Source organism: Euleptes europaea, chromosome 19 (assembly GCF_029931775.1).
Source record: "Euleptes europaea isolate rEulEur1 chromosome 19, rEulEur1.hap1, whole genome shotgun sequence".
Classification (NCBI taxonomy): Eukaryota; Metazoa; Chordata; class Lepidosauria; order Squamata; family Sphaerodactylidae; genus Euleptes; species Euleptes europaea.
Genome location: NC_079330.1, coordinates 13,314,296 through 13,458,072, shown reverse-complemented (window position 1 = coordinate 13,458,072; position 143,777 = coordinate 13,314,296). Strand labels below are relative to the sequence as shown.

Sequence of the window (143,777 nt, the reverse complement as noted above, 5' to 3'; positions counted from 1 at the left end):
GTGGTGTAGTGGTTAAGAGCGGTGGTTTGGAGCGGTGGAGTCTGATCTGGAGAACCGGGTTTGATTCCCCACTCCTACACGTGAGCGGAGGAGGCTAATCTGGTGAACTGGATTTGTTTCCCCACTCCACCACACCAAGCCAGCTGGGTGACCTTGGGAAAGTCACACTCTCTCAGCCCCACCTCCCTCACAGGGTGTCTGTTGTGGGGAGGGGAAGGGAAGGTGATTGTAAGCCGGCTTGAGTCTCCCTTAAGTGGTAGAGAAAGTCGGCATATAAAAACCAACTCTTCTTCTTCTCTCCCCAGTGAAGCACCACTCTGTTGTCGTCAGGGCTGACTGCACACATCGCCTTCTGAGCATGAGCAAAGTTTTCATATAGCACAGGAATGGAAGAAGAAAACAAAGAGTTGGTTTTTATATGCTAATTTCCCCTACATTTTTAATCAGACTGGTTTACAATCTCATTCCCTTCCTCTCCCCACAACAGGCACCTTGTGAGGTAGGTGGAGCTGAGAAAGTTTGGAGAGAACTGTGACTGGCCCAAGGTCACCCAGCAGGCTTCATGTGGAAGAGTGGGGAAACCAATCTGGTTCTCCAGATTAGAGTCTGCCACTCATATGGAGGAGTGGGGAATCAAACCCGGTTCTCCAAATTAGAGTCTACCTGGGAAACTAGCTTGGGAAAATATCAGTTAAAAATCAAAATAAAGGGGGGGGGGAAATCAAGCAAATAAATACTCATACAGAAAGGAGCATTTCGGTGGGTAAGATTTGCTCAGAACTGTGGAAAAAGAAGAAGAGCTGGTTCTTATACCCTGCCTTTTCTCTACCTTTATGGAGTCTCAAAGTGGCTTATAATCGCCTTTACTTCCCCTCCTCACAACAAACACCTTGTGCGGTAGGTGGGGCTGAGAGAGTTCAGAGAGAACTGTGACTAGCCCAAGGCCACCCTAGCAGGCTTCATGTGGAGGAGTGGGGAAACAAACCCGGTATTCACCAGATTAGAGTCCGCAGCTCTTAACCGCTACTCCACGCTGGATCTTATGTACAGAATGCAGTTTCCTCATCACTAAGTAACATAATGATCCACATCAATATATTCTAAGATTAGGGCCTCCCAGAGCATGTTTGGTGTACAGAACATAGGATGGACCGATAAAAAAAAAGATATTGTGTAGCCAGGTGCCCAAATTCACATACGGCATGAATCTTCAACATTGTAAGCCCTTTCTTCCTTAATGGGCTCTCTTTGCAGTGTACGCATTGATTTTGAGGGCATTTGCAGATGCAGCAATTGATCAACTGATATATTACTACTACTACTATTGGTGAACATTTACAGGCCACATTTCAGACGTTCAAATTGCATTCACTTTTTCCATACAACAGTCCTATAAGGTAGGGCAGTCTTCCTGTCCCCCCATCTGATGGGGGGCGGCGAAATGCAGATAGTGTGGGCTTGCCTATAGTTACCTACCAGGTTTGTGGCAAGATTCGAAGTGGGGAATTTTCCAGGTGGCACTCACAGTTACATTGAAGAAGAAGAAGAGTTGGTTTTTATATGCCGACTTTCTCTACCCCTTAAGGAAGAATCAGACCAGCTTACAATCACCTTCATTTCCCCACAACAGACACTCTGTGAAGCAGGTGGGGCTGAGAGGGCTCTAAAAGAGCTGTAACTTGCCCAAGGTCACCCAGCTGGTTTCATGTGTAGGAGAGGGGAAACAAAGCCAGTTCACCAGATTAGCCTCCACCACTTATGTGTAGGAGTGGGGAATCGAACCTGGTTCTCCAGATCAGACTCCACGGCTCCAAACCACTACACCACAGCAGGTGCCAATAACACAGTGCTCTTGCTTCAAAAATTGGCCAACCCGCATCCTGGGCTCCCAACGGTTCGGCCCGGAAACGTTTGCAGCTGTGTGAAAGAGCAAGAATTTCGTTCACCCCTGAGAAACTATGAGGAAAGGTTGAGGGAGTTGGGAATCTTCAGTCTGGAGAAGAGGAGGTTGAGGGGGGACAGGATTGCTCTCTTTAAGTATTTGAAGGGCTGCCACTTAGAGGAGGGCAGGGAGCTGTTCCTGTTGGCAGCAAAGGACTCACAATAATGGGTTTAAATTGTGGGCGGAGAGGTACCAGCTGGATATTAGGAATTTTTTTTTTTACAAGAAGTGTTGTTCGACAGTGGAATCAGCGGTGAGCTCCCCCTCGCTGGCAGTCTTTAAGCAGAGGCTGGACAAGCTGGACGAGCACTTGTCAGGGATGCTCTAGGCTGATCCTGCATTGAGCAGGGGGTTGGACTAGATGGCCTCTATGGACCCTTCCAACTCTATGATTCTACATTCAGACCCCATGTACTCGAGATGGGGGGGTGAGTTTTCCCGTTTAAAGGAAACGCCCTTCCCAAATCGGCTGCTCTGTCCCTATCTTTATACCTAGGAAGCACCCCCGCAAGCGCAACGTACACAAATACACACCATATTGTGCCTGGGGGTACTGAAACTAAAATCAGAAAAGACTGGAAACTGGCATTCAGATAGGGAGGACAGGGAGAAGATTCTTGGCCTTCTTTTAAGAAAGAGCACTGGTTATCCTGAATTCGTTCGAGTTAGCATCCTTCTTCAGGATGAATTTTCTCAGGTAACAAAGTTAGTGGCCAGGTTTTGTAGAATAGTATTTAATTATAGGAAATCTAAATAGAAATGAAAAGTTGTAGGGTGGATTAATTGTTTAATTTTATATTGCTGACCAGTTTTTAAAGAGAATATTATTTTGTATAGTGTATTTACCAAAAGGTATTGTTTTATACTGCCGGTTTGGGTAAGGCAATGTACCTGTGAACATTTTATGTTTGGTCTAAGGACCGTAAAATTGAATAAACAGAATAAACAGGTGAGGGTTTGCATTCCTGGCATGCCCTGTTGCCATTATCAAAAGAAAGAAAAATCCTCAGACTTGGAGTCATCCCCTTTTAGCCTCCCCTGTACTGGAAACTAGCTTCTCCGTCCCCCACCCTCACATTTTGTGGACAGTCTCAAAGTGTGTCCATTGCGATCAGGGCTACAAAACCTTTATTCAGCAAGGTGGCGATTCGCCGAGTTGGTATTAGAGAATACCTGCCGGAGTATAATTTTTTTTTTAAAGCGTGCTTCATTCAAGCAGGTGATCAATGCAACGCTTGGGTTGCAATATTACACATACAGCCCTTCCTCCGCTCCCCCCCCCTGTACTGCAGATCGTCTGCAGATAACTGCTTGGCATCCCTCCGCAACAAGAGTCAATCGGATTCAAAACGGACGTCGTTGGTGTTTTTTTTTTTAAGGGTCCGCTTCTGTCTCACGGCCGCGCTTGAGAAAACCGCAAGGAAGAAATGAACAAAGGAAAAAGAGGAATACGCGCATCGGCCTTGCGAAAGAAACACACACACGACATACACGCCTTCTGCATCAAAGAAGATGGGGGCAGCCCCGCTTTTGGAAAATTCCTCCGGCTGCCATGGAAACCGCTACACCGATTATACCCAGTCAGTCTGAAAATCAGCATCGTAACGGGCATATATATATATCTCCTACACCACAACAGAGAATCTATTCTGTTCACGAGTCTGGTTTTCAAAGCACGGGTATTTGGTACTACTGTTTCTCATGATCCCTAAAAGCAAGTGTGTGTGCGTGTGGGGGGATTGTTGTGAGAGGAGTAAACGGGCCCAAGGGAGGGAAAACGCACACATCCATACATGTGTGTAGAGGGTGATTTTACAGCCTTCTCTCTTTAGTCGTGGCCAAGCTCACAAAAAGAAAAGTATGCTTAGTCCGGCAAGCATTCCTTCAGTTCCCTCCACATCTGCTGGACGGCCAGGGATCGGCAGCTAAAGAAGCAGCCGAATGCAGCAAAATCCTGCCAAGAACAGCAGACAGCGCGAAACAAAGGAACAGATTAAAATACACATCACCTACCTCAAATTCCTTTTCTCTACGGCATAGAGAACCCAGCGACGAGGAGAGAGCAATGGAAGACGGTCAGCAAAGTAAGAGGCAGGCAGGCGGATGCAAGATCTAGCAAGCAAGCATGCTGAAAAACCGGACCGCTGACCTAGTGAGGAACTAGCGAGGCGGTGCCATGGAGGGGTGATGAGCCAAGAAATCAGCGTGGGGTTTTTTATTATCATCCCATTCCTTCTCAGGTGCTGGAAAGCCGATTTTAAAAAACAACAACAACGGCTCAGCGTAGTCCGAGAGCGCAGCCAAAATCCATTTGGCACTGCGTGGGCAGGTGGAACGTCGCCCTCCCCTCCCCAGCTTCTGATCTCACAGCCGCAACGGCATCCTTCCGTGCCTTCGAAGCCTGACTCAGCACAAATTGGCTCCAGCACCCAATCTTCAGCCGTCGCACTGGCAGCGGCGACTGTTTTTCACGCCCCCTCCCTGCCACACGATTGCGGCTAACCGTGAGAATGCTATGGGCTGGAGACGGTCGCCCCTTAATTGCAAAGCGCTGGAGCACAGCGGTTAGTCCCCTGCCACCCGCAACACACGCACACCCCCGAGCTGCAGGAAGGGTGCCAGCCAGAACTGGCATATAAAGCTTGCAAATATCCCAAAAGGATCACAGGAGAAAAACGTGGGCGAGATGCGTGCTTTATAGCCTACCTTTTTGCCATCGTGGATAGGAGAAGCAATGGGACGGAATGCGCCCAAAAGGCAGATTTTGATTCAGCCTCAGGGAAGAGTATCCCCTAGTGGAAGAGCAGATTGCAAGCTGCCCAGTGAGGTTTTGCAAGGCCTTATATACTCTCAGACCAATTCCCAGAACTCTCTTCTCTGAGTGCCGGGGGATCCCTGGGGACTCGGGCAAGTCTCTGGCCCGGCTTTGCTACCCGAGAACTTTCAGCTGTACATTTAACGCGGGGGCCTTCTGTATGCAAAAGAGAGGTCGTGGCATCTTTTCCCTGTTCAGGAAAAAGTTGGGACCAGCACGTAGGATGGAATGTGTTATTTCTCCCCACTCTGGGGTTGGTGTTTTTGCAGTGGTAAAAGAGCAGGGGAAGGAAAGGTTAATTAAAGAGCCCTTCTCCCCACCCCACTGTTCTTCCCCTCGTTGAAATTGCAGTTCCAGTATTTTAACTCTTATTTTCAACTCTTTTAAAAATTGTTTTATTGATGTGTGTCTGGGGGAGGGGTTAATTTTAATGGTAAAAAGTAAGTAAAGGTCCCCTGTGCAAGCACCGGGTCATTCCTGACCCATGGGGTGACGTCACATCCCGACGTTTAATAGGCAGACTTTGTTTACGGGGCGGTTTGCCAGTGCCTTCCCCAGTCATCTTCCCTTGACCCCCAGCAAGATGGGGATTCATTTTACCAACCTCAGAAGGATGGAAGGCTGAGTCAACCTAGAGCCGGCTACCTGAAACCAACTTCCATCAGGATTGAACTCAGGTTGTGAGCAGAGCTTGGACTGCAGTACTGCAGCTTACCACCCTGCGCCACGGGGCTCCTTGATTTTAATGGTACTATAATGTAATTTTAGGGTGTGGAATGGTACAGCGTAGCCCGATCTCGTCAGATCTCGGAAGCTAAGCTGGGTCAGTACTTGGAAGGGGGAATCTCCAAGGAAGGCTCTGCAGAGAAAGGCGATGGCAAACCACCTCTGCTTAACCGCTTGCCTTGAAAACCCAACCGGGGGTCGCTATAAGTCGGCTGCGACTTGACGGCACTTCACACACACATACACACACATTATAATTTTCCCTTGTATGTTTTAGATTGTTAGCCCCCTTGGCGGTCCTTGTAAGGGCAGAAAGGCAGGATATAAATGTTATAAACAAATAAAAATTAAAATAAATGTGGGGAGTCAACTGCAGGTACAACCGTATGGGCAGCGAATGTAATTTGAGAATGGCTCAATGAATATATAAAGAAAAAGCAAGCGTACACTGTACATGTAAATTGTGAACAAGGCTGCTAGCCTTATGGTATGACCACAGCTAGCGTTGTTGTTTTTGCTGTCAAGTCGCAGCTGACGTATGGTGACGCCTGGTGGGGTTTTCAAGGCAAGACACGTTGGGAGGTGGTTTGCCATTGCCGGCCGCAGCATTCTGACCCCAGTATTCCTTTATTGATGTATGTCTGGGAGAGGGGTTGATTTTAATGGTACTATAGTTAAATTGTGGAACTCCCTGTCCCAGGATGTGGCGATGGCTGCCAACTTGGAAGGCTTGAAGAGGGGGAGTGGACATGTTCGTGGAGGAGAGGCTATCCACGGCTACTAGTCAAAATGGATACTAGTCATGATGCATACCTGTTCTCTCCAGGATCAGAGGAGCATGCCTGTTATATTAGGTGCTGTGGAGCACAGGCAGGATGCTGCTGCTGCAGTCTTCTTGTTGGTGAGCTTCCTAGAGGCACCTGGTTGGCCAGTGTGTTAACAGACTACTGGACTTGATCGGCCTTGGTCTGATCCAGCAGGGCCGTTCTTATGTTCTTGGAGGTCTCCCATCCAAATACTAGCCAGGGTCGACCCTGCTTAGCTTCCGAGATCTGACGAGATCAGGCTAGCCTGGGCCATCCAGGTCAGGGCTGCCTAACCGTGGCTTTAACTCCTTGTCAGTGTCCAGAATAGGGTTGCCAGCTCCGGCCTGGCAAATATCTGGAGATTTCTGGGGTAAAGCCTGAGGAGGGGAGGGGAGACATCAATGGGGTATAAGGCCATACATTCCTTCTACCAAAGTGCCCATTTTTTCCCCAGGTGATGTGAACTCTGTTGCCTGGAGATCAGTCGTAGTAGCGGCAGATCTCCAGCCACCACCTGGAGGTGGGCAAGCCTAATCCAGAACTAGCAAGAGAACGTGGGCATACAGCTCTTGCATCTCCCCTTTATATAGCACTCGCCCGTTTCGGGGGCCATGCTGATTCACCCATCCATTGCAATCAGTTCCTGGGGAGGATGACATCTTTTCTGGTTTGCTACTGAACCCATGAAGCTGCCTTATACTGAATCAGACCCTCAGTCCATCAAAGTCAGTATTGTTTACTCAGACCGGCAGCGGCTCTCCAGGGTCTCAGGCAGAGGTCTTTCACATCACCTACTTGCCTAGTCCTTTTAACTGGAAGTGGCAAGGATTGAACCTGGGACCTTCTGCATCCCAAGCAGATGCTCTACCACTGAGCCACGGCTCTCCCCTCTGGTGCATTCCCTTCCTGGCTCAAATCCTTCTCTGGCCCCTGCCCTTAGGCCTCACCTTTGCCACCCACAACCGTCCAGCCTCTTCCATACCGCACTGGTTGCCTTCCAGCTGCTGCGCCAGCCTTCTTCCTGGTGAAGCAAAGTCCAAGTCCCACGCCAACTTTCCTATCAGTAAGAGAGAACAATGCCAAGTGGGAGAAGGTGGCCTCTCTGTTAACCGCCGGCTATTTTCTTGCTGGGACTGGGCCACTCCTCCGAGGAATGTGCGGTTTGGGAGAGAGGAGCGAAGACAGCCCGCTAATTAAATCCCACTAGCCATCACGGTGGAAGATTCGATACCTTTGCTGTCTAGGCAGAAGCCGGGCTCCTGCTGCTATGGGAGGACGACTGCATTGATTCAAGTTTCCCAACCAAGTTTTTCGCACCGGGAAAGCCAGCAACACAAGCGCGCACCCTCAGTCACGTCTGGGCAGAAAATCAGCTTGCTGATCACTAGGCAAACCGGCCACCGATCCTTTTTCCTTTTATCCCTTAGAAGCTCCTTGATCAATTGATTTTGAGCAGCATATATCTAGTGTTGGAGGGATATGACTGAAACAAATCTTGCCACTGACAATGTAGCCTTGGGGTCCCTATCACTTAGTAAAAAAGGCATTGTCAGTCACAGAGGCATTGGATTTGTGTATTAAAAGGGGGGAAATATAGCACGATCGAAGCTCCTCGTAAAAGCGGCATTCCAAAAGGGCATGGGCTAATGAGTCAATAGAGCCAGAAGAGCAAGGGCAGATCCTGTCTGAGTATGGTATATTCAGAATTCTGCCCTGCATTACCATAGAAGGGTTAGCATTCAATCTAGCCAAGCAAAAAGCTCTACAGAGACGAGGAGTTGTTAGATAATATGTATAGGCAGGCAGACCACGTGGAGGGGGTATTCCGAAAAACTGGGATGAACAGACACGAGCACGAAAAGTAGTGCTGTTATAATCGAGCTCTTTAATGCGCTTTTTAATTTTGGCAAAAGCTTCAGTTTTCCCAAGATCTGATAACATATCCTGCGAGAAGCCCAACAACGCCAGTTTCTCATCTAAGATTTTTTGCCATGAGGATTTAAAAGGGTCATGCTTCAGAGAAGCTAGGAACCTCTCAGTGCTAAAGCACAGTTTAAGGTGTAGTTTAAAGGCGGCCAACCGCGCCCTAGCTTCAAGTGACATTTGGCCAAACTCGGAACGAAGAGTAACGCCAGCAACACATAGAGGGGCATTTAGGAGTTTTCGTAAGAACTGAAGCAGCCACCGATCAGCAAGCTATCCTAAGGCAAGTCAAACGGCAGACCTGAAACCTTGAGTCTGAGGGCCAATTTACACATTGCAAGTATGCACGCTGGAGTTCCATTAATTGGCCCTGAGAGAAGAATCATAGAGTTGGAAGGGACCACCAGGGTCATCTAGTCCAACCCCCTGCACAATGCAGGAAATTCAAAACTACCTCCCCCACACGCCCCCAGTGACCCCTACTCCATGCCCAGGAGATGGCCAGATGCCCTCCCTCTCACGGTCTGCCTAAGGTCATAGAATCAGCATTGCTGACAGATGGCCACCTAGCCTTTGCTTAAATACCTCCAGGGAAGGAGAGCTCACCACCTCCCGAGGAAGCCCGTCCCACCGAGGAGCCGCTCTGTTAGAAAATTCTTTCTAATGTCTACACGGAAACTCTTTTGATTTAATTGCAACCCGTTGGTTCTGGTCTGACCTTTAGCAACAGAAAACCACTCGGCACCAACCTCTATATGACAGCCCTTCAAATACTTGAAGATGGTTATCATATCATCTCTCAGTCTTCTCCTCTTCAGGCTAAACATACCCAGCTCCTTCAACCTTCCCTCTTAGAAGAGTTGGTTTGTACACTCCGCTTTTCTCTACCTTTAAGAAGTCTCAAAGCGGCTTAAAATCGCCTTCCCTTCCCCTCCCCACAAAGGGCACCTTGTGAGGTAGGTGGGGCTGAGAGAGTTCGGAGAGAACTGTCACTAGCACAAGTTATTAAGCTTCTGGCACCTGGTAAATATATCTCTCCCCCCCCCTCCGGCTCCTATTTGAGGTTGCTTTCCCCTTCTCTTCTTCCTGCCTGGTAAACCTGTCTCTTGCCCTCCGGGTTGCTAAAAGGCCTGGAGAAAACCACGTCCATCCCTTTAAAAGAGGCTTAATGTGGGGAAATGAACAACTGAAGCTTTTACGTGGCATGGCGGTAAATAACATCACCTGGTAAACAGCATTCCATTAAGCCCCCATTAAAAGGACAGGGCATTTCCTCTCCAGGCAGTTGGCAACCACGTGCACAGCTGAATATTACATTTTATTATCGATCCCCTGCTGCTATTGATCTTTTTGAAGTATTGCAATGCTGCTGTTGCTGCTTTATGCCGGTCTTCTTAAATGTTATCGATTGGTTGTTTGCATTTTATTATTTTAGTAACAGGAACTTAGAGGCTGTTTGAGTAGTTATCCTCGCTGAGAGCACACCCCATGTATGTTTTAAAGAAATGAATTTAAGTGCCAGAGCCCGGTGACTGAAGGGAGGGAAAAGATCAGCCCGGCGCTATCTAGCTAGGGCTTTGGCCCAGCAGTAGAGCATCTCCTCAGCCTGCAGAAGGTCCCAGGTTCAATCCCCAGCATCTCCACATGAAAGGATTCAGTTGCAGGTGGCGTGAAAGACCTCTGCCTGAGATCCTAGGGAACAGCTGCCAGTCTGAGTAGACAGCACTGACTTACGGTAGATAGTCCAGTGGTCTGACTCAGAACCAGGAAATAAGTCCGAGGCCAATGGTGCAAAGTAGGTTAAAATTGCGTTTTTTATTACTCAGAATAGAATTTCCCTACGCGTTTCGCCCAAGAGACTACTTCAGGAGAATCAGTAATATATAACATGTAATTACATTACTGAGTTTATAAAAGTAGTTATTTGGTTAAAATTATACAGGTAAAGAAGAAGAGTTGGTTTTTATATGCTGACTTTCTCTACCACTTAAAAGGTAAAGGTAGAGGTAGTCCCTTGTGCAAGCACCGGGTCATTCCTGACCCATGGGGTGATGTCACATCCCGACGTTTACTAGGCAGACTTTGTTTACGGGGTGGTTTGCCAGTACCTTCCCCGGTCATCTCCCCTTTACCCCCAGCAAGCTGGGGACTCATTTTACCGACCTCGGGAGGATGGAAGGCTGAGTCAACCTTGAGCCGGCTACCTGAAACCGACGTCCGTCGGGATCGAACTCAGGTCGTGAGCAGAGCTTGGACTGCAGTACTGCAGATAACCACTCTGCGCCACGGGGCTCTACCACTTAAGGGAGACTCAAACCGGCTTACAATCACCTTCCCTTCCCCTCCCCTCAACAGACACCCTGTGAGGTAGGTGGGGCTGAGAGAGATCTAAGAGAGTTGTGACTAGCCCAAGGTCACCCAGCTGGCTTCATGCGTAGGAGTGGGGAAATAAATCCAGTTCACCAGATTAGCCTCCGCCACTCATGTGGAGGAGTGAGGAATCAAACCTGGTTCTCCAGATCAGAGTCCACTGCTCCAAACCACCACTCTTAACTACTACACCACGCTGGCAAGTTCATGTGTGTTTTCTGCCGCCAGATGTCTGTCAGAAAGCTCCTTTTCCCAGCAACCTCCAAACCCTGACTCCACCCTGACTCTCCTGTCCCCGCAGTTACATTTCCAAAACTGTTTCTTTCCGTGCCTTCCCAAGGAGTCAACCTTTTCAATTTGCTCACTGGGGAAAGAAATACACATGGCAAATGAGAACCATGTGCTCAGATTGTATTGTGAGACACTAGTAAGGAAGCAAAGTTCACTGGGGCCGTTTATGCATGGCTGTTTCCTCGCGGTCACCCCACTGTCTTCTTCGGGACTTTCCTTCGATTATGCATGCATTTTCCGACTGTCAGGGGTTGCCTCGCTCTCCCCACGTCTTTCTGCGAGTTTTTCCCCATGTTTTTCGGATGCTGGCTAAACCGGATCCAGAAAATGTGTGGGAACGCAGAGGGAGAGCGAGGCGACCCCAGACGGTCGGATGGCTGGGTGAACACATGAAGCTGCCTTATACTGAATCAGACCCTTGGTCCATCAAAGTCAGTACTGTCTACTCAGACCGGCGCAGCTCTCCAGGGGCTCAGGCAGAGGTCTTTCCCATCACCTACTTGCCCAGTCCCTTTAACTGGAGATGCCGGGGATTGAACCTGGTACCTTCTGCATGCCAAGCAGATGCTCTACCACTGAGCCACAGCCCCTCCTCATGACCATGAGGAAACAGCCATGTATAAATGGCCTTTCAGTGGCGAGGCTGTGACTCAGTGGTTGATGCCCAGCTTGGCATGCAAAGGGTCCCAGGTTCAATCCTCGGCATCGCCACCAGAAGGATCAGGTGAGAAGTGATACAGAAGACCTGGACCTGAGATGCAAGAGATCTGCTGCCAGTTAGGATATTCACTTTGATAGACCAACAGTCTGGGGAAGGATAATGGCGCATCACGAGTTCATATGCCTAGGGCAAAAGCAACTGTGTGCCTACAATAGAAGAGAGTGGTAACAGGGGACCTGACTTGGATACGGCCTCAATAGGAGATCCTCCCTAGATGCGATCTTGAAAAAGAAAATGAAAAATGGCTAAACGGAAGCCAAATCATATTGACATCCCGGCACCTGGATAAACCGAACAATTGAGTCAGCAATGAATGATAAGAATCTGCATGGGAACGGGGAGAATTTGAAATTACTGCATGATTTTGCTACTTCATTCCAGGCTGCATGAATGACAACAGAATCCCCTAGGTCTCTGTCTGCAACGTTAACAAAAGAACAATAAAAGATTTTTTTTTTAACAGAGTTGGATTCTTCAGTTAAGCGAGGAACTTGCTTATACAAGAGCTCCATTGATGGCAACCGAAGTAGTGGCAATATGTAGTTGTAGCAATATATGCATTGTTTTATACTACATGTTACCAGAAGAGAGAAAGAACATAAGAAAGGCCCTACTGGATCTGACCAAGGCCCATCAAGTCCAGCAATCTGTTCACACAGTGGCCAACCAGGTGCCTCTACAAAGCTCACAAACATGACGACTGCAGCAGCACCACCCTGCCTGTGTTCCACAACACCTAATATAATAATAGGCATGCTCCTCTGATCCTGGAGAGAATAGGTATGCATCGTGACTAGTATCCATTTTAACTAATAGCCATGAATACCCTTTTCCTCCATGAATATGTCCACTCCCCTCTTAAAGCCCTCCAAGTTGGCAGCCATCACCACATCCTGAGGCAGGGCATTCCACAATTTAACTATGCATTGTGTGAAGAACGACTTCCTTTTGTCTGTTTTGAATCTCTCACCCTCCAGCTTCAACAGATGACCTCGCGTTCTAGTATTATGGGAGAGGGAGAAAAACTTCTCCCTGTCCACTCTCTCTAAACCATGCATAATTTTATAGACCTCTATCATGTCTCCCCTTAGCCGCCTTCTTTCCAAGCTAAACAGCCCTAAGCATCTTAACCGCTCCCCATAGGACAGTTGCTCTAGTCCCCTAATCATTTTGGTTGCTCTTTTCTGCACCTTCTCAAGCTCTGTAATATCCTTTTTTAGGTGCGGTGACCAGAACTGTACACAGTATTCCAAGTGTGGTCTCACCATAGATACAAGGGCAGTATGATATCAGCAGTTTTATTCTCTATTCCTCGTCTAATTACGGCCGGTATGGAATTTGCCTTTTTTACAGCAGCCGCACACTGGGTTGACATCTTCATTGAGCTATCCGCTACCACCCCAAGATCCCTTTCTTGGTCTGTCCCTGCCAGCACAGATCCCATCAGTGTATATGTGAAGTTGGGATTTTTTGCCCCAATATGCATCACTTTACACTTGCTCACATTGAATCTCATTTGCCATTTTAATGCCCATTCTTTCAGCATGTAGAGATGTAGAAAAGGAGCCTTTAGCTTTCGGAAGCATTTTTGTGGCTCCCGTAGCGTCCGATTCGATCTTAAGACAAGGCGAGAGTCCAGTAGCACCTTAAAGACTAACAAAAATATTTTCTGGTAGGGTATGAGCTTTCGTGAGCCACAGCTCACTTCTTCAGAAGTGAAGAAGTGATCTGAAGAAGTGAGCTGTGGCTCACGAAAGCTCATACCCTACCAGAAAATATTTTTGTTAGTCTTTAAGGTGCTACTGGACTCTTGCCCTTTTTGACTACTGCAAACAGACTAACACGGCTACCCACTGTGAATTAAGACAAGGCGTTTGCCAAAATGCCTGCAAATGCCCGCTGTGCATTTCAGTGCGTGGGAACTTTGTGGCTCTCCCCTGGATCCCTGCCAGACATGGTGGACAACCTTGAAACTCCCCGTGGGAACTTGTTACTCAGCAACATGCGTACAATTTCACCCTGGGGATTCCTTGGGATTCAAAACAGCCTCCAGACTGTCAGCTGTTCACGAGGCTGGCAGACCCCTATGCTAACATCCCTGTGGGTTGGGAAAAAGGGAGAAGGGTTATTTCCCATCATCCAGAGCCAGAGGCCTTTTACACAGGGACGTTTCACCGCGGTCACCCCCACCGACTGCTTCGGGGCTTCCTTTTGATTATGCATGCCTTTTCCACCCGTCAGAGGTGGCCTCGCTCTCCCCGCACGTTTTGCCCATGTTTTCCGAATGCTGTTTTGGCCAGAATCTGGAAAATGCGGGCAAAACGCACTGGGAGAGCGAGGCCACCTCTGACGGTCAGGAAAGGCATGCATAATCAAAAGGAAGCCCCGAAGCAGTCGGTGGGGGTGACCGCGGTGAAATGTCCCTGCATAAAAGGCCAGGGACAGCTCAGGAGCTTTTGTTGTCTTGGCACACAATCTGAAAAGGCCACAGCAAGATCCTTTGTAACACTGGGAAAGGTGCTATGCTTAATTTGTGCAAATAAAATAAATAAAACAAAACCTCTTAGGGGCCATTGTAAGTTCACTAGCTTTCTTGCCCCCCCCCCCACAGTATTTGCTTATCCCAATGAGCAGGTGAGGTTCTCCCGTCACAGCTTTTGATGAATCTCCTTATGGGCACATCATGTAGCCTCACCATGCCTCCATTCTCATGTGACTCATACTAAGCTAGTCTTAAAATGCATAAAATTGCAATAGAAGAAAGAAGCACCTCTGAGCAAGAGCAGGATATCTTTCCCTTGCTAAAGCCATTTTACCCACTGGCAACAAATCAGCTTCGTTCTTTTGAAACGAAACACACTCATTTACAAGACACTTTATATAGCTTCAAACCCATGATGCAGTGCAACACATCAGCTTCATTCTTTTGAAACGAAGCATGCACATTTACAGGGCACTTTAGGTAGCTTTAAACCCATGATGCAGTGCAACTGCAAAGACACACACACACACACACACACACACCTCTTACAGAGTTCTCTTTCTTTCACTGAGATTCAGGCTATTACGAGTGAAAAATATTATATGTTTAAAACCACATGACTGTCGATGGCTTATGCTGTTTGGAAATATAAATACATTAATATTGACATAATTTATTATAGATTACTAAGTATGAGCCTGGATCAGGTTCAGCCCCATGCCCCTCCCCCCCAGAACTTAACAAGTCCACCCCCCTGCTGAATGCTAGGGAGGGGGGTGCGCTTGATTTTGAAGTTCCATCTATGGGTCTGTGCTTCAAAGTGCCGGCCTGTGCAATAAAATGAGGAATGTTCCCCATAGAATCATAGAGTTGGAAGGGACCACCAGGGTCATCTAGTCAAACCCCCTGCACAATGCAGGAAATACACAACCACCTCCCCCACACACCCCGTGACCCCTACTCCATGCCCAGAAGATGACCAAGATGCCCTCCCTCTCATGATCTGCCTAAGGTCATAGAATTAGCATTGCTGACAGATGGCCATCTAGCCTCTGTCCAACCCAGCTTCCCACCAGACTGATTTATGAGAACTTTTCCTTTGGGTTTCTTCCTGTCAGCTGCACCAAAAAGAGAGCTGGTATGGTGGTTAAAAGCGGTGGTTTGGAGTGGTGGACTCTGATCTGGAGAACCGGGTTTGATTACCCACTCCTCCACATGAGCGGCGGAGGCTAATCTGGTGAACTGGATTGGTTTCCCCACTCCTACACACAAAGCCAGCTGGATGACCTTGGGCAAGTCACAGTTCTTAGAGCTCTCTCAGCCTCACCTACCTCACAGGGTGTCTGTTGTGGGGAGGAGAAAGGAAGGTGATAGCAGGCCGGTTGGAGTCTCCCTTTAGTGGTAGAGAAAGTTGGCACATAAAAACCAACTCTTCTTCTTCTTTTGGGTCTCCTCCTGTCAGCTGCACCAAAAAGCGAGCTGGTAAATTACACCTCTGGGATCCGCCCCTGGCTACCCACACCCTGAACCACATGCAAATGTTCCAAAGGACAGGTGGGGGCCCCTCCCAAAAAACGCAATCCTTAAACTCACACTGAGAACTGCGACATCAAATCCGCCGGGACAATTTCACCCACTCCTCATTAGCAAATCGCACCAGCTGGGCCACTCCAAGAAGCCGCCCTGCTCCAAATCAGCACTGCACCCGGCCAGTCAGCAACAATTTCCCGATATGCTTCGGCAGGGACTTCAACGCTCCGATGACTCAGCAGGCAGACCTCTTGTGGTTCACTTGCAGAGCTGAGGAATATTTGGTATCCTTCCCCCACCCATCTTGAAGGGGCTCCTATGCAGCAATTGGAGTTTGTTTGTGTGCATGGGGGGGGGGTGGAATCAGGTGAGACTCTGCTGGTTTTCTGCCTGCTTACACAGCTGATTTGGGGGGAGGGTCTAGGGGACAGAAGGCTTAGTCTGCAAGGGGACGCCAGGTGCCAAAGAAGAAAAGCTGCCTTTCTTTCCAAGTGGCCGTCCTCCTTGCTTCGAGCTCTGCAAGAGGATGCCAACGTTGCAGGCATGTTAAGAATCGCTTCGCTAGAGCAGACCAAGTTCCATTCTGCCTAGCCTTCTGTTTTCAGCCACTGGGGAGCTCAGAAGCAGGGCAGAAAGGGTCACCGATCCTGTTTCCTCCCAGCCTCTAGTACAGGTTGAGGATCCCTTATCCGGACTGCCCGGGACCAGAAGAAGAAGAGCTGGTTTTTATATGCCGACTTTCTCTACCACGTAAGGGAGACTCAAACCGGCTTACAATCACCTTCCCTTCCCCTCCCCACAACAGACACACTGGGAGGTAGGTGGGGCTAAGATAGTGTGACTAGCCCAAGGTCACCCAGATGGCTTCATGTGTAGGAGTGGGGAAACAAATCCAGTTCACCAGATTAGCCTCCACCGCTCATGTGGAGGAGTGGGGAATCAAACCCGTTCTCTAGATTAGAATCCACCGCTCCAAACCACCACTCTTAACCACTACACCACGCTGGCAGAAGTGGTCCGTATTTTGGATCTTTCCATATATTGGAATATTTTGGAATTTTTGCATACACCTAATGAGATATCTTGGGGATGGGACCCAAATTCATTTACGTTTTAAATACACTTTAAACACATAGCCTGAATGTAACTTTAAACAATATTTTTAATTATTTTGTGTACAATGAACCATCAGAAAGCAAAGGTGTCACTATCTCGCCAGGATACCTGTATCAGCTGTTAAACAAGAACAACAACGAACCAAATAACAACGGCCGACTCTGCTTAGCTTCTGAGATCTGACGAGATCAGGCTAGCCTGGGTCATCCAGGTCAGAGCCCCCATTCCTTTACCAGCAACCAACTAGAGATTACCGGGGCCTCTGTACACTAAGCTCTATACCACCTCTCAACTGCATGCAAAAGTTTTAAAGGCATGGCTAACCGTTCCGCAGACATTAAGAGCAGCACAACTTCTGTATTCTTGCAGGTCACCTATTTGTCTATATCACTGGTTCCCAAAGTGGGCAGTACCACTCCCAGGGGCTGTGGCTCAGTGGGAGAGCATCTGCTTGGCAGGCAGAAGGTCCCAGGTTCAATCCCCGGCGGCTCCAGGTCAAGGGACTAGGCAAGTAGGTGATGGGAAAGACCCCTGCCTGAGACCCTGGAGAGCTGCTGCCGGTCTGAGTAGACAATACTGACTTTGATGGACCGAGGGTCTGATTCAGTATAAGGCAGCTTCATGAGTTCATGTGGGATTACCTAGGGGGGCACTGAGAGGCAAAGGGGCAGCTGGGGGGCACTAGAGGTGGGCCCCTTCAACTGTGTTGTTGGATAGGGTAGGGCGCGCTGGGGTTGAATTTGTGGAACCAAGGGGGCAGTGGCCCAAAACGTTTGGGAACCACTGGCCTGTACGATCTCCTGCAGAAGCACGTTTTTGCAGTTGAAACTGACCCCACCATCAGCGGCCAGGGCCCAGGACATAAGGCCGGAGTCATTGGCCTTTTACGCTTGGCTGGTTCCCCTGCGGTCACCCCTATGACAGCTTCGGGTCTTTATGTTGACTATGCATGCTGTTTCCGACCGTCAGAGGTTGCCTCGCTCTCCCCTTGCGTTTCTCCGCATTTTGCCCGTGTTTTCAAATTAGAGATAAAACAGGTCTCTGAAAACACGGACATGCAGGGAAATGAAGGGGGAGAGCGAGGCGAACCCTGACGGTCGGAAACGGCATGCATAATCCAAACCAAGACCCGAAGTCGTCGGAAGGGTGTCCGTGGGGGGGAAGCAGTCATGCATAAAAGGCCATTAAGTGTTAAGGATATCACAGCGATAGGATCCAGGCATAGTATTACATACAAATGCTCCTTCTGCCATTATCTATTTTTAAAAAATTGGTTGTTGTTTCAGAAGGCTTTCGAAAGTAATAGATTGTTTCACACACGGCCTTTAGATTCCAGATTGTGAGGTCTATTTTAGATTTGTTTCACACAAATCTGAGATCTGTCGGAGATGTCTGCTGCTTTTATGTGTGGGCCGTTTTTAAATACGGACGGTATTTACGGTATTGTCCTCTAGCTGGTTAGCTCAGACATTCCTTTTTGTGGACCAAATGCTTTTATTTTTTGTTTTAGTGAATCATTATTGTAAGGTGCCACGAGTGATCTTTGAATGGAAAGGCAAAGCATAAGTCTCCGTAACAGTAACAACCGGCCCTCGTTTATATACATAGTGCAAAATACGAGATGTATTAAAATGTGGAATACTTGCATTTTTATCATTTTAAAACTTTCCCCCTCTATGAACAAATCGGGGCAAACGTTTGATTCTGTTTTAGAGGAAGGAGGCGGGGGAGGAGGAGAAGAGTTGGTTTTTATACCCCGGTTTTCGCTGCCTTTTTTAAGGAGTCTCAAAGTGGCTTACAATCACCTTCCCTTCCTCAGGGAAACATATGTGGTTCTTCCCTCCTACATTTTATAATAACAACCCTGTTAGGTCAGTTAGGTTCAGAGGGAATGATCAGCCCAAGACTATACAGTAAGCTTAATGACTGAGTCCCTGGTTGGACTCTAACCACTATACCACATTTGACTCTCCCGTGTTCAGAGAAAGCATACTAGATGCTGAGGACAGACGGCCAAAGAAGAAGAGTTGGTTTTTATACCCCACTTTTCTCTACTTTTAAGGAGTCTCAAAGTGGCTTCCAATCGCCTTCCCTTCCTCTCCCCACAATAGATACCTTGTGATGTAGGCAGGCCTGAGAGCAGAGAGAACTGTGACTGGCCCAAGGTCACCCAGCAGGCTGCATGTGTTGGAGTGGGGAAACAAGCCTGGTTCTCCATATTACAGTCCACTGCTTTTAACCACTATAACGCGCTGGCTCTTCCCCTAGAAGTCTCAACAATCACCTTAATTCAGGCGTAGCCATCTCTGTAATCAGATGTGACTTAACCTGTACCAAGGAGTCTTCCTGTCCTGTGTTCAAATCATACCTCTGACATGAGCTCACTAGGTGGCCTGAGGAAAGGCATTTATTCTTGGTGTAAGTACCCCCACACACATCTGCTACTGCAAATCTTACAGGGCTGTTGTGCTTCTCAGTAATCCTCACAAGATACTTCTGAAAGTGGTAAGATTATAATAATGAGTTGAGCTATTCATCACGGGGAAAGCCCGTTAATTGATTTTAAAAGAAATCTTTAGATCAGATGACAGCCCCTAGATAATTCCCTTTTTTAAAAAAATCTTCTAATAGAAAGGGAGGCTGTCTGCCAGAGGAACTGGTACAGAAGAAGAAGAGCTGTTTTTTATATGCCAACTTTCTTTCCAGTTTTAAGGAGAATCAAACCGGCTTGCAATCTCCTTCCCTTCCCCTCCCCACAACAGACACCTTGTGAGGTAGGTGCGGCTGAGAGAGTTCGGAGAGAACTGTGACTAGCTCAAGGTCGCCCAGCAGGCTTCATGAGGAGGAGCAAGGAAACCAACTCAGTTCACCAGATAAGAGTCTGCCTGCCGCTCATGTGGAGGAGGAGGAGGAAGAAGAAGAGTTGGTTTTTATAAGCCGACTTTCTCTACCACTTAAGGCAGACTCAAACCTTCCCTTCCCCTCCCCACAACAGACACCCTGTGAGGTAGGTGGGGCTGAGAGAGCTTGAAGAGCTGTGACTAGCCCAAGGTCACCCAGCTGGCGTCATGCGTAGGAGTGGGGAAACAAATCCATTCACCAGATTCGCCTCCGCCGCTCCTGTGGAGGAGTGGGGAATCACACCCGGTTCTCCAGATCAGAGTCCACCGCTCCAAACCACCGCTCTTAACCGCTATACCACGCTGGCTCGCGTCTGTGTATAGAAGCAATCGCCCCCTTGAACACTAAGCCCTGGAGAGGGCTGAAGCCATTATGAAGTGTCTGAGGGCCGCCTAATGGCTGCTGCAAACAGGGTACCGAACAAGATAGTCAGACTTGGCAGGGCTCTTCTTATGCAGGCATGGGATGGGAGCAGAAAACAGCACCATAATTCTCCATTGTAAAGATTCCAATTGCTAGCCCCAGCCTCCTGGGGTTTTCTCCTCTTCGCATCCATCACCAATCAAAGCCGATGCCTCCCGGTGCCCTTTGCCAAGCTGCCCACCCCCGTACCTGGAAAGCTTGCACCCACACTGCATGCCGCAAGTCAGAAGTCCAGGAGTCTGTTGGCTGAGAAACATCCCTGCCTCAGCTGCAGGCTTTGCACAGTCAGAGCTTCCCAAATCGATGCAACTAACCAAGCAAGCTTGTGCTTTTCATGTTTTCAGAAAGCCCATAAGAAAATCCTGCTGGTTGGGGAAGAATGCGCGACACTGCTGGATCCTAGGGTTGCCTAGGTGCAGAAAAGAGCAACCAAAATGATTAGGGGACTAGAGCAACTGTCCTATGGGGAGCGGTTAAGACGCTTAGGGCTGTTTAGTTTGGAAAGAAGGCGGCTGAGGGGAGACATGATAGAGGTCTATAAAATGAAGCATGGTTTGGAGAGAGTGGACAGGGAGAAGCTTTTCTCCCTCTCCCATAAGACTGGAACGCGGGGTCATCTGCTGAAGCTGGAGGGTGACAGATTCAAAAGGGATTTCTTCACACAACGCGTAGTTGAATTGTGGAACTCCCTACTCCAGGATGTGGTGATGGCTGCCAGCTTGGAGGGCTTTAAGAGGGGACATGTTCATGGAGGAGAGGGCTATTCATGGCTACTAGTAAAAATGGATACTAGTCATGATGCATACCTATTCTCTCCAGGATCAGAGGAGCATGCTGAATATATTAGGAGCTGTGGAACACAGGCAGGATGGTGCTGCTGCAGTCGTCTTGTTTGGGGGCTTCCTAGAGGCACCTGGTTGGCCACTGTGTGAACAGACTGCTGGACTTGATGGGCCTTGGTCTGATCCAGCAGGGCTTTTCTTATATTCTTATGTAGCTCTGGGTTGGGAAATACCTGGAGATTTTGGGAGTGGGGCTTGAGGAGGGTGGGGTTTGGGGAGGGGACTTCAATGGGACATAATGCCATAGAGTCCACCTTCTGAGGTCGCTATTTTCTCCAGGGGAAAGGATCTTTGTCATCTGGAGATCAGTTGTAATAGCAGGAGATCTCCAGCTACCACCTGGATGTTGGTAACCCTGCTCGCGGGTAGTGTTGTGAGCTCCAGGTAGAGAAATGCCTAGAGATTTTGGGGGCGGAGCCTGAGGAGGGCGGGGTTTGGAGAAGGGAGAGACTCCAATGCCGAAGAGCCCAGTTGCCAAAGCGGCCATTCTCTCCAGGGGAACTGATCTCTGTTGCCTAGAGATCGGTTCTAATAGCGGGAGATCTCATGCCACCACCTGGAGGTTAAGCACAGACTATGGCTATATATAACTATATGATAAGTGTATTTGAATGATCCACAAAGGCTACAAGGCCAATGTTACATGAAAATTACACTGGGTACTACAAAAAGTACGAAAAGTTCGGTCACATGGATATCCATTCATAGGTTGCACCAACTGATTCACCTTTCCTCTGTTCCCAACCAGGATACAAGCTTGTATCCCGGTTGGGAACAGAGGAAAGGTGAATCTGATATGAATGGATATGAATGGATATCCATTGTGGAAATATTGGAACTAAAAAATTGTATGTGGTTGCTGTTATACTTAATAAGAAGATTAATAATCATTGGAGACAGTATTGGAGCTGCTGAGGCTAAAATTAAGGAATAAGTGTGCAAATATGATGACGGAACGGGACTGATGAAGATCTATGTAACGATCGTCTCCCTAGGCATCGTCACTGTGCACCATCCTTCAGAGAAGATTGTATTTTTGGAATGAATGTGACTATACTTTTCGTACTTTTTGTAGTACCAGTGTAATTTTCATGTAACACTGGCCTTGTTGCCTTTATGGATCATTCAATTATAGAATTATATATAGCCATAGTCTGTGCTTAGTTACTAACCTTAGGTATTGGTACAGAAGTGTCCTTTTGGATTGCTAACCACCTGGAGGTTGGCAGCCCTACCAGTATCCCAGGAGCAGGCAGAAGGAGGCCTCTCGTCTTCCTGCTGACAGATGCCAGCCTCTTTAGTGATTCATTTGTTTAAATGTATTTTAATCAGAGGCACTGAGGTCCTTTCGTCTTGCTCGGCTGGAGACCGTGTCCTTGCCTGCAGGCAAATCTTTCAGGAAGTTCACAGTGACTCAAGCGCTACTTCGCGTAGTCACCCGCCTGGCTGCCGTCGCCCAGGGACATCGGCCTTCCAGAACGCTCACGTCTCCGCTGTACACCAGAACCTCTGATCGTTTTCCAGTGCCGAGGCTGCGACGTCCCCCCCTTCGCTTTCCAAACAAGGTTTTTGCTTTTCAACTAACCCAAATTTCTTTAATGCAGGGGACAGGAGGACCTATTCTCCTAACACTCCCGGTTGCATAAACTTCGTTTTTACGAACACCCACCCTTCCCATAAGAGAACTGGAAGATATCGCCTTTCAGACTAAGTTAGGGTTGCCAGGTCCCTCCTCCCCACGGGTGGGAGGTTTTGGGGGCGGAGCCTGAGGAAGACAGGGTTTAGGGAGGGGAGGGACTTCAATGTCATAGAGTCCAATTGCCAAAGCGGCCATTTTATCCAGGTGAACTGATCTTTATCGGCTGGGGATCAGTTGTAATAGCAGGAGATCTCCAGCTAGTACCTGGAAGTTGGCAACCCTAGACTAAGTGCTACCATTTTTCAACACATTTAATTCTGAACCACACTGTAGATCAGCAGAACTGCAAACAAACAAACAAACAAACAAACAAAAACACTGAAAACAGGGAAAGATCGGGAGTGGTAGATCTCTGTACAAACCCGCAGAAAGTCCCAGGTTTGCAGAAAAATCTGAAATTAACAAGGGAGGTTAAAAGTCCCCAACATAACAGAAAAAAATGCCTATAGCTTTAAGAAAATAATGCCCACTGATCTCTCAAAGGCCATTTTCGAGGTTGCTAGGCAACCCCAACAATATTGCTGAGCCTTCTAAGCCTTGGATTCTGTAAGCAAACTCAGCCTGGCGCAGCAACCACGGTGCAACTCTACTACCTACTGAATCAGACTTTTCCTGGGGAGGGGCTGCCGGGGGAAGGAAGGAGGGGAAGCCAAAGACAGGGGGACAGGTAGAGGTATGTTGGATGTTGGGTGGGAAGGAGAGAAGGAAACAGGGGGCTGCCAGGGAAGGGAAAGAAGAAACAGTAGGGGAGGGGGATAGAGGGAAAAACAGGATGCCACTGCATAATCCTCACGGCCCTCCCATTTGCAGACACATCAAAAAGAGTCTCACAGAACTGGGAGGAGGTAGAGACCAAACCCAAGTGATCGAGGGGGTGGGGAACCTTCTGTGAAAGACAAGAGTCCATTTGGCAAAGCGGCCACTTTCTCCAGGGGAACTGATCTCTGTCGGCTGGAGGTCAGCTGTAACAGCGGGAGATCTCCAGCCACCACCTGGAGGTTGGGAACCCTAGTAAGGGGAATCCAGAACCTTGCCTGGGACATACAGAAAGGGCCGCAGGCTTTCAAGCGCTTCTTCCCCATAGCCTGTATTAACTTGGAGGCATCTGAGGGACCTTAACAACGCGACAGTAGCCAATGCCATTATAGCCAATTCTGCTCTTTCTAGCATATTAAAACAGGAGGATTAAATCGGCAAGATGCCTGGAATTCTGCGGACAGAGAGCCCATCTTTTTTAAAAAATCTAATTTTCAGGGATGTGAAGGCACAGTTTACATTGGGACTGCAACGTGGAGGATTTAAGCTTCCTCCCCGCCCCTCCGTGCCATTTCCCTGATCTGAAACGGCCCTGGGCTCTCAGCCCCAGATTGCCACGCGGGACCTCATTTCACCTTCCTCGCTTTGTCTCAGCTCTGGGACGCACGGAGGGAAAGATGTTCAACAGCCGATTCCAGGCTGAAGCCTGCTAAGCTCGGCGCGCCGGGGAAAACATCGAGAGACCTCGACTCCGAGAAAGAGACAGGCTCCCTTAAAGCCGGAGCCACAGAAGGAATGACCCGCAGGTGGAAAGCGCAGCTGGCCCCGACGGTCTGGCGGGCGCCCACGGCTCTCGGACGCAACTCCCGAAGCAAAGGTTTGCAGCCCTGGCACAGGTGGCCTGGAACGATGCCAGCAGCCTTGCATTGGAAGAGGACGTTTTGCACGAACGGGCAGCCTTCCGTCAATTCACATACTCGCGATGCTGGCAACTGCAGTGGGCTTCCTGGATGGCAGAGAACCACCTGCGCAAGCAACCGTTTCCGCATGGCTTGCGTTCCCATATGGCAACGGCTCTACGGGTTATTCTCTAGTCACAAAACGTTAATGCCAGAGTGCACTGTGACAGCAGCCATTCTTCCACACCCTGCGTGACAGATAAGGAGAACCAAGGAAAGAGAGAGACTTCTGGTGACCCCATAAGGTTTTCAAGGCAAGAGACGTTCGGAGGTGGTCTGCCATTGCCTGCCTTTGCGTCACGACCCTGGTATTCCTTGGAGGTCTCCCATCCAAACACTTGCCAGGGTCAGGGATGAGCGTGTGTGACTGGCCCAAGGTCACCCATCAAGCTTCCATGGCGCGAGAGGGGATCCGAACCTGGGTTTCCCAGGTCCTAGTCTGACATCTTACCCACTACACCACACCGGCTCTCTTTCTTTAGGGGCATGCCTTACAACCAACTTCAGCACCACCACCACCTCCTCTTGTGCGACATGAAGTGTGGTATAGGGGGCCACCATGGTGTAGTGGTTAACAGCGGTGGTTTGGAGTGGTGGACTCTGATCTGAAAAACTGGATTTGATTCCCCTCCTCCACATGAGCGGCGGAGGCGGATCTGGTGAACCAGGTTGGTTTCCCTGCTCCTCCACATGAAGCCAGCTGGGTGACCTTGGGCTAGTCACACTTTCTCAGCCTCACCTACCTCACAGGGGGTCTGTTGTGGGGAGGGAAAGGGAAGGTGACTGTAAGCTGGTCTGATTCTTCCTTAAGTGGTGGAGAAAGTTGGCATATAAAAACCAATTCTTCTTCTTCTTCTCTTCAAGAGCATGCACAGATATGACAGGAACAGCCCCCAACTGACACGGGTTCCACCAAGCAGAAAATGCAAAGCCAGCCGTTTCCTGCCAAGCTTTAGCAAGAAGCTGGGCGTTGCTGAAGTCAGAGATGGGGAGAGGGTGAAAGGCAGGGCTACGCTGGGCAGGAAGTTGAGTAAGAAAACACATGCGCCGGCACACACACACTCAGCCACGGGCAACACAAGCCGGAAACCCACAGGCCGTTATGAAGATGGAGAAGAAATACAGAAGCTTTTCTCCCTCTCTCATAATACTAGAATGTGGGGCCATCTGCTGAAGCTGGAGGGTGAGAGATTCAAAACTGATAAAAGGAAGTATTTCTTCACGTAACGCATAAACTGTGGAACTGCCTGCCCCAGTATGTGGTGACGGCTGCCAACTTGGAAGGCTTGGAGAGGGGAGTGGACATGTTCATGAAGGAGAGGGCTATCCAGGGCTACTAGTCCAAATGGATACTAGTCATGATGCAGACCTATTCTCTCCAGGATCAAGGAGCATGACTAATATATTAGGTGCTGTGGAACACAGGCAGGATGGTGCTGCTGCAGTCGTCCTGTTTGTGGGCTTCCTAGAGGCACCTGGTCAGCTACTGTGTGAACAGACTGCTGTTTGCGTCTGATCCAGCATGGCTTTTCTTGTGTTCTTAAGGAGGAGACCCTTCCCTGCAGCAGCCCAACCAAGTAAGTAGCCCACACGCTTGTGCCCTAGCCCATCTGCCCACATATAACTTTTTTTGCTCAGAGACCAACTCCCCCCCCACAAAACGTCCCACCAGCTTTTGTACTGCTTCCCAGTCTGATCACTAGGGAAGATTATCAACCACAAGTGAGTGCTATGTTTCTCAATGCACTTCCCCTTCCAGTGAGGGAGGACTGCTCCACCACTGTGTAAGGTTCCAGTCTTCCCTCGACTCAACAGGCAAGAGAGAGACACGAACATATTTTATTTCCGGCCAGTAGTTTCCCGATGCGCAGGCTTTACTACTCTAGCCTTGAGGTTTGTTTCCTAGCGGGGAAGAGCCACGCACAGATTAGCCTCACACCTTTGCTTAAACAATACCACCAAAAGTTTACCCGTTTCAGAGAGAGCGAAAGAAAAGCAAACTCTCATACCATCACAGGAAATTAAAAGGAAAATAACAGAATCATAAGAGTTGGAAGGGACCACCAGGGTCATCTAGTTCAACCCCCTACACAATGTAGGAAATTCACAACTACCTCCCCCCACAGCCCCAGTGACCCCCTACTCCATGCCCAGAAGATGGCCAAGATGCCCTCCCTCTCATCATTTGCCTAAGGTCATAGAATCAGCATTGCTGACGGATGGCCATCTAGCCTCTAAAACCTAAAGCAACTAAATAGCTATGCTACTTACAAATCAGAGCTGATCCCATTTGCTCTTGCTGCCAGTCCCCGAAGCAAAAGCCAAAGAACCTTGGAGCAACCTCCCTTTTTCACTTAATGGGGCTGACTTTGGCATTCTGCCTCCTCTTTAGTTTCACCTGTTCCCAAACTATCCCAGCTGTGGTTCCCAAGAGCGCGAAACTCTCAAGGCCAGATCGCTCCTTGCCCCAGCCCGTGCGCTTACAATAGCTTCTTTCTTTCACACTGGGCGATTTCTGTCTTCAAACATGATGCCAAATAGGGGCACAAAGAACCATGGCCTTCGTTTGCGCCAAGGAAACAAGGGAGGACTATCTTGAACCATATGTATGGCTTAGTACGGCAAAGAAGATAGGATTGCGGTGCCCTCCTGCACTCTCCAGAGAAAGAAGGTTTCTAGGGAAAAGCTACAGAGGTGCATGTGAAATATTTTTTTAAATCATCCTTTGTGGATATATGGTAGCAAGGGCGTTCAAGGGTAAAAACCTACAAAGAACACAGCTTAACCATTGCAAAGTTCACGCAGTCCAGCATCCTGTTTCTAACTGTGTCTACCTGTATTTCTGTCTATGAGTTGTGGTTTAGGCTACATGCCATCCTTATTTTTTTCTGTATGTATTAGTCTGTTATGGTTTGTGAGTCTTGTGATATATACATTTATGTATAGAATTAGCATTGGGCCCATATAGTATAGTAGGAGTTTTTGATTGTATTTTGAATATATGTTTTGATACTGAAGAGTACTACAGTGTGGCCATTCTATGCCATTTTTTGTTATTTGATTTCTTATTGCATGGAAAAGTGGCTTGTTTGATTTTGTATGTAACTGTGGGCAGCCAGATTTACGGCATGCAACTTCATGAGCAAAGCATGACGGGGAAGAGCAAAGTTTTTGGATGTACAACGGGTGTATGGAGGTATACTGCTCTAGAACATGGAGGTTCCATTTAGCCATCCTGGCTAATAGTCATGGGTTGATCTATCATCCAGGAATTTGTCTAAACTTTATTAAAACCAACTATTGCCACATCTTACAAGATGTGCATGCACGGAGGTTTCTGCAAGCATGCCAAACCACATAAAACATTTAAAGGGAATTTCGATTGGGATGGCAGCCTGCAGGAAGAATGGTATTTAAGACATTGTTTAACAGACCTGTCTCATACATTTGTTATATGTTCATGTCTTGTTTGCCTGGCATTTTCCTTTCCTTCTGACCCTCTACTGTTTCCCTTACTGCCAATGACATTTTGATTGTCAGTGGCTCAACACTGGGACACTTATCCCCACCCCCTATTGCGAGCAGGACATTGAAGATCCTATATAAGCCAACAACAGCATACCCCCAAAAAATAAAAATAAAAAGCAGATGTTGCAAACAAGAATTGGGGAGACATGGGTTCTAATCCTTGGTAGCCATGAAACGAACTGGGCAACGTTCTGCCATTTTCTCTCAGCTTAATCTACCTCGCAGGGAAGTTGTGAAGCTAAAAAGAGGAGAGAACACATACTCTGTCTTTAACTTCTTGGAGGATAGGCAGGACTCAACAAATAAACTGCCTTCAGAACGGTTGTTCTGTTCCCTCAACGGCACGATGGCAGGTCTCCTGCAGCTGATTTTCACCCCACACCGAGCACGCTCCTTCTCTGTGGTCTCCATATTACATAAGTTCGAGAAGGTTAAAGCAGAAAGCAGCAATACAGGAACAGCAACAGCATTACTAAAGCTATTTCCAAAGAGGGACCCCTTTATGGCTTTTTGTAGCACGAGGTTTCACAGGCCGGCTCACAGTTACCACGATAAACGTAGTGGCTTCAACACAAGCCCTGCACATTCCCTGGCAACCTCCAGAGATTTTCCAAAGAAACAGAAACAAAATAAATCATAGACTAGAATCACAGAGTTGGAAGGGACCACCAGGGTCATCTAGTCCAACCCCCTGCACAATGCAGGAAATTCACAACTACCTCTTCCCCCACACACCACCAGTGACCCCCATTCCATGCCCAGAAGGTAGTCAAGATAACCTCAATCTCATGATCTGCCTAGGGTCATAGAATCAGCATTGCTGACAGATGGCCATCTAAAGGTAAAGGTCCCCTGTGCAAGCACCGGCTCATTACTGACCAGTGGGGTAACGTGTTTACTAGGTAGACTTGTGTTTACGGGGTGGTTTGCCAGTGCCTTCCCCAGTCATCTTCCCTTTACCCCCAGCAAGCTGGGTACTCATTTTACCGACCTGGGAAGGATGGAAGGCTGAGTCCACCTTGAGCCGGCTACCTGAACCCAACTTCCGTTGGGATCGAACTCAGGTCACGAGCAGAGCTTGGACTGCAGTACTGCAGCTTACCACTCTGCGCCACGGGGCTCAGTAGATGGCCTTGTAGCCTCTGCTTAAAAACCTCCAGGGAAGGAGACCTCACCACCTCCCGAGGAAGCCTGTTCCAACGAGGAACCGCTCTAACTATTGAATGGATATTTCTTATATCTGCCTAAACACTTTTTGTTGACCCCCCCTCCAAACAGGTACTGACAGGGGACCCATTGAGAAGAGCATGGGAAGCAACTTTGCATGTGTGCATGGACTCCATTTCAGACCACATGCAATGATTCTATGAGAGCAGCTCTGGTTGTTCAGCAGTACATATGATGTATAATATAACACAAACAAACAAGCCACACTAAAACCCCACACTGCGGTTCTTTGGCTACTTAGCCTTACTAAAGCCAAAACTACCATTGACCTGTAAGGCTTTAAGAGGGGAGTGGACATGTTCATGGAGGAGAGGGCTATCCAGGCTACTAGTCCAAATGGATACTAGTCATGATGCAGACCTATTCTCTCTAGGATCAAGGAGCATGACTAATATATTAGGTGCTGTGGAGCACAGGTAGGACAATGCTGCTGCCGTCGTCTTGTTTGTGGGCTTCGTAGAGGCACCTGGTTGGCCAATATGTGAACAGACTACTGGACTTCATGGGCCTTGGTCTGACCCAGCAGGGCTGTTCTTATGGCTGCCACCTTGGAAGGCTTTAAGAAGGGAGTGGACATGTTCATGGAGGACAGGGCTATCCATGGCTACTAGTCCAGATGAATACGTCATGAGGCACGCCTATTCTCACCAGGACCAGAGGAGCAGGCCTATGGTATTGGGTGCTGGGGAACACAAGAAAGACAATGCTGCTGCAGCCGTCTTGTATGTGGGCTTCCTAGAGGCCCCTGGTTGGCCACTGTGTGAACAGACTGCTGGACTTGATGGGCCTGGGTTTGATCCAGCATGGCTTTTCTTATGTTCTTATGACTCTTGCACATCCTGACCCACTCTCCCACAAACGCTGAAATCTTTGCCCCCATTATAATTCGAAATGGCACCCTGGCTTCTAAAAGCCCTTCAAACAGAGTAACACTGAATTGGGAAGGTAAACTGTATCACCATCCAGTCCGTGTCCCTTGTCCGCTGGTATCTGCCCTCCCCACAACAAGAGTCCTGCGCTGGCTCATTCTGATATCCCATCAGAAGCCAACCAATTATCACAGCGACATTCACAAGCCAGGCGTTATACGGACACACATCCCATTTTGCTTCTGCTCTTCCAGTATTCACTAGCCAGAGTGAAAGCAAACACAGAGATTGCCTTTTCGGCTCTTGTGGTCAAGAGAAGAAGAGTGGGTTTTTATACCCTGTTTTTTCTTGGCCTTTAAGGAGTCTCAAAGCTGCTTACAATTGCCTTCCCTTCCCCACAACAGGTAGGTGGGGCTGAGGGAGTTCAGAGAGAACTGTGACTAGCCCAAGGTCACCCAGCAGGCTTCATGTGGAGGAGTGGGGAAACCAACCTGGTTCACTGCCACTCATGTGAAGGAGCGGAGAATCAAACTTGGTTCTCCCGATTAGAGTCCGCGGCTCTTCCCCACTACGCCATGTTGGCTTTCAGCGCCCTACCATGTCTTTATCTACCTCCCCGCCCCAAAAAGCACACAAACGTACACCAATAACGATCACAACACCTTGTCACAAGATCCCAAAGCAATCAGGTTTCAGGCCTTGGACCGCACTACCTCTCCTATGCCCATCTCCCAGGGAGGGCACCGTTCTTCTACCAAAACACACAAACTGAACACATACATGAACACATACACAAAGCTGCCTTCTACTGAATCAGACCCTCGGTCCATCAACGTAGTATTGTCCACTCAGACCGGCAGCGGCTCTCCAGGGTCTCAGGCTGAGGTCCTTCACATCACCTACTCACCTAGTCCCTTTAACCGAAGGTGCCGGGGGTTGAACCTGGGACCTTGTGCATGCCAAGCAGATGCTCTACCACTGAGCCACAGCCCCTCCCTGCAACAAGAGTCTTGCACTGGCTCACTCTGATTAAAGGGACTAGGCAAGTAGGTGATGTGAAAGACCTCTGCCTGAGACCCTGGAGAGCCGCTGCCGGTCTGAGTAGACAATACTGACTTTGATGGACCGAGGGTCTGATTCAGTAGAAGGCGGCTTCATGTGTTCATGTGCTACAAATCCACCATCCCATTTTGAGCGACAGGAGGAAAAGCCCCCAAGGAGTTTCTCCAGCACCCACAGAAACGCCACAGCCAACAGAAATGCCTTTCAAAGGGGGAATCTTCTGACACCAAGTTGCTAAATCCGAGGGAAGAAAACCGGCGCTGGGTCAACAAAGTCTCCGGGGCCCCTCTTCTTTTATTCATCTCCAGATGGCGGGAGGTTCCTTGGCTGCTGGAATTCCTGCAAACACAGCCTTGGGGTGGGGGGCGAGGCTGCTGGGGCAGGAGAGGCTCCCCACCACCCACCACCCCGCAAGTTGCAATTGATAGACAGGCGCCCAGTTCCTGTTGGCACTGCAGCACCGAATGAGCGGGAAGGGCGAGGGGCAGGGAAGCAAAAAATCCCCTGCACCCGCTCCCCCGGACCTTCCACCCCAGAAGCATCAACCCAGCCCCCCCCTGATGAAGCCAAGAGCCCCCCACAACCGGTGCCTTCAGCTTTCCGCCAAAGGGGGCCAGGAAGCCCCTTCTACCCCCGTCTACCATGCAAAGGGCGTCCTCCCGAGCCCCATTTCCAATGCATCTTCCGCCACATCCCCTTCCATAAATGCAAAAAAAACCCCAAGCGCTCAAGGATCCCCCCTTTCTCCTCCGGGGACCCCCCCGCACCTGCAACGGCGGCAGCAGCAACCCCCGCGACCGCAGCTCCTCCGCCAGCTCACACCATCTTCGCCCTCGTGGAAGAGAAGCTCGCCCCCCGCCCCCCGAGCTCCTCATTGGCCGGCGGGCCCCGCCAGTCAGGCGCATGCAAATCCCATTGGCCGGGCCGGGGCACGCCTCCCGGTGAGTGGCAGGCGGCGGGACCAAAGCCCCGCCGCCGCAGCCTGCATCCCCTCCGCAGCAGCATCTTCCCAGGGCTGGGTACCCGTTTGGTACCCAAGCGCCCTTCCTCCCTCCCTCCACCCAAAGCGCCCCCCCCCCTCAGCCCACTGCTGCAGTTCTCACCCTATATTCCTGCAGTAGAAAAGGGCAAGAGTCCAGCAGCACCTTAAAGACTAACAAAAATATTTTCTGGTAGGGTATGAGCTTTCGTGAGCCACAGCTCACTTCTTCAGATGCCTATATTCCTGGGCACCGTTTGGCCAAGGTGGCGATCTTATGCATGTTGACCTGGAAGTGGGTCCTTCCTTCATTCTGAGCAGGTGGCGATCCTGGACATGTTCCCTGCTGGTAGCAAGGCATCTCGAACAGAATTCCAGCTCTTTTAGGCTGTTGTAGTAAAAAAACAGAGAGAGAGAGAGAGAGAGAGAGAAAGAAACCCACCAAAGGACAGGCCTGTGCCATCCCAACAACTAACAGCGTGGTGTGGTGGTTAAGAGCGGTGGTTTGGAGCGGTGGACTTTGATCTGGAGAACCGGGTTTGATTCCCCACTCCTCCACGTGCGAGGCGGAGGCTGATCTGGTGAACTGGATTTGTTTCTCCACTCCTCCACACAAAGCCAGCTGGGTGACCTTGGGAAAGTCACACTCTCTCAGCCCCACCTACCTCACAGGGTGTCTGTTGTGGGGAGGGGAAGGGAAGGAGATTGCAAGCCGGTTTGAGTCTCCCTTAAGTGGTAGAGAAAAAAGGGGGTTACTGCACTTTGTATTCCCAGCAATGTATTAAGAGTTTGAAAATGTTGTAAAAAACATCGCTTTAAAAGGGTTTTTGGATACTACGGCTTATAAATGGTTGGAAGACGTCTTTACAGCTAAAGGGGCCAAAGTGCGAACAGTATTTTTTATAACGTTTTCAAACTCTTAATACATCAATGGGAATACAAGTGCGGTAACCATGGTTGTCAGCATATAAAAACCAACTCCTCTCCTTCTTCCTAGCACATTTATTGTAGAGTGCAAACTTTTGTGTAGGCAGCTAGCATGGTGTAATGGTTAAGGTGTCGGACTAAGATCTGGGAAACCCAGGTTCAAATCACCCCATTCAAGGTTCTGAGTAAGTTTGCCCCCACCAAAATGCTCCCTTGTATACAATCACTTGTTTACCATATTGTGGTATTTTAAAATGCATTTTGATTGCTAATTGCTTTTTTATCACCAGCTGTCTTGAGAGAGCCAGCGTGGTATAGGGGTTAAGGTGTCGGACCAGAATCTGGGAAAACCCAGGTTCGAATCAGCACTCTGCCATGGAAAATTACTGGGTGGCCTTGGGTCAGTCACACACTCTCAGCCTCGGCAAGAATTTGGATGGGAGACCTGCAAGGAATACCGGGGTCGTGATGTGGGGGCAGGCAATGACAAACGACCTTGAAATGTCTCTTGCCTTGAAAACCTATGGGGGTCACCATAAGTCAACTCTGACTTGATGGCCAAAAAAGAAAAGCTTTTACGTGCTGCAGCCCATTTTGTTCGATGCAGCCAGGTGAGGCATCTTCTAAGCTTATAATCTGCCTAAAGTTGCCCCGATGCGTGCCTTTTCCTCCCACTAAGTGGGGCGCAGGGCTGAGAATGAAATCTTGCTTCACAAGAGGAAATTGATTCATTGGGCCACTATGAGTCAGAAGCGACTTGACTGCATCTCACACACTCACTGATTGTTTTCTTGGACCGGGGCCCATTTATTCAGTATTCTGGCCTCTGGGAAGCTGGTATGTAAGGTTGAAACCTTTTACATACTGTTGTACTCCTACGCCTTATCTAGCAGACACAGATGTACCCAAAAAAAAAGAAAAAGAAAAAAAGGTTTTACTTATGACCATTCTGGAAAAAGCATCATCTGCTAGTGTTTGTGACTGAGCAAAGCTATGAGGACGAGAGGTCTAGCAACAGTGATCAGCTGCTACTTATATTGACAGCTGCAGATGGATCTTGGCAAAAAGGAGCAGTGTCTGGGTGCTTCCTGCCTACTTAACTACCATAGCTAAATGAAGCATCCCCCTACAAAAGCAGCATAAGTCCTGGAGGTATTGTAGGGCAAGAGGCCTTTATTCCAAATTGCATTTGCACCTCACTCGAATCGCCAGCTTTTTTCTTTAACGGCAGCAATGCAGAAGGCAGACTTTTGAGTCTCTAGGCCCAGATGAGTTTTGGAACCAGCCATTTGGCGATTGAGAGCCTCACCTTTTGGCTACTACAGTGACCCCAACTCTCCTGGATTGAACAGAGACCTGGGATTCCTGTCTCATTACCAATGCTAATTTCTCCACGCCCACTGAGCCCCGTGGTGCAGAGTGGTCAGCTGCAGTACTGCAGTCCAAGCTCTGCTCACGACCTGAGTTCGATCCCGACGGAAGTCGGTTTCAGGTAGTTGGCTCAAGGTTGACGCAGCCTTCCATCCTTCCGAGGTTGGTTAAATGAGTACCCGGCTTGCTGGGGGTAAAGGGAAGATGACTGCGGAAGGCACTGGCAAACCACCCTGTAAGCAAAAGTCTGCCTAGGAAACATCGGGATGTGACTTCACCCCATGGGTCAGGAAAGACCTGGTGCTTGAACAGGGCACCTTTACCTTTTTACTACCCCTCTGCAAATCACCCCTAATCCAAGCACGCCTGCTAAGGGCATTTACTTGCTTTGGACATTCACATTGCCTTTGTGTCCTAATCCAATTTTCTCTATTGAAGGACAGATGGACTCACAGTCTAGCTGTATCTGAAGAAGTGAGCTGCAGTTCACCAAAGCTCACACCCTGCAAGAAATTTGGTTAGTCTTTAAAGTGCTACTGGAGTCTTGCTTTTCCCTAACTCTCAAGTTATCACTCAGCTGGGGGCGGGGAAGCATCCTCTGTTCAATTTCTGCATGCCTGGCTGCTGCTCAAAAACACGAGCAAGAACTGCAAACAAAAGTTTGCAAACACCCCCCGCCCGGTTCCCCGGTAAAGTAATAACACTGATAAGAGTGAATCTTCTGAGCATGCACAGTAATAACATTAAATAAATGTTATTAATAATAATAACAAATAATAATAATAATAAATAACACAGTAAAATAATACTGATAAGAGTGACTCTTCTGAGCATGCGCAGTAATAATATTAAATAAATGTTATTAATAATAATAACAAATAATAATAATAAATAACACAGTAAAATAATAACACTGATAAGAGTGACTCTTCTGAGCATGCACAGTAATAACATTAAATAAAAGTTATTAATAATAATAATAACAACAAATAATAATAATAAATAACAATCAATAATAATAATAACTAACACAGTAAAGTAATAACACTGATAAGAGTTAATCTTCTGAGCATGCACAGAAGGCGATCGCCCTTCCTTGATCACGTATTCATTCCCCGACTCTGCTCTTCCCGCGCTCGACTCTCGCCGCCCCCCCCAAGCACCGCCCCTTTTGGGTTGCCACGGCGACGCCCATGCTACAACCGCCGCCGAGTCCGTTTGGGCCGTACCAATTGTGAAGGTTATGTAGGGGGGGCGAAGGCAGACAGAGAAAGATCGAGGGGACGAAAGTAAAACGACCTCGGGGGAAGGGGAAGGACGAGGAGGCTGCACGCGGGGCCGAGCCGTCGGAGAAAGACGTTCACCTCGTCAAAAAATGGAAAGGGTTGCTCTGGTTCCACCCCTCTCCGGCGGGCGGATGGTTCCGGCCGAGCAAGATGGCGGCTGCGCGATGAGCGACGGCGAGCGTGGCAGGTGAGTGGGGGGGGGAAGGGAGAGCGCCCTTTGTCCCTCCCCCCATTTTAACGGGGTGGGAAAATGAGAGGCGCCTGCTGATTGGCTGTCTGGTTCCCCCCTCATTAATGTCCCCCCCCCTAGACACCCCAATCCTTCTATCAAACTATAGAGCCTCCTTTCACCATGTGAGGTAATAACACTGATGGGAGTGAATCTTCTGAGCGTGTACAGAAGGCGATCGCCCTTCCTTGAGCATGTTGTTGTGACCCAGTTATCTGTAGAGTCCAATGAAAGACAATGGAGGGGAGGTTGGATAACTAACAGCTCTTTTGTGTGAAGTAAAAAAAACAAACAAGCAAAAGGAGGGGCGTGTAGCCTCTGGGAATTTGCAGAGGACACTCCTCTCATGACCATGACGGGTAGCCTTGTTAGTCTGTTGCAGTCTGTCTCCTGGATTGAATAGAGATCTAGGATTCCTGTCTCAAGGCCACGATGGGTGGCCGTGTTCGTCTGTCTGTAGCAGTCTGCCTCCTGGATTGAACAGAGATCTAGGATTCCTGTCTCATGACCACGATGGGTGGCTGTGTTCGTCTGTCTGTAGCAGTCTGTCTCCTGGATTGAATAGAGATCTAGGATTCCTGCCTCAAGGCCACGATGGGTGGCCGTGTTCGTCTGTCTGTAGCAGTCTGTCTCCTGGATTGAATAGAGATCTAGGATTCCTGTCTCATGACCACGATGGGAGGCCGTGTTTGTCAGTCTGTAGCAGTCTGTCTCCTGGATTGAATAGAGATCTAGGATTCCTGTCTCATGACCAATGCTGATTTCTCCACACCCACTACCCCTCTGCATATCATGCCTAATCCAATCATGCTGCTAATGTCATTTACCTGCTATTGACATTTACATGTTATTGCCATTGGGTGTCTGAATGTACTCTTCTCTACTTAAGGATAGTTGGACTCACGTTCTAGCTGTATCTGAAGAAGTGAGCTGTGACTCACTGAAGCTCATACCCTGCCAGAAATGTTGTTGGTCTTTAAGGGTCTCATGACTAGTTCGGGCTAGGTGGCTGTTTGGCGGCTGAAGCTATGTCAAATGACAACCACCCCCCATGCAGCCTGGACCCTTTCACACGTTGACAGTTGGTGGCTCCCCTCCCAAAACGGTCTCCCCTCCCAAGGCGACCCTTCTGGATGGAGTCTGTTCAGGTGGCCAGCCGACAAAGAGTTTTTATTTGTTCATTTCGCTTCCTGCCTTTTGACGCAAATCTATTGCATTTTTTTCCTGCCCTTCCTCTGATGAGGTTTGGGTGGGATGTGTGGGCCTCACAACAACCCTCTGAGGTGTAGGCTGGGAGTGAGGGACAACAAGCCTCATGGCAGAGTGGGGATTTGAACCTGGGTCTCCCAGGACATAGGCCGACCATGACCACCAAGCTTCACTGGTTCTAAAGTCTGTTTCATATGTAATTCTCCTACTGTTTGTAAACCACCCTAATCTGTATGAAATAAAAACAGCAACAGTGCCAAACACAGCAATAATGTTTGCAAACAAAGGCCTTTTAGGCATGGGTAGTTGCCACTGGATATGCTTCTCTCTCAATGCACAATATTTGAACTCAAATTCTTAGTTCATTATGCACAGGGGTGTTTTTTTCTCCAAAGAAATTCCTGGGATACTGGGGGGTTAAATTTATGCATCTCCAGGAAAAATGGGATGCTTCAGAACTTCTTGCTAGGGTTCTCACTAGTTGCAAACAAAAACCATGTTCCATCAGGCTGAGGTCTGAAACTGACCACACTTGCTGTGAAACTGATCAAATAAGTATCCTCATAGTATTCCAGCTTGGAGGAGAGGGGTTGAATGACTGGAAAGACAATGGGAGGAAGAAACAAGAATGGGCATGGGGAGAAACCCCAAATTGACAAATATGCACAGGACCAGCTTTCGATTTGGGATCAAGGCAGACATTAAAGGTAAAGCTCCCCTGTGCAAGCACCGGGTCATTCCTGACCCATGGGGTGACGTCACATCCCGACGTTTACTAGGCAGACTTTGTTTACGTGGTGGTTTGCCAGTGCCTTCCCCAGTCATCTTCCCTTTACCCCCAGCAAGCTGGGTACTCATTTTACCGACCTCAGAAGGATGGAAGGCTGAGTCCACCTTGAGCCGGCAACCTGAAACCGACTTTTGTCGGGATCGAACTCAGGTCGCGAGCAGAGCTTGGACTGCAGTACTGCAGTTTACCACTCTGCGCCACGGGGCTCTTATCAAAGTTCGGAAAATACCTGCCTAATAAAAATAAAGCCCCGAAGTACTCGGGGCTTGATGGCGACGGAAACACCCTGTGCATAAAAGGCTAGTAAGTGACAGCAAGGCTAACGGCCGAGTGGGGATTTGAACCTGGGTCTCCCAGGACATAGGCCGACGATGACCACCATGGTCCGCTGGTTCTAAAGTTTGTTTCGTATGGATTAAGCTGTAATTCTTCTACTGTTTGTAAACCACCTTAAATCCGTATGAAACAAAAACAGTGCCCAAAACATTTCCAGTTAAACTCCCAGTGCTAGAGACAGCCATAACGTTTGCAAACAAAGATGTTGACAGGAGGAAACCTATAACAAGACTTTGTCTCTCTTGAGTGTGCAGGAAAATGCAACACTTGATTACTCACATACAGGATGGCAGCTTCTCCTTGTGAATGGGCCGGCGTCTCAAATATGATCATACTCCTCTCTGAGCCTTGAAGGCTGCCAAATGTTTTTAGGAAGTGGGTGGGGCCAGGTAGGGCTTTTGCCCGGCAAGGCTTCTGATTGGCTACTGGAGATTTGATTGGCTGTGCAGATTTTTTTTTTTTAAATGTTGCTTTGGCAGCAGTTGCCATTATAGCAAAAGGATCTGCACGATGTTACTGGACTTAAGCTGCGGCAGTCATTTTGTTGCTGGCTCCTCCTGCTGCGGCTACCGTTTTGTGGAAGCCATTCTGTTGCTGCGCCTGCCATGCTGTGTCACAATTCCAAATGTGCCTGCAGGCTCAAAAAGGGTTAAATTGTGGAACTCCCTGCCCCAGGATGTGGTGATGGCTGCCAACTTGGAAGGTTCGAAGAGGGGAGTGGACGTGTTCATGGAAGAGAGGGCTATCCATGGCTACTAGTCAAAATGGATACTAGTCATGACGCAGACCTAGTCTCTCCAGGATCAGAGGAGCATGCCTATAAGATTAGGTGCTGTGGAGCACAGGCAGGATGCTGCTGCTGCAGTCGTCTTGTTTGTGGGCTTCCTAGAGGCACCTGGTTGGCCACTGTGTGAACAGACTGCTGGACTTGATGGGCCTTGGTCTGATCCAGCAGGACTTTTCCTATGGCTGCCAACTTGGAAGGCTTTAAGAGGGGAGTGGGCATGTTCACGGAGGAGAGGGCTATCCATGGCTACTAGTCAAAATGGATGCTAGTCATGATGCATACCTATTCTCTCCAGTATCAGAGGAGCATTACAAGTTCACAAGGTTGGAAGAGACCACAAGGGCCATCCAGTCCAACCCCCTGCCTTGCAGGATCCCGCAATCAAAGCACTCCCCACAGATGGCCACCCAGTCTCTGCTTAAAGACCTCCAAAGATTAGGTGCATTAGATTAGGTGCTGTGGAGCAGAGGCAGAATAATGCTGCTGCAGTCATCTTGTTTGTGGGCTTCCTAGAGGCACCTGGTTGGCTGCTGTGTGAACTGCGGGACTTGAGGGTCTTGGCTTGGTCCAGCATGGCCTTTCTTATGTTCTTATGGGACCCCTGACATCCAGCATCCACTCAGTAGTTTCCCCTACACTTTCCTTGCCCCTGGCTCTTCAGGGTGGCCATCCCCCACGCCCCACTGCTGGAGGGCTTTTTAAAAAACCATGGACAGTTGACACATTGTCATAGTGTTAAGTTATGGAGATATGCCTATTACTGATTCTGAAAATTGGAAACAACAAAAGCTATGCTGAAACAATTAGGTATGCAAGTAAACCGATCAGCAATCAGGCTCAGCAACTGTCACTATATGCTATAAAACAAACAGGAAAGTAGCTATCAATTTACAAAATGCAACACACAGTAGACAGCAGAGCAATGTGATAAACCGTCTATTGTAACGTGTGACATGTAGGGCAATAAATCCAAGGTAAGGCAACAAATACAGAAAACACAGAATAGAGTACAAACATCAATACTACTTATATAAACTGCTACAGGGATATGTCAGTTACCAAATGTATTAATTTTTTTGCCAGATCGTGCGTTCAAGGAAGCCTTTGCTCCGCAGTTTAAGAAAGATGTAGACTAGCTGGAACGTGTCCAGAGGAGGGCAACAAAGATGGTGAGGGGTCTGGAGACCAAGTCCTATGAGGAAAGGTTGAAGGAGCTGGGTATGTTTAGCCTGCAGAGGAGAAGACTGAGGGGGGATATGATAACCATCTTCAAGTACTTGAAGGGGTGTCATATAGAGGAGGGTGCCGAGTTGTTTTCTGTTGCCCCAGAAGGTCGGACCAGAACCAATGGGTTGAAATGATTAAATCAACACCCGTGTTGACTCATCTGCCAGGGAGCCACTGTATGGGCGCCAGGGAGCCAGCACCTTGCAAAGGAGTCTGCAGAATTTGGCTGTCCTTCAACTATCTGGAGGTTGGCGACCTTCTCAGGGGCCTTTGGCCTAAAACGCCCCAATGTGTTAAATGTTCCTCAAATCAGGTATCCTTTCTTTTTTCTTTTTTTAATTTTTAAAGGCAAACTTCCCTGTGGATGAAGTGAAAAAGCGGCAACAGGTCAGGCAGGCAAAATGGGGGAGTGGCAGAGGATCTTTGTGCAGAACCTGACGGTCCCTCCCCACAACCAGAGGCGTTGCCACCCACCACCCCGGGATTCAAAGGCGTTCCAGTGTATCCTGAAGCAAGTAGAGGGAAATATAATGAAACAGGTAAGGGGAGTTTCCAGATAATCCCCCCCCCATAAGATACCAATTCAGGGGGATTTGTTGGGCAAAAATCAGGTGGAGACAGCAATGCGATGGGTTTTCTATGAATTCCTCAGGCATCGTTTTCCTTCCAAAAAGGGAACGACGAGATGTGCATGTTCTGTGGCCTATCAAAAGAAGAAGAATGGTTTTTATATGCCGACTTTCTCTACCACTTAAGGAAGATGCAAACCGGCTTACAATCACCTTTCCCTTCCCCTCCCCACAACAGACACCCTGTGAGGTAGGTGGGGCTGAAAGAGTGTGACTAGCCCAAGGTCACCCAGCTGGCTTCATGTGAAGGAGTGGGAAAACCAACCCAGTTCACCAGATTAGCCTCCGCCACTGATGTGGAGGAGTGGGGAATCAAACCTGGTTCTCCAGATCAGAGTCCACCGCTCCAAACCATCGCTCTTAACTGCTACACAAAGCTGGTTTGGGCTGTTGGCTGAGTCCTTGAAACAACGGGCTGTCTCTGGTGTCGGAAAAATGTCTTTGTAAGGACAATCAGGATGGAGAGAAGCTGGTGTCAATGATTAATTTTTATTAATTATATTGGGGGTGCTGGATGCTGTACCGTGCCGCTCCATGGCCTCTATCTGCCAAAGCAATGGCCTCATGGGCAGAACAGTTTCAAGCATTTCCCATCAGCTGCCTCCCCTTGTAGGCCCTCCTGGGAGCAGAATTTCAAAATCTACAAATCAATGAACAATACTTGCTGGTACTGCGATAAAAAACAAGCCGACTTCATTCATATGTGGCGGAAGTGTGAGAGCTATAACGTTCTGCACTGAAATAGTGAAATATCTGTCTGTTGGAATGGAGACTGATATCCCATGTAAACCTGAGATACTTTTGTTAAATTTAGCCCCTAACCTAACTAAAGATAAACGATGTATGGGTTACACATGATAACTTCTGCTAGAATGACTTTCGCCAGACATTGGAAACAAAAAATGATAGAGGAATGGTTGGTTAAAGTAAAAGAAATATATGTATTAATTAAGTTAACAATATATCAGAAAAATGGTGATACAATGAACCTAGACGAGCTATGGTTACGAACTGTAAATAAAATGAAAAATTTTATAATCAAGGGTGGGAAAGGACAACTTTCTGCGATGACAGTCTAGCTATTTTATAGAGGACTAAACTGTGAAGCTGTAATAAAGAAATTCAGGGTGTGTTTTCTTAAGTTTACATATATATATATATATATATATATATATATATATATATATATATATATATATATATATATATATATATATATTGTATTTTAAATTATGAAGACTGCTATATGTTAATTTTATTGAATAAATATAATTTAAAAAATAAAGATCTTTTTTCCTTTTTTTTTTGATGTTTTTGTTTGTTTGTTTGCTTGCTTTGTTTCCCTTCCGCCCTGCCAAGGGAGACATGAGAAGGTTGCCCTGTGACTCTTGAGGCTGAAACGTTCAGCGGGTTAAAGCACTGGGCCGCTAAATAATGCAGAGGGACTAAATCTTTAATCGCAAGCTTGGTAATGTCTCTCCGCTCTAATTCGGGGCTCGGTGGAGGTATCGGGAAGGAGGGGCTGCTGGAAGCGCAAAGGCTTGCTTTGCAATCAGGGATGGCTGACTGGCGGCTTGCGGGGCGCGTCAGTCCCCGAAGCGACTTTGCGCGGCCCGCAGTGGTCCTGCCACCTTTTAATCAAACACACACTGTTGCTGTTGTAAAAAAAAGAAAGAAGAAGAAGCAATCAGTGTCTCTGTGGCTTTTAATTAATATGCATTTTGTGATATTCTTCTGCAAAAGCACTGTGGTATGATGACAGCGGGTCCTGCTACACCAGTGCTCTAGCATCTGCACTGACTCTCTCTGGCCTTCTGGGCTCCATTGACGGTGCTGCCACTTACCCATGAAGCCCTAAATGGCCTGGTCTGGCTAGGAGATCTGTCTGTCTGTCTGATCTGCCTGACTGTCTAATCTGCCTGCCTGCCTATCTGTCTGTCTGTCTGTCTGCCTGCCTGCCTGCCTGATCTACCTATCTGCCTCCCTATCTGATCTACCTATCTATCATCTACCTGTCCGATCTACCTATTATCTACCTACCTGCCTTATCTACCTATCATCTACCTACTTACCTATCTTATCTATCTGTCTGTATGTTTGTCTATTGATCTGTCTATCTGTTTATCTGTCCTACCTACTTATCTACCTACTATCTTATCTACCTACCTACTGCTCATACAGCTATAGCCTTGAGCAGAGAACAAAGGAACAAAAAATGCCTTACTTAGTGTTACTCCTCTGATATTTAATTATTGCCCCTGTAAATTTTGCCACAGACAGAGTAACAAAATCATTTATATCTGATAATAGACCTGCGCCCTTGTACTGCCAGATGCCTCATTGGACATTTCCAAATTATTAAATAAAGAAGTAATTAAACTGGTCCTCAGCTCATTAAATATAGGATACTCCATGATAATACGTTCAATAGTTTCAACTTTGTGAGCATCTACATGTTCTATTTGAGTATGTTATATCTGCCCTCTGAAACCACTGAAGGGAGGGTAATATTCTGCAACTTTAAAAATCAACCCAGCACACATTTCAATACGCAGCTCTTTGCAGCAAATCAAGTCTGTAACTATGTTTGTGCTTTTTAGGAAGCCTGTATTTTAGGCCCTGTGTTTTTAAATGCAACTGTGCACAATATATAATAAAAATAGATTTATTGGTTGTTGTATTAGATAGTGTTTAGCTCAACCCCTTTGGTTTCCTGACTTTTAGGTTGAGTTTCTTTGTTCCCCTTTTTCTTAAGTTGTTTTCCAAGGCAAAACAACCCTGGCCACACAGTGTCAACGGAAACTGCAGATTCAAACCCCCGCTGTACATTGAGAGGCGTATTGCATTATTTCATTAGCAACAGCGCGGTGATGAGATAAAATGAATGCAAAAGTTTTTTTCCTCCCACTGGGGATGGACCCATCTCCTCCCAACCCTGAATCGCTCAAGGCATTTCAACGGAGCTCACTGGTTATTTATTGTCTCCCGTGGGCAGAGAGCGCCGGATAATACGTCGGACGTCGAATTCCAGCTGCGGCTTTCCCTCTTCGACGTCGCTTACCACCATTTTTTCGGAAAGACCTGGAGGAGCGCGACGAGGCCCCTTAAAGTGGTACCAGGCCAGCCTCCCACGGTGGTCTTCAACGAGGTAAGGAAGAGGCTAGCTCCAATCTGAACAGTCCGCTCAAGTCCCGTGCAAATGTCCCCAACCTAAAGGATGGATCGCACATGTGACAGCAACTCATGTTTTTGGGTAAACAAAAAACTTTGGTGATACAGAAACAGACAAGGTCTCGAGGCTGTTCTTGAGGAATTGCAGCATGGTTGTTTTATATTGGGCACGGCAGGCCAGAGGCAATAGCCATAGAAAGCAAGGAGCTGTGAGAGCTGTTGCCCAGCCTGCCCCAGAAGCCTTGAGAACCAGCGTGGCATAATGGTTAAGAGCAGCGGACTCTAATCTGGAGAACCGGGTTTGATTCTCCACTCCTCCACATGAAGCCTGCTGGGTGACCTTGGGCTAGTCACAGTTCTTTCTGAACTCTCTCAGTCCCACCTATCTCACAAGTCGTCATTGTCTCCTTCTCCTCCTTCTCCTTCTCCTTCTCCTTCTCCTCCTCCCAATCCCCCCTTAACACTGCTGTGGTCTGCTCTTGGTAAGGGACTTCCTTGCTGGCGTCCCTGCTGTCCCTTCTTGGGCCAAGGCAGGGTGGTGGAGCACAGGCTGAATCTTGACCTGTTTATTTATTTAGGTAGAAAGTGCTGTCAAGTCTTATGGCTACCCTGTAGGGTTTTCAAGGCAAGAGATGAACAGAGGAGGTTTGCCATTGCCTGCCTGTTTGGTCTCAGGGGCCCCAACCTCATGGCTTCACTCTGCATTGATTGAGACCTCTCGTCCCAAGAAAAAGAGTTGGTTTTTCTATGCCAACTTTGTCTACCACTTAAGGAAAAATCAAACTGGCTTACAATCAGCTTCCCTTCCCCTCTCCACAACAGACACCCTGTGAGGTAGGTGGGGCTGAGAGAGTGTGACTAGCCCAAGGTCACGCAGCTCGCTTCGTGTGTAGGAGTGTGGAAATAAATCCAGTTCACCAGATTAGCCGCCGCTGTTCATGGGGAGGAGTGGGGAATCAAACCCGCTTCTCTAGATCAGAGTGCACTGCTCCAAGCCACCGCTCTTAACCACTACACCACGTGGGCATTTCACGTACAGTCGTGGATCCCACCAGTTTTCTCTTGGGATTGCCAAGATGCTGATCCCGATCGGGCAGTATCAGCGGATGTGCGGAAGGCTCTTTTTGCATGCTGGAGCACCAGGGACTCTTCAGTCGTGAGCCAAAAGCGCGGTGCAGGCTCCTCCTTCGGCCTCTGCGTTACACAACTCGCTGTGGGTCGTTATCAATTATTAATAATCATAATGAACTCGAGAGAGAGGGAGAGATGCTACGTGCCAAGGAAGCAGGGTTAGAAAAGGGTACTCCTTCGTAAATCATTCAGGCCTCTACCAATGGAACATCTTCTCCCAAATGTAACTGTAATCTGGTGGGTGCTATTGATATCGCAGTGGAAAGGACCTTCTTCCCTTATGTTTTTATTAATGGCCTCCAAAGCAGAATGCTTAACTCTCAGCTCCTTGGTCTCCACAAATAGGATTGGGGATTCTCTCCTGCAGTTGCTTTGAAGTGGATCGATCATCTGAGATCCTAAACGTTCTATGCTGGTCCCTAAAAACCTTGCACTATAGAATATTCTGTGTCTCTCTGCCTCAACCATCTGCTCATTTTTCCTCCGGAACTGCTTTGCTATTATGGGAGACAGTTGTCATTCAGAAGGAGGTATTAGACTTTGGGGGTGGGGAAACCTGAAAATTTTCCCCCAAGGAGTCTCTCTGCTCTCCAGCGTGGTTTAGTGGCTAAGAGCGGTGGTTTGGATCTGTGGACTCTGATATGGAGAACCGGGTTTGATTCCCCACTCCTCCACATGAGTGGTGGAGGCTAATCTGGTGAACTGGATTGGTTTCCCCATTCCTCCACATGAGTAGTGGAGGCTAATCTGGTGAACTGGATTGGTTTCCCCATTCCTCCACCTGAAGCCAGCTGGGTCACCTTGGGCTAGTCACACTCTCTCAGCCCCACCTACCTCACAGGGTGTCTGTTGTGGGGAGGGGAAGGGAAGGTGATTGTAAACCGGTTTGATTCTTCCTTAAGTGGTAGAGCAAGTCAGCATATAAAAACCAACTCTTCTTCATCATCCCCGTTTCTACTAGAAACCATATTAGGTTATCTATCACTACTCCCTTCTGCTTTAGAAGCAGAGCACTGTGCCTTTGTGACAGCAGTCTTATGCCTGTTTTCACACTCCTCTCAGACCTGTTTGCATGCCTAGAAACCAGCTTGTTCAGACATGAAGCTGCCGTATACTGAATCAGACCCTCGGTCCATCAAAGTCAGTATTGTCTACTCAGACTGGCAGCGGCTCTCCAGGGTCTCAAACAGAGGTCTTGCACATCACCTACTTGCCTAGTCCCTTTAACTGGAGATGCTGGGGATTGAACCTGGGACCTTCTACATGCCAAGCAGAGGCTCTACCACTGAGCCATAGCCCCTCCCCAAAATGTAGCAGCCCATAATGGTTCATTAAGGTGGATCAGTGCCTCAGGCCAAGGGGTTCTTGGTTGAAATGCTAGACTATGTGAACTCCTGCTCTGCCCATTTCCAGGTCTCTACTTTCCTAAACCCATTGGACTCCCTCTCTTTTTCCTAATAACACTTGCAATTAAAGGAATAATTGAACACATGAAGTTGCCTAATACTAGATTCAAGCCCAGTAGCACCGTAGAGACAAACAAGATTTTCGGGGTATAAGCTTTCGAGGGTCAATGCTCCCTGCATCCAGTATCAGATTTCCAGGGTATAAGCTTTCAAGAGTCAAAGTTTCCTTTGTCAGATACCAGATTTTGCCAGATATCACATTTTGAGAGCTTTGAGCCTCGAAAGCTTATACCCCAGAAATCTTGTTGGTCTCTAAGCTGCCACTGGATTCGAAGCTAGCTCTTCTACCTCGGCTGCCGCTGGAAATGATCCGCCTTATATTGAATCACACCGTTAGTCCATCAATTTTGTCTACTCAGACTGGCAGCAGCTGTAGGGTTGCCAGCTCTGGGTTGGGAAATACCTGGAGATTTTGGGGGTGGAGCCTGGTAAGGGCGGGGTTTGGGGAGGGGAGGCACCTCATCAGGGTATGATGCCGTAGGGTCCACCCTCCAAAGCAGCCATTTTCTCCAGGGGAACTGATCTCTGTAGTCTGGAGATCAACTGTAATAGTGGGAAATCTCCGAGTGGTACCTAGAGGTTGGCAACCTGGTCACAGGTAAAGATTTTTGACACCACCTGTTCTTTTTAACAGGAGATGCTAGGGATGGAACCTTAGGCCTTCTGCATGTTTTGCTACTGAGCCGTGCCTCCTTCCCAAATTCTTTTCTTATCCTGGAGGATTTATACAGACTAGGGTTGCCTGGTCCCTCTTTGCCACTTGCGGGAGGCTTTTGGGGCAGAGCCTGAGGAGGGTGGGGTTTGGGAAGGGGAGGGACTTCAATGCCATAGAGTCCAATGGTCAAAGCGGCCATTTTCTCCAGGTGAACTGATTTCTGTTGGCTGGAGATCAGTTGTATGAGCAGGAGATCTCCAGCAACTACCTGGAGGTTGGCAACCCTAATACAGACCTGTGATCTGTCTTAGGCCATTGAGACAGCAATTACATCTCCTTGGTATGTAAAAAGTATGTCGATGCAAAGAGGGCCCCTTTTTAAACTGAGGCTATCGTATTTTGGTCACATTATGAGAAGGCAGGAATCACTGGAAAAGACAGTCATGTTAGAAAAAGTTGAGGGCAGCAGGAAAAGAGGAAGACCCAACCAGAGATGGATTGACTCCATAAAGGAAGCCGCGGCCCTCAGTTTGCAAGACCTGAGCAAGGCTGTCAAAAATAGGACATTTTGGAGGACTTTGATTCTTAGGGTCGCCATGAGTCGGGAGCGACTTGATGGCACTTAACGCACAACACAGAAATTGGGTAGTGAGTCAATTGGTCTCTCTCTCTCGCTCTCTCCTTTGTATGTTATGTTTAGGGTTAGGCAGCAGAGGCCGCTGTGGTTCTAGAAATGATGGAGAGTTTGTGCATGAATCCCGCTGAGCCAGCAGGCTCTCCATTGTATTAACTTTTCCTCTGCGGAGGCATAAACAAAGCGCCCGTGCCCTCTCCTCTTCTTGGATGTGTTCCTTAGGAGGGCAGTCTTTCACTGCTTTGAAGAATCTTGAATCTTGTGACCAGGACAAGATGGGAAGATTCATTTCTTATGACTGTACATTTTGCTCCTTTGCTCTCCCCCACCCAAACATATTAAAGATGTACACTGTTGGTTGATCACACATGAACACATGAAGCTGCCTTATACTGAATTAGACCCTCGGTCCATCAGAGTCAGTATTGTCTACTCTACTCAGACAGGCAGTGGCTCTCCAGGGTCTCAGGCAGGGGTCTTTCCTATCACCTACTTGCCTAGTCCCTTTAGCTGGAGATACTGGGGATTGAACCTGGGACCTTCTGCATGCCAAGCAGATGCTCTGCCACTGAACCACAGCCCCTCCCAAGTCTTTGAGCTTCAAGTAAAGAGCTTGTTTTAATACACAAACCAAAGAAGTTATTCCTTCACATACCACGTTCATTCACATACCGAGAGAGAGAGCAAGAGCACCTTGTGTGTGTGTGTGTGTGTTAAGTGCCATCAAGTCGTTTCTGACTCATGGCGACCCTATGAATCAATGTCCTCCAAAGTGTCCTATCCTTAACAGCCTTGCTCAGATCTTGCAAATTGAGGTCCGTGGCTTCCTTTATAGAGTCAATTCATCTCTTGTTGGGTCTTCCTCTTTTCCTGCTGCCTTCAACTTTTCCTAGCATGACTGTCTTTTCCAGTGACTGTTATCTTTTCATAATATGTCCAAAGTACAACAGCCTCAGTTTAGTCATTTTAGCTTCTAGGGTCAGTTCAGACTTGATTTGATCTAAAGCCCACTGTTTTGTTTTTTTGGCGGTCCAGGGTATCCGTAACACTTTCCTCCAACACCACATTTCAAAGGAATCTACTTACAGTACCATATTTCCTCAAAAGGAAGGATACCCTCAATGTAAGATAGCCCCTCCCTAAAAAAAGTTATACACCAAAAGTGATTTTTTTAAACTGAGTCAGACCATTGGTCCATAACTGTCAGTACTGTCTGATCAGACTGGCTGTGCTTCTCAGTGGTCTCAGGTAGAATCATAGAGTTGGAAGGGACTTTCAGGGTCAACTAGTCCAACCCCCTGCACAATACAGGAAATTCACAGCTACCCCCCACACACCCCAGTGACCCCTACTCCATGCCCAGAAGATGGCAAAAAACAAAAACCCTCCAGGATCTCTGGCCAACCTGGCCTGGAGGAAAACTGCTTCCTGACCCCAAAGTGACAATCGGCATTACCCTGGGCATGTAAGAAAGGGCCACGAGAGCCAAGCACTGACACATCCCTTCCTACCCCCCTCTCATGATCTGCCAAAGTTCACAGAATCAGCTTTGCTGTCAGATGGCTATCTAGCCTCTGCTTTAAAACCTCCAAAGAAGGAGAGCCCAGCACCTCCTGAGGAAGCCCATTGAGGAACCATCTTTCACATCAACTACTACCTGATCATTTTAAGTGGAGATGCTAGGGATTGGACCTGGGACTTTCTGAGCCACGGCTCCTTCTACACATGCTACAGTGATTGCTGAGAGGTTTAGGCGATAGTCTCTTAACCCTTTAAGAGTTCCTGGGTCAGGCTTGCTCCATGGTTTGAGTTTTTGCTGGCTACAAGCCACCTCTGCCCTCACCTGGTCCTCAGCCACACAGGAGCTGGGTCTGATAGCGTTGGAGCGAATGTCATCCTCCCGCTGTTATCTGGAGGCTCTGAAATTAATCTCTTGTCCTTCCATCCCATAATCCAGTATGATGGGAGTGAAATCCAAAGAAGCTAGTAAAACTGTCCAACTGCACAGCAACAGCTATAACAACAAGATCCCCCCCCCCCAAGCCAGTGTGGTGTAGTGGTTAAGAGCAGTGGTTTGGTGCGGTGGAGTCTGATCTGGAGAACTGCGTTTGATTCCCCACTCCTCCACATGAGTGGCGGAGACTAATCCAGTGAACCGGGTTGGTTTGCCCACTCCTACACATGAAGCCAGCTGGGTGACCTTGGGCAAGTCACATTTTCTCAGCCCCACCTACCTCACAGGGAGTCTGTTGCTCACAGGGGAAGGGAAGGTGATTGTAAGCAGGTTTGAGTCTCCCTTAAGTGGTAGAGAAAGTTGGCATATAAAAACCTTCTTCATCTAGTGGATCGGATTGGAGCTCGGCACATTTGGGAAAGTTATTTATTCCATTATGGAGAATAACTGTCAAATCTAGATAAGCTTCTCCAAAAGAGGGCATGAGAACATTGTCTCATCTGTCACAAGCAGGGTTCTTTCGTGGATAATTTGCTGATCTCGGCTTGCTTTTCCTTTTTTGTCTCCCTGGCCATTCTCTTCCAGCTAATGAACAGCTTCATATCCGAGCGATTATCCAATTATTATTCCCTCCCCCCCCCCAATGATAATTGGGGAGCACTTGTTCCAAGAGGTTTGCAGAGGTGCCTCGGCAAACAATTACATTTCCCTCGTTTACCTTCTAGGAAAGCCACTTTTCGATGCTTCACACAATGGAGCACAGATGTGGGATTATGCTGAAACCAGCTGCCTTCTTAACAGCCAACATAGATATTTGTCTGAATTATTATACTGCCAACTTTCCTCGGTTTGACCAGACACAAATAATTTTATTTCTTTGGATCGGTAGCCCACCCATTTCCAAAAGGAGTCCAGGTGGGTGACTGTAAATCCAGGGCTTTGTGCACCCTGTACTGTGCACAAAGGGGAGGGGCAGTGGCTCAGTGGTAGAGCATCGGCTTGGCATGCAGAAGGTCCCAGGTTCAATCCCTGGCATCTCCAGTTGAAGGGACTAGGCAAGTAGATGATGTGAAAGACCTCTGCCTGAGCCCTTGGAGACAATACTGACTTTGATGGACCAAGGGACTGATTCAGTATAAGGCAGCTTCATGTGTACTATTTTTTTTTTAAATGCCATGAGGTCATCCACATTCTGTGCCAAGAAAAGTGGAATTCTGTGACCTGCGTCAGTCATGCAAACTGAAACGGTATTGTGGAATGGCTTCAGGAAGTCATGGGGCCCAGAAGCCCCACTCCCAATCCATGGGAATCCTGTTGAGCCGCCCTTCTCTTGGGCATTGCCTATACACCTTTCCAAGCATATCTTCATAGCTGTGAGGACTAGAAGCTTGTTTGTCAGATGAAAACAGAGATTTTCAGGGGACAGATTTCTTTTTCACCCAATGCCAAGTCCTGTGCTCCTGTGGAACTATGAGATGTATTGTACCCTGGATATATGTTTCTCCTCTCCTCCCCTCTCACCCATATGATCACTCCTTTATGACCAGCGTGGTGTAGTGGTTAAGAGCGGCGGACTCTAATCTGGAGAATTGGATTTGATTCCCCATTCCTCCACATGCCTGCTGAGTGACCTTGGGCTAGTCGTGGTTCTCTCAGAAGTCTCTCAGCCCCACCTACTTCACAAGGTGCCTGTTGTGGAGAGGGAAAGTGATTGTAAGCTGCTTTGAGACTCCTTAAGGTAGAGAAAAGTGGGGTATAAAAACCGACTTCTTCTTCTTGTTCTGTCTAGTTTTTATCCCACCATTCCTTCAAAGAGCTTAGGATGGCATGAACAGTTCCCCTTTCCTCATCCTCACAACAACCCTGTGAAGTAGGCTAGGCAGAGAGAGAGAGAGAGAGACTAGCTCATTGTCACCCCAGTGAGTTTCAGGGCTGAACAGGGATTTGAAGCGGAGTCTCCCAGATCCTAGTCCAACGTGCTAACTGGTGCACCGCCCCGATGCCTTGAAGTTAAATTGCTGCTAGTATTCCCTTCTCTCACAGGTTGACTCTTGACTCTGTTCAAGCTGTCGTTTGGCTCATTTGTTGAAGAAATGGGAAACGGTTAATGTTTTTCTCTCTCAAGCCTTCACTATAATATTTCCCAAGCTGCCTTGAACAGAGCACATGGTGGCAGCGGAGGTACTGAAAGAGAGACGTATGTAGGTAAAACCAATATTAGCATTTCTAGAGATAGTGATAAAACCTAGCAGCGGATCCAACGGTTGGGAGGGGAGCCCAATGCTTCAGGAATCAAAGCATAACTCTCTCTTCTTTGCCCGCTCGTCAGGAATTACTGGTCATTTTTTTCATCATTTTGCAATAAAAGATAATAGAATAACGATTTATTTCTCCAGGCTGATGTTTTAATGCCTCTCTCTGTTATCCTTCCCTGACAGTCCTTGATTACGGTAAATGTTTTGCTCATGACACCTGGATAATGACTCTTTAATAGACGGATTAACCTGCTGCTCAATCCGGGGGCTGCCAGAGATGGCACCTAGATCCACAAACAGACTCCTGGACAAATCCACCCCACCCCTTCAGTAGTGGACAGGGTGTGATTTTTGCCATTCTCTTTAACTTCCCTTTCCTTCTCAGGCACAGCATCCACACAGCTTGCTATTGTTAATGCCAGGTTTGGGGCAGGCCAAGGTTGAGTAGTGGTTAAGAGCAGTGGTTTGGAGCGGAGAACCGGGTTTGATTCCCCACTCCTCCATATGAAGCCAGCTGGGTGACCTTGGGCTAGTCACAGCTCTCTTAGAGCTCTCTCAGCCCTACCTACCTTACAGGGTGTCTGTTGTGGGGAGGGGGAGGGAAGGTGATTGTCAGTTTGATTCTCCCTAAGTGGAAGAGAAAGTTGGCATATAAAAACCAATTCTTCTTCCTCCTCCTCCTTCCCTGGCTGAGTCCAGACCGACAGGGTCTGTTCTTCAACTCAGGCTTCATGAGCTCAACTGTAGGAACAGGAGTGGAAGACTTTAACTGGAACCTGAAGCACAGTGAAAACAAGTGCCAGGCTTCTAGTGGTGCCTACTGCCGGGAGTTGGGAATGGGGAGACACCATGGCTTGGTGACAGAGCGTCTGGTCGGCATGTAGAAGGTCCCAAGTTCAATCCCCACCATCTCCAGCTAAAAGGATCAGGTGCTGTGTTGAAAAGTGCCGTCAAGTCACAACTGACTTATGACGACCCCATAGGGTTTTCAAGGCAAGAGACGTTCAGAGGTGGTTTGCCATTGCCTGCCTCTGCGTGGGCTGAGAGAGTTCTGAGAGGACTGTGTCTGGCCCAGGGTCTCCCAGCAGGCTTCATGTGGAGGAGTGGGGAATCGAACCTGGTTCTCCAGATTAGAGTTCGCCACTCTTAACCACTATACCATGCTGGCTCCTAAGGAAGTAGATGTTGTGAAAAATCTCCTTACCTGGGACCATAGAGAGCTGCTGCCAGTCAGAGTAGACAGTACTGACCTTGAGAGGCCAAGGGTTTGACTCAGTATAAAGCATCTTCATAGGTTCACTTCTGTTTGTGTGTTAATTCAAGAGGTCAGGTGTTATATACAAGTGACCGCAGACCATGTCATGATGCTAGGCCCCAGAGCATGTGCAGACCACCAGGTTCCTGCTTTCAAGCCTCCAGAGTCAATCACAGCTAATTGGCAGAACATTTGGAGGGTGTTTGCACTTATTCAAGAACCATCCTTTACGACCAGGTGAAATGGGTGCTCCCAGTGGCAGACCTGTGGGCTCTACAGATTCTCGTTGGAACCTCCAAGATCTTTGTGCAAAAATGGAGATTTTTCTATTTGGCCCCTGCTTCTCCGTATTTTTTTAATTGCCCTGTTTTATAGTAAACTAATTTCCTAGATCTTGCAGCTGCCAAGAAAACTGATGCCAAGGAGGAAAGGTGCCAGAAACACTGGCAGATATGCAGGGGTTTGTCAGCAGATGTGGAAAAGTTTCCTTGAAGGGTGAACGTTCAAAAGCTGCAATCTTATGACACAGGCAGGACAATTCTGCCTCAGTTGTCCTGTTTGTGGGCTTCCTAGAGGCCCCTGGTTGGCCACTGTGGGAACAGACTGCTGGACTTGATGGACCTTGGCCTGCTCCAGCAGGGCCTTTCTTGTGTTCTTATGAGATTTGGGCTTCTATCCCCTTCCTTTCCATATGAGATGCTGTGTAATGTAAGCCTGTTGCCCGTTGAATGGATTCCAGTTTCAGGGTCATCTGCAGGGGATGGGTGTTGCTGGCTTCAGATGACGGAAGCCCTGATACATACCTGAGAGGCAAGATCATCCAGAGGTTAAACCCACAAGTGCTATTGAGTGACGCAGGTGACAGTAGATTCTGTCTTGTCTTAGCCTTAGATTGTTCTGGGAAGAATCTTTAGTTGGCCTTGCTTTATGTCCTGCTGCTTGAAGGACACTAGGAGAAGGGCTGCTTGAAGGAAGAAGAAGAAGAGTTAGTTTTTATATGCTGACTTTCTCTACCACTTAAGGGAGAATCAAACAGGCTTACAATTCCCTTCCCTTCCCCTCCCCACAACAGACACCCTGTGAAGTAGGTGGGGTTGAGAGAGCTCTAAGAGAGTTGTGGCTAGCCCAAGGTCACCCAGCTGGCTTCATGTGTAGGAGTGGGGAAACCAACCCGGTTCACCAGACTAGCCTCTGCCGCTCATGTGGAGGAGTGGGGAATCAAACCCGGTTCTCCAGATTAGTTTCCCCCGCTCCAAACCACCGCTCTTAACCCACTACACCACGCTGGCTCTCACTAGGACACTAGGAGAAGTTTGTGGCATTTCTGGACAGGAAGGGGAGAACGTATCATGCCGACACTCAAACAAACAATCCCTCCTCCTCTCAGGCTCAGCACATTGGAAGGGGAAGAGCTGCAAAGCCCAGGAAAGAATTGGCCTCACCTCTATAGCGCATTGACTCGTCCTTCCTGTAACTTCCTGCCCTTCCACGCCTGCTAAAGAGAGTGATCGTCACTGTTCAAAGGCACATCCCCAATAGCTTGGAATCCAATTAAGTCAGCAGAAGAGTGGAAGGATATCTTGGCAGTTTTCAGGCATCAGTAAGGATCTCAGGAAGAAGAGGGACCAGGGATCCATCCAACTAGGGTTGCCAACCTCCATGTACTAGCTGGAGATCTCCTGTTATTACAACTGATCTCCAGCCGATAGAGATCAGCTGCCTTGGAGAAAATGACCGCTTTGGCCATTGTACTCAATGGTATTGAAGTCCCTCCCCCTCCCCAAACCCCACCGTTCTCAGGCTCCACCCCAAAAACCTCCCGCCGATGGCGAAGAGGGACCTGGGCAACCTTACATTCAACCTACCAAGATAGGATAACCTGTTTTGGCCCTCTCAAGTCTGGTCCTAGAGGGGACACTTTTCGCTTCTACATCTGCTAAGGAAACCCCTCCATGCCCGCTTGGAGACTATCGTGCATTGCAGAGGGTCTCTGGGCATACCGTAGGGTGTGCATGTAGCTCATAGAGTGCCCACTTAAACAGAGTACATAGATCATGCCCAGTGATCCCCCTGTGGCTGTGCACTGGAGGGCAGGGTGGGTACTGGTGTCTTTCAGTATCCTCCATCAGTGACTGTTTTGCTAAGGAACACTCAGGTTTTTCGGAACATAGTTTCAAATGCCACCGTAGGAAGCAAGTCCCTTCCTGCCGTGAAGACGAAACTCAAGTACACATTCCTTTCTCCCCTCTTGTCTTCTTCAGACGGTCTATTTTCATACCTCTTTGGATCATCCCAGCATCATCCTTGTCGTAGAAGTTGTGGCTTCGGTCAGGAGACAGGACGGGACCCACCAGGATCTGTCGTGCGGCTTTGGAATCCTGCGTTTGTTTGACAGCAAGTCCGAGCCAACAAATCTGGACCTGAGGGACAAAGGGTAACTTCCCCCTTTGGGGTTTACGGGGTGTATTATTGAGTCGGGGGATGTTCATGCGATCTGCAGGTTGTTCAGCCATGGTGGTGATGACAATAAGGAGTTTGTTGGAGGGTATTTTGGCCATGGTCTTATTTGGGGGAGGGACCATGGCTCAGTGGACAAAGGGTAACTTCCTCCTTTGGGATCAGCAGGGTGTTTGGAGCGGTGGACGCTAATCTGGAGAACCGGGTTTGATTCCCCACTCCTCCACATGAGCGGCGGATGCTAATCTGGTGAATTGGGTTGGTTTTCCCACTCCTCCACATGAGCGGCGGAGGCTAATCTGGTGAACTGGATTTGTTTCCCCACTCCTACATATGAAGTCAGCTGGGTGACCTTGGGCTAGTCACACTCAGCCCCAACTACCTTACAGGGTATCTGTTGTGGGGAGGGGAAGGGAAGGGGATTGTAAGCCGGTTTGATTCTTCCTTAAGTGGTAGAGAAAGTCGGCATGTGAAAACCAACTCTTCTTCTTCTTCTGCACAGAGGCTTAGAAGTACTTGTTTTTGTTTTGTTTTTTAATTCTACTTTTCTGCACTTGGGAAATCTCTCCATGTCACGATCTGCCCCTTTTCCCCCAGGCTCAGTTTGTATCACGGGACTCCTCGAGCCCTACTGCATCCGCTGCTCCAGGAGCCGGTTGAGAGTAAGTCGCGAAAGATCCTTTGCCTACCTCAGTTCCGCAGGGCATTTAAGACGGAGATGTTCATCCAGGCACATGCCTGTTTCCAATCAGGAGGTGTGCCCAGAACACTGACAGTGCCAACCTAAGTAGAATTACACCGTTTTATGCTCATTGACTTCAATGGGTGTCAGTCTGTTCAGGCCTCCATTGTGATTTGCGCATAGACCTACTATTTCACATTCAAAAACCTCTTCCGATGCTGAGAATGAAATTTTAATTCAGATTTTAAAGAAATCCAAAGTTTGGGGAACAGTGATCCAAAGCTTGGGGAGCGACCAGATTTCAAAATGAAATGTTGTCTTGTGGCCCTCTGCCCGGTTTCTCTCATTTGCACACAACTCTTTCTGGATCATCCCTCCACTTAGAGCCAAGAGAAGATCCGAGCCTGTTTGGGAGAGGCAAGGGTCACATGAACACACGAAGCAGCCTTATACTGAATCCGACCCTTTCACCATCAAAGTCAGTGTTGTCTACTCAGACTGGCAGCGGCTCTCCAGGGTCTCAGGTAGAGGTCTTTCACATCACCTGCTGGCCTAGTCCCTTTAACTGGAGATGCTGGGGATTGAACCTGGGACCTTCTGCATGCCAATCACTGAGCCCTGGCCCCTCCCCTTCTTGGCAGCGGTTTTGCAAGGCAGCACTTTCCGCTATTGCATATTTCACGAAGCACGAGTCCCACTATGAGGACAAGTACCAATCGATACACCTGAGCAAGTGGGATGCCATTACTTCTTTCGAACTGCTGCTCTGGGCTTTCCTACCACTCTCCCTCGAGGAACCTCTCTGTTTCTCCCTTTGCATCCTGCCAAAGCAGAGAGCCCCCTGACCTGGATAGCCCAAGCTAGCCCTGTCTCATTAGATCTCGCAAGTTAAGCAGGGTCAGCTTGGATGGGAGACCATCAAGGAAGTCCCGGGTTGCTACTAGGAGGCAGGCAATGGCAAACCACTTCTGTCTCTCACCTTGAGAGCTGCATTGCTTTACAATGACTTTGTCCTTAATATTCTTTTTAATACGGAGATGGTTGTAGCTACCTTTAAAGGGTGGGCAGGCAAGACGCTGTTACTGTTGGCAGCAGAGGATAGGACTCGCAATAATGGGCAGAAATTACAGGTACAAAGGTATTGACTGAACATTAGGAAGAAGCTTTTTACAGTAAGAGTTGTTTGACAGTGGAATCAGCTACCTAGGGAGGTGGTGAGCTCCCCCTCACTGGCAGTCTTTAAGCAGCGGCTGGACAAACACTTGTCAGGGATGCTCTAGGCTGATCCTGCATTGAGCAGGGGGTTGGACTAGATGGCCTTTATGGACCCTTCCAACTCTATGATTCTGTGACACCTTTGGCAAGGGCAGCCTATCATGCACCTGCCCAAATTCCCTCTGTTGTGCAGCTACTAAATAATCCTTCAGGAGTTTCCCCCTATTGACAGGGTGTCTTTTTTCCCCCATGGCAAAGCGGCACCATCCTCCTCTAACTCTGCATTTTAAACAGTGCCTCCCGCCCTTCCTCCCTTCTGTAGAGAATGCACATCTGACCATGGTGGACGGCAGCCGCCTTCAGTGTGCCTTGCAACCACACCCGCTCCTGGAAACGGTCGATCACCTCCTTCCAGAGAACACCCTCGTGTCCAGCCTGCAGAGAATCCCCGGTGTGTTGGCAGCTCAGGAAGGTATGCATAAGCGATTAAGTCATGCTTCGTTTTGGAACATGCAAGGCCCGCACGCCTTGCAGCTGCTCACCATTCATTCTATGCTTTAAGGGTGTGGGTGTGACTTTGGGCGCGTTCACACAGGCCGAGTAATGAAGAAGAGTTGGTTTTTGTATGCTGACTTTTTCTACCACTTAAGGCAGAATCAAACCGGCTCACAATCGCCTTCCCTTCCCCTCCCCACAACAGACACCCTGGGAGGTAGGTGGGGCTGAGAGAGCTCTAAGAGAGCCGTGACTAGCCCAAGGTCACCCAGCTGGTTTCATGTGTAGGAGCGGGGAAACAAATCCAGTTAACCAGATTATTGTCCACCACTCATGTGGAGGAGTGGGGAATCAAACCCGGTTCTCCAGATCAGAGTCCACCGCTCTAAACCATTGCTTTTAACCACTACACCACCCTGGCCCTCAATGCACTTTCAATCCACTTTCAGTGCACTCTGCAGATGGATTTTACTGTGTTCAACAGCAAAATCCACTTGCAAATGATAAAGTGCATTGAAAGGGAATTGAAAGTACATTATTTTGTATGTGTGAAAGCGCCCTTTGGCTTGCCAGAGTCCACAAACATCTTAAAGATCCCAGAGAATCCTCAGAAACGGGAAGCTCGGGGAGGGACGTGACACTGGTGAATCACAGTGAGCTCTACCTTGTGTCTTTCTCCCAGGGAGCCTGTCATGTACTATGTATGCTGGGTTTCAGTAAGCGCTCTCTGTCACACATTAGCTAATATGAAGGATGCCCCATATCACTGCAGCTCTGCTTACTACCCCGTCTGCTTTTTTCCTCCTGAACTGCTTCACCAGTGCAGGCAAGAGAGGTACTGCCTGAAAGGGGAGCAGAGAGGTAAATAATAGTTTGGGAGAACCGAATCCTTTCACCTGGGAGAGAGCTCCCCAATGTCTCTTTCCCGTAGGAACCATCACTGCTTCCTCCTGTTTACGGAGCCGTCAGCTTTTTTAGGATATTACACCAGTGTCCTAAGAACACAAGAAAGGCCCTGCTGGATCAGGCCAAGTCCAGCAGTCTGTTCACACAGTGGCCAACTAGGGGCCTCTAGGAAGCCCACAAACCAGGTACTTCTAGGAAACCCACAAACAAGACGACTGCAGCAGCATCCTGCCTGTGTCTCACAGCACCTAATATAATAGGCATGCTCCTCTGATACTGTAGGAAATAGGTATGCATCAAGACTAGCAGTCATTTTTGACTAGCAGCCATGGATATCCTCCATGAACATGCCCACTTCCCTCTTTAAGCCTTCCAAGTTGGCAGCCATAAAAAAAGCCATGCTGGATCAGACCAAAGGCCCACCAAGTCCAGCAGTCAGTTCACACAGTGGCTAATCGGTGCCTCTAAGAAGCCCCCAAACAAGACGACTGCAGCAGCATCCTGCCTGTGTTCCACAGCACCTAATATAATAGGCATGCTCCTCTGATCCTGGAGAGAATAGTATCATCTCTCATCTCAAACCTATTTGCATGCTAGCAACCAGCTTATGAAGGCAAGAGGCAAAGATTGCCTTGCTTAGCAAGTCAGGAAGCCACTCTTGTGCTACCCCTGTGGACGAGGGTCTGTCTCTCTGTCTCTCCCCTCCCCTCTTTTGTTTCCTTCCTCCTTCCCTGTTAGGGTTGCCAGCTCCGGGTCGGGAGCCTGAGGAGGGTGGAGCCTGAGGAAGATGGGGTTTGGCGAGCGGAGGGGCTTCAACGGGGTGTAATGCCCTAGACTCCACCCTCCAAAGTGGCCACTTTCTCCAGGGGAACTAATCTCTGTTGCCCGGAGAGCAGTCGTAATAGTGGGAGATCTCCAGCCAACACCTGGAGGATAGGTAATCAAAAATCAACACCTCTGCACCATTACCTAAGGTTAGAAAATTAGTACTTGTATCCCATTTGGGAATGTGGAAACTGTAAATTTGTCTATGCAACCTTGTTTCAATGGATATCCTGATGTTGGAATAGATAAGCTAAAAAATACACATGGTTGCAACTTTATCCCTAAAAGGGTGGTGCTTAAAAGTCTAAAGAAAATTTTTTGGAAGCTACAGACGCTTACATTGAAATGAGTACATTTTGACATCAATATATAAACGGGACTGAGGAAGAATTGAAACGATCGTATCCCTTTCTACCCTTCTTCACTTGAAGACATCGACCTCGGATTGATTGTTACTGTACCAGGACTGTGAAATACTTTGTTATATATATGCAATTGGTTTGTTAGCACGTTGTTATATACCCAGGACTGAGAAATACTTTGTTGTATATATGCAATTGGCTTGGTAGCACATTGTTACATTCAATATACTATTGTCATTACACATTGTTGTCAGCCTGTTTCAACACCTGGAGGCTAGCAACCCTACTCCCTTCGTAGCCAACCGTGCTGAACAGAAGCGGTATCCATTGTCAGAAATCACCTTCCTTTAGTATGTCAATCCACACACACTCAATCATTTCTAGCAGCCGCTCATAGCAAAGTGCCAGCTCTTAACCTGAGCCTCTGCGAGGATTTTTACAGCCTGCCGATCGCTGGAGGAGGCTCTCAGCCGGCTCTTGTGATCCAGCATCTGCCAGCATCCTGCTTAGGGCTGTCGGCCTCTCTGCTGCCTTTGCTAACCAAGTTCCGCTTTCTTATTATACAGCGAGAAACGGTTGGCGAGGAAGCTCGCGACGCCACTCAGCCCACCGCGTTTTGTTTGCACTGCGCGTTTTATGGCTACTGCTCAAAGAGTTTTCCTTCAAGGGCTGCTTGGCTGTTGCGAGGCCACTTTGGTTGGGAAGTTAGCCAAGGAGGGCCGGGAGCATCAGCGGCTCTCTGCGATGAAGCCCTGGCTGCCTTTTAGAGCAGGGGCTCCAGAGGTTAAACGAGAAGCGTTGTAGCCCCAGGCTGGGGTCTAGCTAGCGAGTTGCCTGGGACTCCTGTCTGCCCCCAACACATAAACTTTGCAACCTGCACAGCAGGACTTAGAAGCATGATGTACCATAGAGAAAGGCAGGGCATACATGGTCTAATAAATAACAGAATAAATAAATAGAGCCAGCGTGGTGTAGTGGTTAAGAGTTGCAGACTCTAATCTGGTGAACTGGGTTGGTTTCTTCACTCTTACATATTAAGCCAGCTGGGTGACCTTGGGCTAGTCTTTTGGCAAAGAAGCTCCTACTGGGAGAAGATCTTCAGCTTACGCTTCAAACTGCCGAGTTCTGCGCCGTTGTGATTAAAAAGTGCAGAACTTTATTAGAGAATTATCTTTAGAATATTTTATAAATGTATCAATTTTAAGGTGATAATTTTAACCAGGGGTTGTTTGTATTGATCTTACACTTTTATTTGTATGGGCACTCTGTGATTCTGCGGTGCAAAACTATTGAGTCTGGAAATTTTGATGTGTTGGCATGTGATTGGTCAGTTGACCGTATTAATAAATTTGATTTGATCTGATTTGATTTGACCTTGGGCTAGTCACAGTTCTCTCCGAACTCTCTCAACCCCACCTACCTGATAAGGTGTCTGTTGGAAGGGAAGGGGATTGGAAGGGAAGGAGATTGTAAGCCGGTTTGATTCTCCTTAAAGGTAGAGAAAGTTGGCATATAAAAACCAACTCTCCTCCTTCTCCTCCTCTCCGAAGGTGCAAGGATTGCATTTTCAGGTCCAAAACCTGGACAAAGTCCCTAGCATTCTACTTTCCCCCCAATGGCTTTATTGGTAGCAATAGGAAGCTTCTGTGGCTCTCTGCCATCAACACAGCTATGGAGTATTTGCTCCATCTTGTGGCAATGAGTGGAAAGTGTCTTTTGTCCTGGAGAGGCCACAGTGTTCCAATAAAGAGGCTTCATACCGCTCATAGGTCCCAGGGGCTGGCGTTGCACACCCTCGTTCCCTTCTGCACCTGGAGGAGGCCTTCTGAAATCTGGGTGCTCACCCTCCCAGTTAGATCACTCACCTCAGGCCTGGAAGCTCCAGGTCCATCATGGACACATAAGAACATAAGAAAAGCCCTGCTGGATCAGACCAAGGCCCACCAAGTCCAGCAGTCTGTTCACACAGGGGCCAACCAGGTGCCTCTAGGAAGCCCACAAGCAAGACGACTGCAGCAGCATTGTCCTGCCTGTGTTCCAAAGCACCTAATGAGGAGCCAGCGTGGTGTAGTGGTTAAAAGTGGTGGTTTGAAGCGGTGGAGTCACATCTGGAGAACCGGGTTTGATTCCCCACTCCTCCACATGAGTGGCAGAGGCTAATCTGGTAAACTGGATTAGTTTCCCCACTCCTACACACGAAGCCAGCTGGGTGACCTTGAGCAAGTCACATTCTCTTAGCTTCACCTACCTCACAGGGTGTCTGTTGTGGGGAGCAGAAGGGAAGGTGATTGTAAGCCAGTCTGAGTCTCCCTTAAGTGGTAGAGAAAGTCGGCATATAAAAACCAACTCTTCTTCTTCTTCTTCTTCTTCTTCTTCTTCTTCTTCTTCTTCTTCTTCTTCCTCTTCCTCTTCCTCTTCCTCTTCCTCTTCCTCTTCCTCTTCCTCTTCCTCTTCCTCTTCCTCCTGCTGTCCAGGCTACTAAAACCAAACGGGGACCAAACCTGTGCAAGACAAGCACCTCAGCAAACCTGCAGCTGCGGGAATGGCAATGTGAGATTCTGCCCAAAGCTTAGCAAGGGGCCTGGGTCTAGAGGAGGGCTTTGCCAGTGGCATCAACAAAGCTCAAGCCAAATTTCCTGCGGAAATTTTGCCGGAAGCAAATATTGACCTTCCGAGTTTCCTCCAAAGGCGTGGAGGCATTTCAGTTGTATTCAAGCTGGTTTCTCTAAACCAGTGTGGCGTACCGGTTAAGAGCAGTGGACTCTAATCTGGAGAACTGGGTTTGATTCCCCACCACTTTGCATGAAGCCAGCTGGGTGACCTTGGGCCAGACACAGTTCTCTCTGAATTCTCTCAGTCCCACCTACCTCACAAGGTGTCTACTGTTGTGGGGAGGGGAAGGGAAGGCAATCTCCCGCTATTACAACTGATCTCCAGCCGATAGAGACCAGTTCCCCTGGATAAAATGGCCGCTTTGGCAATTGGACTCTATGGCATTGAAGTCCCTCCCCAAACCCCACCCTCCTCAGACTCCACCCCCAAAATCTCCAGGTATTTCCCAGCCTGGAGCTGGCAACCCTTACACACACACACATTTCTAGACACAGTTCAAGGTGCTGGTTTTGACCTTGAAAGCCTTATATGGCTTGGGACTGGAGTTGCCAACCTCCAGGTACTAGCTGGAGATCTGCTATTACAACTGATCTCCAGGCGACAGAGATCAGGTCACCTGGAGAAAATGGCTGCTTTGGCAATTGGATTGTATGGCATTGAAGTCCCTCCCCTCTCCAAGCCCCGCCCTCCTCAGGTCCCTGCCCCCAAAATCTCCAGGTATTTCAAACCCAGAGCTGGCCACCCTAAGCATAGGGGACATTGGGTGGATCTGCAGTGGGAGTGGGGAGCTGGCGGACTTCATGTCTCATTCTTCCACAAATGGAAATGCCTTTCTTTAGGAGGAACCGTGTGGTTCGATATAGCCCAACAATGATAACTTATGAGACTCTAAATGGGTCAGACCAGCACTCCCTAGAGAAAGCCTTCTGTCTTCTGTCATATTATTCCCACCCCCCAAATGGATTTAATTGGTTTATTTAAAAAGGCTTTTATCCTGCCTTTCAGCCATGAATTTCAAGGCTATGATCTTGGAGACCCCCCACCCCACCCCGTATACCTGCTGCATAATAACACCTGTGGATTGGGTTGTCTTGGCAGGGGCCCACATAGAGATGCTTTCACTGGCTGCTCCCCGTTAGGGAAGTCCTTCCCGCGGGAGACCCACCAAAACCCAGGCCTGAGCTCTGGAAGGTCTACCTGTTTGGGCTGGCCTTTGGGTGTCGGGGTTAAATTAGAAAAGGGCTATGGGAATGGTCCTGGTGTGGGCGTTATCTTATCCCTTGTAGTGCTGATTACAACAGAGATTAAGTAAAGAGAATGGGGCTTCAGTTCTATGTTCTGAGAATAAAAGCGGCCTACGTTGGATTTGTTACTTCAGAGAAACGCCTCGTCCTCCAAAGTTAAACCTCGAGCCCTTCTGTTCTTGTTTGTTCCCCTTAACTTCGACGACTCAGCAGTAAATACTACTTGGTTACTGGAAGCAAAGGAACGGAAGGCCTGAAATTGGCTTCAAATGGGCACTTTCAGCCAAATGCACCCTATAATTTGATAGACTGAAGGGTCAGGTAACAGCCTCTGTGAAAACCGAGAAGGTATATTTAGTTCCCCAAAATTGAATTAAAGCAGATTCTAGTGTTAGCAAAGCTGATTTGTTAGCCGCTCCCGTTCTCAACCGGTTCCCGCGGCTCTTAAACTGTTCTGCCAGCTAGAGACATATTATTTCGTCGTATTGCCAGGTGCTTTATAGATAGCCTGGTCTGCGTCTCTTAACTACACGGTGCTGGTTCGATAATGCTCAGTTGTGGATCTGGGGGAGAAGGAGAAGAATCTTAAAATCGGCCGCTGCTTCTTCATTAGAAAAGCAATCCGGGAAGCAGCCCTCTATGCCTTTTGTCTTCCCTTCCTAGGACTATCAGTCTCCCCTTCTGGGCATGTGAATTTCAGATGCTGCGGGCAGGTGGTACCAAACAATCCTTCTCTGTTGCTGAAGGTTCCTGAAAGGGAGCAGTTTTTACCCTTGAAGCAAGAAACTGGTTATGAGATAAGAACAAATGAGATGCGGGTGGTGGCGGAATGGAGGTAGGATTGCCAGCTCCGGGTTGAGGGGTGGAGTCTGAGGAGGGAGGGGTTTGGGGAGGGGAGGGACTTCAACTAGGTATAATGCCATAGTGTCCACCTTCCAGAGCAGCCATTTTCTCCAGATGAACTGATATCTGTCGCCTGGAAATCAGTTGTAATAACGGGAAATCTCCAGCCATCTCAAAGCTGTGTTTCAAACGCAACGGACTCCCGCATCCCTGCCTGAGCACTTGCACCTCTGAAAGCAGCAGCAGCAGTAGAAAAAGAGTTGGTTTTTATACCCACACTTTTCTCTGCCAAAAGGAGTCTCAAAGCGGCTTACAATCTCCTTCCCTTCCTCTCCCCACAACAGACACCTTGTGTGGCATGGTGAGCGGAGGTGGGGGACAAGGTAAATGTTGGATAAGTGAGCTGCTTATTGATCTGCTGGACTCTGCCATCTAGAGGTCATATATACATGAAGCTGCCCTATACTGAACCAGACCCTTGGTCCATCAAAGTCAGTATTGTCTACTCAGACTGGCAGCAGCTTTCCAGGGTCTTAGGCAAAGGTCTTTCTCAGCACCTACTCGCCTAGTCCCTTTAACTGGAGATGCTGGGGTTTGAGCCTGGGACCTTCTGCATGCCAAGCAGATGCTCTACCTCTGAGCCACAGCCTCTTCCCCAAAGGACTCTAAGGTCCAAAGGAAAGGTCCAAAGGAAAGAGAAGAGTGCACCAGAGAATGGGTAGTAGTCAAGAAAGCCCAAAAGTGTTGTGAGCCCCAGGACGTTTTTTTGTTGTTGCAAGGAACCATGTGCATTTTCAGGTTGGTGTCCTTGCTGGGGATTGTTCAGTATCTCACGTTCTCCTCCTGATTGCTCACTGTCCCGGCGTACCGTAAAGAGCTCTTCACCTGCGACCGCTTCCTCAAGGAGCTTGATCAGACATCCCTGCCGACGGGCTCATCAATCACCCACTTGGCTGCTGTTTGGCCGGGAACTTTCCAGCCGATGTGCTTAGCAACCTTGTCGCTTAGAGCAAAGTCACTCTTGGCCGCGCGGAGTGGCGCAGATACACCTTCCCGGCCTCTGTTAGCATAATAGAGATGGATGAGTCCCGTGGGTAAAAGGTGACTCTCTGGTGCCCTGCTAAGTAACTGGCACAAAACAGACAGGCGGCAGGATCAGACTGGTTTATTTAGGGTTGCCAACCTCCAGGTGGTGGCTGGAGGTCGCCTACTATTACAACTGATCTCAAGGCAATAGAAATCGGTTCCCCTGGAGAAAGTAGCAATTTTGGCAATTGGACACTATGGCATTGAAGTGTGTGCCCTCTCCAAACTCAACTCTCCACCCCCAAAATCTCCAGGTATTTCCCAACCCGGAGCTGGCAACCCTAGGTTTATAGTAGAAGAACAAAGAGGGGAATAGAACCCAACCTAGAAAACAGAAGTTGGGTACCCAAGGTTGGGTGGGATGAAAATCATATTAATGGAAATATATAATTTATTAGAAGCGCTATGTCAAGATTAAAATTATTTTTAAAACATTAAAACCACGCAATGGCATTACCTAAGGCTGATATCTGTCACCACATGCCAAACGCGTTTCGGCCTATATGGCCTTCCTCAGTGGTCTGGTCTGTTTTGTATTGCCTGTATATGTAAATATATTTGTAATATGTGTGCATGTTTTGTATGGGTTTCAAATAGACCACTGAGGAAGGCCATATAGGCCAAAACGCATTTGGCATGTGGTGACAGATATCAACCTTAGGTAATGCCATAGCGATGTTTTAACATTTTTAAAATAATTTTAATCTTGTCATAGCGCTTCTAATATATTTCCATTATTGGGTACCAAACTCGGTTTATTCCAGCTATTTCTTCTTTCTGAGTTACGTTGTTCTTGACTTCTGCGCTGGACCATGTCATAGTCCATTGGAGGTTTAAGTGATATGGTTGAAAGAAACCACTGTTGGTCTCCCCAGCGCTTGATCTTCTGATTTCCACCAGCACTAAACATATGGAGGACCCATTTAGCTCTCATGACTCGAGGATGACCAGAATGGTCAAAGGTCTGGAATCCATGCCCTATGAGGAGAGACTTAGGGAGTTGGGTTTGTTTAGTTTGGAGAAGAGAAGGTTGAGGGGAGACATGTTTAAATATTTGAAGGGATGTCATGTTGATGAGGGAACTAGCTTGTTCTCTGTTGCTACAGAGACTAGGACACAGAGTAATGGATTTAAACTAATAGAAAAGCTATTCCACCTGAACATTAGGAAGAACTTTCTGACGGTGAGGGCTGTTCGATGGTGGAATGCACTGCCTCGGAGGGTGGAGGAGTCCCCATCTTTGGAGGTCTTTAAGCAGAGGCTGGATGGCCATCTGTCGGGAGTGCTTTGATTGTGGGATCCTGCATGGCGGGGGAGGGTTGGGGCCACTGGGGATGTGGGGGGAAGGTAGTTGTTAATTTCCTGCATTGTGCAGGGGGTTGGACTAGATGACCCTGGTGAACCCTTCCAACTCTATGATTCTCTGACTCATAACCATCGGTGGATCAGTCCTCCAGGAATTCTTCTAAGCTGTTTCCCAAAGTAGTCCAAGTAAACGTTTCAAGTCCCACCATTACCGCCTGCTTACCAAACCAGTGTGTCATCCCTGCCCTCCTTTGCTTAGTTCTTTCCGGGATGAAAGGGCTGGGATCTAATGTCAACAACAGTTTTATCTGTGTAACATCTGGCCTGTGAAGCTGAAAGCCTGCCCGTGTATTGGTTTGGTTGGCTCTAGTGAAAAGGTGCCCTGACCTGGATGGCCTAGGCTAGCCTGATCCCGTCAGATCTCAGAAGCTAAGCAGGGTCAGCCCTGGTTAGTATTTGGATGGGAGTCCACCAAGGAATACCAGGGTTGCTGTGCAGAGGAAGACACTGGCAAACCACCTCTGTTAGGCTCTTGCCATGAAAACCCCCAAAAGGGGTCATCATAAGTCGGCTGTGACTTGACGGCACTTCACACAAACACAATGAAAAGTATTACATGGATTCCCCCCCCCAACTTTTTATTTTCATAAGACATAACAGAAAACACATACACATACAACATTACACATGCATTTCATTACATACTTAATGATTCATGCCTACATCAAGATCTTTATTCAGTACCTCATGGAGCGGGTCAGGTTCTTGACTATCTACCTGTAGTCTTACAAGTAATTAGCACTTTATCTAAGGAGGAGCTAGCTTGCCAAACTAAAATGATGTTATCTTATACTCTTTACCTTTAATTGGCCTCTTAAACAGTATGTCTAAAAGACAAAAAGCACTACCTTTTTATTATAGTAAAGTAAAAAAAAATACCTTTACATTTATACGAAGCCATGTTTCATTTATATGAATGCTTTACCCAATGCAAACTTATTATACTATACCATTAAACTGCTACATAATCATAATACAATTTCCAGTTTTTAAAGAATTCTTCCATCGATCTTTTGTTTACGATATTGGTCAGCCTAGCCATCACTGCGTATAAAGCTAATTTCCCCAGCCAGTTGTCCGTTGATGGTATTGCATCTGATTTCCAGTTAAATGCAATCATCCCTCTTGCTGCTGTTATCATATGGTGTATGAGTGTCAAATGCTGTCAATTCGCTTCCGACTCATGGCAACCCTATGAATCAGAGTCCTCAAAATGTCCTATCTTTGACAGCCTTGCTCAGATCTTGCAAACTGAGGGCTGTGGCTTCCTTTATTGAGTCCATCCATCTCTTGTTGGGTCTTCCTCTTTTCCTGCTGCCTTCAACTTTTCCTAGCAGGACTGTCTTTTCCAGCGACTCTTGTCTTCTCATAATGTGACCAAAATACAATAGCCTCAGTTTAGTCATTTTAGCTTCTAGGATCAGTTCAGGTTTGATTTGATCCAGAACCCACTGATTTGTTTGATTATCATATAGGTATTACATGGATTTTGTTTGTTCATTTGTTTTGGGTCTGGCGTGGGCCAGTATAGCTGATTACCACTTTTTTCACCTTTTCTCTGGCTGGTGCCCTTGACGTTAACCTGGAGTGTGGTGTTAGGGGCCCTGTAAAGCGGTGTTGGTTGGCTTGCCCGTTTCCATGCCAGGCTTGGCTTTAAGATACCGCGAAGGGAATTTGTTGAAGTGCAGCTTTCTCCCAACCTGCTGAGAAGCAGCCCAAAGGGGGAACAGCTGTTCCTTTGCCTTCCTGATGGGTTTTCTTTGAATGATTGAATGGTGCAATTGGATGCCTGGGGCATTTTTGAAGTGCAACTCAGACAGCACCAGCAGTTTTAACTTTTGTTTTGATTAATTTCGTTAAAATTGAGTTTTTTTTTTTTTTAAGTAGAACATTTTATAATTTTGGGAGCTTAAGGCAAATCCCAGTTCTTGCTTGTGCTTCATGCAGCGGATTTTTAAGCATCCTAAAAATGCAAGTTGAGCTGAAGAAGAGTTGGTTTTTATTCCCCACTTTTCTCTACCGAAAGGAGTCTCAAAGTGGCTTACCATCACCTTCCCTTCCCCCCTCCCAACAGGCACCTTGGGAGGTAGGTGGGGCTGAGAGAGTTCTGAGAGAGCTGTGACTAGCCCAAGGTCACCCAGCTGGCTTCATGTGGAGGAGTGGGGAATCGAATCCAGTTCTTCAGATTAGAGTCCGCCATTCTTAACCATTACACCACACTGACCTGGATGGCCCAGGCTAGCTAGCCTGATCTCTTCAGATCTCAGAAGTTAAGCAGGGTCGGCCCTGGCAAGTATTTAATTGGGAGACCTCTGAGGAATACCAGAATTGTGACGCGGAGGCAGGCAATGGCAAACCACCTCTGAACGTCTCTTGCCTTGAAAACCCCACCAGGGGTCGCCATAAGTGAGATGGGTTTTGATGGCAAAAAAAAAAGCAAGTTACTTACATGGCACTGGAGTGAGAGAGACCCCTTTTAAGATCATTTCTTTAAAGTACTTTAGAACTATTCAAATTGAACGTAAATATAGATATATAGTGCAAAACTAGATTGACTTAGGTGTGGTGTAGTGGTTAAGAGGTGGTGTAGTGGTTAAGAGCGGTGGTTTGGGGTGGTGGACACTGATCTGGAGAACCAGGTTTGATTCCCCACTCCTCCACATGAGCAGCGGATGCTAATCTGGTATACCAGGTTGGTTTCCCCACTCCTACACATGAAGCCAGCTGGGTGACCTTGGGCAAGTCACAGCTCGCTTAGAGCTCTCTCAGCCCCACCTACCTCACAGGGTGTCTGTTGTGGGGAGGGGAAGGGAAGGTGATTGTAGGCCGGTTTGATTCTTCCTGAAGTGGTTGAGAAAGTTGGCATATAAAAGCCAGCTCTTCTTCTTCTGGGAGGAGGAGTATTGGCTGAGACATGAAACGAGGGAAGGCAGCATCAGTATGCCCACCACAAAAAGAAGAGATGAACTTCAAAAAGGTACTAGAAAAAAAAAGAATAAAGTATACTCCACGTTTTGATGACTGATGCTTTTTGAGCACATGTGCGCTCTTCTTCAGATAACCTGCAGTGAGATCCTGAACAGACTTACACACTTAGAAGTCCATTGACTCCAGAGGATTTAGAAGGGTCTAACTCAGTTTAGGATTGTACTGGGAAAGTCGTTTCCCTCCCCTTTCAAGTATGTACAAAAATGATTTATGCGACGTTTCAAGCAACTGTGTCAGAATGCGAGGTTGTTTGCCTGATGGGCTGCCCCACGGGAATGTATTCTATTTAGAAGATTGAGACACCTGACTCTGCTGTTCAAAATACATTAAATAAATTTTAAAAATCCATATTCAGGAACATCACTGGTGAATCGAGAGTCATTTGGATAAGTAAAAACCTGCTGGATTTTATTCCAGCAAGCCTTCCAATGTTGTGCTTTTTGCACAGATCCTGCAACATGAAAAAAAGTACAGGATGCCAAGCGAAATGTCAACTCACCCAAATGTATTGAGATGCTGTACAGGCTCAATACCTACAATAGTTCACACAATCAAAAATGCGCTCATCAAATCCAAAGATAGCTGTCAATATACATAATGCACTATGCAGTACAAATGCAATTCACATAGAAGAATCTACTAAGCAAAGTGTGGATTAATGTCCAGTGGAGCGCTGGTTGCTTCCAGTAAGCTTCTTCCACACAAAAAAGGTAAGTATTTGCACACCACAGGTCCACTGAACTCTAAAGAGCCCGACATTTCCAGTATTTGAAAATGTCTGTATGATGAATTTAAATGCCATCTGTACAATATATTTTGTTTGGTTGAGCTTCTTTCATCGAGAAACAAAGAGGCAGTCCATGGTGTCATTTCAGACCTTTAGCCCAGATGGCCTTATAAATCCATTGGGATTGATAAACTTTCCAAAAGCGGAGCCTTGGCGGCAGTCCTCAGCTCCACAACTGTTTTTGCAAGCTCTCAGGATGACCAGGCTTTTTGTAATTTAAAACAAAAATTAAACTGAAAGTATTATTATTATTTTTTAAGTAGGGTTTGTGACCATTTGGCAGTTTTCTCTCTTACTTGATCTCAAGAAATAAGAGTTGGTTAGCATCAAACATTTGCATGTAAACAACTAATGGATACCGTGGACTGCCAAAAAGACAAATCGGTGGGTTCTAGATCAAGTGACGTCTGAAAGGTTTGTAATTCTGGGAGAGTGCCAGCCCCCAACTGGAGGTTGGGCATACTATCTGGAAAACATGCCTCTAAGAAAAGATTAAAGGAACTGGGTATGTTCACCTCAGAGCAGAGAAGACTGAGGGGGAATATGTCTGTGTTCTTCAAATTCTTGATGGGCTGTCACATGGAATTTAGAAGAAGAAGCTTGGTTTTATTCCATATATTGTTATATGGAATAACAGTTTTAGGGAACAGAGAGGTCACAAAATGATGTAATTTAGAACCAGGGTTGCCAACTAGGTGGAGTAAAAAAATGCCCTGTCTCTTTATTAGCTGCTTAATGGGATGTTGTTTACTAGGTGATGTTATTTATCTACATGCCATGAAAAGCTTCAGCTGCCCATTTCCACACATTAAGGGCATCCTTCTACAGACCTGTTGGTTTTTATATGCTGATTTTCTCTACCTTTCAAGGAGAATTAAACTGGTTTACAATCTTCTTCCCTTCCCCTCCCCACAACAGGCATCTTGTGAGGTAGGTGGGGCTGAGAGAGCTCGAAGAGAACTGTGACTAGCCCAAGGTCACCCAGTAGGCTTCGTGTGGAGGAGTGGGGAATCAAACCCGGTTCTCCAGATTAGAGACCACCGCTCCTAACCACTACACCACGCTGGCTTTCCCATTGGTTTGATTTATTTGATTTATTTAGGGTATTTCTCCTGATGCAGTTGGACAGGTAACAACAAGAAATACAGTACAATTGCCTATTAAAATCAGTAAAAGCCTTGTTCTCTGCTACTCCATACGGCAAGGCTAGATCTAATGGGCTTAAGTTACAGGAGGGCAGATTTCGGTTGAACGTTGGCAGAAACCTCCAAAGGGAAAGATCCGTTTGACAAAAGAACCAATTACTGGCAGCCAGGTGGTTTTCCCTTACTTGGAGGCCTTCAGGCAGAGGCTGGGACCTCTCTAGTGTTAGGTTTTTCCTCATTGAACAGGAGATTGGACCAGAAGGCTGGAAGGCAGGGTTTTCTCATGGCTTTCAGTTGATCCCTGTCTTTGTCAGGGCCTGAAAAGGGCAGTTAGTTGTTCCTTCCAGCTGTAACCTCTGACTCCGTTTGCAGAAGACGTCTTCCAGAAACCACGGCTCATGAAGACAGTCACGTGGTACTTGGAGAAGCTATCCATCCACCTGTACCCTTCATTAGAGAAATTTGAGGAGGAACTGTTGGATCTGCTCATGAGTGATCAGGTACTTTCCCACGCACTGGCTGAGCAGACTGGTTTCTAAGGGCTGTTTATATATCCCACGCTTAGATATTCTGAGCTCAGAAAAATCTGGATCCTGTGACCTGCATGAATTAAGTAACTGGAACAAAATTGGCACTGTTTCTATTTTCCATAATTTAGTCTGCAGGGCTTAAAAAACAAATAAAAACCCATTCTGCATAGTATATTCTGATTTAGTGGCCAGCTCAGGATCTCTAAATTGTACCTGGGGTTGCCAACCTCCAGGTGGTGGCTGGAGATCTCCTGCTATTACAACTGATCTCCAGGGGACAGAGATCAGTTCCCTGGAGAAAGTGGCCACTTGGCAATTAGACTCTATGGTGTTGAAGTCCCTCCCCTCTCCAAACCCCGCCCTTCTCAGGTCTCGCCCCCAAAATCTCCAGGTATTTCCCAGCCCGGAGCTGGCAACCCTAACTGTACCCCACCCACTGAAAATGTTTGCCAACCATCCTTCTTGCATTTGAGTTTTCTAGATATTTCCAAAGCCATATGATCTAGAAACTCTTTTAAAAAAGAACTCTCCGGAAGCTGAATTGTGCACACAAAACCACATTCTGTGCTTTTGTTGCACATAAATAGCTCTCTCCGCCTGGAGGAAAATCCAGCTCATTGTTGCCTTTCCAAGAGGAACGGAGCAGGCGTTATCTCGGACAATAACAATGTGTTTGTTTGCATAATACAGATGCATCCATATGGATCGCTTTGGGGACCTTTTTTCTTTTCAGGGGAGTTGTTTTGTTGCCTTCATTTTGCTTCTGATTAAGAGACAGATATTCTCAGCTTTGTCATCGCTGGCTTTTTCTGGGGAGTTTTTCTCTCTTCCTCTTTTTTTATTTTTTTTGGAATAAACAAACGCTAATGAGCTGCATTGTGGCCGGGCTGGTTTTGATTAATGGACCCACCGAGTAACTTCTACGCTTTAATGTGCATCTTCCAGCTCCTGTAATTTAGGGAGCGATAATGACCCCAAGGACAAGGCTTGTTGATTTGTCAGATTTTGCCGTGGATTTTCAAAAGGGGGAAGATGAAACGCTTTAATATCCAGCAATCACTCTAGGGCAGCTTTCACTTTTATTAGTTTATGACATATTGCCTAAAATTACTTCCCATCCCCCCCCCCCACACACACACAACACATTGCCGATGCAGGTTCAAAATGCAGCGGTGATCGATCAGCTCTGGCACCCATAACCTTGGGCTGTTTCCAGTGAAAGCCGATAAGGTTGACTGGGGAGGGGCTATGGCTCAGTGGTAGAACATCTTCTTGGCATGCAGAAGTGCCCAGGTTCAATCCCCGGCATCTCCGGTTAGGGACCAGGCAAGTAGGTGACGTGAAAGACCTTTCTTTGCCTGAGACACTGGAGAGCCGCTGCCGGTCTGAGTAGACAATACTGACTTTGAGGGACCAAGGGTCTGATTCAGTATAAGGCAGCTTCACGTGTTCATGTGTTCATGTGACTGGTGGGGAGTTGGAAGTTGGATTTTCAAATGGGAAATTGGCACTTGAGGCCCACTGCCACTATTTGTTGCCCCCTGGTGGTCTCATGGGGGGCCCCCTGATGCAAAGAACTCTGACGCAGAGAGGAGGGTGATGGTAGACCTGGGAAGGGACTGTGGCTCAGTGGTAGAGCATCTGCTTGGCATGCAGGAAGTCCCAGGTTCAATCCCTGGCATCTCCAGTGAAAATATCGAGTAGTAGAAGAAGAGGAGTTGGTTTTTATATGCCGACATGTGAAATAGCCCAGAGAATCCTCAGAACCTTAACCACTACACCATGCTGGCTGTCAGGTGATATTATAGTAGGTGATATGCCTAACACCCTGGAGAGCTGCTGCCAGTCTGATTAGACAAGAACGGTGGTTTGGAGAGCCAGTGTGGTGTAGTGGTTAGGAGCCGAGGACTCTAATCTGGAGAACCATGTTTGATTCCCCCCTCCTCCACATGAAGCCTGTTGACCTTGGGCCATTCACAGTTGTCTCCGAACTCTCTCAGCCCCACTTACCTCACAAGGTGCCTGTTGTGGGGAGGGAAAGGCGATCGTAAGCTGGTTTGAGTCTCCTTAAAGTTAGAGAATATCTGGGTATAAAAACCAACTGTTCCTCTTCTGCTGCTGCCTCTGCCTTTCAGAGTTGCAAGTGCCCAGGCAGGGATTGAATCATAGAATCATACAATTATAGAGTTGGAAGGTACCACCAGGGTCATCTAGTCCAACCCCCTGCACAATGCAGGAAATTCACAACTACCTCCCCACCCCACATCCCCAGTGCCTAGAAGATGGCCAAGATGCCCTCCCTCTTATCATCTGCCTAAGGTCACAGAATCAGCATTGCTGACAAATGGCCATCTAACCTCTTCTTAAAAACCTCCAGGGAAGGAGAGTTTACCACCTCCCGAGGAAGATGGTAAGCACCTTTTGGGAAGACCCTGGCAAAGTGGGTGGCCCAGGAGGTAATCCAAGAAAGCTGGTCACATGAAGCTGCCTTATACTGAATCAGACCCTTGGTCCATCCAAGTCAGTATTGTTTACTCAGACAGGCAGCGGTTCTCCAGGGTCTCAGGCAGGGGTCTTTCACATCACCTACCTGCCCAGTCCTTTTAACTGGAGATGCTGGGGATTGAACCTGGGACCTTCTGCATGCCCAGCAGATGCTGTACCACTGAGCTACGACCTTTCCCGGTCTGGGAGTTGCTTGGTCTGTACCCAAGTAATGTTGCTTAATTTGAGGAAATGGGCTGAACTCAGAAGCTTTATAAGACCAGGGGTGACACCCTTGGCTCCATTTAATCTCTGTGTGGTATGCTGTAGTACTGCAGTCAAAACTCTGCTGACGACTTACCACCTCCCGCGGAAGCCTGTTCCTCTGAGGAACCGCTCTAACTGTTAGAAAATTCTTCCTAATGTCTGGATGGAAACCCTTTTGATTTAATTTCAACCCGTTGGTTCTGGTCCGACCTTCTGGAGCAACAGAAAACAACTCGGCACCCTCCTCTATATGACAGCCCTTCAAGTTCTTGAAGATGGTTATCATATCCCCTCTCAGTCTTCTCCTATTCAGGCTAAACATACCCAGCTCCTTCAACCTTTCCTCATAGGACTTGGTCTCCAGACCCCTCATTATCTTTGTTGCCCTCCTCTGGACACATCCCAGCTTGTCTTCAGCTTTCTTAAATTGTGATGCGGGAATCCATTTGAAACATGCCTTCTGTTGATTTCCACAGAGTAACTCGGCGCTGCACGGGACCACCCTCACTGTGCAGGAGCGACGGCTGCACATCGGGGCGCACAACGGCTTTTGCTTCGTGCAGCCCCCGCAGGTTGTGGTGGTGGTGCCAGAGACCGAGGTGGCCCGGGGACATTTCGGAAGCTTGCACAGGAAACCAGGGGCCAGTAACAAACTCAGGTGAGATTAGAATATTTTGCTGAGACTCCCAGACCAGCTTGTATCGGAGCGGGTGATTGTGACTCGCCCCTGACGTTCATGGAATGCGAAGGCGGCATACCAAGTTGCAAATCATTAAGCCCTATTCTTTGGGGGGCACTCTCCCACACAGTTCAGAGGGACAAGCTCTCGTCTTGAGAAGTCGCATCCATTTGACGGAGATGGTCCGTCACCCAGCATTCGGAGTCGTCTTCCAGCTGGAGTACATCTTCTCTGCGGCGAGCGGAGTGGAAGGGAAGGTAAGAGATGGCAGCTCAGGACCTTCTCTTTGGCTTTTGGACTTTTCCTCTTTGAAATCGAGATAAGAGCTACTTTGTCATTGTGCAAATGCTAGTGGAAGTCTCAGAAGCCAGAGGAGCAGTGCTGCTTAATTCCTTGTCTCTCCCTGTGGCTCGTAAAGGCAGAATAATGCAAAGCAAGACATTTTTTTCTAACAGAGCAGAAAAACAAAAATTTTCTAACAGAGCAGTTCCTCAGTGGAACAAGCTTCCTCAGGAGGTGGTAAGCTCTCCTTCCCTGGAGGTTTTTAAGAAGAGGTTAGATGGCCATTTGTCAGCAATGCTGATTCTGTGACCTTAGGCAGATGATGAGAGGGAGGGCATCTTGGCCATCTTCTGGTCACTGGGTGTGTGTGTGGGGGAGGTATGAGAGGGAGGTAGTTGTGAATGTCCTGCATTGTGCAGGGGGTTGGACTAGATGACCCTGGTGGTCCCTTCCAACTCTATGATTCTATGATTTGCATGATTTATACAGATTGCAGAATTTGGATTCCCTTGGGGCAGAATTTTAGTTATTCTGGAACACAATCACAAAGCCCGGCATGTTTGTCATCCACACGGATTGCTACCCCCGCCCCTGCCAGCCACTCCAGTTGTTTTTCCCAGCTGTTTCAGTTGACTGGATTGACCGTCAAAGACCCTAAAAGCTTAGGCCAGAAGGCGGTAGACCGACAAAGCCATTTGTGGTTCTTGTGACAATAGGCAAATAACCCTTTTTAGTCTCTTCCTCTCTGGCAGGCCGTTTATTTTAATGTATAGATATGAGCTGTCTGACGATGGGGCGCCTTACAATAAAGGGTTAAGTGATGTTGCTTTGGACAAAAAGAAAAGGGATCACGAAAGACTGTTTTCTTTCTGGCATTGGTAATATGCTGAATTGTCTGTTGGGTTTAGGACAATATTGATCTGCTCTTTGAGTCGGTTGTGACTCAGAGTCACCATCTTCTTCTTCATCATCATCATCATTTTCTGCTTTTATTGTATTGGGTCCACAATTTAAAGAAAACTAGGATAGGTGTGTGTGTGTGTGTGTGTGTGTGTGTGTGTGAGAGAGAGAGAGAGAGAGAGAGAGCGAGAGCGAGATAGAGATAAAGAGAGAAACCTTTACTGTAGGCTAATACCGACGTACTCAAGTGGAACTCTGTTGTGGGAAAATTAATTTCAGGTGTCATAATGGACACCATTTTTAGGCCCTCCCAGCCAGAATTGTGCTGTCATCAAGAGACATTCCCCTCTTCTACGACAACGATATTTTTGTAACACACCACAACGGTTTGCAGAAGATTTACCGCGTGTCCATCCATTACACAATATGTTCAAATTGATTTTTAAGTCCTTTAAAAATTATTTAAGACTGGTAAGCCGATGTGAAATTTGCTGTTTCCCCTGACCTGCGCCAGATGGTTCTCTTGTAGTCCATAAATCCGCCGAAAGTGGTCTTGTCAGAATAGAGTGCCAGTTTCCCCTAATCAGGCACGAAAGGGCTGTTCCCTTGGCTAGGGAAGGCAGCTGAATTTTCGAGGTTTTGGATCAGGGTTGGGCCCGGGGCCGTGTCAGGGAGCATTTCCCTCATTGATTTTAAGAACATATTTGGTTGAGGTCAGTGATGGTTCCATCATAAGCTGGCCTCCCTGTTCCATCTCTCCCCATCCTTATTTATGCCTGTCCCGCCTTTCGCCTGACAGCGCTACCACCACCGCTAATGTGTAAGGCGTTATCTAGATTCCTTTGGATTTTTCTGGTTTTAAATGGATTAATTTTTAGTATATATTATAGGCTTTTAATCATAGTGAATGTATTGATATGATGTGATAACCATCTTCAAGTACTTGAAAGGCTGTCACAGAGAGGATGGTGCTGAGTTGTTTTCTGTTGCCCCAGGAGGTCGGACCAGAACCAATGGGTTCAAATTAAATCAAAACAATTTCCGTCTTGACATTAGCAAGAATTTTCTAACAGTTAGAGCAGTTCCTCAGTGGAACAGGCTTCCTCGGGAAGTGGTAAGCTCTCCTTCCCTGGAGGTTTTTAAGAAGAGGCTAGATGGCCATTTGTCAGCAATGCTGATTCTGTGACCTTAGGCAGATGATGAGAGGGAAGGCATCTTGGCCATCTTCTGGTCACTGGGTGTGTGGGGGAGAGAGGTAATTGTGAATGTCCTGCATTGTGCAGGGGGTTGGACTAGATGACCGTAGTGGTCCCTTCCAACTCTATAATTCTATGATTCTGTGATATGTTGTATTTATCTGTCTTGAATATTGTTAATTGCTGTTGGATGTTAGCCGCCCTGAGTCCGGCCCCTGTTGGGAAACGGTGGGATAAAAATATAATAAAATATAATAAATTTGAGCTTCTGCCTCTCCAGGTTAGGGCCAAGGCCTTCAAAAGGTGGCTGAAAAAAGTACTTTAGAGGTCTAGTCATAAGCTCCAGATTAGAGTCCACTGCTCCAAACCACCGCTCTTAACCACTATACCACATGTATAGGGTTGCCAGCCTCCAGGTATTAGCTGAAGATCTTCTGCTATTACAACTGATCTCCAACTGAGTTCACCGGGAGAAAATGGCCGCTTTGGCCATTGGATGCTATGGCATTGAAGTCCCTCCCCTCCCCAAACTCAACCCTCCTCTGGCTCCGCCCCCAAAACCTCCCACCGGTGGCAAAGAGGGACCTGGCAACCCTACACATGTAAACGGCAAACCACCTTGTAAATAAAGTCTGCCTGGTAAACGTTGTGATGTGACATCACCCCATGGGTCAGTAATGATTGGGTGCTTGCACAGGGGACTTCCTTTACCTAAAGAAGTACTCTGCAGCCTTCTCTTTCAGCATAACTCAGTAAGCAACTGTTTTGATGACTGAGGATCAAATGGGCTCTGATTTCAAGTGGGCTGTTCTGGTCCCTGGCATGTGCAAGGACACTTCAAATAAAGCCGCTGTCCAGCCCCAGCACACTCTTTCTCCATCCTGATGCAAACCCGCACTGCTACGCCTGCTCTTTTATTAATGAAATTATCCCCCTTCTGTCCTGACGTGCTTTGGTTTTTCAAATTGGAAATGGTGATCATGTTTGAGTCATTAGCCAGCTCTTCACCACTGTGACTTGATGCGTTGCAATTGGTCTGCTTATTTAGGAGCTGAAGGGTCGCTAACTTTTTTCCCCTTTCAAGAAGCACTATTCTTTTTATTTCTTTTCTTTTTTCTCCAACATTACCAATACTAATGTTTAACATAAAAACATATTCAGTGAGATCATTACATTATGTTGGACCTTACTTAAAATTATGCTTCACTTATTACATTCTTTGACTTCTCTATATCATTTATATCATCTATATTTTCATCTCTTATATATTTGCTGTTCTTAAACATTTGTAATTTTGACTTCTATTTCTTAGCTGTATAAATAAAAAAAAACATATTATGTTTTTCATTAAATTCAGAAGTTAACCTATGTTGTATTAATGATGTTAATTTTGCCATGACTGCATACTCACATAATTTATTTAGCCATTCATTCAAATCCTGGATATTCATCAGATTCCCACTTTCCTGCATATACAACACTTGCCGCTGTCACCATGTATTTAAATGTTTCATTATATACTTTTGGAATACCATTTGGTAAAATATTTAACAACGTATTTTTTGGGATCCAACGGCAATTTAAACATCAATATTTTTTTGCGTTTCATCATATAACGTTATCCAATATTCTCTTGCTTCCTTACTGAATTGTTCCAAAATGAGAAAGAAATGTGCTTGCCCAAGAGCTTCTCGGCGGTAGCTTTGCCAGGTCCCTCTTCACTACCAGCGGGAGGTTTTTGGGGTGGAGCCTGAGGAGGGCAGGGTTTGGGAGGGGAGAGACTTCAATGCCATAAAGTCCAGTTGCCAAAGCAGCCATTTTCTCCAGGTGATCTCTATCGGCTGGAGATCAATTGCGACAGCAGGAGATTTCCTGCTAGTACCTGGAGGTTGGCAACCCTACTCAGCGGTCCCAGTGCCTTTGATCTCACTGAACAGAGCAGCTCTTACTGAGCAGTTGGGTAGTATCCTACCTGTGTCCTTGTTTGTAGATTGTAAGTCTCTTCTGTTCTAGGAGCTGGCATGGTGTGGTTAAGAGCGGTGGAGTCTAATTCTGGGTTGTCATTAAGAGCGGAGGACTCCAATTCGGGTTGGATTCCCCACTCCTTCACATGAAGCCTGCTGGGTGACCTTGGACTAGTCACAGTTTTCTCAGAACTCTCTCAGCCCCACCTAGCTCACGTGGTAGAGAAAGTAAAGGTAAAGGTCCCCTGTGCAAGCACCGGGTCATTCCTGACCCATGGGGTGATGTCACATCCCGACGTTTCCTAGTCAGACTTTGTTTACAGGGTGGTTTGCCAGTGCCTTCCCCAGCTGTCCCAAGATCCATTCACCAGAGTTGCTGGGGACACGCTCTCTCAATGAGTTAAGTCGTTCCTCTTGCCCATGGACCATGAACAGCTTTGCCAGGAGCTGTGTTATGATACCTAAGAGTGTAAACCTGAAGCCAGGAGGTTGAAATCTTTCTTCAGCGTAGCAAGTCGCCTATAGGCAAACCAGTAGCATCGAGGACAAAATAATGTGCTGAGAAAACTGCTGCTCGTCTCTTTCCCCATCCACAGTAACAGCAGTGTGCAACTTCTTACCCCCTTGGGTCCTGAGATGCTCTGGCGGGTATATAAATATTTTAAAGAAATATACTTAAAAACATGACAGTTGTCTGGAATGCCTCCATATATTAAGTGAAGACCCAGAAGGCGACGGCTTGGGTTTTCTAGTCATCACTTCCTGTAACGCTATAGACTGCTGAAATCCTTAATGAAATGTGGGGGAAGTTTTCTAGTTGTCTGTGTGTGTTAAATGCTTCCAACTCATGGCGATCCTATGAATCAATGTCCTCCAAAACATCCTACCATTAACAGCCTTGCTCAGCTCTTGAAAACTGAGGGCCGTGGCGTCCTTTATAGAGTCCATCCATCTCATGTTGGGTCTTCCTCTTGGCAGTCCATGGTATCCGTAACACGCTCTTCCAACACCACATTTCAAAGAAATCTACTTTCTTCATTTCTTAGAATCATAGAGTTGGAAGGGACCACCAGGGTCATCTAGTCCAACCCCCTGCACAATGCAGGAAATTCCAAACTACCTCCTCCCCACACACCCAGTGATCCCCACTCCATGCCCAGAAGATGGCCATGGTGCCCTCCTTCTCATGATCTGCCTAAGGGATTGCTGACAGATGTCCATGTAGCCTCTTCTTAAAAACCTTCAGGGAAGAAGAGCTTGCCACCTCCTGAGGAAGCCTGTTCCACTGAGGAACTGCTCTAACTGTTAGAAAATTCTTCCTAATGTCTAGACGGAAACTCTTTTGATTTAATTTCAACCCGTTGGTTCTGGTCCGACCTTCTGGGGCAACAGAAAACAACTCGGCACCATCCTCTAAATGACAGCTCTTCAAGTACTTGAAGATGGTTATCATTGTCCAGCTTTCATAACCATACATAGTAAAGATTTTTTAGTTAGTTTAATCCTAAATCCTTTCAGTAACCAATCCCATCAAAGAACGGTAAGCCCTGGAGTCTTCACATGCGGTGCCATCCTGTTGGCCATCTGGACACTGCGGCCCTGTCTCCCCGCTGCCCTTTTTAAAACTTGGACAGCAGCTTGCGTTTGGCTCTGACTTCTCCCCGACGTCTCCCTGCTCCTCAGTAAGGGTGAACGGATCTGTCAGCTGTTAATTGAGCACTTAATTTTCGTCCCGGCCCGCCACTTGCGAGTGCCACCTCGGCCCGTTCGGCCTCTCTCTTCCTCGCTCGGTCTTTCTCGTTCCTCCTCTGTCAACCGCAGGCGCGAGCCGCCTCCCGTCCAACACGCTGGTGCCGGTGACCGCCACAGAGACAATGGAACTTGTCAGGCAATGCATCAACCCCGGCACTTGATTTCCCTGAGGACCCGAAAATGGTCGGAGATGTCATACCTGCCCTGTGTTCTCTGCTTGATTGTGCAGCTGTACAGTTGAAATGAGCAACCTTGTTCTGACAAATGCAATGTCAAAAATATAATGAACAAACTTGCCGTTGGTCTCCGGGGAAAGAGGAGAGGAATGTCGTACGTTCTCTCACCCTAGAGGAAGATTACATCTCTGTGGCAGAACTGTGGATCTGGAGGGGACTTCATTATCTCTGCTCCCTGCCCAGAGGCAAGGGGTCCGTCAACGAGAGGATACTGAAACGCCCAACCTTTTCTTGCATGGAGAATTCTGCAACCTCCTTAGCCAACAGATTCCCATTGCTGACCTGGTCTTGTTTTCTTGGTCCTTGAGGTGGGTGGGGGGAAAACAATAGTAGAAAGAAAAAAGAGGGGAATAGAACCCAACCTAGAAAACAGAAGCTGGGTACCCTAGGTTGGGTGGGATGACAAAATAAATAAATAATGAAAATATATAATTTATTAGAAGAGCTATATCAAGATTAAAATTATTTAAAAACCGTTAAAATAGCACAATGGCATTTCCTAAGGTTGATGTCTGTCACCACAAGCCAAACGCGTTTTGGCCTGTATGGCCTTCCTCAGTGGTCTATTTGAGTCACATGTAAAACATGCACACACATTGCAAATATATTTACACATACAAGCAATATAACACAGACCAGGCATGTATTTGGTTGTGTATATTACCAATTACACCAACTTCTGGTAAGACTGTCTTAGGTTTTTATGCTGGGCTGTATATGTCTCCCACATAGGCAACTTGCACACAACCTATGTGGAAGACGTATACAGGCCAGCATAAAAACCTAAGACAATCTTACCAGAGGTTGGTGTAATTGGTAATAAATACAACCTATTACATGTTTTATATTGCTTTCAGCAACCGATCCCATCAAAGAACGGTAAGCCCTGAGAGCGCTGACTCATCCATTTCCTTCTTCCACTCCAGATTCTAGGGCTCCTGACCCGAATGGCAGCCTCTTCATTTGTTCTTCCTGCCTGCTCCCAGGCTCAGCAATACACGTGAACACATGAAGCTGCCTTATACTGAGTCAGACCCTTGGTCCATCAAAGTCAGTATTGTTTACTCACACATGCAGCTGCTCTCCAGGGTCTCAGGTAGAGGTCTTTCACATCACCTACTTGCCTAGTCCCTTCATTGGAGATGCCAGGAATTGAACCTGGGACCTTCTGCGTGCCAAGCAGATGCTCTACCACTGAGCTATGGCCCTCGTTTCTAATCCGAGTCCCGCAGGATTGGGGGGCTTTACCTAAAATGCCTTTTCAAGATGAAACAATGGCTCTATTGAGCTGTCGATGTACCGCGCGTAAAAATTATTTTGTTCAGTCAGATGAAAGGCAAGGATCTCCCCTCCCGAATGTCGTGGCGCTTTACAAAGGCACCGTGTGTAACACGCTGCAAATGAACTTATTAAATCATTTCTTCTTTTTCCCGTCTGGGGTATTAAATCTCCCTGCTGGCTCTATGTAGGGGAATGTTGGGCTGCAGAAGCGGCAGGCTGGTAAGCGCCAGAATATGAGTTACCAATCTTTTTTTTTTTTTTAATTAAAGGAATTATTGAGGTCATAGCAAGGGAAAAAAATCTGATTCAACACACACACACACAAAGTGTGGCTTTCTTGCATCTTTGAGTCACAGGGAGACTTGGGCGCATGCGTCTTTTTGAACTCTGTTCAGTTTCAGTAAATTACAGCTCTTGTTGCAGGAAAGGAAATTAATTTGTGCCACAACTGAACTTACATAAATGTGTGGAAGGAGATTTAAAAAAAATCCACCATCCGAAGCAGGGCTATCCTCAGCGGAGCGACACCCCTCTAAGCTCATTGACTTCAATAGGCTTGGAAGGACCTAACTCTGCTTAGGAAGGCACTGATGGTTGGCAAGTGTTCCGGTATGAACGCATAAAGATGCCTTATACTGAATCAGACCCTCGGTCCATCAAAGTCAGTATTGTCTACTCAGACCAGCAACTGCTTTCCAGGGACTCAGGTAGAGGTCTCACATCATCTACCTGCCTAGTCCCTTTAACTGGAGATGCCGGAAATTGAACCTGGGCCCTTCTGCATGCCAAGCAGATGCTCTCCCACTGAGCCACGGCCCCTCCCCATGAAAACCATGTGAGAACAGAGGAGCGGAGGGAATCTGTAGAAAGATCTCAGAGCGGCAGCATTAGCTTTTGGGGTCTTTTGTCAACGAAGACCCAAAGTGATTGGCTACTGGCCCAGGAAGGAGGGAAGGCAGCATGGTATAGCCCGATCTCGTCAGATCTCGGAAGCTAAGCAGGGTTGGGACTTGGAAGGGAGACCACCAAGGAAGACTGTGCAGAGGAAGTCAATGGCAAACCACCTCCGCTTCTCACTTGCCTTAAAAGCCCCTTGCGGGGGTTGCCAAAAGCAGGCTGCGACTTGACGGCACTTTACACACACACACCCTACCTCGAGGTTACTTTTTAAAGGACCACCAGGCTGTTTAAAGGTTTTTAAACAGGTGGATCCTCCTTCCCTGTAGTTTTCAGTTGGATGTCTGGGGACCATTCTGATCTGTGCTAGCGTCCTGCATGCAGATCGAAGGGCTGGGAATCATTTGATGATTAATTCATATCGAATGATAGGACATCGTTTTTATCCTAGGATCATCCCACAAGCTGTTACTCCAGGGCACATCAACAGCTCAACCAATGGGCTTTTCTTCCCCTCCCTGCTAATTTGCATTCTAGGAGACTACTGGCTGGAATGGTTCGAGATAGACATGTCCATGCATCGGAGAGTCTCACTGATATTTTACGTGCACCAATAATCTTCCCGTATGTAATCCAAGGGAACACTGTATGCTTCTTTGCCCCGTCTGTTCCTCCATACAGATCTGTCACTTTTGCAAGCATCAACCCAACAGTCTATTTTCATATTTATGGATACGCAATTTTGTTTTCCCATGAGCTGGAAATCATTTGAATTAAGACATGCCAGGCTGAAGTAATAATCAGACTCAGTTTCTCTGCCAGGTGTCGCCAGTAGTGAAAAACGACTCCATAGAGGTAGTGAGAAAGTATGTTAACCATCTCGGCATGGAAAGTAGGGGGCCCAAAGTCAGCAAACCAAGGACCGGGTGCCTTGAATAACTCATTCCTTAGAATCCATATTGCACTTTGTGCATGCGCAGAGTGCTTCACTTACACCATCTTTGACCCAAATGGGGGGAAAGGGTTGGGGCAAGGCAAAAGGAGCCCTGTCCACTGAGTCTCTGGCTGATGTGAGATTTGACTACCAGACTGCCAGTAGATCAGCTCTGAATAAAACTTGCCTGATAAGAGGAGCAAAGGAGTTCTAAATAGAGCTTTTGAGAAAGGCTAAGATATGAAATCTGAGGTTTCTAAATCTCATGCTCCTACTAGGGTTACCAACTCCGTGTTGGGAAATTCCTGGAGATATGGGGGTGGAGCTTGCGGAGCGGAAGGACCTCAGTGGGGTAATAATGCCATAGTAACGCAGGCAGACACCATTTTTGGGGGGACCTAGTATTCAGATTTTTCTAGTGAAAGAGGCATGGCTTTGGAGCACCTCACTGCATCCCTGATTCTTAAAAGTTAAGGACTGGCATACAATGTACAGGGATCCGTCACCATCCTTGCTATTGGCTGGATAGCCAGAATGGTACGGCTTAATCGATTGCCATCGATTTGTTATGAGTGCCTAATTATCCCGCGAAGGGGATTTGCGAGCAGGGCGTTCAGAAAGCAGCAAATGGCCTCTCTCCTTCGAACCTGCCGAGGTAAAAGTCAAGGGGAAAATGGATGCTGATTTAAATGGCATGTTGAGTCACAGGCAAACAGCCGGCTCAGATCAATTCGGAGAGGGAAAGCCGAGAATAACCAGGCAGTTGGAAAATGGGATGTTGCTCCCAGCTCCATACTTAATGGCAGAAAGCGCTCGTGTGGTCTCGACAATCCCAAACTTCACAACCAAAAAGAAAAGCTTACAAGACGCAAACTGAAGTCAAAGGAGAAAGCTAGAATCAGGGTATCTGGAAAAAGATTTGTTTTTAAAAAGGAAGATGGTTATTCATTTCTGTTATATACCCTTTTCTCATGATTGGCAGTTCCATAATACCTGATCAGCCATATCTGAGAGCCAGCGTGGTGTAGTGGTTAAGGGCGGCATTTAATCTGGTGAACCAGATTTGATTCCCCCCCTCCTCCACATGAGCAGCGGACTCTAATCTGGAGAACCGGGTTTGGTTTCCCACCCCTCCACGTGAGCGGCTGACACTGATCTGGTGAACCAGGCTTGATTCCCCACTCCTATACATGGAGCCTGCTGGGTGACCTGGGGCCAGTCACAGTCATCTTAGAACTCTCTCAGCCCCACCTACCTCACAATGTGCCTGTTGTGGGGAGAGGAATGGAAGGGGATTGTAAGCCTGTTTGAGACTCCTTAAAGATAGAGAAAAAGCAGGGTATAAAAACCAGCTCTTCTTCTTTTATAGCTGTGCACTTATGCAAGAGAAGTAATGGGATACGTGCAGGAGAACATCATTGGGTGGGTGCCGAACTTGGCCCCCTCCCTTTGCCGGCCCCAGCATCCTCACTGCTCTTGCTCTCTTTCCGTGTGCCCAGATCGTGGTCCATTTATTTTGTCCCACAGCCCTGAGCGAAAGGCATAGAGAACGGAGCCAGCTGACCTCTGCGTATTTCCCCCTTTCCATGTACACAACCCTATCCCGGACCACATTTCCTTGTCACCCTGGAGTGCGACTTGAAATGCACAGTTTGATCCTCATTTCCTCCCCCCTTCTTTAAACCACAGACCTCAGCTACTTCTCTGACAATGCCGGCTTACATGCATTCCATTCGCTGGGCGGTTTGGAACCCCTCGCCGGACGTGAGCTCCTCCGACGTGATCCTCCCTCTGCAAGGAGGAGCCCGGCATAACCCCAGCCACGTGTTGGTTTACAAGACGCCACCAGCTTCCATGAGCTCTGAAGAGGTAAGTCAGCACCTTTTGGGAAGACCCTGGCAAAGTGGGCGGTTCAGGAGGTAATCCAAGAAAGCTGGTCACATGGAGCTGCCTTATACTGAATCAGACCCTTGGTCCATCAAAGTCAGTATTGTCTACTCAGACTGGCAGCGGCTCTCCAGGGTCTCAGGCAGGGGTCTTTCACATCACCTACCTGCCCAGTCCTTTTAACTGGAGATGCTGGGGATTGAACCTGGGACCTTCTGCATGCCCAGCAGATGCTGTACCACTGAGCTACGACCTTTCCCGGTCTGGGAGTTGCTTTACTCAAGTTAATGTTGCTTAATTTGAGGAAATGGGCTGAACTCAGAAGCTTTATAAGACCAGGGGTGACATCCTTGGCTCCATTTGATCTCTGCATGGTAAGCTGCAGTACTGCAGTCAAAACTCTGCTGACGACTTGAGTTCGATCCCGACGGAAGTCGGTTTCAGGTAGCCGGCTCAAGGTTGACTCAGCCTTTCATCCTTCGAGGTCAGTAAAATGAGTACCCAGCTTGCTGGGGGTAAAATGTAGATGACTGGGGAAGGCAATGACAAACCACCCCATAAACAGAGTCTGCCTAGTAAACGTCAGGATGTGATGTCACCCCATGGGTCAGGAATGACCCGGTACTTGTACAGGGGACTACCTTTACGTTTTAAAGGCAGGGTGTATAAAGGTCAATTTACAATTTTGCATCTGTTTACAATTTTGCATCAGTTTACAATTTTGCATGAATTTTGCGTCAATTTACAGATCTCAGAATTAAGCTTTTCTTGATGCAGAATTTCAATTTTTTTAACCCTCCCAGTCCTGATGGCTGCAATGGGAAGAAGAATATTCACATCCTCTACTCCTTCTCTCTCCTTCTACATTTCAGGTGAAGCAAGTTGAGTCTGGAACGATCCAGTTCCACTTTTCTACTGGCTCTGATGAAGGACTCAGGACTGCTACAAAACCCTTGAGCAACATAAAGGCAGAGCTGCCTCTCTCCAAGAATCCTCCTACGTCGTCCCCCAGTGAGTCCCCACCACCCAGATGGCTAAGTCTTCAAACACGCAGCAGGGATTCAGTTCCACTCCAATGAGGTGTTGGGGTGGGGGGAGAGGGGCCCTTAATGTAGTATCAGAGCCGCAGAATGTTGAGAGATTCGACCAACAACTCAAGCTCAGCTCGGCGAGAAAGCTTCTGGCTTTGTTCTCCACTTTGTACTGGCAGCATTTCAGTGGTGAGATGTGTCTGCTGCTAGAGAGGGTGATGTTCCTGGCGCATGAGTTTGGGCTCATTAACAAGGACCGCATGAGCCAGTGGCAGTTGCTCAGGCACCAGGGTAGGGGAAGCTCAAATACTATAATCCAATCAAACTCTCATGCTGAAACTGTCTTTTCTGTTCCTATGAACACATTCCACCAGTTTGGGCACAACTCACAGGACCTCGGTAGCTTCCAAATTAGGGTGAAGACACTCCAGCATGGTGTAGTGGTTAAGAGCGGTCGTTTGGAGCAGTGGACTCTAATCTGGAGAACCGGGTTTGATTCTCCACTCCTCCACATGAGTGGTGGAGGATAATCTGGTGAACTGGATTTGTTTCCCCACTCCTACACACGAAGCCAGCTGGATGACCTTGGGCTAATCACAGCTCTCTTAGAGCTCTCTTAGCCCCACCTACCTCACAAGTAGGGTGTCTGTTGTGGGGAGGGGAAGGGAATGTGGTTGTAAGCCGGTTTGATTCTCCCTTAAGTGGTAGAGAAAGTTGGCATATAAAAACCAACATGACTACTACCACTACCACTACACTACTACTAAAACTACTACTACTACTACTACTACTACTACTACTACTTTGTCTTTGTGTTCTTCGTCTCCTTCATGTGGAGGAATGGGGAATCAAACCCGGTTCTCCAGATTAGAGTCCACCGCTCCTAACCACCAGCGTGGTGTAGTGTTTAAAAGTGGTGGTTTGGAGCAGTGGACTTTAATCTGGAGAACCGGGTTTGATTCCCCACTCCTCCACATGAGTGGCAGATGCTAATCTGGTGAACCGGGCTTGCTTCCCCACTCCTACACATGAAGCCAGCTGGGTGACCTTGGGCTAGTCACAGCTCTCTCAGCCCCACCTACTTCACAGGGTGTCTGTTGCTCACAGGGGAAGGGAAGGTGATTGTAAGCCGGTTTGATTCTTCCTTAAGTGGTAGAGAAAGCCGGCATATAAAAACCTACTCTTCTTCTTATCCATTACACCATGCTGGTATACTGCTTGCTCTCGTCATCTGGAAGAAGTCTAGGAAGAAATGGAACTCCAAGAATCATCCCAAGCCTGTGTAGCTGGTAGGTTCCTGCCAGCACACTTCTAAATTGAGATGCATGATGTCCAGGGCTCCTGTCTTGCATTCTTTTCTGAAGAACCCCCAAGAGACTACCGTTTAAGTTATGGCTGAGACTTTCCCCTGTCTAAATATTCCACCAGTGCTGATAGTTCCTTTGATAACGCTGATGCCGCTGGAGCTGTCAGCTCAGGTGAAGCGCTTGAGTTTATATACAGGAACAATGTTCCCTATTTTATGTATTTATATAAAACATTTTTTTACGGTGGCGTTAAAAAAAAGCAACAAAAACGCTCAATTCTTCATTGGGCCACTAGAGTGCAGTGGTTCCCTGGGTTTCGCCTTGCCGGGACCCACATTTGACTATATTCTTTTTTTGCAAATGCTTTGATTTCAACCAGAGGCAGGTTTTGCTTGTTGTCTAATCGGTTTGCGAACCTGGAACTTGAAAGGGACAATTGGGGGAAAAAAAAGTTTAATGGTGGCAATTTCTGTTAGGCTCTCCTTGACATAATCTGGCAGAGTGGCCGAATGAGTCGGGGGCAATGAGTAAAGCCTGAAAGATTATCTAGTTTATTGTGACATAAATGGATGATTTCAGGACTGCTGAGTCGAACCAGAGTAATGCTACAGATCAGCAAAGAAGGGGAAATGTATCTGAGCGGATCACCCACCCCCCATCAGTGCTGTGCTTGAGAGAGGGCTCCTAGGGTTGCCACTCTCCCGGTGGGGCCTGGAGTTCACCTAGAATTACAACAAGTCTCCTGGCTACAGCAATCAGTTCCCCCTGGAGATAGGGTTGCCAGGTCCCTCTTCGCAACCAGTGGGAGGTTTTTGGGGTGGAGCTTGAGGAGGATGGGGTTTGGGGAGGGGAGGGGCTTCAATGCCATGGAATCCAATTGCCAAAGCAGCCATTTTCTCCAGGTGAACTGATCTCTTATCGGCTGGAGATCGGTTGTAATAGCAGGAGATCTACAGATAATACCTGGAGGTTGGCAACCCTACCTGGAGAAAATGATTGCTTTGGAGGGTGGGCTGTACGTACGGCATCACACCATGCTGAGGTCCTGCCCAAACCCTGCCTTCCCCAGTCTCCACCCCCGAAATCTTCAGGAATTTCTCAACCTGAAGTTGGCCGCCCTACATTAGAGCTCAACCCCAGAACCGACTCCAACTAAGATAAGGTTGCCAGGTCCCTCTTCGCCACCGTGGGAAGTTTTTGGGGTGGAACCTGAGGAGGGCGGGGTTTGGGGAGGGGAGGGACTTCTATGCCATAGACTCCAATTGCCAAAGCGGCCATTTTCTCCAGGGGAACTGATCTCTGTCGGCTAGAGATCAGTTACAATAGCAGGAGGTTGGCTGCCCTAAACTAAGAACAGCTCCAGATGTCAAGATATATGCTGGTTGGTTTTTACATCCCGGCTTTCTCTACCGCTTAAGGAAGATTCAAACCGGCTTCCAATCCCCTTCCCTTCCCCTCCCCACAACAGGCACCCTGTGAGGTAGGTGGGGCTGACAGAGTTCGGAGAGAATTGTGACTAGCCCAAGGTCACCCAGCTGGCTTCATGTGGAGGAGTGGGGAATCAAACCCTGTTCTTCAGATCTTATGTGGAACTGCCCTTGAACACATGGAGCCGCCTTCTACTGAATCAGACCCTTGGTCCATCAAAGTCAGTATTGTCTACTCAGACTGGCAGCAGCTCTCCAAGGGCTCAGGCAGAGGTCTTTCACATCACCTCCTTGCCTAGTCCCTTTAACTGGATATGCCAGGGATTGAACCCAGGACCTTCTGCATGCCAAGCAGAGGTTCTACCACTGAGCCACAGTCCCTCCCCTTAAGGTAGGTTTCCAACGTATATGCTCATTGAGTGTGGCACCAAGCGATGACTCACACTTGCAGACAAACCATTAGTTCATGCTGACTTAAGTCCCAAATACTTTTTAATACAAGGGCAGTATGCTCAGCTATGTGTAATCCAGTGCTGTGCATGCATGACGCCAACTACTGAGCCTGAAATACTGTGTTGGCATAACAACCTGGTTTGGTGTCCCGTATTACAAACAAGGGGTGAGCATGAATGTGTCAGAGCAAAGAGGGGGCTTTGAGTCGCTGTACCCAAATGGAGAGCGAAAGCCGGGTGTGTCCACTAAAAGTTCCCGCAGAAGAAGAAGAGTTGGTTCTTATAGCCCCCTTTTCTCTACCTTTCACGAGTCTCAAAGCGGCTTACAATCGCCCTCCCGTCCCCTCCCCACAACAGAGGTAGGTAGGGCTGAGAGAGTTCGGAGAGAACTGTGACTGGCCCGAGGTCATCCAGTGGGCTTCAAGTGGAGGAGTGGGGAATCCAACCCTGTCCTCCAGATTAGAGTCCACTATTCATGTGGGCTGTCAACTAGATAGGACATTTTGGAGGACTTTCATTCATAGGGTCGCCATGAGTCGGAAGCGACTTAACGGCACTTAACACACACACACACACACACACACACACACACACACACACACACACACACATTCATGTGGAGGAGTGGGGACTCAAACCCGGTTCTCCAGCTTAGACTCCGGTGCTCATGTGGAGGAGTGGGGCATTAACTCCAGGTTAAAATCCACCGCTTATATGGAGGAGTGCGGAATCAAACCTGGTTCTCCAGGTTAGGGTTCGCCACTCATGTGGAGGAGTGGGGAATCAACCCCAGTTCTCCAGATTAGAGTCTGCCGCTTATATGGAGGAGCGGGGAATGAAACCCGCTTCTCCAGATTAGCATCCGCCGCTCATGTGGAGGAGTGGGGAATGAAACCTCCTTCTTCAGATTAGAGTCCGCTGCTTTTAACTACTATAGACATATACCTTTCTGCCATGTAGATACTTCTCTGCAGGGGCACATCGTCCTTGTCCTCTCCTGCCTGCATCAGCTGAGTGCCGCACCCGGGGATTTGGTATCTTTTGAAGTGTCTCTGCTGAGTCTTTCCGTTCCTAATTTGCCGAGGACCTCTTTTTTTAAAAAAAAAACACCATTGGTCTCCTGCTCTCTCCTTAATTGCCAGCAGAATGTGTGCATCTGCCTAGCAGCAGTGTCATGTTGATTGGGACTATTCAGGAACAGCTCGACAGAAGCCAGTTCAACTGCACTTTTGGGTGGCTGATGGGGGTCACAATTACCGGGCACGCTATTTGAGGCCGCCCTCGTTGTTGCCGCTGAAATATCGCCTTTGTGGAAATGCGGAGCTTTGTTAGATTGTCTGGCCGAGGGCCCTGTTCGTCAAAGGGCTGGAGAGAGGAGGTGGGAGCTCGGGGGACGCTGGGATGCTGACCTCTCTTTGTGGCTCACTCGAGTTCTGAATGCCGTATCCATCATTGGAAAAGAAGCTCGATAGTCCAGTTGATAACATTGTTCCAAAGCAGGCCAGGTTCAGAGTATGGACCCGGGCCTTGGGAGGAAGTGTTCCAGCTCTACTTGGATGTCATGTGTAGCTGCCTTATACCAAATCAGACCATTGGTCCATCAAGGTCAGTATTGTCTACTCAGCCTGGCAGCAGCTGTCCAACATCTCAGGCAAATGTTGTTCACATCAGAGGAAGAAGTGTTGGTTTTTATATGCTGACTTTCTCTACCTTTTTAAGGAGAATCAAACCAGCTTACAATCACTTTCTCTTCCTCTCCCCGCGACAGACAACCTGTGAGATAAGTGGGGCTGAGAGAGCTCTTAATAGAACTGTAACTAGCCCAAGGTCACCCAGCTGTGGAGGAGTGGGGAAACCAACCTGGTCCTCCAGATTAGAGTCCACTGTTCTTAACCCCTACACCACCCTGGCTCTCTACGTGATCCTTATAACTTGGGCTGCCAGGGATTGAACTTGGGACCTTCTGCATGCCAAGCAGATGCTCTGCCACTGAGCCACTCGGTAGTGGTTCCACCAGCTAACTGACAGCATTTTCCTAGAATTGTGGCCTTTGACTTGTCTGGAGCTGGGATCCATTGAATGCAAGCATGTGGCAGTCATGTGACATCCATGCCATATGGCAGGAAGAGGTGAAGCCAGAGTTATGACCTCATTGCTATCAAGGCCAGGACCGTGGATAGCAGGCCCAAAGAGCTGGAAATAGGAGTTGCCAGCTCACCATCAAGTGGTGTACCCTAGCAAGGAGCAAGCCAAGGGTCAGCAGCATATAAAGGAATCCTCTCCACTCCTTGTGCATAGAACCTTGTTCGATTCCCCACTCCTCCACATGAAGCCTGCTGGGTGACCTTGGGCCAGTCACAGTTCTCTCAGAACTCTCAGCCCACGCGGAGCAGGCAATGATAAACCACCTCTGAACATCTCTTCCCTTGAAAACCCAACAGGGGTCGCCAGAAATCAGCCATGACTTGACGGCGCTTTCCACTGCAGCTGCAGTTTTGCTAGGAGAAGGCTTCTGTACAGGTCTTTCAGAGAGCTGACGATGACGTTCGATTGGCAGACTCGACAGCTACGCCTCGTGCTAACAACGCTTGCATTTCTTTTCCCTCTGCTCTCTTAGGGTCTCCGCCTTCTCCTCGGCTGTTAGCATCCGCTCAAGATTATTCCCAAGGGCCTGGGGTAAGTGCCTGAGGATGCGTCTGGGATTCCTGTCAGTGGCTCATTGCGAGAAACCAGGCGGCAGGGCGTAGTCAAATTGAATGTTACATTCCCAAACTTCTGCAAGCTGAGGCATCCGTTGTTTCTGAATAAAAATCGGAGGCACGCTTTGCTGTACCCCCACCCCACAAAAGCTTGACTTTAGCATAAGAATGAGCTACTCTCAGTCGAGATGGTCTCTATGGTCACGTATGCATGGGAGTTTTATCTGAGGTTCGTTGCTGGTTGGACCCACACTCTGTTGGGAATCTCTGCACTAGCAGTCTCCAAGCTAAAATCAAGTCCCGCCCCTTTAAACGCTGCTTTGTAATTGGCTTACTTTTAGTGCTTACTGTGAGAGAAAATCCCACCCCCCAAACCCAATTGCCACATTAAAAAGCATTTTAAGAACAACAACAACAACAAAACAGAGTAATGTCAAAGGAAGGAGTGGGGAGAAATCCAAGCCTCGGTTTAAAAAAGCCTTTCTTCTGCTGAGAAAGAGCAGCGAGGAAATAGGAAGCATTTGAATCCCCGCCTCTTTACACGCTGCTTTGTAATTGGCTGTGAGTGAAACCAAGCTTGCGTGTCCCGCACTTTGTCTTCTGCATCGGGATTTCCCCCGGGCTTTGCTCAGGGAAGATGGAAGAGTCGGGTTAACAGAGGAATGAAAAGACCCAGATATTGTGAGGTCTGGGGGCAAGGTAATCTCTAATGGATGGAAAACTCATGCATAACTCCAAGGAACAACCGATTCAGACTGGGAGCGAACGTGAATGAAAGTACCCATGCATAAATGACCTATGTCTGCAGGGGTATTTTGGATATGCTTCCTGTAACAGCATGGGAACGATCCATTCATACCCGATGCAGGGAAGCAGCAAAATTACCTCTCACTAGCACAAGCTGATTGCAAGAAAGAAGGCCAGAACAGTGACTCCTGCAGAGATGCAGTGATCACCTTCCTCTATGGTTAATTCTCCTTACTCTCTGCTTTTGGGGATGATTAAATGATCCCATCATACCCAACACACAGAAATGGAAAAATGATCTGCCCTCACACAGAGTTTAATTGGAAGGGGCAAAGGCAGACCACTGCATCATGCAGAGAAGCAGCAGGAAGCAGGAGGCCACCTCTGTGGTTAGGATCTTGAGGCTCACTGAGAGTGTTAATATTTTTTAAAAATATATATTTTGTTTCTCCCAGCACATTGAGGGGGGGCACAATTGGCTTAATGTTTTGTTCTGGTTTTTTGAAATTTCGTTTTTAAGCATGGACTCCCAATCCTTGTCATGCTTCACGGAGGGCAGCACTTAGTAAATGAAGGAGCTTGGGCTCCTGCAGAGAACTGGCAGGAGAGAAATAAAGAAGCTTAGTGGGTAAGCTTGCTTGGAAAAGCTACTGTGATTAGTATATACAGCAGAGACAGAGAAGAGGGGTGGCCTTAGACCCTCCAGGACCTCCCTTTTACTCTCTCCGGGACCTCCCCTTTAATCTGATATCACAATCATCCTGGTATCATAGGAAGAAGAAGATGTTTATATGCTCACTTTCGCTACCACTTAAGAATCAAACTGGCTTACAATCACCTTGCCTTCCCCTCCCCACAACAGACACCCTATGAGGTAGGTGGGGCTGAGAGAGCTCTAAGAGAGCTGTGACTAGCCCAAGGTCACCCAGCTGGTTTCATGTGGAGGAGTGGGGAGACCAACTTGGCTCTCCAGATTAGCGTCTGCCGCTCATGTGGAGGAGTGGGGAATCAAACCTGGTTCTCCATATTAGTGTCCACCGCTAGTGTGAAGGAGTGGGGAATCGAACCCAATTCTCCAGTTTAGCGTCCACCACTCACGTGGAGGAGTGGGGAATCAAACCCAGTTCTCCAATTTAGTGTCCACTGCTCATGTGGAGGAGTGGGGAATTGAACCTGCTTCTCTAGATCAGAGTCCGCAGCTCCAAACCACCGCTCTTAACAACTACACCATGCTGGCTCTCTCTAGTGGATGCTAATATAGGAGAACAAAAGCCAGGCTTTGTGCCAGCCGCTTCCATTCTCCTTTCTTGGCCTTCATGCTTACACAGAAACATTCTCCTTCTTCACTCAGTGGCTTACAGGGGCATTTTTTGGTTGATTGAATAATGTTTTTATAGGAATACTCCTTAAAAAACAAAATTATGTATTAATATTAATGCGTCTCCTCCACATTATGCCTTTGGGAGGGTCTGGAGCTCCTTCTCTCCTTCTTTGGAGTTTTTCAAGCAGAGGCTAGATGGCCATCTGTCAGCAAGGCCGATTCTGTGAACATAGGCAGATCTTGAGAGGGAGGGCAGGAAGGGCTGCATCAGTGCTTGGCTCGCGTGGCCATTTCTTACATTCGCAGGGAAATGCTGATAGCCACTTTGGGGTCAGGAAACAATTTTCCTCCAGGCCAGATTGGGCAGGGATCCTGGAGGGTCCCCCCCCCCGTCTTCTGGGCATGGGGTAGGGGTCACTGGGTGTGTGGGGGGGGGGGGCAAGGTAGTTGTGGATTTCCTGCATCGTGCAGGGGGTTGGACTAGATGACCCTGGAGGTCCCTTCCAACTCTATGATTCTATGAAGCTCCGAGTTGCGACCTTCTCAGTACCTGACACGGGAGCGAGCATCTCACAGTGCCTAATCTGGAGGATGGAGTGGACAGCCCTCCACGAGAACTCCCCGCCTCTCCTCCCTCCATCGCCACAGCCGAAAGAGCAGAGAGGATGTTTTCCTCCTAACGATAATCCTTTCATTGCAGCTGTCCATCTCCCAGCTCTCGGTGTCTCCAGAGAACCGGGCCTCCAAACCTCCGCTGCCGCCCTCTAACAGATCTGTGCTGTCCTGTTCCTCGGAGGTTCAGGAACGAGCACACGAGGTAAAAGGAACGGAAGGGGCTCGTGCACTCGAGGGCTTGCACGGGGGCTCTTGGGCATCTTGGCATACCAGGGAAGCAGGTCTCCTAATTGTCTACTGAGGAAGAACGGATTCCCCCCTGCCCGTTCTTTTATCGTTCTGGAATGTATTGGCTAATTTTGCCATGTTCTAGTCTTCCTTATTTCTTGAATTATCTGTCCCAGGTGACTGTTAGGTCTTGGGTAAGGGAAAGACGGAGATATGGTGCTCGAGTTCCACTTTCCTATGGAATGTTACAGCAAATGGCTGCGGTAGCAGCAAAATAGGCTAACCACAGACACAGTGTGATTGGGTGTGTGTGTCATAGGAGCAGCAATGAGAATCAGCCCCCCCCCAAGGAGGGAGAGTAACCCTATCTAGTTTTGCACCAGGCTGTCCCCCTGGTATATTGCTAGAATGGATAAAAATAGCTGGCTTACTTTATTCAAAATACAAAGCTCTTTGCCTCCCTACCGATACCTATTTAGGATTAGGACCTTAGAGTCGTGTTTACACTCACAATCAGGACTGTGTGTCTTTTAAACTTAAAAAAAATGATGCCAAAGTGGCCAGAGCAGTGAAACTCGGCGATGTTTCAGGCAAATGTGCCTCTACTTGGCTTTTGTTAAAACTTGCTTTTTAAAAAAAAAAGAAGAAAAGGAAGCTGAAATTCTCAGGGATGCGAATTTCTCCACCTAGGGCCACACTGAACATTTCTCCTGGGCTTGTGTGGGAAATAAGCAAGGCAATCACTGTTGCTACAGGATGTGGAATGGTATAATGTAGCCTGATCTTGTCAGATCTCGGAAGCTAAGCAGGGTCGGTACTTGGAAGGGAGACCTCCAAGGAAGATTTTGCAGAGGAAGGCAATGGCAAACCACCTCTGCTTAATAACTTGCCTAGAAAAACCTGCCAGGAGTCGCTCTAAGTCACCTGTGACTTGATGGCACTTGACACATACACACACAGATGTGTACTGCTGAGCCTGGAAAACATTAGGGGAGCACCAGCATGGGAATGGTGACCTAATTCGGAAGGCTGCTAGTCTATCCTGGGAGCAGGCAGGAAGAACGAATGAAGAGGCTGCCCTCCGGGTCAGGAGCCCCAGAATCAGGAGTGGAGGAAGGAAGAAGAAGAGTTGGTTTTTATATGTCGACTTTCTCTACCACTTAAGGAAGAATCAAACCGGCTTACAATCTCCTTCCCTTCCCCCTCCCCACAACAGACACCCTGTGGGGTAGGTGGGACTGAGAGAGCTCGAAGAGAGCTGTGACTAGTCCAAAGTCACCGAGCAGTCTTCATGTGTAGGAGTGGGGAAACAAATCCGGTTCACCAGATTAGCCTCTGCCGCTCATGTGGAAGAGTGGGGAATCAAACCCAGTTCTCCAGATCGGAGTCCGCCACTCCAAACCACCGCTCTTAACCCCTACCCCAAGCTGGAAGTGGATGGGTCAGCATTCTCAGTAGTCCAAGTATTTCTGGCTGGTCCTCTGAAGTTTGTCCATGCACCCAGCCGTGGGTGTCTCTGCCTGCTTCCCGCTTGAAAGGGCATTATTGAGATTGTTTTTCATTCTCTAACAGGACAGCCCACAGGGAGGCATCAGCCATTTGGAGTACGACCTCAGCTATAGTGCACCGGTTCAGGAATCCTCGTCCAATGACCAGCTCCAGGAGTTGCCATTCACACCAATCCACATGCCCATTATGGCTCTTGGGGCACACTCAGGAAGGTGAGATTGGGAAAGGTGAGGTTGGGGAGGCGGACGATACGATCTTGCTTAGCTGGGCCTGGGCTCAGTGACAGAAGGTCCCAGGTTCAATCCCTGGCTTCTCCAATTAAAAGGATCAGGTCGTAAGTGATATGAAAGACCTCTACCTGAGACTACGGAGAGTTGCTGCCGATCTGAGTAGACAACACGAACCTTGATAGACCAACGTTCTGATTCAGGATAAGCAGCTTCAATAGTACTGTCACATAGGCCAGTATTGTTATCCCCATGTTACAGATGTGGCAGTTGAGGGAGGGAGGGAGAGAGAGTGGCTTGCCTAAAGCTACCTCCTGAATTTGTGGCACAGCTGAGATTCGAACTAGGGAGTTTTTTGGCTCACAGCTCATTCTGCTAGCTACTAGGGTTGTGTGCACCTCCCCCCCCCCCCAGTTTTTTCAGGTTTGGGTTTACTAAACCCGGAAATTTTCAAAAAGCCGAAAAAGCTGAATATAAGGGATTCAACTTTTTCGAATAATTGAAAATTTTCAGGTTTAGTAAACCCTAACCCTAAAAATTCACACAGAGCTGAACGCTGGGGCCGGGCTCTATGGAGTTAATTATCAGTTCTGTGCTACCTGCCCTCTTCGGATTTGGGAGAGGGTGGGCAGCGGGGATCTGAATCAGCCAGCAGATAAGTAAGGGGGGAGGGAAGAGGGGAGGGAGGGGGGAAATGGCAATGGGGCCAAAGCGGCCCCAAATAATGCTAGAAAAAAATGGCATTATTTAGGATCAGCTTTTTCAGCTCCCTTTTATAGCTGCCATTTTTTTAGCTGTAACTCTCCCCCGCAAAATACTGAAAAGGTATTTTTTTTGGGGGGGGGGGTGATTCGGCTTTAGTTGAATGCACCCCCCTACTAGCTACTATGCTACACCATCACCTTACAGCAGCAGTTCCTAAACTGTGTTCCACGGAGAAACATCTCTTAGTGTTCCATGAATAGACTGGAAAGAAAAATACTACTGTCATTCGGTTTAGTATAAAGGTGCCAGGTGAAAATTAGTGCTCCGTGATGGATTTCTCGCCTGAAAAGTGCTCCATGACTCAAAAAGTTTGGGAACTGCTGCCTTACAGCATTTGATTAGGTGATTCTCCCAGATATGTTCTGGGAAACGGGAGTTCAGGGTCTCTGGTGGCACGTGGTCTCCCCTGAAGTCAAAAGGCCACTGTCTTTCAGCTCTAGCACCGCCCTCACACGGGCTTCTCTTGCCCGCCTGCGGGCATCGGGATGTCCTGAGATCCTGGATTGCAACAAGGAGCCTGCCCAAGTCGTGGATCCTGCAGAGCCCGTGAACGTCGACCCGCAGCGAGAAGAAGCGGACCTCTTGCAGAGCAACGAAATCGTCTTTCAGTTTCTCGCTTTCACCAGGTAAAAAGTGGGGTAGAGAAAATTGGGGTCTACAAACCGACTTTTCTTCTTCTAATATATCCTTAAGAAGAGAGAGAAATCATAGAGTTGGAAGGGACCACCGGGGTCATCTAGTCCAACCTCCTGCACAATGCAGGAAATTCACAACTACCCCCTCACACCCTCAGTGACCCCTACTCCATGCCCAGAAGATGGCCAAGATGCCCTCCCTCTCATCATCTGCTTAAGGTCATAGAATCAGCATTGCTGACAAATGGCCATCTAACCTCTTCTTGAAAACCTCCAGGGAAGGAGCGCTTACCACAGGGCTGGGGAACCTTTTTTCTGCCAAGGGCCATTTGGATATTTATAACATCATTCGCGGGCCATACAAAATTATCAACTTAAAAATTAGCTGACCAAGCCCCAAGCAGGCAGCTGCCCCAGATGACCTCCTCGCGTGGGCAAGCAGGCAGGTATCCAACCAGTGGCGCACTCGGCCACCTGGTGGCACAGGATGGTCTGTTGCACCAGCCGGGCATAGCCGTCCAGCCGCATGCTGGAGTTGCTCCTGCTCCGCATTGTCTGGGCCGGATTCTATAGCCGGCTCCTGCTACCTCTGCCTCCAGGGATGAAATGAGGACACAGTGGCTAAGAACTCTCCCCCCCATTCATTCTGGCCCTGCCTCCTTTAACCCCACCATTGTTGCCACTCCCACCCCCAGCCCTCCTGTAGTACAGAGGGAATACGTTTCTCCATGGGCTGGGTGGGAAAGGGTTAACACAGTTTCTTGGGCGGTTCTAGCAGCTACATAGCTAACAACTCTTCTGCAAGGGGGAAAAAGGTTCCTTTTCTCAGCAAAACAAACTCACATCTGCCTTGAATAGAAGCTATTCCTGTCCACGGGAGGGGGCGGATCACCAGTCTTAGATCCTTCTGAGCAAGAGATCTGCCAGGACCCACTAAGGGTCAAACCAAATGATTTCGCGGGCCTTAAACGGCCCCCGGGCCTGATGTTCCCCACCCCTGGCTTACCACCTCCCAAGAAAGCCTGTTCCACTGAGGAACCGCTCTAACTGTTAGAAAATTCTTCCTAATGTCTAGACGGAAACTCATTTGATTTAATTTCAATCCATTGGTTTTGGTCCGACCTTCTGGGGCAACAGAAAACAACTCGGCACCCTCCTCTATATGACAGCCCTTCAAGTACTTGAAAATGGTTATCATATCCCCTCTCAGTCTTCTCCCCTTTAGGCTAAACATACCCAGTTTCTTCAACCTTTCCTCATAGAACATGGTCTCCAGACCCCTCACCATCTTTGTTGCCCTCCTCTGGACATGTTCCAGCTTGTCTACATCCTTCTTAAATTGCGGTGCCCAAAACTGAACACATTACTCTAGGTGAGGTCTAACCAGAGCAGAGTAAAGCAATCCTTGTTTACTACCTTCCTGACACCCAACCATCCTGTGCCGAAGGCTGCCGTGCTCAGAAGCCTTTCCTGAGAGAGCCGGCGGGAATGTCGCTGCGGCTCGTCTGACACTGTTTACGCAACTGCCATGGAAACAAAGCCACCTGGAGTAGTCTGTAGGGATAACAGCCATCCCCTCAGAGAGCTTGTCAAATGATTCCCCCCCCCCTCGGCATTACAGATTGTCGTGTCGAAATTGATTCCTCCTCCCCCATTATTACCCCCTAACGTACGGCCTGGGAAGCTTCCTCTGGAACAACTAAGCTCTTGCAATGCCATTATTTGTATAGGAAGAAATATCCCCACTAGTGCCAGAATGTTCTCTGCTGTTGGTCCACAGTTGCAAGAATTACAAGCTTGCTGGGGGTGGGGGGAGTGTTAACAATATCGAAAAAGATGCTAAGGAATTTCAAATTGGATTGTTCCGAAGAAAAGGAATTTCGCCTTCTGGCTGCCGAGAGAATGCAGCTTCCTTGCTGTATAATTGCAAGCAAAGTCACACCCTTCTGAGGCCTGTGCTCGAACTGTTATTTCCCTATATTTATATCCTGGCCCGTCTGGAAAACTTAGGGTACGTTAAAAATACACAGAACAGCAACAAGAGACGGTGGTTTCTGCAGAGCGACTTGTCATTTCCCCACCGTTTCCAGACTTAACCCAGAGCCCCAAGGAATGGAGCTTGAGTATCCCTGATCCGAAAATTTGAAATGATCCCAAATCTGAAACATTGGAGCACCGACTTGATGCCGCCTGACCTCATGTGACAGGTCGCAGTCAAAACGCAGGATCACAACAGTTTATTCAGCGTCCCCAAGGGGAAAAAGCCTCCTTCAGCTGCGATACATCTTTTCCGTGCTTATTCTCTGGTCTTTGGGGGGTGGCTGAGATAGTGGCACCTTGGCCATCTTCTGGGCGTGGAGTAGAGGTCACTGGGGGTGTGGGGGTAAGGTAGTTTGGAACTTCCTGCATTGTGCAGGGGGTTGGACTAGATGACCCTGGTGGTCCCGTCCAACTCTACGATTCTATGACCTTTGTTTTCTGATGGTTCATAGAATCATAGAGTTGGAAGGGACACCAGGGTCATCTAGTCCAACGTTCGATGCACACAAACTTTGTTTCATGTGCAAAATTGTTAATGATATTGTATAAACTTACCTTCAGGATATGTGTATAAGGTATATGTAAAACATAAATGAATTTCGTGTTTAGAATTGGCTCCCATCCCCAAGATACCTCAATTAGTGTATGCAAATATTCCAAAATCTGAAATGATCCGAATTCCGAAACACTTCTGGTTCCACGCATTTAGGATAAGGGATACTCAACCTGTATCAAAAACAGGCGAGTTTTACAAGGCTTTTGGAAAGGGCCCCAGCCTGAGACTTCGGTGAGTCTGTGTTGGGAGAAGATTCCGCTGGCACAACATGCAGAGACGGAGCAGGATTACCCTTCCTCGGCCCAAGCTGATTGGAAGGAAGCCAGGCCAGAGCAGGAACTCATGCAGAGAGACAGCGGGCAGCCTTTTCTATGGGCAGGTCCTTTGGGCTCTGAAGGAGGCTTTTGTTGGTTTAACTGTTTCATTTCTCCATTTGGGAGTTTCAGGTTTATGATGCGGGACGCAGGATTTCGATCCAGGCACTTTAATTGTGTTCTATTTCTCTGGTTGTTGTTCAACAAGGGCCACTCAGGACGGCACCACTTCAGCGATGTGGTCAAAAACCATCTATTTCACCTTCCAGTTTTACCGCTTCCCTCCAGTCACAACACCACGGCTGCAGCTGGTCAAGGCAGATGGCTTTGGGACTGTTCCTTCAGGCGCTTCGTCTCACATCTTGGTGCAAATGAACCAAGATGGGACCCCGAACCTTGGTAAGGCCTAAGGGTGGCAGGAGTTCACACTCTTAGGGGATGGGCAGCTTCTTCCCCCTCTCTAAGTCACAACCTAGTTCGTACACCTCATCCCTGATTCCCTGGACCAACCCCTATGCTCCTCCTTTCCTACCCCCCCTTCCTGTCCTGCTTGTGTCTTAAATATAAGCAGCACAGAATCGTTTTGCCCGCCTTTCTCCTCTCTGACCTCAGGGCAGCACAGCCAATCACGGCCACAACCGATTTGATCTGAACATCTGCCAGGTAGACCTGAACTTAGCTGTCGTAATCGTTCCCAGTGCCAAATGTAGCGCTTAAAAGGCTGGTTCAGTACCCGCTGCGGATCATACTCTTGCATGTGATAGAAGCTATTGCCAGTCAGCAAAATCCTTCCTTCTGCCGTTAGCCCGACAGAGGTGGAAGGTGAAGGGTGATCTGAGAGAGAGTTTAACTCTGGTTATTAATAGCTCGACAGCATGTCTGTCAAGTGGCACTCAAAGATGAGAAAATCGGCAGTGGAGCCCCCTGCACTATCAAGTTACCATTCTCGTAGAAGGCGCTGCAGTCCAGAGGTCTTCCCTTAGATCACACGTTCCGGTGTAATTTGCAGCTTCTCCCCTGCCTCTAAAAATCGGTGAAGTGATTGAGCTGGGGAATTGGGTCATAGGTTTGCACACCATGTTTCACAGAGACATCTCTAAGTGCTCCAAAGAAATGTCCCATGGCTATCTTTCCCTGATTTGGATGCAGGGGATGAGCTGGTGTTCAAACATCAGAATTGTGTGTTTTGCACCCAAGATTTCATTCTGGTATCTCAGTCATCAAGAGAGATGTCATGTTACATACATGGTGTGCCGTCAAGTCGCAGCTGACTTATGGCAACCCTGTAGGATTTTCAAGGCAAGAGACTAGCAGAGGTGGTTGGCCATTGCCTGCCTCTGCATAGCAACCCTGGCATTCATTCCTTGGTGGTCTCCCATCCAAGTACTAGCCAGGGCCAACCCTGCTTAGCTTCTGAGATCTAACGAGATTGGGATGGGAGACCTCCAAGGGATACCAGGGTCACCATACAGAGGAAGGCAATGGGCAATGGCATACCACCTCTGTTAGTTTCTTGCCTTGAAAACCCCATAAGGGGTTGCAATAAGTTGGCTGCGACTTGATGGCACTTTACACACACACACACACACACACATACACACACACACACACACACACGTTGCCGATGGACGGCCCAGGCTATCCTGATCTTGTGTCTTGTGAGTCAGATACCATGTGAAAAGAGACATAGAGTGTCTTGTGAGTCTCCAGGTGCAGTCAGGTTGTACAATCCAGACATGTACTGGGAGAGCCAGCGTGGTACAGTGGTTAAGAGCCACGGACTCTAATTTGGAGAATCGGGTTGGATTCCCCATTCTCCACATGAGCAGTGGGCTCTAATCTGGAGAACCGGGTTTGATTACCCACTCTTCCACATGAGTGGTAGAGTATAATTTGGAGAACCAGGTTTGATTCCCCATTTGCCACATGAGCAGCAGACTCTAATCTGGAGAACCGGGTTGGATTCCTCATTCTCTCCATGAGCACCTGACCCTAATCTGGTCAACCGGGTTGGTTTCCCTACTCCTTCACATTAAACCTGCTGGGACCTTGGGCCAGTCACAGCTCTCTCGGAACTCTCTGAGCCCCACCTACCTCACAGGGTTGTTGTAGGAAGGGGAAGGGAAGGTGATTGTAAGCCGCTTTGAGTCTCAGGGCGGAAACGAAGCAGGGTATAAAAACCAATTATTCTTCTTCCTCTTCCTTTTCCTCTTCCACTTCCTCCTTATTGGCTATTTGTGGGAGTCAGGACAGAGCGTCAGGTCCCAATAACCATCAGAGCTGTAATTTGAAATCTAGATTGCTGACTCTGGTATTCACTAGGCTTTTTTTGTTTTCAAGCCCCACATATCTGAGCAGCCACTCTGTAGTCATCCAAACTGGTTTTTTGTCTCCCTCTGCAATAGTGCTTTGGTTTAATTTTGTTTAGTTAAAATCTGGTCCCGGGAGAGGCAAAGCCTTGTCCTGTCTCCTACTGAGCATCTTCAGTTCATAAAGTCTCCTCTCTCCCATGAGGAACAGCTAATGGGAATTAAAAGGAAAAGGGGGGGGGGAGACACTGATCAAAATAATCCCGCACCGAGAGAGGATGTTCCCTGAGCGACTTTAAAAGTTACTTAGCCAGATCTTTCATAATGGCCTCGATCGTACGGTTTATTACAGTGCAGTTGCTTTTTTTAAAAAAAAGCTGTTGAGGGCTGATGCTTACGCTGGAAACGAAGTGTTCGTTCCATCCCCCCCCCCCCCGTTCTTGATCTGTATCTATTGGCAGTCACAACCCAAGCTTTGTCTCTAATTCCACCCCCCCACAGTAGCCAAATGAAGCTGCCTTCTACTGCATCAGACCCTTGGTCCATCAAAATCAGTATTGTCTACTCAGACCGGCAGCGGCTCTCCAGGGTCTCAGGCAGAGGTCTTTCACATCACCTACTTGCCCAGTCCCTTTAACTGGAGATGCCGGGGATTGAACCTGGGACCTTCTGCATGCCAAGCAGATGCTCTACCACTGAGCCACAGTCCCTCCCCAGCAACTCTAGAATTCTTTGGTGGTCTCCCATCCAAATACTTATGTAACTTTGCTCCGTCCCCTTAGCTAAAGCAACCTCACGTGCTAGTCGATTTCTGTTTCCAGGGTGGCCACTGCCTCCTTTCTCGCCATACGTTCATCCCTGAAGCTGCCTTACGCTCACTCAGACCCTGGGTCCATCAAGGTCAGTATTGCAAATGCTGACTTTGATGGGACAAGGGTCTGATTCAGTATAAGGCAGCTTCATATGCTCATGTATTCAAGCCACTAAATCAGCTCAGCATTTATTTAGGGGAGGGGCTGTGGCTCAGTTTGTAGAGCATCAGCTTGGCATGCAGAAGGTCCCAGGTTCAATCCCCGGCATCTCCAGTTAAAGGGACTAGGCAAGTAGGTGATGTGAAAGACCTCTGCCTGAGACCCTGGAGAACCACTGCCTGTCAGAGCAGACAGTACTGACTTCAATGGACCAAGGGTCTGATTCAGTATAAGGCAGCTTCATGTGTTCAGGACAAGGGCCTGTCCTTTGCTTAAGGACTGTATCTGTTTCCTCTGCAGGTTCCCCAGGTTTGAAGGTGAAATACATGGTGGACCCTAGTTCTCTCAAGCCAGGAGAGCAACGGTGGTTTATTCGTTACGTTGCGGAGCATTCCCTGCAGATAGATGCCTGGGATGGAGATTCCTTGCTTCTTGTTGGATCGGCCGCCGTGAAGCTGAAGGTGGGGACCCAGTTCCTAAACGTGTGTGTGTAAAGTGCCGTGAAGTCACATCCGACTTACGGCGACTCTGTAGGGGTTTCAAGGCAAGAGATGAACAGAAGCGGTTTGCCACATTTACTGTTGCCTTCCAATGCATAGCAACCCTGGTATTCCTTGGTGGTCTCCCATCCAAGTACTAACCAGGGCCGACCCTGCTTAGCTTCTGAGATCTGATCAGGCTATCATGGGCTATCCTGGTCATGGCCAGTTCCAGTGAGAAATAACTCTTGGAAAGGAGGAGCCCCAGGTCCAGTTATTGAGCTGATTAAAATAAGAAGATCCAGAGATGACCTTCTGAGAGCCAGCGTGGTACAGACGTTAAGAGCGGCGGACTCTAATCTGGGGAAACCGGGTTCGATTCGGCAGTTCTCCACATGAAGCCTGCTGGGTGACCTTGGTCACAGTTCTTGCTGAACTCTCTCAGCCCCACCTACCTCACAAGGTGTCTGCTGTGAGGAGGGGAAGGGAAGGTGATCGTAAGTCGCTTTGAGACTCTTTATCCATGCACTTAAATCTCATGGCATTCACTTTCTATGGATTATCTTGCCACTTTAGGTGGGTACTGTGCAAAATTAAAACTATAGCCTCTGCTTACAAACTTCCAGGGAATGAGTGCTTACCACCTCCCGAGGAAGCCTTTTCCACTGAGGAACCGCTCTGTTAGAAAATTCTTCCTAATGTCTAGACGGAAATTCTTTTGATTTAATTTCAACTTGTTGATTCTGGTCCGACCTTCTGGGGCAACAGAAAACAACTCGGCACCATTCTCTATATGACAGCTCTTCAAGTACTTGAAGATAGTTCTTTTTTTTTAAATTTCAGGCTCTTTTGACCAAAAGTCTTAAGCACAAATACATAACTTAATATAAGTTAAAATACTGTGGTATACAAATTTAAAATAAACAACAAGAGTAACTTGGGATGTTGAAGATGGTTATCATATCACCTCTCAATCTTCTCTTCAGGCTAAACTTACCCAGCTCCTTCAACCTTTCCTCATAGGACTGGGTCTCCAGACCCCTCCCCATCTTTGTTGCCCTCCTCTGGACATGTTCCAGCTTGTCTACATCCTTCTTAAATTGCAGTGCCCAAAACTGAACACAATATGCTAGGTGAGGTCTAACCAGAGCAGAGTAAAGCTATACCGTCACTTTGCATGATCTGGACACTATACTTCTGTTGATACAGTGCCTTACCACCCTGTGGAGGAGAACGAGCCATCAAGCTTTTCCCTGTCTTGTAAAGTCAACGTATGCACCGACAGTAGCTAGTTCTGTTGCTGAAGTGAGAGGTGTCACGGCCAGGCCTGTGCTTCTCATGTTGAACTCCCAAGTTCCATCCCTGGCATCTCTCGTTAAAAGGGTGGCAGGGCTGGGAAAGGATCTCTGCCGGAGGCTTTGGCGCACCGCCGTCCATCAAAGGAGACGGTTCTGGGTTGGATGGACCCCCTGGCCCAACGCGGCGCCTTCCTGTGTTAATTAGGTGCAGGTTATATGCAGATTAACTACAGCCCCGCAGCCGATAATCCTCTTTGAAAGGATGTCCACTGCAGATAACTTTTCTAATGTATTACGCAGGGGCTCCTGCTGGATAATTGAGCCTCCTGGCCCAGAATCAAGGCTGGAATTATAAGTATGGTTTTATCCGTGACGACTGTATGCTTTGCAGCCAATGCGTGGCTTCCCTGGAAGCAGCTGCCTGCTTCCCCACCTCTTCCACGGTCACATTCAGCGACACAAAACAGGTGAGGTGGCATCGTTACATTGTAAGCAACCTCTCCAACATGCACAAGCTTCATCAGCACCATGTTTTTTCAGCCAGGGAAGGCTCACAAATGTGGCAACACACTCTCTGGACATCATTAAATGCTACATGGAGAGGAAGGAGCTGGAGATGTGGGATTGCCGCTTTCAGCGATACAGTTCCAATCTAAGTACTTCTAAGGATATCTTCCCCCCAAGAGTGGAAGAGGGCAGGCCTCTTCTCGAGCCTATATTCTCCTGCACAGGAAGAAGAATCACAGAATCATAGAGTTAGAAGGGACCACCAGGGTCATCTAGTCCAACCCCCTGCACAACGCAGGAAATTCCAAACTATCTAACCCCCCCACCTCCACCCAGTGACCCCTACTCCATGCCCAGAAGATGGCCAAGGTGCCCTCCCTCTCATGATCTGCCTAAGGTCACAGAATCAGCAGAGTTGTTTTTATACCCCACTTTTCTCTAAGAAGTCTCAAAGGGGCTTACAACCGCCTTCCCTTCCTCTCCCCACACCTTGTGAGGTAGGTGGGGCTGAGAGAGTTCTGAGAGGACTGCGACTGGCCCCAGGTCTCCCAGCAGGCTCCATGTGGAGGAGCGGGGAAACAAACCCAGCTCACCAGATTAGAGTCTGCCGCTCGTGTGGAGGAGCAGGGAATCAAATCCGGCTGTCTAGATTAGAGTCCACTGCTCTTAACCACCACACCACGCTGGCTCTCAGGACAATGTCACCACCCTGAATTAGCCACCGTGGAGATGTTTTCCCCTCAAGCTTCTCCTTGTTCCACAGCACTTGCTCCGCCAGGGCCGGACGGCGGTTCAAGTCCACCATGACCTGGAGGTCGTCACTATGGAATACAAGCAGGATGCGCCAGTGATGAGCGGGGAGCTTCTCAGGCCTGGGTGTGTGAAGCCTATCGGAATCCACGCTGTCATGAAAGGCAGGCTCCATCTGAGCCTGGCTAACGTCGGTAAGAGCCCTGTTTGTTCAGGCCTTTTCCTTGGTTTTCCCGAAGAACCCTTGACTCTTGAGCGTCCTGGGAAGAGGCGAGTGGCTCCCACAATAGACGCTTGTCTCGATTCAGCCCGGACCAATTTTGATCAAGCCTGCAGGCTGGTTGCCAAAATATCGCCTTGCGGTTGGGGGCATCGGTTGCTTTGCCCAGAGTTAGGGCGCTTTCACACATGCCATAAGAACATAAGGAAGGCCATGCTGGATCAGACCAAGGCCCATGGAGTCCAGCAGTCTGTTCACACAGTGGCCAACCGGGTGCCTCTAGGAATCCCACAAACAAGACGACTGCAGCAGCATTCTCCTGCCTGTGTTCCACAGCACCCAATATAATAGGCATGCTCCTCTGATCCTGGAGAGAATAGGTATGCATCATGACAAGCATCCATTTTGACTAGTAGCCATGAATAGCCCTCTCCTCCATGAACATGTCCACTCCCCTCTTAAAGCCTTCCAAGTTGGCAGCCATCACCACATCCTGGGGCAGGGAGTCCCACAATTTAACTGACTTTCAATCGACTCTCAATGCACTTTGCAGCTGGATTTTACTGTGTGCATTATTCAGGATGTGTGAAAGCGCCCTTAGAGTCCTGGGTGGATGCTCTTAGAATCTAGCATGGGCCCTGGCCTAGCTGGTTTTTGTCATGAGCTCTGGGTCAGCTCTGGGACTCATTCCAGCTGGACCTGTCCAGGGAAGACCTTCTTGGTACCCTCCCCGAGTCAGGGTGTGCACCATCCCGTCTGAGCACATGGTTTAGCACTGGGTACTTCTCTTCGGCAGCTGTGTGCCTCGCCCAGCGGAGCAACGATTGGACCGTTGAGAGAGCATTTTCGATTCCTCGGGAGGGGAAATTTCCTCACTGCATTAGAAGAGTGCATTATCCCCCCCTGTTCCCCGACAACGGTAATAGAACCGCTTTGTTGCCGCTCGATCGAGATACACAGGTCATTAATTCTGCTTAGTCTCGTTTACCAACAAGACGAGACGAGGCGGCTTTGAAGGAGACAATATGGAAATGGAGACACACAATTAGGTGCCAGGAAAACAGTAACGCAAGGGGCGTGCAAGGGATGGGGGGTGGAAGGGAGCCGTGCAAAACCGTACCTAGAGCGATGAAGAATTCAGACTTCTACGAGGCCGAGCATGGCCGGCTTCATAGCAGGAGCTTTAATTCACCTGCCTGTAAAAAGGCAGAGAGACTCCAGCTTTTTTGCTCTCTCTTTTTTATATAAATAAATCTTATCTTCAGAAGAAAGATTAGCTTCCATTCTAACATATCATAAATTGACATTTCATACTTTGCCTGCAAGAGAACGATAAGCTCTTTTGCAGAGCGGAGGGGTGAAAGGGGGGTGGGAGGGAAACAGGGCTGAGATTATCAATCCTGACTCGATTCAGAGACTAGACTAGGCAGGAAAAATGGTCTGCCGGCGAGGAGCTGAAGGAAAGGACTGCGGGCGGCTATTGGGTACACGGCGCCTCTCCCCGCTTTGATTTGGCAGCTCAATGTTCTTTGATACTCAAAATGTTGTTGGCTGCATTTTTTTAAGGGGGGGGATTCTTATGAAGATGTCTGCCGCTCGGACTGCCGAGCGGCAGCGTCTCCTGAGTGGAAACCAAGTTGACGGGCTTGATCAAGCGCACGACAGGCCAGCCTCAGCTGGGCTCCTTCGCAAATTCTGGATCAGCCGCCTTCCTTTTTTGTCCCAGGAATCAAACGGGACCGTGATGGAAGTCCGCTCTCCGTCCCGGCCCTCGTCTGCATCTCTCTCGTTATCTTAATTCAGATTTCGTTTCTTGATCGCTCTTTGCTAGTTCTTTGCCACCACCAAAATAATTTCACTTCTTTCTCCCGCCTCGCTGACGTGCAGACCCAGCTCGATGGAGGCAGCTCCCCCTGCTGTTCTTCCTTATTGCATATTAGCCTTTTCTCATGCTTTCCAGGCTCCTTGGTGTGGCAGCGGGCTGAGGGACAGGTTACAGGGATTTGATCGCCATCTTTCCAGTCCCAAGGCCCTTCTTTTAACTCTCGTTCTAGTTTGGGAAGTTCGATTCTTTGCTCCACGGAGTTCACGATTGCTGTCAGTTACCGCCATCCTGTTTCTTGCTCCTTCTTCCTTTCTCGTCTTTCAGGCCCGACGTCCCCTTCTTCTGCCCTGCCCTCTTCTCTTCCTCCTGTTCCTCTTGGTGATTCAAGATCCATTCTGAATTCTTTTTTGTTTGGGTGCCCTCAAGTCACAGCTGATTTATGGCAACCCCGTAGGGTTTTCAGTAGGGTTGCCAGGGCCCTCTTCGCCACTGGTGGGAGTTTTTTTGGGCGGAGCCTGAGGAGGGCGGGGTTTGGGGAGGGGAGGGACTTCAATGCCATACAGTCCAATTACCAAAGCGGCCATTTTCTCCAGGTGAACGGATCTCCGTCTGCTGGAGATCAGTTGTAATAGCAGGAGATCTCCAGCTAGTACCTGGCAGTTGGCAACCCTAGTTTTCAAGGCAAGAGACGTTCAGAGGTGGTTTGCTATTGCCTGGTTCCGCATCATGACCCTGGTGTTCCTCGGCGGTTGACCATCCACATACTAACCAGGGCCGACCCTGCTTAGCTTCTGAGATCTGACAAGATCAGGCTAGCCTGGGGCTATCCAGGCCAGGGCTTTGAATCCTTCGGTTTAGCATTTCCTCTTTCATCTGGAATTCTTTTGCTCTAACCCCATCCTCTCTTGCTTCTGCTCATTCTTCCCTTTCTTTCTCACATATTTGAGCTTCCCATTTTTTCGTACTGATGTGTTTCTAAATCATGATCCTGTGCCATCTACTCTCTCCAATCACGTCAAAGTCTTGGGTTCTGTTTCTCTTCCTCCTCGACTTTCTGGATCAGCATCTTTCACCCCTGATCTCAGCCCTCCTTCTTCCTGAGAATTCTTCATCTCTTTTCTTACAGTCTCCTGATTTTGCTGTGGCAATCTTTTCCATTTGGTGTTCCTCTTGTTTTTAGACTCTTTTCATTTTCTTCATCCCCACCAACCTTGCTCATTTCCTTTCTTACAGTCTTTTCATTCCAAAAACCAACCACAATGTTTTCTGGCGCAAATATCCATCTGTGTGACTTGGTTCCTTGTAAATATTTGTTTTTATCCTATTCATCCACTTTTATTATCTGCAAAGCAATCTTAGTTTTTCCACTTTATTCCCTCTTATCACCTTTATTGGCTTTTTTTGGTAAAGTTAGTTCACTTTGTGGTCCTCCCTTCCCACCTGTTCCTCCTTGAATTTCTCATGAGTACTTTTTCCTAATATCGATAACATTTACCATCTGTTCTTTACTACCCTCCTTTTAGTTGTGATATTCTTGCTACGTGTCTTTCGATCTCAACAAATCTTTTCTCCCTTTTCCACTTGCATTACATTTCTTCAGTGCCATTGGGGTAGATTGCTGTCCTTCTCAGAGGCAAGTGGCAACTCTCCATCTTCTAACTTTGGTTATTTATGTCTGGGCATTATATACAGTACAAAGCTTTGAGTATAAGCACACAGAAGTCATTAGCTCAAAATAAATCGCATAAGTAATTTGGGGCATATTGATAAACTGATTTACAGAAGTGTCTCTTCTGCATCGGATCGGAGGCCATTTTTACCAGTGGAGATCGGGTGAGTAGCTATTTGCAAGCCTAGACCAGAAGCGGGTAAACAGAGAAGTTTCTTCATCAAACAGCAACCAGGAAGTTCTTGGGGAATGTGAAAGCATGCAAGGTTCCTTGAAGGGTGTTGACAAAGGAAAGAGAAATTTGCTCTCATTCATTTTCCTGAGAGAGGAATATATCAAGGCAAAAAAAGAAGAGAGCAACCTTTCTTTCTTTCAAGCTCCCTTGACAAAAAGGTCTTGAGCAGTAAAAGGAGAGCCTTTATTTTTTTAAGGAATTTTTTTTTTTAAAAAAAATATTTTTAAAATATTTTTTTTTTTAAAATCTATTCTTGGGTCTCTATCTGCCAGCAAAAAGGGGATGGTTTTATCTTTTATTACAGTGGCAGGTAATTTGATTAAGATAGGTGTAATCCATCGATTACGATAGAAATTATGTTGGGGACATTCCAACATCATATGGGATCACAAACCCACTCTCTTCAGATCACGTGGACAAAGCCTATCTGAATAAGGTGAGAAGAACGAAACCAAAGATCTGTTTGAAAAAGCTCCACCTTTCCAGGAAATCTGAAGCTTCGTTTTCAGCAGCTGAGAAGTGGAGGGAGCAACGAATTCTCCCATCTTTGTCGGGGGAGCTTGGCTTCCTTGCACCCTGCTAATCAAAGACCCTCTTATGCACACACACACACACAAAAAGCCTGAAGGTGTTTCCTTGGATAACTTTCTTTCTGCAAGGGGGTGTGGGTTTAGATTGGAAATGGAGGGGGGTGTCAAAAAAGAGTTTGGGCAGAGTTCTAAACTGGCAGATTGAGGCAGAGATCAAAGGAACCCGCAGCCTCTTAAAGGGAACGGATAAGCCCCGCTATTAGCGTCAAGGTGTTTATTTCTGAAAGTCAAAGGAGGCCGGCTGAGCCCCTCTGCAGTGTCGGAAAGGTACAAAAGAGGGTAAGGCGATTGCCATAAGGAGGGAAGAAAGTGACGCTCACCGGGGTACGGAGGTTTAGTGATATGGCGTTAGCCCTTGCGGTGCCTGTGCTGGGTTTTCCTGCTCCCTCTTCCTGAGACATCACATGCCAAAAAGACAAAGTCCTGGTCACCTTCTTTATTAACATTGCTCCAGGGAAGGTAAAATTTGTTTGTTGTGGCTTATTTGTTCTGTTTCTTCTTGTCGAAAAAATGAACTTGCCCGGAGCTCGGAGAGATCTGAGAAAAAGAAGGGCAGGGGAGGGAACCCGCTTTAAAAAAATTCATCCCAGGAGCATGTTTGCAGTCGGCTAAATATTAAGAGTTGAATTAGTTGCTTTAAAAGGGTCTGGATGCTTTTCAGATCTGGAGCCTTGGGAATGAGGGAAGGGCTCTGGGTCCATTTTCATCATCCAGAAATCGATTTTACGTTGACAGTCACACCATGGTGCGACTGACAGAGTGTCCACCCTGACTTGCTAGCTTCTTTTCGTAGGCCACCTGTCTGAGCAGAGGCTGAGGAAATCGAGCTCCTTGCCGCCTTCCCGTTCCCGGATCGTGGCCTCGCATGACGGAACTAGCGGCTTTCGAGGGGGCAGCTTGCTCTCTATCAACGCTCACAGCTGTAAGCCTCCCCCTTTTTCGGTATTTTTGCACTGTTCATTTAGCTGATGGAGTTTAGAGCGGGAGGTGGGCAGAAGCACAAATGGGGAAGTGGCAGGAGGAGCTGGAGAAACACCACCAAAGGTCCGCTCCGCCTCCCGCAGCCAATGAGCAATGCTGAAGAGGACCAAGCTGGCCAATGGACAGTCTACCCTGGTCTTGGTAGGCTGATTGGTAGACTGATCTGCCATGCTCCTCCCCTCTTCCTCTTCCTCTTGCTGAGCTTAACGTGGAAAGAATGCCCAAGAGCAGGGTAAAGACCACATTGTTCCCCAAGTCAACCAAAGCGTGGTGTTTTGACCCCCACAAAAAGGAATTTGATTATCCTCTAGCTTCCACATTCATAAACATTTCTGCATCAAAGAGGACATGCACATTTTGTTTTAATTCCACTTATATGCAGAACGACTAGGGTAAAGACCACATTGTTCCCCAAGTAAGTCAATCAAAGTGTGGTGTTTTGAGCCCCCCAAAAGTCATTTGATTATCCTTCAGCTTCCACGTTCATAAATATCTGTGCATCACAGAGGATGTGCACATTTTATTTTCATTCCACTTGTAGGCAGAATGACAACTAAGGTCCAAAGAAAGATTCTCCAAGTGCAATATTGATTCAAGATATAGCAGGCCAGGCGTTTCCATTTAGCCTTTGTGGCCAATAGCCATGGGTGGCTCTCTTTTCCGTAAACTTGTCTAATCCCTGTCTAAGCTACTGACCACTGCTACGTCTTGTGGCGGTGAGTTCCATAACTTAATTTTGCTCTGCACGAAGAAGTACTTTCTTTTGGCCGTCCTGACAGTGGGGTGACATGTTTGCCCCCAGATTGTTGGGTTGTTTTTGAACTATGAATCAACGTGTTTTGGATTGCAGCCCTGTATTTCATAATTAATTTTATTTTATTCATGATGGGAACACCCCCAAATCTCCAGGAATTTCCTAATTTGGAAGGGCAACCCCAAATGGCGCAGTAGGGGGCGCTGCCCAAAATGAAACCTGGAAAGGAGGGCAAAATTGACAGACACCCCCCCAATTGATTGAGCTATCATCCAGGTAGAAGAGCAGCAAGTCAATGGATCCTAAGCAAGTGAGCTTGTCTTAAGCAAGTCAGTGGCCTCCGGAGGGTGTAACTCTGCTTAGGACTGCACCAGAAGTCACGGTAACCTCCATGCGAAGTGAGTCAGGCAGGAAAGTGTGCGAAAGAGTCTCAAAGACAGCAGAGAAAGATGAAGAGGCCGTTGGAAGTTGGCAGTGAGCTCAGTCATTTTTTGGGAGAGTGGAGTTAACAGTGGAGTGCTGAGGGTGAGAAGCTTGGCTGTATGAAGTGGAGAGAGGAGGTGGGGGAGAGAAAGCCGAGATAACCACGGGGTTTAGCGGCTTCCTCTATAGGGTTGCCAACCTCCAGGTACTAGCTGGAGATCTCCTGCTATTACAACTGATTTCCAGCCGATAAAGATCAATTCACCTGGAGAAAATGGCCCCCTTAGCAATTGGACTCTATGGCATCGAAGCTCCTCCTCTCCTCAGGCTCCGCCCCCCAAAACCTCCCGCTGGTGGTGAAGAGGGACCTGGCAACCCTGTTCCTCTAGGAGTTTGGAGGCGCAGGCTGGAAAGGACTGGAATTAGAGAGGGAAGATGGATCAGGGGATGGGTTCTTGGAGAATGGAGGAAAACAGCAGCCTATCTGCACACAGGAGTGAAGGAGACCAAGGATTATGGGAGAAAATGGGATTATGGGAGGATAGCAAAATTATGGGATTATGGGAGAATAGCAAAAAGGGATAGAATTAAGAGTGGCAGGACAAAGGCGACAGGGTAAGCAAGCTGATCAAGGGGAACTAGAAAGCCTTATAGATAGGGCTGCCAATCTCCAGGAGATCTCCAGCTATTACAACTGATCTCCAGCCGATGGAGATCAGTTCACCTGGAGAAAATGGCCGCTTTGGCGATTGGACTCTATGGCCTTGAAGTCCCTCCCCTCTCTGAAACCCTGCCCTTCTCAGGCTCCGCCCCAATACCTTCTGCCGGTGGCAAATAGGGACCTGGCAACCCTATGTATGGAGTCCCACAGCAGGGCAAATGGATAGGGTTTCCAGCCTCCAGGTAGTAGCAGAACATCTCCTGCTATTACAACTGATCTCCAGCCAATAGAGATCGGTTCACCTGGAGAAAATGGCCACTTTGACAATTGGACTCTATGGCATTGAAGTCCCTCCCCTCCCCAAAACCTGCCCTCCTCAGGCTCTGCCTCAAAAACCTCCCGCTGGTGGCGAAGAGGGACCTGGCAACCCTACAAATGGAGCTCCCCCCCCCCCGGCTGTTTTGGCTTGGGGAAATGGCATGGGAAGGGAGGATGCAGCCTCTCCTCCCCGTGCGCTGTGTTCCCTGGCCAAATTGAGCCCTGGGGTGCTTCCAAACTTTGGTTCCTAGCCATACCATTTGGCTATGTAAACAGTGTCAGGTTGGGGAATGCATGCCAAATGTAACATCCAGCGTGGTGTGGTAGTTAAGAGCGGTGGACTGTTATCTGGTGAACCGTGTGTGATTCCCCACTCTTCCATGTGAGCGGCAGACTCTAATCTGGTGAACCGGGTTTGATTCCCCACTCCTCCACATGAAGCCTGCTGGGTGACCCTCGGCTAGTCACAGTTTTCTCTGAAGTCTCTCAGCCCCACCTCCCTCACAAGGTGCCTGTTGTGGGGAGAGGAGGGGAAGGAGATTGTAAGCTGCTCTGAGACTTTTAAAGGTAGAGAAAAGCAGGGTATAAAAACCAACTCATCCTCTTTGCTCATTTGGACCTTAGTTCAAGCCCCAGTGGACGCTGAGAGATCTGAACGCTCTCCTTCCCTTGAACCCCATTTTCATGCAGCGGGGCCTTCTTTCCCTATCCAGACGTTGCTCCGAGCCATTTTCTTTAATTGTCTAAGCCAATTTGCCATGACTGGGAACATATTCGGTGATGGAGGATCAAATTAAGGGCAGCTAACCTGCAAATGGCACTTATTTACCAATTTATTTTTTTAAAATAAAGAATAGCTCTGTCAGGCTAATAAGCGACCTGTCTGTAGAATCCAATATTGGAGGAAGATATTTTTTTTAAGGGGGAGGGGAGAATTTGAAGCACTGAGTATTTCAGAGAATTATAGCAGTCGCCACAGGACCAAACTTGCCAATCACCCGAGTAAGCGTCCCTTAAACCTAACCCGGAGAATTCCCACCACAATATTAGGGTTACCAACCTCCAGGTACTGTACAAATAACAGCAGAGAAGAAAAAATACCATGTACACATGCAAATTGGTGAGCATTGTTGAGAAAAGTAGAATTATACGAGTGCACGATATACGAAATATACAAAACACAATGCGTGTATAAAAAAACATTACATAGAGAATCCCAAAGTGTAAGGTCCAAGTATAGAAAAGTATATGGAGACCAAATCAGCTGGCAAGGTTGGTCTTCCTAGAAAGCCGTTGGCGTTAGTAACGTCATGCTATATGGCTTTCGTGCTTGGGCACTGTAGTTTCCTTGACCTGTATCAAGAGTGCAATACAGGGATCTGGTATTCTTCCTGTTTCGATATAAAAATCTTCCTCAGGACACAACATGGTCTGCTAGGTAGCTAGTTCACATGTTGGCATGAGAGAGTATACTGCTGTTATTTGTACACTACCTAACTTGGCAGCAGGCTAACTTGTTCTTTGCCAACCTCCAGGTACTAGCTGGAGCTGCTGTTACTACTGATCTCCAGTCGATAGAGATCCGTTCCCCTGGAGAAAATGGCTGCTTTGGCCATTGGACTCTATGGCCTTGAAGTCCCTCTCCTCCCAGAACCCCGCCCTCCTCAGGCTCTGCCCCCAAAACCTCCCACGGGTGATGAAGAGGGACCTGGCAACCCTACACAATATCCTGTTTAAAAATAATTCCCATACAAGAGTGTCTACGGTGGGGAGCGCCCGAAGCCCTGATCTGTCTTGCATTGTTTTCTGATTCTGTAATCCACCTTGAGCCGCAGTGAGAAAGGTGGACTACAAATGAAGTAAATGCATAAAACAAAAACATGGAGGGGGGTGCCCGGTTATTACCTTACGGGTGGCAAAAGTGGAGAGCCAGAGGCTATTTATTTATTTATTTAATCAGATTTGTAGTCCGCCCTCATCCCCAGCAAGCCAGGCTCAGGGCAGGTAACAACCACTACTGATCTCCAGCCAATAGAGACCAGTTCCCCTGGAGAAAATGGCCCCTTTGGCAATTGGACTCTATGGCCTTGACGTCCCTCTCCACCCCAAACCCCGCCCTCCTCAGGCTCCGCCCCAAAAACCTCCCCCGGGGTGGTGAAGAGGGACTAGGGAGGTTCCTGGGAGGGAGTATCTTGTCTGCATGGTGGACTGCCGTTGATGGGGATTCTGTATCTCTGTTAGGACTGTACCACTTCTCCCACTGCCTTTTTGCATGCCCGCTGCTCTTGCCCATTTCCCACGCCCTTCAGCAGAGCTCACACAAGAGAACATTCCGGTCGACAGCGCTCTGCCTTACTTAGCACGTGCCGAAAATGTGTCGGGCCAGCCCTGCCTTTCGGATCTCTTTGTTCTCTCTTCGTGCGTGATTTGATTTGTGCAAAATCGTTTCCTGCCCCAGAGAGAAGAAAAGAACCCTTCAAACGAGAGGGAAAATGGACCAAGTGTAGCGAACTGGTGTGGAAAAGAAAAAACAAGTCCCCAAATGAAATCAATCAGGTTAGAGAACGCAGCAAATTAATAACTTAATGCTCACCCAATTCAGCGGAATGGTGTGTAGCTAATTCATTAATGTGGTGTAGAAAACTAAACTCAGAGCCTTTTCGTTTGAGATCTAATGGAATTTGAAAGGGCAAAGGTAGCCGTGGCCTTAATTGTGTTTTTAAACATTTTTTATTGCCCAGAAGAAAAAGGCTAATTTTTTTTCCAAATTAAGGAAACAGGAAAGTCCATTCATTTGTTGCTAACGAAAATTAAACTGAAACAGGTAACAATGGGTTTTCCCCCCAGTGATTTCCAAGTGATACGCATGATAGATTACGTGCACTTTGCCCCTCCAGAGGTCCTGATGCATCTGACCTCCACAGGCTGCTCTGCATACCTCCTCTTCTCCTTTTGATGGCAGCTAAGATGCTTTGGAAGAGCCCCGTGGCGCAGAGTGGTCAGCTGCAGTACTGCAGCCCAAGCTCTGCTCACGACCTGAGTTCAATCCCAACGGAAAGTTGGTTTCAGGTAGCCGGCTCAAGGTGGACTCAGCCTTCCATCCTTCCGAGGTCGGTGAAATGAGTCCCCAGCTTGCTGGGGGTAAAGGGAAGATGACTGGGGAAGGCACTGGCAAACCACCCCGTAAACAAAGTCTGCCTAGGAAACATCGGGATGTGACGTCACCCCATGGGTCAGGAATGGCCCAGTGATTGCACAGGGGACCTTTATCTTTAAGATGCTATGGAGGTGATTTTGAGCCAGACAATAGTGTGGTCTCTGCCTGGAATATCCTATGTTCTGTTTGCCTCCCTGAAACCCATGGGCTGAGGAAGAGGAGAGATTGAGGCATAGGGTTGCCAGGTCCCTCTTCACCACTGGCGGGAGGTTTTGGGGGCAGAGCCTGAGGAGGGTGGGGTTTGGGGAGGGAGCAATGCCATACTACAGCCCAGTTGCCAAAACAGCCATTTTCTCCAGGTTGGAGAACAGTTGTAATAGCAGGAGATCTCCGGCTAGTACCTGGAGGTTGACAACCATATTGAAGCAGGCTAACCGGTCCAAACAGCTCCCAGGAGGCAGAGATTGGTTTGTTAGAATGACCCAATAGGAGAATAGTTTCCTGCAGTCCACTGACACAAAGAGGCAGTCCTTTGTAAATGGGGAGAGACCGCCTTAGTGTCCAATCCCCCAAATAGATTAGGGTTAGAACCAAAGAGGAAAGTGGGCATGGCTCGTAGAGTTGCCCGTTGTCACCGGCACCCTGCTGGGAGGTTGGGGGCAGAGACAGTCTCGTTGGCACTGTGCCAACGCCAGATGTGTTGTACTGGAAGTGTGTCGTTGAGCTGGAAAGGCACAGTGACGTCACTTCCGGTTTTGCGCCGGAAGCGAAGAGCCCTCCCCCCATTTCCCCCCTGCTGGCTTTTGAAGCTGCAGAGGGAAATAGGGGGCCAATTACCTAGCCCTCCTAGGTGTGAGGCTGGTCTGTCAGAGACAGGCTGTCTCCTGTTGCCACCTGTCCTGGGACCGTGCAGGTGACCTCATTAAACTACGTGCCATGGATGCGTGCAGGCAATTAGTCCTCCTGGAGAGGGTTGCCAGGTCCCCCTTCGCCACCAGTGGGAGGTTTTTTGGGTGGAGCCTGACGAGGGTGGGGTTTGGGGAGGGGAGGGACTTCAATGCCATAGAGTCCAATTGCCAAAGCGGCCCTTTTCTCCAGGTGAACTGATCTCTATCGGCTGGAGATCAGTTGTAATAGCAGGAGATCTCCAGCTAGTACCTGGAGGTTGGGAACCCTGCTCATGGAGTCCAAGAGAGACTTCACCTCTAAGGCTGTTACTGCTCTTTGTATTCCCAGCGATGTATTAAGAGTTTGAAAATGTTATAAAAAATACTGTTCGCACTTTCTATGTATTCCCACCAATGTATTAAGAGTTTGAAAACGTTATAAAAAATACTGTTCGCACTTTGTTTGGCTCCTTTACTTGTGAAGACGTCTTCCAACCATTTATTAGTCGTGGTATCCAAAAACCCTTTTAAAGTGATGTTTTTTATAACATTTTCAAACTCTTAATACATCGCTGGGAATACAAAGTGTGATAACCCCCTAAGACGACTGTAGAGGAGAGATGTCCTTTCTAAAGGGACACCTTCTTCTACAGCGAGAGAAAGACTGAAGGCTACTGATCTTCGCCACGGGGTCTGCTTCTTTTCACCAAGACTTTATTGTGGCATGTTTTCCCTCCCAGCTGGAAACGTGTGCCAGGCGCAGAAGCTGGCCGACGTGGACAGCGAACTGGCAGCCATGCTGTTCTCCCGCTTGCGCGAAGTCAGCACGGCCTTCCAGCACACCCACCGCGAGGCCAGCATTACCCGGAGGAGGAAGCTGGAGAGGATGCTCTCCGTGCGGAGGCGGGAATCTCAAGAAGGAGACGGCCAGAAGAGAGCCAGCTTCATCATGGTGAGGGACGTTCTTGCATCATGAAATATTCGAAATTGCATCATGAAATATTTGAAATTGCCCTGTACTGAGCCAGGTCACTGGTTTTTTCTTGCCAAGTCTTCTTTCCTATAACCTGGCAGTGACTTTTTAAGGTATCTGTGTGTGTGTGTTAAGTGCCGTCAAGTCGTTTCCGACTCATGGTGACCCTATGAATCAATGTCCTCCCAAGTGTCCTATCCTTAACAGCCTTGCTCAGATCTTGCAAACTGAGGGCTGTGGCCTCCTTTATAGAGTCAATCCATCTCTTGTTGGGTCTTCCTCTTTTCCTGCTGCCTTCAACTTTTCCTAGAATGATTGTCTTTTCCAGTAACTCCTGTCTTCTCATAATATGTCCAAAGTACAACAGCCTCAGTTTAGTCATTTTAGCTTCTAGGGTCAGTTCAGGCTTGATTTGTTCTAAAACCCACTGTTTTGTTTTTTTGGTGGTCCAGGGTATCCGTAACACTCTCCTCCAACACCACATTTCAAAGGAATCTACTTTCTTCCTATCAGCTTTCTTCATTGTCCAGCTCTCACACCCATACATGGTAATAGGGAATACAATGGCAAGGTATCTGGCAGCCCTGATATTTGGGATTATTCTTGCCCAGCTCAGAGGAGGCAGTTCACAACTTAACACATCTGTCAACCACAGGGGCGACACGAGGACCGAATTCAGCATTCGCGGGACCTCCAGATCATCGAGGCCTACCGGGAGCGCATCAAAGCCGAGAGCATTGCCGGCATGCTGAGCCAGGCTATCACCACCCATCACACCCTATACGCCATGTTTGGTACCACGGAGTTTTTTGAGTTTGCCCTGAAAAACCCATACAGTGTCCAGCACACGGTCACCATTGAGATTGACAACCCGGAACTCAGGTAGGAGTCATGGGAGGAGGAAGGGAGATACTCTTCTGTGTGACAAGACAACCTGTGTGACAAGCCATCATCACATGACACACAACAAATAAAACTTTGTTAGGTGTTGCGGAACACAGCCATGACAATGCTGCTGCAGTCGTCTTGTTTTTGGGCTTCCTAGAGGCTCCTGGTTGGCCACTGTGTGAACAGACTGCTGGACTTGGTAGGTCTGATCCAGCAGGGCCTTTCTTATGTTCTTATGAGATTTGGACTTCTATTCCCATCCCTTCCATATGAGATGCTGTGTAATGTAAGCTTGTTGCCCGTTGAATGGATTCCAGCTTCAAGGTCATCTGCAGGGGATGGGTGTTGCTGGCTTCAGATGACTGAAGCCCTGATATGTACTTGAGAGGCAAGATCACCCAGAGGTTCAACTCCCAAATGATATTGAGTGACGCAGGTGACAATAAATTCTGTCTCGTCATAGTCTTAGATCAGGGGTGGGTAACATGGCCTTTCTTATGTTCTTATGCCTCTGTGTAGCAACCCTGGACTCCCTTGGTGGTCTCCCATCCAAAAACTAACCTGGGCTGTCCCTGCTTAGCTTCCGAGATCTGACAACATCAGGCTAGCCTGGGCCATCCAGGTCAGGGTGCCTGCAACTTACACACCGTTAAAAAGCCCTGGAGAATAAAATGGCTTTGCAGCACTTCCTAAGGGTTTCCATAGACAGCACTTCCCACTTGCTCAGGAGCCCCATTCCATAAAGTAGGAGCCAGCCCCAAGAAAGCATGAGTCCCTGTGGATGGGGAGGCAGGTCTCCTTTAATTGAAGGAACACACCCAGAATGAGACTGCAAGTAGCCACACCCTGGTGGTCCCTTCCAACTCTATGGGCACCTTCACACATCCTGAATAAGGCACTTTCAATCCACTTTGGGGTGGGGCTGTGGCTCAGAGATAGAGCATCTGCTTGGCATGCAGAAGGTCCCAGGTTCAATCCCCGGCATCTCCAGTTAAAAGGGAGTAGGCATGTAGGTGATGTGAAAGACCTCTGCCTGAGATCCTGGAGAGCCATGGAGAGGGGCCGTGGCTCAGTGGTAGAGCATCTGCTTGGCATGCAGAAGGTCCCAGGTTCGAATCCCCGGCATCTCCAGTTAAAGGGACTAGGCGGGAAGGTGATGTGAAAGACCTCAGCCTGAGACCCTGGAGAGCAGCTGCCGGTCTGAGTAGACAATACTGACTTTGATGGACCAAGGGTCTGAATCAGTATAAGGCAGCTTCATGAGTTCGTGTGTTCACTTTCCATGCACTTTAGCGATGGGTTGCAAGTGGATTTTGCCTCAAATCCAGCCGCAGAGTGGATCGAAAGTGCATTATTTAGCATGTGTGAATGCGCCCTGCGATTCTATGATTCTATGAAATGGAGGCAGACTGCCAGGTCGCACAGAAAACAATCTTGCTTCGAAGCAGCTAACTGCCTCTGTGTGTGTGTTTTCTCTCTCTCTCTCCACCCACCCCCCACCAGTGTCATTGTGGATTCCAGAGAATGGAAGCATTTTAAGGAACTGACCAAAACCATCACCCCGCTGGAGGAGGACATGTTTCATCTGCATGAGAACCTGACACCTCAGGTCTACCTGCGCCCCAAGGAGACAGTGCACATCCCCTTTAAATACCAAGCCTTCACTACGGAGCACGGAGCCATGAAGCAGGTACGGGAAGGGTGGCCAAGCCCTGAGTTTTAAAAACATGTTCCGTGGTGCAGAGTGGTAAGTTGCAGTACTGCAGTCAAAAGCTCTGCTCACGACCTGAGTTCGATCCCGACGGGAGTCGGTTTCAGGTAGCCTGCTCAAGGCTGACTCATCCTTCCATCCTTCCATCCTTCCGAGGGCGGTGAAATGAGTACCCAGCTTGCTGGGGGTCAAGGGAAGATGACTGGGGAAGGCATTGGCAAACCACCCCATAAACAGAGTCTTCCTAGGAAACATCGGGATGTGACGTCACCCCATGGGTCAGGAATGACCTGGTGCTTGCACAGGGGACCTTTACCTTTACCTTTAGGAAGCTATCTCCATTCGAGAGCAATGCATTGTTGGGGTAGCATCCCAACCCAACCCCAGTTCCCATCAAGCTCTACAGGCCGTCTTTCCTCCATTCTCAGACTGCTGAACATTAGACTGTGTGCTCTTTACACCCTCCTCCCCAGAACTGCTAGCCCTTTGACAGTCTCCAGGAGGAAGCTGGAGAGAGCAGGCAGACCATAGAAACAAAGAAGAAGAGTTGGGTTTTATACCCCGATTTTCTCTACCTTTTAAGGAGAATCAAACCAGCTTGCAATCTCCTTCCCTTCCCCTCCCCACAACAGACACCTTGTGAAGTAGGTGAGGCTGAGAGAGTTCGGAGAGAACTGTGACTGGCCCAAGGTCACCCAGCAGGCTTCATGTGGAGGAGTGGGGAAACCAACCCAGTTCACCAGATTAGAGTCTGCTGCTCATATGGAGTATCAGGAAATCAAACCCGGTTCACCAGATTAGAGTCATAGAATCAGAGTTGGAAGGGACCACCAGGGTCATCTAGTCCAACCTCTTGCACAATGCAGGAAATTCACAACTACCGTCGCTCTTAACCACTACACCGTGCTGGCTCTCTCAAAGGCAAGTGTTTCACTGGGTCAGTTTTTCCACTCTGGATTGAAATCAAAGGAAAGCTTCTCTTTGCAAAGCTACATATAGAAGAAGAAGAGTTGGTTTTTACACCCCGCTTTTCTCTATCTTTAAGGAGTCTCAAAGAGGCTTACAATGGCCCCCCTATATCCCACTCCCAGATTCCAACTGATTGCCAGCCGCTCTCTGACAACCCTAGTTAGAACCCTTCCCTCTAGCAACCTTTCCTGGATTTTCAAAGCAACCACCTGAGCTGAAAGCTAGAGAGATGTGCGCAGTAAGGAAGCAGGAGCCATACCCTGCTGGCATATTTTAATAAATATAGACATGTGTGTGGACTGTAATCTGGCGTACCGGGTTCGATTCCCCACTCCTCCACATGAAGCCTGCTGGGTGACCTTGGGCCGGTCAACTGCCTAAGGTCATAGAATCAGCATTACTGACAGATGGCCATCTAGCCTCTGCTTAAAATCCTCCAGGGAAGGAGAGCCGACCACCTCCCGAGTAAGCCTGTTCCACTGAGTTGTCCCCCCGAATGCTAGATAGCGTCTTTAATATCCTGAGATATTTTAAAAACTGTTCACTTAACCCCGTGACTCTTTGTGCTTCCACGGGGCCTTCGCCTGATTCCCAGAACAAGGAGAGCGGATGCTTCGAGGCCAGGCAGCCAGCAGATGTAAGAGAGAACCTTCCCCCCAGCAGGCCTGTTTCCGACGCCACGGGACCCTGTGGCAAATAGGCGATGCTTTCATTGCATACCGTCTCTTTGATTTCCAGCAAGGTCCCACCGAGCTGACATTCAGCGACTGCAAGAAGGAAACTGCAGCCCCCTGGAAGTCCGGCGGCATGCAGACAAAACACATCAAGGTAATTTCCAAGCTGCGGGAAGGGCGGCAGTTTGAGGCAGCTGAGTTGGGCGAACCACGCACAGCTCTTTCCAGAGTTGCCTCTGTCACCTTCTTACCATATCCATTCTCCAAGCAGGTCAGGATGGCCTACATTTATTTACTGTCTTACGTCCCCTCCCACTTTTCTCCCAGTGGGACCCTAAGCGGCTGACTTTGTTGTCCTCTCCTCCATTTTATCCTCATAACAACCCTGTGAGGGAGGTGAGGCCGAGAGCGTGGGACTGGCCCAAGGTCACCAAGCGAGCTTCCCTGGCAGAGTAGTAGGGTTGCCAACCTCCAGGCACTAGCTGGAGATCTCCTGCTATTACCACTGGTCTCCAGCCGATAGAGATCGATTCCCCTGGAGAAAACGTCTGCTTTGGCCATTGGATACTATGGTATTGAAGTCCCTCCCCTCCCCAAACCCAGCCCTCTTCAGGCTCCATCCCCAAAATCTCCCATCAGTGGCAAAGAAGAATAAAAGTTGGTTTTTATATGCTGATTTTCTTTACCACTTAAGGGAGACTCAAACCGGCTTACAATCTCCTTCCCTTCCCCTCCCCACAACAGACACCCTGTGAGGTAGGTGGGGCTGAGAGAGTGTGACTAGCCCAAGGTCACCCAGCTAGCTTCATGGGTAGGAGTGGGGAAACATACTGTTAACCAGATTAGCCTCCGCCGCTCATGTGGAGAAGTGGGGAATCAAACCTGGTTCTCCAGATCAGAGTCCACCGCTCCAAACCACCACTCTTAACCACTCCACCACGCTGGCTCTCATGGAAGAGGGACCAGGCAACCCTACAGAGTAGGGATTTGAGCCTGGATCTCCCGCATCCTCGCTCGACACCGTCAGCAATACATCACAATGGGTCTCATATTCCTCGCCCTCGTTTTATTCTACCCCGTGAGCTGGGGTAGGATGAGGGAGAGAGATTGGCATGACTGAGGGTGAGAGATGGGATGAGGGAGAGAGATCGTCACTTGGAGAGCTTCCTTGCCGAGCAGAGACTGAACCTAAGCCCTGCCCTCTAGCCACGTTGTTCTTTCTTGGTGGCTCTGCCGCTTCTGGAGATAAAGACTTCCTGCATGAAGAATGGTTATCCTAGTAGGGGTAGATCGGCTACCCCCCCACGCATACACTCCCCCCCCCGCCTTTTCACGCTGTTCTTGGGGTTTACAAAGCGTGCAGCAACTCTGTTCACAATGGCATCGCTTAATCCTTATTAACGATTCCAAATGATTCGAGTGCCTCTTGTGAAAAGAGCATTAATCCATATTCTTTTCACTGGAGGCCCTTGAAATCATTAACAGGAAAAAAAAGGTTCTCTGCGTTTCTAAGGGGGGTGTTGCAAAGTTTATTTATTGCTCTTAGATCTGCCAAGATTCACTCTCCCCCACCCACCCCACCCAGGTGGCAGCCAGGGATACTCTGGCTATTTATGCAGGGCTGTTTCCCCTGCGGTCACCCCCGCCGACTGCTCTGTGCCTCGTTTTGATTATGCCTTTCCCGACCGTCAGAGGTTGCCTCACTCCCCCCACTCATTTCTGTGCGATTTGCCCGTGTTTTCCCGGTGCTGTTTTGGCGAGAATCCGGAAAACGCAGGCAAAATGCGTGGAAACGCGTGGGGGGAGTGAGTCGACCTCTGACTGTCGGGAAAGGCATGAATAATCAAAACTGACGGTGAAGGGGAGCTCGCCACCTCCCTGGGAAGCTGATCCCACTGTCGGACAACTCTTACTGTAAATAAATAAATAAAATCCTAATATCCCGCTGGTACCTTTCCGCCCGTAATTTAAACCCATTATTGTGAGTCCTATCCTTTACTGCCAACAGGACCGGCTCTCTGCCCTCCTCTAAGTGGCAGCCCTTCAAATACTTAAAGAGACCAATCATGTCCCCCCTCAACCCCCTCTACACCTTCATGACCCCCCATTAATAGTTTATTTTATTTATTTATTTATTTTGCAATTTCTAGCCCACCCTCCCTGGCCAAAGCCAGGGTGGGTAACGTCTTTTAAAACAGTGGTTTCCAAAGTTTTCGGGCCACCGCCCCCTTGGTTCCACAAACTCAACCCTGGCGCCCGCTACCCTATCCTTTACAAAGCTTAATTCAAAATAGGGGTTTGCATGACTCACTAAAGAAGATAATAACAATAAAATTTCAAAACAGTAACAATTAATTGCACATCTATTCAAAATCAAATTAAAACTTTTTAGTTGAAATTCATTCAACAAAACTGATAAACTTGATCCAGTGGTACCATCTCTTCAAAGACTGGAAAAAATGCTGATCGTTTCCACCAAATTTGCCAGCATGGTGCCATAGCTTGATCTATTGTCACTTAGTGAACAACAGTTGAAAGGGCCCACCTCTAGTGCCCCTGGCTGCCCCCTTGCTTCTTAGTGCTTCCCAGATAATCCTACCGCCCCCCAGGGGTGGTATTGCCCACTTTGGGAACCACCAATTTAAAACATACATCAGGGAGATACTAGCTGATACCGCATCAGTATCGCCTTTTATGACAGCAGTGGCTTCGTCTTCCCTTAATCTCTTCCCACCCACCCCTTTTGGTTGATGGCCAGGTCTCCTTCACGCAAAAAAAAAAAAAAAAGGACAGTATAGGATGCCAACAAATATGTCTTGTTGTTTCAACGTTAAACAAGTACCATACACAATAAGTTATGCATGATCGCCAAATAGTCTGGAGATATGCAATAAGCAGCTCAGAGTTTGGCCAAATGTCGCTCGAAGCCAGGGCATGGTCGGCCGCCTTTAAGTTACAGCTTAAGGTGCATTTTAGCACTCAGGGGCTCCTAGCTTCTCTGAAGTGCAACCCTTTTAAATCCTCATGGCAAAAAATCTTAGACGAGAAATTGTTGTTGTTGAGCTTCTTGCAGGATATGTTATTAGATCTTGGGAAAACGGAAGCTTTCACCACAATTAAAAAGCACATTAAAGAGCTTGATTATAACAGCACTACTTTTCGTGCTCGCCGCATTTGTTCATCCCAGTTTTTCGCAATACCACCACCACGTGGTTTGCCCGCTTATACTTATTATTTGGCAACTCCTCATATTTCTAGAGCCTTCTGTTTAGCCAGACTGAATGCCAACCCCTCAATGGTTATGCAAGGCAGAATTTTGAATATACCATACCCAGACAGGACCTGTCCTTGCTCTCCTGGCTCTATTGATTCATTAGCTCATGCCCTCTTGGAATGACGCTTCTATGAGGAACTTTGATCACGTTATGTCTCTCCCCTTTTAACATACAAATCGAATGCCTCTGTCTCTGGCATAATGCCTTTTTTATTAAGTGACAGGGATCCCAAGCCTACATTGTCAGTGGCGAGAATTATTTCAGTCCTTATATCCCTCAAACATTAGATTTACGCTGCTCAAGATCAATGGATCAAGGAGCTTCTAAGGGATAAAGGAAAGGCAATAATCAGCTTCCAACACTTGTGATATATTCCTCAAGCAAACTTGCTGTAGAACAAGGTGGTAGTCGACTTCACAAAAACATCCAATGGCACACGATTCACATCAGCACAGATGGTCTTCTAGCAAATATACCATCCCGTTCTAAAACGTCCTCGACGTGCCCGTTGTAAACTTCTCATCACGGAAATAGTAATTAATCTTGACAGCGATTGCATTTACATTCTTCAGAGATGGTATGTTATTGTACCACTTTGAAGAATGTAAATGTGAAAAAGAACGTTATTGTACATCTTTTAAATTTTGCATGCATATTTAGTGTGGGTGTTAAGTGCCGTCAAGTTACTTTCGACTCATGGCAACCCTATGAATCAATGTCCTCCAAAATGTCCACTCCTTAACAGCCTTGCTCAGGTCTTGCAAATTGAGGGTTATGGCTTCCTTTCTTGAGTCAATCCATCTCTTGTTGGGTCTTCCTCTTTCCCTGCTGCCCTCAACTTTTCCTTGCATGATTGTCTTTTCCAGTGATTCTTGTCTTCTCATAATGTGTCCAAAGTACGACAGCCTCAGTTTAATCATTTTAGCTTCTAGGGTCAGTTCAGGCTTGATTTGATCTAGAACCCACTGATTTGTTTTTCTGGCGGCCCAGGGTATCCGTATAGAGGTGGGTTTTTTATATATTTACAGGTCTCCTTCACAGCCCACGGCAGCAGCAAGCCCATTGCCGTCCTCAGTGTTGACGTGGAATTCCAGCCCCATGTGATAGACCAGACCTTCCGCTTCTACCACCCAGAGCTCACCTTCCTGAAAAAGTCCATCCGCCTGCCTCCCTGGCATACATTTCCAGGTAGCCCTTGCATGTGTTTTCATGAGTACCTTTCCCGACTGAGCGAGGTCACAATGAGCAGTGATGTGTTAAACGCAAGCCATTCCAAAGTAAGGCATTGCTGTCGGCATAACTGGAGCAGCGTGGGTCCATGCCTCCATACCAGCTTCGGCGCTGGTTTTGATACGAGCAGCTCCTGTGGGCCTCGTGGGGGTCTCACGTGTCCCTCTTGTCCTCGTCAGGAGCCCCCGCTGGAGTGCCAGGCGGAGAACCAGAGATGTACGTGCGCTGCAGCGATCCCAACGTCATCTGCGAAACCAAGAAAATGGTACCGTGGGCCCAAAGTGACATTGAATGTCCTTGGGGAGGGTTGCGGCTGATGGGGCTGGCGAAGGCAGAGGGCAGGGCGCTTGTTGCCACTGCCCAGCTGGCAATCCTCAAGGTCTGTCCCCAAGGCTTGTTGGGCTGCTCTGCGGAAAGCAGAAGTCCTAGGCAGTGAGGGGCTGTCACAGAGAGGGCGGAGAGCCTACTTGGCTTAACTGTGGGTTGCTTAGCTTAGTGGTTTAGAAACTGGGTATTCTGGAATTTGTAGAACTGAGATTAAGAACGATAGCCACTGAGCTTCCAGAAAGAAGAAGAAGAGGGGAGGGGCCGTGGCTCAGTGGTAGAGCATCTGCTTGGCATGCAGAAGGTCCCAGGTTCAATCCCTGGCATCTCCAGTTAAAGGGACTAGGCAAGTAGGTGATGTGAAAAACCTTTACCCAAGACCCTGGAGAGCCACTGCCGGTCTGAGTAGACAGTACTGACTTTGATGGACCAAGGGTCTGATTCAGTATAAGGCAGCTTCATGTGTTATCATGTGTTAAGAGAAGAGTTGGTTTTTATATGCCAACTTCCTCTACCACTTAAGGGAGACTCAAACCGGCTTACAATCACCTTCTTTTCCCTCCCCACAACAGACACTCTGTGAGGTAGGTGGGGCTGAGAGAGCTCTCACAGAGCTGTGACTTGCCCAAGGTCACCCAGCTGGCTTCGTGTGGAGGAGTGGGGAAACAAATACAGTTCACCAGATTAGCCTCCGCCGTTCATGTGGAGGAGTGGGGAATCAAACCCGGTTTTCCAGATCACTGCTCCGAACCACTGCTCTTAACCACTGCACCATGCTGCTGCTCTTCTGCAGTGCAACAGTGAAATGTTAGCTATGGTGCAACAGTTTCTGACTCATTAAGGCTGTGTACGAATGTAAACATCCATCTCAGAAAGTACCCAGAATCTACAGCAACATGTAGTCTAGAGGCATGCCAAGAACGGATGTAGTAGCTAGGGTTGGCCTTTGCCAGCAACCCCAGGAGCTTTCTAGGGGCAGAGCCCTGGAAAATAGTGTCCCTGACAATGTGATGTCAATTCCACAGAAAAGCCTGAAAGTGATGTCATGCACACCCGTGCTGCTCTGGGAATCCCATAAATCTCTTTGGTAAAGGCCGTAGGGATTGGTGGAATTCCTAGAGCAAACAGGGTGAGTGTGTGTGGTGTCACTCCAGGGGTTTTGCTTGGAAAGGATGTCACAACAATAACGACACTGTTTTTCTACCCCTTTTCTTCCCACTACTGCATTGATTAATGGCAGACAACTGGGTGCAGCAGCTGGGGAATGGCAACTGGCAACCCTGGTTGTACAGGGGTGGACTGATTGCTGCCTGGCAGCTGGCAACCCTGGTGGTACAGCGGGTGGATTCCAGTGTTGCTGGGCAGTCCTGACTCTCTCGTCTACGGAAAGTAACTTTTTCCAGGTACAGGAGTGAACTGTGGCTTCAGTTTTAATTGAGGGGGGAAATGTGTTTCAGGTACTAGGGTTTTGTGAAATCCTGGCTAAAAAAAGCTAGCCAGATGTTGCAATCTTGTCTTAACATTCCCACTCAGGGGCCAGGCGAACCACAGGACATTTTCCTAAAAGTCGCTGGAGGACCGAGCCCACAGATCAAGAGATTCTTTGTGGCGATCTACACGTAAGTCAGAAATCACTCCAGCCCTGGGACAGCAACTTGCAAACATATGTACATTTACTTTGGAGCAAGTCTTATTGAGCTTAGCAAGACTTTCTCCTGCGCAAACTAGCATAGGCTTAGACTAAGATAGAGTAAGGGTCTGATTCAGTATAAGGCAGCTTCATGTGTTCATGTGTTCAAGATTCTTTCCAGCTTCTGGCTTTGGCAAGGGTTCCTGAGTTTCCGCCATTTTGACAAGGATATGAAAGACAGCTTGTTGTTCTGCCCATCGCTGCAGGGATCCCTGGCTGGCCGTCCCAACTCAGATCTGGCAGTTCTACCTCCACTCGCTGCAGCGGGTCGATGTTGGCTGCATGACGGGGCAGCTGACCCGCCTCTCGCTGGTGCTCAGAGGGACTCAAGCCATTCGGAAGGTGAAAGCGTATTCCTCGCAGCCACAGGAGTTGAAGGTAAGATCAAAACCTCGGGCTTGTTTCCCGTTTACCTTTTCCTACTTGGTTGCTGGACCAGAGGCGAGTTTTTACCTATTGGTAGATACAGTTGGGGCTAAGATGACATTTGATATATTCATTAGCAAGATTAGCAAACATATACATAGAAATGCGGTCTTAAAGATGGTAAAAGGTAAAGATAAAGGTGCAAGCACTGGGTCATTACTGACCTACGGGGTGACGTCACATCACCATGTTTACTAGGCTGACTATGTTTACAGGTTGGTTTGCCATTGCCTTCCCCAGTCATCTACACTTTACCCCCAGCTAGCCAGGTACTCATTTTACCGGCCTCAGAAGGATGGAAGGCTCAGTCAACCTTGAGCCGGCTACTTGAATCCAACTTCCATCGGGATCGAACTCAGTCACCCTTGAACTGGCTACCTGAAACCTACTTCTGTTGGGATTGAACTCAGGTCGTGAGCAGACTGCAATACTGCAGATTACCACTCTGCGCCACGGGGCTTCCTCTTAAAGATGGGCTGGAAATATTTTCTGATTATGAGAACTTTTTTAAAAAGTCATCTTCGGTATTTCCTCTAGCTGCTGCCTCTTTGGACCCATTTTTCCTTACCATTTCTGTCATCCAGCCAATTAGGGATCGCTCAGTGAACAATATGATCACTACACCGTGTAGCCAATTAGATGTGATTATTTGTCACCCAGGTCAAATGTACTCAAGAAAGAGGGCAGTATAAATGGTTGCTTTGATGGTTGCTTTGATAGGCGCTGTTGAAAAATTATCTGGGGGGGGGGGAAGAGGAGGGTGGTTTTTTTTTCTTTTCGCCCTGGCGGAAAACATTTCTGAAGCACCAGTGGGTGCTTTCCGCTCCGCTCTAATTTATAAGGAACAATAGGTGAAGTTTGACTGGAGAATGTGATTTGCCACCCGCTAGCACATTTGCTTCCGAAATTTCATTGACGGGTCCTATGAGAGGAACCGTCCACTAGGACGTTAAGGCCCGTTAGGGACTACAGACAATTTACTGCAGTAAAGCCTCCTCTGTAATTGTCTTTTGATAAAAGCCATCCTATGGAGGGAACAGTGGCCCGAAACCCCCGGAGGGCAAGACATCTGAATTAACGAGGCTATCTAGAGACTAATAATTTCTTTAGAATGCATTTAGTCATAATTATAAATGTGAATAATAAGAGAAACACAAATGCCATTACCCTCTCATAAATTAGGAGGGGGGGGGGAAACCCATTGTTTAAATGCACCAAGGGGGGCTTTAAAGGAGCGACTAAGACAAAGGAACTAGATCCCTTACATAACTCAATGCGTGGCTTATGAATGAAGTTCTAAAACAGGGGTGTCAAACTCAATTGTTATGAGGGCTGGATATGACATAAATGTCACTTGTTCGGGCCGGGCCATGCCTTGCTGGCCCAGTTTGAGAATGTGGGGAGGGGGTGGCTGGCTCGCGCGCCGGATAAGATCTCCCACAGGCCTTATGTTTGACACCCCTGTTCTAAAGCTTCAATCAGAGATCAAGTCCCTCAAACAGAATGACTGACAGGTCTCGTTAGCTCGGTTGATCATAACTTCTACCAGCTCTATATCTAAAAAATGTGCATGTGCTGTCGGGATGAGGGGTTGAGGCCTGGAGGCCTGGAACAAGTTCCTGCTCAGCTGTGGGGCTCCCTTGCTTGAGACCGTTTGTCACATTGAACGTCGTTCTAACCTTGTTAGGTTCCGATGTTTAAACATGGGTATCTTGTAATCCATGCCCTTCGGGGCCAGGCGAAGAAGAGCTCTTCAATACGGAATATTAATAATCATGGCATGAGAAGCCGAAGCGGGAGCGGATTAGCCCCACAGTTCCTCCCGATGGAATGGTATTTCTGCTTGTCGAAGAGGGTGGCAATTTCTGCTGATTCCCTCCTGCTGGTGCAGACCCCCTGTCCCGCTTTGACCCTTATTCTGTTCCTGAGGTCCTCTAACTCTCCCTGGAACAAAATTTCGTGGGGCTCAGTGGGCTGCAACAAGAATGGGAAGCGGGAAAGTCCAGCTACACGAAGTCCACAGATGACTGGATAATGCCGATACTTCGGTAGGGTTGCCAGGTCCCTCTTCGCCACTGGCGGGAGGGTTTTGGGGCGGAGCCTGAGGAGGGCGGGGTTTGGGGAGGGGAGGGACTTCCCTAGAGTCCAATTGCCAAAGTTGCCATTTTTCTCCAGATGTACTGTTCTCAATCGGCTGGAGATCAGTTGTAATAGCAGGAGATCTCCAGCCAGTACCTGGGAGGTTGGCCACCCTATACTTTGGACACAGCTTCAGGGTGTCATGGTTTGGGACTCGGTGTGTTCAGTGATACTTTGCAAGCGGAGAGGTTGTCACTATGTGGACAGCTCAGGATGGAGATGTCGTTCAACCCTGCGGAGTGGACTAACCTTCACTGCCGCCCTTGCCCTCTGCATATGCACCACCAGTAACGACCAGAGCAAGTGGCGTGAGTCCGGGAGCGCACAGGGGTGCTAAAGGAGGACACAAGGAGTCTGACCTGTGACTAGAGTCCAGCAGTGTTAAGCAGGTTTGGATCAGATCCCCCAAGGCTAGGCCTGGCTGCTCAAGGCCTGGAACTCCCCAAAGATGTCAGACCCACGTTCACTTCAGTACACGTTTAAATCATCCTCTCATTTACATTCCAAAGCTGGAGCCGAAGGGAGAGCGGATTAGCCTCCCCCATGGCCTGATCATAGGATACCAGGGAGGTCCCTTTCAGAAAAGCCTCGCTGGCGTCTGTAACAGTTTGGATTAACCTCCCGGAGGCTCCTACACCTGATAAGTCACCGGTGTGAGCTCCAAGTAAACACCGGCCAGACTTCCGTCGCCTATCCGTCTCTCCTCTTGACGAGAGTATCCTGGGCTCCTTTCTTATATTCACAATGTCAGCTTTGAAGGGCAGAGGCCTGACCTCGGCTCCCCTTTACTGGTCAGCTAATTAAATTCCTTGGTCGTCCGCTTTTTCAGCCCGAGCAGGATCTATGCTCTTGTGAACGTGGTGGCACACAGATGGAATATGTGCCTCATATGCTACAGGTTTAGGACCTGTTGTGGGTACGAGGAAATGTGCGCACGAGATGAGGCCATAGCTGAGTGGTCGCCCTCATACCTGACATGCAGGAAGTTCCCAGGTTTGGTCCTTGGAATATTAGGAAAAAATTTTTAACAGTAAGAGTTGTTTGGTGGTGGAATTGGTTACCTAGGGGGGCGGTGAGCTCCCCCTCACTTGGCAGACTTTAAGCAGTAGCTGGACAAACACTTGTCAGGTATGCTCTAGGCTGATCCTGCATTGGGCAGGGGGTTGGACTAGATGGCCTGTATGGCCCCTTCCAACTCTATGATTCTAGTGGACGAACACTTGTCGGGATGGTCTAGACTGATCCTGCGTCAAGCAGGGGGTTGGACTAGATGGCCTGTATGGCCCCTTCCAACTCTATGATTCTATACCAGTTGAAGGCTCACAGGACTCAACTACATGTTACATTTTTTTTCCAGGTTTATCCCCATGTCCAGTTGACAATTGAGGTCTTGGAGTTTCATGCTCGGAGGACCAGTTGTGCGGGGCCCCAGTTTAGAACCATGGTATACAGGGAAAAGGGGCTTAAGTCTTCACCAACCATGCCACTGAGCAACAGCACCAAGCAGGCGGGCACCCGTCCACACAGATGAAAATCAAATTTTGACTGCCATTTGTTTCGGATTTTGGGTTCCCGCGAGCCGCTTTTGGAACCCCATTTTGTGGCATGAAAACCAGAATAAAAATATGATAACCAAACTCCCTCGTCTCTTTCTCCTCCCTGCCAGGTAGACCCAGAAGGCGTCTTCATCCTCCCTGCCAATGGGGTGCAGGATCTGCACGTTGGCATCAGGCCTCAGAGACCCGGCAGCCAGTTTATCTACCTCAACCTGGTGGATGTTGAGTACCACCAACTCGTCTCGTCCTGGCTGGTGTGCGTCTCTTGCCGACAGCCCCTCATCTCCAAGGTAGTTGAGTTGACTTTGGTGGTGGCCCTTTTCCTTTCCCCAGGGTCTGGCTGGGCCACTCTTTCCCGAACCTTTAGGATGATGGGAGGGGTGTGGCTCAATGGTTGAGCATCTGCTTGGCATGCAGAAAGTCCCAGGTTCACTCCCCAGCATCTCCAGTTAAAGGGACTAAGGAAGTAGGTGATGTGAAAGACCTCTGCCTGAGACCCTGGAGGAGTCTCCAGTTAAAGGGACTAAGGAAGTAGGTGATGTGAAAGATCCATGCCTGAGACCCTGGAGAGCTGCTGCCGGTCTGAGTAGACAATACTGACTTTGATGGACCAAAGTTCTGATTCAGTATAAGGCAGCTTCATGTGTTCATGATAAGGGATCCAGGGCTGGCGAGGAAAAGATCCTGAGTCACCAGGCTTTTTCACTCTAGCATCCAAAATCTGAAAGATTGGGCATTACCAGTTTAGAACTAGAAACCCTGTGTAGGCCAAGCACCGGTTCTTTCACCAGGCCCCATGTCAAGGGTGTCATTGAGAGAAGGGCAGGAGTGAAGATGACTGCCCCTCCCACTTCAGTTCCCCAGCGTGGTGTAGTGGTTAGGAGCGGTCAACTCTAATCTGGAGAACTGGGTTTGATCCCCCCACTTCTCCACATGAGCGGCAGACTGTAATCTGGTGGTTTCCCCACTCCTACACATGAGGCCAGCTGGGTGACCTTGGGCTAGTCACAGTTCTCTTCGAGCTCGGTCAGCCTCATCTACCTCACAGGGTGTCTGTTGTGGGGAGAGGAAGGGAATTGTGAGACGATTTGATTCTCATGAACACATGAAGCTGCCTTATACTGAATCAGACCCTTGGTCCATCAAAGTCTACTCAGACCGGCAGCTGCTCTCCAAGATCTCAAGGCAGGGGTCTTTCACATGACTTCCTTGCGTAGCCCTTTAACTGGAGATGCCAGGGATTGAACCTGGGACCTTCTGCATGCCAAGCAGATGCTCTACCACTGAGCCACGGCCCCTCCCCAAAAAGCCTCTCCTTAAAAGGTAGAGGAAATCAGCATATAAAAACCAACTCTTCTTCTTCTTCCTCAAAAGCATTTCTATTTCTTGTGACAGCAAAGCAGTCGGCTTGGCAGCCAGGAGGAAGCCTCTGCCTTGGCTGGAGGTTATATACATTCCAGGAGCCTTTCCTGGTCTGCCCAGCTGGGGCTCTGGCTCTGATATTTTCCAGCCACTCAAAGACATCAAGTGGGAGCATGCGCCCTCCAGGCCCACAGCGACTGCTGCTTCCTGTGGTCCTTTCTGAAGACCCACCAGCATGGCTGTGCCCCATTGATTTTTCCCACTCACCTCTCTCTCCACAACCTCACTGTTATGGATTGCTGGGTAAATCAGTCTTGTTTGCCAAACAGATTTTAAGCTGTCTGGGCAGGAAGGGCTGTAGCTCAGGGATAGAGCGACTGCTTGGCATGCAGAAGGTCCCAGGTTCAATCCCCAGCATCTCTAGTTAAAAGGATTAGGTGGTAGGTGATGGGAAAGACCCTGGAGAAGCCTCTGCCCATCTAGATAGACAATATTGACCTTGATGGGTCAATGGTCTGCTAGGGAGGGGATGTGGCTCAGTGGTAGAGGCTTTGCTTTGCACGGAGAAGGTCCCAGGTTCAATCCCTGGCCTCTCTAATTACAAGGATCAGGTAGCAAGTGATGGGAAAGACTTCGACCTGAGAACCTGGACAGCAGCTGCCAGTAAGAGTAGAGAAGACCGACCTTGATGGACCAAAGGGCCGATTCAGTATAAAGCAGATTCATTTCATGCATTCAGCATCTGATATGCTGAAGACAGTTGTACTCCTAGCAGAGTTGATGGTTATCTGTATGACTGTTATCTGCATACGATTAAGGCAGGAATGATTTGTTAGATCAGTTGGCGTCCCCCTTCCCCTTTTCTTTTCTCCTTCCCTTCCCCCTTCCTCTTTTCCCTCCCCCTTTCCTCCCCCCCCTTTGCTGGTTCCTTAACTTTTCCCGGATTCTTCTGTCTCCACACCCTGAGGACTGTTATCCAGATTATTAATGGTCCTCTACTTAATGACCACCATGGACTACCTCACTATCAGGAAAACATTAGTATTAGTAGTCAGTTGAAATTAGATTGCCATCTTTTAACTGATGTGTGAAATGTTTTTAATTCTGCGTTTTAATCCTATGTTTTAATTTATTCTGTGTTGTATGTATGTATTGACGGTTGGAAGTCACCCTGAGCCTGCCTCGATTGGGAAAGGGTGGGGTATAAATAAAATAAAATGAGAATGTGAAGACACTAGCTCAGAGGGAGTCACCGCCTTTTTGGGAACCAGTGCAAATGCTTGTTTGGCTCATTCCCCTCTCCCCTTTATCTGCAGGCTTTTGAAATCGTGCTCCCCCCTGGTGGAGGCAAAGGTTCGAACAAGAGGATCACGTATACCAACCCCTACCCGACCCGGAGGATGTATTTTCTGCACACCAACCGGCCAGACCTCTTGCAGTTCAAAGAAGATTCCTTTGAGGTAGCATCCTCCGCTGACGGAAGAATTTATAACTTGGGAGGGAAAGTATGGAGTAGGTCCAAGAATTCCTTTATGGCAGAAGCACCCTTGTAGGGCTGGCACTTCAAGTGATCTTTATGTACAGGGGCAGTGGGTGTCTGTATATTGAGGGGCGACGTCCCCTCCGTGTGGGCTCTTTACACTCCAAGTAGTCTTATAAGGGGCGATTAACTATAAGGGGCGCTTTTGCCATCTTTTAATTGTTTATGACATGAAATGATGAATCCGGTAAAACGGCTATCACAGGCCAAACTGCAAAGAACGAACTGTCACGTCACCTCCCGTCACCTCAAAGCTATCCTGAGCGTGTGCCAACAAAAGACCAGCACTTTTAAGTCTTGCCCGATTCTTGGGACACACACATGCAGATCATGAGAGGAAGGGCAGGAAGGGTTGCGTCAGTGTTTGGGTCTCAGGACCCTTACATGCCCAGGGTAATGCCGATCGCCACTTTGGGGTCAGGAAGCAATTTTCCTCCAGGCCAGATTGGGCAGGGATCCTGGAGCGTTTTTGTTGCCATCTTTGGGGCATGGAGTAGGGGTCACGGGGGTGGGGTGGGGAGGCAGTTGTGAGTTTCCTGCATTGTGCAGAGGGTTGGACTAGATGACCCTGGTTGTCCTTTCCAGCTCTATGATTCTATGATTCTCCAAAATGTTCCACTTTGGCAGGATGGTGTTGTGGTACATGGCAACCAGGGGTGGACTGGGAAATTAAAATGAGCATATGTGGGGTTACCATTGCTGCTAAAGGGTCTAAGGCAAATGGCCTCCAAGGTGCTGGTAGAGTTGTTGGGCCAGCTTGCATCAGACTGCTGGTAGCCCTCTAGGGCAGCGGCCCACCGGGAAATTCCCCTGTTAAGTTCAATGGCCAGTTCGCACCTGTTGGCAACCAAGGCTGTTCCCATGTTGTGGTTGTTCACCAAGCTGCAGAGCCATGGGAAGTAGGATTGCCAGGTCCCATTTTGCCACCAGTGGGAGGTTTTTGGGGTGGAGCCTGAGGAGGGCGGGGTTTGGGGAGGGACTTCAATGCCGTAGAGTCCACTTGCCAAAGCGGCCATTTTCTCCAGGGGAACTGATCTCTGTCAGCTGGAGATCAGTTGTAATAGCAGGAGATCTCCAGCTAGTACCTGTGGGTTGGCAACCCTAATGGGAGGACATGTATGAATTGCCCCAAACCACTGCCTTGCTCTCCTCTTTTGTCCCTGCAGATTGGCAGAGGGGAGACCTACACCATCGGCCTGCGGTTCGCCCCCAGCCGGAGTGCCGGTGAGGAGGAAATTCTGATTTATATCAACGACCGTGAAGACAAGAACGAAGAGACCTTCTGCGTGAAGGTCACCTATCAGTAACAGGGAGGGTATGCAGACAGGCTTGGCTTGGCTGCTCTTCTGCTCTCCAGTGATCCATCAAACTCCCCGAGAGGCATAGCACAGTTCCTTTTACGATTCCCTGCTTCCAATAGGCCGCGTGCCCCTGAAGCATCCCCTGTTCACAAGTCGGCAGAGAGCAAAGGAGAGGGGCCTCCTCCTCCCCCTAGGCACCGGAGGGACACATGGCCCCTTCCTTCTGAGTTCTTTGCCCGCATCCAATCAAGCCCCTGCCAAGCCCATCTGATTGATTGCCCAAACGGATTCCTCGAACGTCAGCCCGACCTCCAGCGGTGTGGCCCGAGTCCTATCTGTTCTCTCCCCAGCTTTGGATCGAAAATTCATTTCTCTCGCTACGACATGTCACTCGTTCGGGGGAAGGGTGCTGTGGGCTTTCAGACCTTTAACACCGTTTGAGCTGGTTTGCAGATTTGGCGGGTTTTGTGGCGTTATTACTTTTTTCCCCCTCTCCCGCACGGGTTTGTTGGTTTTTTAAAAAGGAAAATAAAAGAAGAGCCACTTGGGGGTTCCAAGTCTTTGCTGCTGAACGGAAGATACAATTTGGGATGGGGGGAGAAGGAGGGGGGAGTGCTATTCAACGGGAGAGGGTGGGGGGAGCATGTTTTCGTAGGTAGGCAGGCTGGTTATCTGGAGCGAAAGGAAATAGGGTGGAAACTAGGCAGAGTTACTGCTACTTGTAGAAACCAACGCATTCCTCATCCGTCTAAAATATTTGATTCCAGGACTACAGTGCTTTTCTGGAGTACACTGAAGGCACATTTTGCGCTCTATTATTTTTTTGAAAGAAACATAGATTGTTTGAATCGGCTCCCAGAACCATAGACAGGCATTCTCCCTTTGCAACCGTGGCTGCCTGGTTATTTTATTGATTCTAATTCTACCCTGCTTTTCAAGCAACCATCTTCCAAAGCGACTCCCGCTAAGCAAGAGACTCAAAACGCTTCTCTGAGCTCGTTGGAGGAAGATTGGACTTTAAAAGTGTGTTGATTATTAATAAATGGCTCGATAGGAAAGTAAGTCTGAATCCGATCCAGTTGCAGGGCCCTGGTTTTGAAGCTGTCTTCTCAAGGGAGTGTTCTGGCTCCTGAATGCGAACGAATCCAGCCAAGGTGGATTACGGGTGGTCTCTGTGTCTGTAAGAGGCACTTGGTCAATGGAATGAAAACCGAGTCCCGAATAGAGATTCGAAGACTGAATAAAAGGGCCCCAGAGGTCGGAGCGTCTTAAAGACCAGATTGGCTAATCGTCCCGAAACAGACCACGGACAGAATTTCCATCTCAACGGCCCCTGGTACAAGCAGCAAAGAAGCCGACCGCCTGGATAATGACCAAGCCTTCGTTAGTTAATTGCCACTTATTTAATTCATGCAAAGAGGAGCGGGGGGAAAGGGAAACGAAAGTTGGAACAGACATTCAGGGGAAAAATCAGCTAAAAAGCTTTAGGTTCCCTCTCCCCCACAGTATTAAATCATAGCTGTGTACCAAACCAAATTGTGGAATTGGAGGATTAAAACCCAGTCATCTGAAGGTCACTGACAAAACGGCAATGCTAGGATCACCTTAAGTCTATGTGTGTTTACACCTTCCAGGTTTTTTTTTAAAAAAAACAAGAACAGCAGTTATGATCTTGGAGAAGAGTGAAAGGAACCCGTGAGTGATCCTTCTGTGGGGCTCCTGGACCAAATCCACTTACGCCTGATGCTAATCTTTGAGGCCACAATGGGTCTTCAGAAGCAAATGGCAACTCGTACTAATGCTTATCCCACATTCACCCTTGTTTGGTGTATGGACCACTGGTGACCGCCCTGAAGTGCAGTGAGCCAGCGTGGTGTAGTGGTTAAGAGCGGCGGACTCTAATCTGGAGAACCGGGTTTGATTCCCTGCTCCTCCACATGAGCGGCAGACTCTAATCTGGAGAGCTGGGTTTGATTCCCTGCTCCTCCACACGAGCGGCAGACTCTAATCTGGTGAACCGGGTTGGTTTCACCACTCCTACACATGAAGCCTGCTGGGTGACCTTGGGACAGTCACAGTTCTCTCCGAACTCTCTCAGCCCCACCTACCTCACAAGGTGTCTATTGTAGGAAGGGGAGGGGAAGGCGATTGAAAGCCGTTTTGAGACTCCTTAAAATTAGAGAAAATTGGGTTATAAGAACCACCCCTTTTTCTTCTTGGGGGAACAGAGG

At 48.2% G+C, this 143,777-nt stretch overlaps 1 protein-coding gene across 1 annotated transcript; it reads left to right on the top strand.

Annotated features, from left to right (window-relative positions):
* The first annotated feature begins 40,507 nt into the window (after positions 1-40,507).
* On the top strand, positions 40,508-141,614 carry NPHP4 (nephrocystin 4). The gene is made up of 29 exons (XM_056865143.1): positions 40,508-40,668; positions 43,754-43,906; positions 55,541-55,713; positions 56,334-56,398; positions 57,956-58,105; positions 72,665-72,792; positions 76,050-76,231; positions 76,383-76,509; positions 87,384-87,563; positions 88,454-88,592; positions 94,416-94,474; positions 97,266-97,382; positions 98,981-99,129; positions 100,344-100,535; positions 103,663-103,853; positions 107,035-107,195; positions 109,782-109,962; positions 115,101-115,229; positions 122,229-122,440; positions 123,117-123,343; positions 124,853-125,039; positions 126,768-126,857; positions 131,007-131,166; positions 131,388-131,473; positions 133,066-133,151; positions 133,429-133,600; positions 137,454-137,633; positions 140,022-140,165; positions 141,412-141,614. Exons 1-29 carry the CDS (start codon positions 40,531-40,533, stop codon positions 141,550-141,552), a joined length of 4,299 nt encoding a protein of 1,432 aa, XP_056721121.1. The 5' UTR covers positions 40,508-40,530; the 3' UTR covers positions 141,553-141,614.
* Positions 141,615-143,777: the final 2,163 nt, after the last annotated feature.

Excerpts from the sequence above, each read along its gene's own strand:
- NPHP4 (XM_056865143.1), top strand. The coding sequence starts at position 40,531 with ATGGGGGAGTGGCAGAGGATCTTTGTGCAGAACCTGACGGTCCCTCCC. Across the intron at positions 76,232-76,382 it reads GGGGCCAGTAACAAACTCAG|TTCAGAGGGACAAGCTCTCG; the intron begins GTGAGATTAGAA and ends TCTCCCACACAG. Across the intron at positions 126,858-131,006 it reads TGCAGACAAAACACATCAAG|GTCTCCTTCACAGCCCACGG; the intron begins GTAATTTCCAAG and ends ATATATTTACAG.